This window comes from Manacus candei, unplaced genomic scaffold (genome assembly GCF_025592945.1).
Source record: "Manacus candei isolate 608988 ecotype Guabito, Panama unplaced genomic scaffold, ASM2559294v1 h1tg000073l, whole genome shotgun sequence".
Classification (NCBI taxonomy): Eukaryota; Metazoa; Chordata; class Aves; order Passeriformes; family Pipridae; genus Manacus; species Manacus candei.
In genome coordinates, this window is record NW_026138121.1 from 1,417,531 (window position 1) to 1,551,479 (window position 133,949).

The 133,949-nt window shown below is 62.4% G+C and overlaps 7 protein-coding genes across 17 annotated transcripts; 1 reads left to right on the top strand and 6 right to left on the bottom strand.

The window, feature by feature from the left end:
- The first annotated feature begins 3,126 nt into the window (after positions 1 to 3,126).
- On the top strand, positions 3,127 to 23,338 carry SOX13 (SRY-box transcription factor 13). Its single transcript, XM_051808956.1, has 16 exons — positions 3,127 to 3,178; positions 9,641 to 9,745; positions 16,065 to 16,266; positions 16,874 to 16,979; positions 17,159 to 17,245; positions 17,732 to 17,904; positions 18,439 to 18,507; positions 18,681 to 18,795; positions 18,895 to 18,977; positions 19,060 to 19,219; positions 19,442 to 19,551; positions 19,667 to 19,763; positions 19,847 to 19,990; positions 20,470 to 20,686; positions 21,228 to 22,562; positions 22,661 to 23,338. Exons 3-15 carry the CDS (start codon positions 16,066 to 16,068, stop codon positions 21,499 to 21,501), a joined length of 1,836 nt encoding a protein of 611 aa, XP_051664916.1. The 5' UTR covers positions 3,127 to 3,178; positions 9,641 to 9,745; position 16,065; the 3' UTR covers positions 21,502 to 22,562; positions 22,661 to 23,338.
- On the bottom strand, positions 23,198 to 33,057 carry ETNK2 (ethanolamine kinase 2). Its single transcript, XM_051808958.1, has 9 exons — positions 32,935 to 33,057; positions 32,232 to 32,679; positions 28,289 to 28,548; positions 27,681 to 27,818; positions 26,463 to 26,605; positions 26,266 to 26,349; positions 25,637 to 25,806; positions 24,897 to 24,970; positions 23,198 to 24,747 (listed from the first exon to the last, which is right to left on the bottom strand). Exons 1-9 carry the CDS (start codon positions 33,048 to 33,050, stop codon positions 24,675 to 24,677), a joined length of 1,506 nt encoding a protein of 501 aa, XP_051664918.1. The 5' UTR covers positions 33,051 to 33,057; the 3' UTR covers positions 23,198 to 24,674.
- A 2,608-nt stretch (positions 33,058 to 35,665) lies between these two features.
- REN (renin) lies at positions 35,666 to 40,867 on the bottom strand. 2 transcript variants are annotated; one of them, XM_051808965.1, is made up of 9 exons: positions 40,822 to 40,867; positions 40,066 to 40,222; positions 39,822 to 39,945; positions 39,419 to 39,537; positions 39,106 to 39,311; positions 37,809 to 37,931; positions 37,065 to 37,209; positions 36,888 to 36,986; positions 35,666 to 36,273 (listed from the first exon to the last, which is right to left on the bottom strand). In XM_051808965.1, the coding sequence occupies exons 2-9, from the start codon at positions 40,204 to 40,206 to the stop codon at positions 36,112 to 36,114; spliced, it is 1,119 nt and encodes a 372-aa protein (XP_051664925.1). In that variant the 5' UTR covers positions 40,207 to 40,222; positions 40,822 to 40,867; the 3' UTR covers positions 35,666 to 36,111. The 2 variants fall into 2 exon arrangements, with proteins under 2 accessions (XP_051664925.1, XP_051664926.1); XM_051808966.1 differs by lacking the exon at positions 40,822 to 40,867 and having other exon boundaries at positions 39,106 to 39,287; positions 40,066 to 40,241.
- A 4,878-nt stretch (positions 40,868 to 45,745) lies between these two features.
- Positions 45,746 to 47,471, bottom strand: GOLT1A (golgi transport 1A). Of its 2 annotated transcripts, none has more exons than XM_051808877.1 (5): positions 47,216 to 47,471; positions 46,649 to 46,740; positions 46,377 to 46,489; positions 46,221 to 46,284; positions 45,746 to 46,057 (listed from the first exon to the last, which is right to left on the bottom strand). In XM_051808877.1, exons 1-5 carry the CDS (start codon positions 47,238 to 47,240, stop codon positions 46,019 to 46,021), a joined length of 333 nt encoding a protein of 110 aa, XP_051664837.1. In that variant the 5' UTR covers positions 47,241 to 47,471; the 3' UTR covers positions 45,746 to 46,018. The 2 variants fall into 2 exon arrangements, with proteins under 2 accessions (XP_051664837.1, XP_051664836.1); XM_051808876.1 differs by having other exon boundaries at positions 46,377 to 46,555; positions 47,216 to 47,359.
- A 126-nt stretch (positions 47,472 to 47,597) lies between these two features.
- On the bottom strand, positions 47,598 to 95,005 carry PLEKHA6 (pleckstrin homology domain containing A6). 9 transcript variants are annotated; one of them, XM_051808832.1, is made up of 27 exons: positions 94,964 to 95,004; positions 67,088 to 67,168; positions 66,823 to 66,937; positions 66,628 to 66,732; positions 66,425 to 66,497; positions 65,867 to 65,967; positions 63,240 to 63,415; positions 62,538 to 63,029; positions 61,470 to 61,980; positions 60,993 to 61,079; positions 60,281 to 60,334; positions 58,344 to 58,424; positions 56,922 to 56,990; positions 56,486 to 56,566; positions 55,943 to 56,092; positions 55,474 to 55,569; positions 55,251 to 55,362; positions 54,934 to 55,073; positions 54,474 to 54,626; positions 53,243 to 53,369; positions 53,047 to 53,141; positions 52,608 to 52,790; positions 52,333 to 52,497; positions 52,021 to 52,154; positions 51,774 to 51,916; positions 50,743 to 50,864; positions 47,598 to 50,238 (listed from the first exon to the last, which is right to left on the bottom strand). In XM_051808832.1, exons 1-26 carry the CDS (start codon positions 94,987 to 94,989, stop codon positions 50,752 to 50,754), a joined length of 3,663 nt encoding a protein of 1,220 aa, XP_051664792.1. In that variant the 5' UTR covers positions 94,990 to 95,004; the 3' UTR covers positions 47,598 to 50,238; positions 50,743 to 50,751. The 9 variants fall into 9 exon arrangements, with proteins under 9 accessions (XP_051664792.1, XP_051664798.1, XP_051664796.1 ...); XM_051808838.1 differs by lacking the exon at positions 94,964 to 95,004 and adding an exon at positions 91,983 to 92,051 and having other exon boundaries at positions 66,628 to 66,937; XM_051808836.1 differs by lacking the exon at positions 94,964 to 95,004 and adding an exon at positions 76,375 to 76,481 and having other exon boundaries at positions 66,628 to 66,937.
- Positions 95,006 to 103,128: 8,123 nt separating this feature from the next.
- On the bottom strand, positions 103,129 to 110,454 carry PPP1R15B (protein phosphatase 1 regulatory subunit 15B). Its single transcript, XM_051808870.1, has 2 exons — positions 108,784 to 110,454; positions 103,129 to 105,930 (listed from the first exon to the last, which is right to left on the bottom strand). The coding sequence occupies exons 1-2, from the start codon at positions 110,149 to 110,151 to the stop codon at positions 105,718 to 105,720; spliced, it is 1,581 nt and encodes a 526-aa protein (XP_051664830.1). The 5' UTR covers positions 110,152 to 110,454; the 3' UTR covers positions 103,129 to 105,717.
- A 629-nt stretch (positions 110,455 to 111,083) lies between these two features.
- On the bottom strand, positions 111,084 to 132,711 carry PIK3C2B (phosphatidylinositol-4-phosphate 3-kinase catalytic subunit type 2 beta). Its single transcript, XM_051808808.1, has 33 exons — positions 132,692 to 132,711; positions 125,381 to 126,338; positions 123,748 to 123,848; positions 123,473 to 123,627; positions 123,235 to 123,355; positions 121,430 to 121,541; positions 121,259 to 121,338; positions 121,116 to 121,179; positions 120,476 to 120,622; positions 120,197 to 120,230; positions 119,665 to 119,860; positions 118,388 to 118,510; positions 117,417 to 117,584; positions 117,125 to 117,236; positions 116,895 to 117,037; positions 116,072 to 116,260; positions 115,868 to 115,961; positions 115,699 to 115,793; positions 115,438 to 115,618; positions 115,041 to 115,148; positions 114,861 to 114,953; positions 114,436 to 114,565; positions 114,058 to 114,194; positions 113,769 to 113,938; positions 113,484 to 113,640; positions 113,294 to 113,403; positions 113,002 to 113,203; positions 112,794 to 112,918; positions 112,582 to 112,699; positions 112,345 to 112,426; positions 112,146 to 112,252; positions 111,942 to 112,070; positions 111,084 to 111,866 (listed from the first exon to the last, which is right to left on the bottom strand). The coding sequence occupies exons 2-33, from the start codon at positions 126,260 to 126,262 to the stop codon at positions 111,678 to 111,680; spliced, it is 4,854 nt and encodes a 1,617-aa protein (XP_051664768.1). The 5' UTR covers positions 126,263 to 126,338; positions 132,692 to 132,711; the 3' UTR covers positions 111,084 to 111,677.
- Between the last annotated feature and the right edge of the window lie 1,238 nt (positions 132,712 to 133,949).

The following is a 133,949-nucleotide window of genomic DNA, read 5'->3' on the forward strand; positions in this document are numbered from 1 at the left end:
CCTACTGCTAGGTGTGGAAAGGCACCTCTCCAAAATTCCCTTCATCAAATCCCTGGCTTCCCAGCAGGCAAAGGCTGCCCCTCGAGGGGCCTGGGGATGTGGGGAGGGTACTGCCAGCACTGGTCCTTTGAGTATCACAGACCTGAGGGTCCGGGAGGTGCTGCTGCAGCTGCTGGGCACGGCTGAGCTCTGAGGGCCTCACCCTGCACTGCTGTTCCTGGGGCTGTGACATGATTGATTCGGGGCATCAGGAAGTTTCCATCCTGGCCATAACCCAAGCTGGTGACCACTGGGCTGGGAAGGATTCCCAAAGTGCAGTGACAATGGTACCGTTCCACCCGGGCTCCAGCTCACAATGGTGCTGCTCTCTCGGGCCGTGATCCAGGGGGAGGGTTTGCCAAGGCCATGGAGGAAAATTGCTCATCCTTTGTTCCCCACCTTGGCTGGGCAGGTGATGTTTCCGATTGTTCCCACCCTCACCACCTCCAGGTATGGTCGGGGAGTGTTTCATGGCCCAGCTGGGCAGTCAGGGGTGAGGGCTCAGACAGGGCTCACCAGGAGCTCCCGAGATCCTGGAGCAGGGAAAGGGGCTGGGGGGATGAACCGAGCAAAAGCTTGGGAAGGAGCAGCTGGAGGCCGAGCTTTGGGGTCTGTCTCTTGGCGTGTTGGGGTTTGGGGACTCCCCCGGGGCTGTGGACTGTTCTCTTTGCAAACCAGGCACTGCTCCATCCCTGGCTGGGAGCTGGGGGGTGGGAACGTTCCCTGCTCGGACCGGGGCGCTGGGGGGTCTCACGGTGTCTCACAGGACTCCTCCGAGTCCTGTCTCAGTTTTGCGGGGGTCTCAGCCCCTCCACAGGACTCCAGGGCAGAGCATGGGAGCAGCGCGGGGCTCCCGGCGGTGTCACAAGCGGGTCCCCCGGCGGGGCAGGGGGTCCCGAGGGGAGGGGACGGGGCAGAGGGGCCGCCCCGGAGCCGGCTGCTGGCTGGCTGGACCGCTGTCCCTCCTCCTTCTCCCCTTCCCCTCCTCCTCCTCCTTCTCCTCCTCCTCCTGCTCCTCGCTCCCTCTCTCCGCCCGGCGCCGGGGCAGCTCCCACCGGAGGCGCTGGGGACATGGGGCGGACCTGAGCCGGGAGAGGCGGTGGCGGAGCCCCCACCGGCACCGGCACCGGCGGCAGAACCGGCACCGGCGGCAGCACCGGCAGCACGGGCGGCGGCGGGACCGGGCACTGCGCGGCAGCGCCGGCGGAGCCGTGAGTATGGCCGGGGGCACGGCCGGGGGGCACCGACACGGCCCCGGGGTGACGAGCATCCTCCGGGGCCGGCGAGCATCCTCCGGGGTCCTCGACCCCGACTGGGCTGAGCGGGGCTGGGAGGGATCGCCTGGGAGAAGCCCCCCCCCCCAAAAAAAAACCCAAACCAAAACCCTTTGCTTGAACAGGAGAAGGAAAAAGGGGAAGCGGGGGCGCAGGGTCCGTCCCCCGCACAGCCCCGTCCCCGCTGCAAAGTTCGGGGGCTGCAAACTCTCCTCCGAGACCCCCGTGCGGGGCGAGGGGAGCGCGGCAGGAAAGGGGTTAATCCACGGGCACCCCCCGGGACCCCCGTTCCACCCCTCAGGGAGGTTTCTCGCCCCGTCCCACTGGTGACCGCGGCTCCGGGTGGGACCCGTCCCCTTCTGGGTGCTCCGGGCCGGGGGCGGCGGGGGGCAGGCTGGCAGCCCCCCAGACGCGGTTTGGGGGCTCACAGCGCGGTGCGCACGGACAGACGGACGCGCGGCGCTGGCGCAGACACGGCGGGCGCGGGGCCGCGCACACGCGCGCGTCCGCGGGGCTGGGGGCTGTTTGCGCCGGCAGGCGGGGGGCATGGCCCGGGGTCGGGGTCTCTGCACCTCGTCCCCATCCCTTGTCCCGTTCCTCATCCCCCTCCCTGACGCCGGTCCCTCATCCCCATCCCTCTGTCCCCCCACGGGACTGAGGACACCCTCGTGTCCCGCCGGGCATCTCCCACCGCCCCCCAGGTGCGCCCGGCGGGGACGGGGGGGTCCCTGCGGGGGTTCAGGATGGCTCCAGCCGGCCCTGCGGAGCCGGGATCCGGCCAGGAAAACTTGGTCTGTGCCGCTCACGGATGTTTTGCTGGTCCGGGAGCGACTGAGGTTGTTCTAACAAACCGCAGCCACACCGTCGCGACAGCGCACGGCCGGAGAGAGGGGCTGGGAGCGGGGATGAACCTTGTCACCGCTGTCGCCACTTCCCCATCAGCCATGGCGGGTCCTCCGAGCCGCGTGTCCCACCCGGCCGGGGCGGGCTGGGGGTCTCGGGGGGGCGAAGCTGCTGCCCAGCGAAACCCTCCCGGCAGCGGGACTTGTGCCGAGGGGTCCTGGGGTGGCCGGCGGGGCTGTGGGTGCAGGTATGGAGGGGTTTGGGGGGGTTCAGTATAAACCTCGGCTCAGGGAGCAGCTGGGAGACCTCATCGGGGACCTCCGCAGTTAAACACCAAAGTTAGTGGCGGAAGAGAAAACCAGGAGCTGCGTCTCCCAGGGAGCCGTAAAGGAGAGGGTTTGGTGCGAAATGCGCAAATAAACACAAAGCTTTGCTTCTTTCCACCTCTGCCTAAGGATTTCCAGGGTTTCGGTGCCAGGGAGGGATGATGCTGCCCAGGAAAAATTACAGACCGTGGCCGTGTATTGTTCGAGTCTCAGTTACATCTTGTGAAGTACCTTCAGCACAGAAAACACTTGACTTCCAAAGCAAATCTGGAGTAATAGATTTTAGGAGTGAAAAAGGACCATTAGCTCAGCTAATGTGATTTTCTCCATAGCACAGAGCAGATAATGTCCCTCCGTTACTCTCCTATTGAGCCAATAACTCGCGTTTGTAATTCATGCAATTTCCTTTTAGTTCAATTGAATTTTGCGCAGAATCCCTTCTGTTGACACTGATACAGTACTTTTTCTCTCTTCTTTTTGAAAGCCTGCGATTTCAGAGGCTTTGTGTTAAAAATAGCAGCTGTCCTTTGACAAACGTGGGCAGGCTAAAGACAGTTTTTCTAAATCATTTGCAAGTGACACATTTTCACCAGCATCTCCCTCCGTGCTGCTTATTTGTTTCCCTCCCGTGGCAGAGCAGCTGCCCTTGGCATCTGAGCTGTCACCTCACAAAATCCCTCCGGAGCAGACAAATAGGTAGGAGCAGAGACCCCAAATTTTTCGAAAATCCCTTTCCCTCTCCTGGTGCCATCGGGCAGATCAGCTCCTCCTGCGGTGCTTTTTTTTTTTTTACCCCGGCCAAGCCGGAGCGCCCAAACCGCCCCACCCCGCCGAAATCCCTCTTGCAGCAAAGTTTGTTCCAGGCGGGGTGTGACATGTCCTGGGGGGAATAGCTGGACTTTTTGTCTCCCTGCCGCGCTGTCCATTTTCCGCGGGGGTGCCGGGGGAGCTGTGCCCTGGCACGTCGGGACGGGGGAGATGGAGCAGCTCGTAAACTTGTTATGTGCTGCAGGGGGTTTAATTTCGTTGATGGGCTGCAGAGGAAGGGTTTGTCTCTCTGTGCAGGGGAGCACAGTAAATCTACTCTTTCAGTGGGTTTATTTTTGTATTTGGTGCTTGGTGGGGGTCTCCTGAGCCCGTCTGGAGCTGAGACTCGCTGGGGCTGAGCAGTCGTTGGGAACCTGTGAGCAGGTCGGGGTGAAGGGGGGCTCTGGGAGCTGCCAGAGGTGTGTTTTGCACCCCCCAGGTGAGTGTTCTGGGGAGACATGGTGGGGGGGTCCATCCCTGCTGCTCTGGGGGTTGGTGAGTGCCACCAGCACTGGGGTGAGGGTCAGAGAAGTGTCCCTGAGCAGAGAGAGCACTCCTGGGCCCTCAGGGGCTGCTGCTGCAGGAACTGGAAGTTTGCTGGTGAGCAGATGAGGTGGCAGAGTGAATCCCTGTGGGATACAGTGGGACACTGGGCAAGCTGGGTCCCCACTGCTGTCCCAGCCCTCCATGTGCTCGGAGGATGCTCAGGAATCCTCAGGGATCCCCTCGGGCAAACAAACAAACAGCCCAAACAAACTTAGACGGGTGTTGCTGTGGTGCTGGTGTCACAGCAGCTCGGCTTTTTGGGGGTCTCTCACCGCTGACCCAGAGGATCTGGGGGGTCGTGGACCCTTGGGGTGGGCAGAGCCCGTGAGCCCACAGCCCGCGACCAGAGCGGGTGGGCCCCGCTTTGTCCGGCTCCGTGTTCCTGCTTGCTCCAGCTTTATCCCACTGTAAACACCTCGGGAGTGTTTTGTGCCGGGCTGGCTTTGGGCTGGCTTTGTGCTTGCACGTGGAATTGCAGAAACCCAAAAAGCTTTTCTCGCCCAGGGACCACCTTTCTGCGCAGTGGGGACGCGCTGTCGCCGCCGGGGCCTTTACACCCTGTGAGTTCCCAGCCGTGCCAGCAAAATGCACTCTGCCCGTTTTCCTAAATAAATATGTTTATTGGAACAAAATAATCCCCTCGCAGGCAGGGCAGTCGCTACCTAGAGCCCGTGGTGCCGTGGAGGAGCCGGCTGCCCTCTTTTGTTCTCTCCCGCGGCCGCGGAGCAGGACCAGGGATGAGAGATTTTCATTTCACGGAACCACAGAGTCACTTAGGCTGGAAAAGGCCTTGGAGATCATCACTGACCAGCACTGCCAAGGCCACCACCCTCGGCTAGAAAAGAGTGAGGGGTCAAAGCAGCTTCTTTTTGTGAGTCTGAGGGCGGCTGGGTCTGGCAGCGGGGCTGACCGAGGACATGGGGTTGATGGAGGGGCTGAGGGGGCTCAGAGGGAGCTGGGGGGATCAGGGCTGATGATGGAAGAGCTGAGTGGAAAGGGCTGAGGATGGAGGAGCTCGGGGATGATGGAGGAGCTGGGCTGGGGGCTGATGGAGAAGCTGGAGGGCTCAGGGTTAATGGAGGAGCTGGGCTGGGGGCTGATGGAAGAACTGGGGGGGCTCAGAAGGAGCTGAGGGGCTCCAGGCTGATGATGGAGGAGCTGGAGGGCCCAGGGCTGATGGAGGGGCTGGGGGGATCAGGGCTGATGGAGGAGCTGAGCTCAGCAGGAGGGAGAGCCCAGAAAGAGCCCCGGGGTCGGGCGTTCCCCGGCTGGGGGTCCCCTGCAGCATCGCGGCCACCCCTGACCAGCCAGGGCTGGGCTCTCCTGGGCTCTGCTGCTTTATTTCTCACAAACTTTGTGGCGTTTTTGGTTTCATTGCACTGCAGGGAGGAAGATTTGGGCCACTGCGAAGTTTTGTATGATGCATCATTAATTTCCACCCCATTTTAACCCAGTAGAGAACACGCAGAAGGGAAATAAATTAGTGCAGCTTGTGACAGTCCTGCTGGAAAATGTGCCTGTGCCTTTACCCCATCCTGTGCCTTTTGGGGAGTAACTTCAGGAGTGGAATGCGCTCCCTTGGGTAGAGCAGCCGTGCCCTGGGAGCTCCCCATGGCTGGGTGCTGCTGGTGCTGGGCTGAGAAGTGCGTGGGCTCCTCTGGCACGAGGAAACTTGGCAGCGTCCAAGGCATCAACTTTTGGAAAATTTTCTGCTGCTTGGAAGCCCTCCTGCCTTCCCTCCCTCCCTCCCACTCTGTGTCCACCTGCTCCAGGACCACATGTCCCGAGCTGGAACCACTCCAGCCCTGAACAAGGGCTCTGCTGAAACGGCCTCAGCCCCTTCGCCCCCGAACACCCCACCAGCCCCCTGGACCCCAAATGTCTCTGCAGCTGCTTTGAGCTCAGATCTGTTGTTTTCCGAGGGAAAAGCCTCTCCTGTGAGCACTGCACTGGGGGGAAGAAGCTCCTGTCCCTGCCTCCTGTCCCACAGCCCTTCAGCCAAAGAATGAAAATCAGGAGATGGGTCTGAAATATTTGAAATTCTGACTCTCCATAATTTAATGCTCCATTAGCAGCCAGGACTGCTCCAGGCATGTGACTGTTATAAAAGATGCAGGCGGGTGGCCGGGCAGCCTCCTGCCACCTACCCCGGGTCCCTTATGAGAGAGGGACAAGACAATTTGGCTCATCATTAAAGTCACCTGAAGACCCCTGAGAGCTCCCACCAGCCCTGGCCAAAACCTGCTGGCCCCAGTTATTGTTGTTTTACTCCTGCCTGGTGAAGGGGCCTCGTGGCTATTCGTCCCTGGGCAGAAAGAGAAAAAGGTATAAATTAAATATAGTGAAGAGAATCGAAAGAGCACGAGGCAGCAGCGAGCCCAGCGGGGCATTTGACCCTCTTTGCCTGTACAAAATGGGGTTATCAGGAGCTGGAGACTCACAGGGGAAGGAGGAGAAGGTGCAGAAGTTGGTGGGTAGAGATTCATGGTGGTGTTTCCACTGTGGTGCCGGGGCTGCAGCCGCCCCAACGCTGCCACCCAAAACTAGAGCTCTTTGGGCATAGAAGTCAACCTGTGCTGTTCAGTGGGGCTGGAAGGGCTGAGCACAGGCAGGTGATGTGATGGTAGGAGAGCAGGGACGGAGCAGGGGCATTTCCCAGCAGAGATGAGACGTTTCCTGGCACGAGTGGCACAACAGTCCCCTCGGCGCTGTCACCACGTCACCGGTGTCTGGCTGGCTGTGGGTCTGCAGTGAGCAACCTTCATCCCCTGCAGTCCTCCTCCCTTGTTCTGGCTGGGTGTTCTGGGTCCAGTTTGCAGCCTTGGTCAGAGCCTGGAGAAACCACTTGGTTACAAAGCTGAGTGGTGGGGGTTGGAGGAGCCCTGGGCTCCCACCTCTGCTCTGCTCCCCACGCCGGCTGGAGAGGCCACCAGGGAGCCAGTCCCCAGTGCTGGCCACCCCCTGTCCCTCCTGCTACCACCCCAGGCTGCTTTGTCCCCACCGTGTCCCTGTGGGATGCAGGGAGGAGAAGCTCAGGGTGGGGAGAGGATGGGCCGAGGTCTGTAGAGGGGCTGGCACAGGTCACCCCTGGTGTGCCCACAGTGGGGACGTGGGGCAGCAGGAATTGGGGACCACCCAGGGAGGTGAGGGGTGTGAGGAGTGTAGGAGGTGGGCAGGAAGATCATTTTCCCCCCAGCAGCCCCTCTGGGTCACCTGCTGAGAGCTGAGCTGACGTGGGAAGGGTTTAGAAAATCCTCTGCCCTGGCCCAGGGTGGCAGCCCTGCCTGCTGCCTGCTGCCTGCCCACGAGGGCAGGGCGTAGGGGAATGCCAGAGCCAGGGGAATACCAGAGCCCAGGCTTATCTTTTGTCTGGAACAATGGAGGGCTTGGCCCTATTGTTCTCATTTCACGCCCAGCGGAAAGCGGGTCCCCTGGGGCAGAGGCTTGCACGGGAGCGTGCCTGGCTGCAGGAGGGGATTTATGGGCAGGGACAGGCAGGGACAGGCAGGGCTGGCAAGGATGGGCGAGTAGGGCAGGCTCTCCCTAGCCAAGCTGTGCTGAGTGGCCCTGTGTGGGGGCTGCTGCCCGTGGGAAGCTCTGCCAGTGAATTCCCCACAGGGAGACCCTTTCCTGCTCCTTTTTCTTGTGACACGTGGATTTCAGGAACGGGTTATTTTGGGGCAGATCCCCAGCGCTGCACAGTGCAGGCTGGAGGACCCATCTGTACCTGTGTAGGCTGGGCAGAGCAGAGCAGAATTTACTTTCCTTGGAGGCTCTCGGGCTCGGATTTGGGTTCCCAAGTGCAGCACCGGCCTCTGGGCTCCTGTGCCTGGTCCTTCCCACTGCATTTCCTCAGGTCCTCGGGTCCATCCTGGGGTCTGGGTTGGGGAACACACATTTTCTGTGTGAGGTTTGTGTGTGTGTGTGTTTTCAAGCTGGTCCTGGGGGCTGGGCACCAGGGGAACAGGCACCAGGGGTGCTGGGAGTGCCTGGAACCAGCTGTGCCCGGGGCACGTCGGGATGCAAAACACAGCCCCACAGCCCCTCACGGCCTCCTCCTCCCTTCATTTAGGGGGGCAAAGCGGGGCTGACCCCCCTCCCCACGGGCTCCCAGTGCCATCTGCACGGCTCCAGCAGCCACATGTGACCTCGCCAGGGTGGCACAAAATGCCTCCGGTGCCTTTTGTTGTCCCTGTGGTGCCCGAGGGCCGCAGCAGTGAGGGGCAACACAGTGGGAGCTGCCTGTTCCTGCCTGTTCCTGCCGGGAGCACGGCAGGACGTGGGGTCTGGAGCTGCCAAAGCCCCTCGCTGGAGGCTCAGGGACCCCGGGGGAAACCGGGATAGAGCAAGGGGGGGATGGCACAGGTGCCACCAGGCACAAAGAGCCCCTTGTGTGCTGTGGGACACAGGGAGCCCCGGGCTGGCTGGGGGCTGTTGGACACCCCCTCCCAAACGGGGAGGGCTGGCAGCTTCCTGCTGGTGCTCCTTGTCTGTGCTGGGGTTTTGTTGTGCGACAGGAACTACCCCTATGGGTCAGTAAAGCCTTGTACCCAAATCTCTCTGCTCCCCCAGGGGAAAGGAGCTGGGTGGGAGCTGCATTTCTTGGGATTTAGTTCCTCCAAATCCACAGGGGAGAGGAGGGATGAGGTGCAAACCCGGCCCGGCGGGGTGGTCTCGGTTTGGAGGTCGCTGCTGTTGGATCCCTTGGGTGCTGCAGCAGGATGGGTGATGGTTCCCTACCCCAGAGCCCGAGGTCTCTCCTGGTAGTGATAAAAATGATAAAAAACAGCTCGTGCAGCTTCTCTTGTGAACGTGAGACGAGGCGATGCCGCTCTCAGCTGCCGCTGCCACCGGATGCTCTGGTTCAGCTGAGGGGGGATGAGCTGAATCCGCACCCCAAATCACCCTAAAACACCCCCAAAACAACCGTGGCTGAGGGGTGGAAGTCAAGCCAGAAGCGTTTTTCTCGGGGGTCTCCACCAGCCCCATCCAGCCCTGACTCCAAAGAGCCGAAGCCCAGCGGGGCAGAGCCAGGGCTGCCTTGGTGAGGGGGATGGTTTGGGGTGGGGGGGGTTTGGGGCAGGTGATGAACAGCCACTGGCCCCCAGCACCCGTCCCTCAGACTGCTTTCTCCTTCAGGTCCTCGTGGGGCAGCTCTTGACACACCAGCAGAAGAATCTGCTGCTGGAATGTGAAGCAGCACCAGCAGCTGGAGCTCCCCGTGCCCTGAATTTGGGCAGCAGCAGCTGAGGGGGCGAGTGGCTCCACGGAACCTCTGTCCCTCCATGTCCCTCCATGTCCCTCCATGTCCCAGCACGTGGCAGCTCAGGCACAAGGATCTGGTTATTGCAGCTCAGAATCCCAAACAAAGGCACCCCGAAGGTTTCCAGGGCACTGGTGTCTGTGGGATGTGGAGCAGAAGCACAGCCCCATGATTTTTGGGTGCCACTTGTGAGGGGCACCAGGACTGGCTCTGAGCATCCTTTGGTGCTCACGTGTGCTCCCTGCTCTCCTGGGAAACACAAGATGGGATTGCCCCCCACAAATGGGAGCCTGGAAGAATAAGGACTTTAGTGGAAGGTGTCAAATGGCACGAGAAGCTCTGGGGTGGGGGGTTGTGGACTAACCTGAGGCTGAAATCGCAGCAGGTCCTGCGTGTGCCCAACACCACCTATGGATGCCCTTGGGGTGGCGAATGGAAAAAGGGTTTGGAAAGCTCTTCCCTCCCAGCAGCCCCGGCCGGGAGGTGCAGGGCAGGTCGTGGCGAGGTGGGTGAGCCCCGTGTTGGTCTTTTTTTCTGAGCAGGAGAGGAAAAGGGTCAGATGTCTTCGCCCTCCGTCATGCGATAGGAAAGTATTGTTTGCGGAGCAGCGAGTCAGCCGTGCCCCCCGCTCTGCCTGGAAACGCTGAGTGAGTGAAATTACACAAAAAACGACACCGAGATCGGCCTCCCTGATAAGCCCGAGGGCCGCTCTGGGGTGAGGGGAGGGCAGGAACCGTGAAGGAAAGGAGGGAGACGTGCTCCCCACCACCCCTCACCACCACCACCCCTCACCGCGCCAGGGTCACTGCGCCAGGGTGAGTGAGCTGTCCCCATCCTTCTCCTCCTGGCTCTGCTGGCCTCCTGCATCCCAGGAAGATCTTCCTTTTATTTCTCTGGGTTTGCTGATTTTTAAAATTTCTCGCCCAGAATTGATTGATTGGTGCAAAGTGGGGAGTGGGGAGATGGAAGGGGGCGGCTCACTGGGGGGGTTGGAGGGGGTTTGGGAGCCATCCCAAGGATCTCTGCTGGATTCCAGGGATCTGGCAGCTCCCCTGACTGCCCACCACCCCTCTGTGGGCACTGGTGGAACTGTGGGGCTGACCCCACTGTGGGGCTGATCCAGTTTCCCGGGTGCTGGGTGCAGTCAGGGCCCACCAGCCAGCCAGGTTTTGCTGCAGATCTTTGCACCCAAAACTTCTTTTAAAAATTGTTTCTGATGCGGAAAAAAAAAAAAGGAAAGAAAGAGTAAACACCCATTTTCCAGGGTGCCAGGCTGCCCCTGCATCTTCCCTCCTTAATCTGCTCTGATGTTTCTGGGTTTCCTTGGCTTGTAACGCAGGGAAGGTGGGAAGGGCAGAGGAAAAGGGATGCACGAAGAAGGAGGGCTCTGGAAATGTGGAGATTGAGGGGGGGTTGTGCTTTTCCCTGGAGGTTCAGACCTGCAAGGAACGGGATTTTCTGGGAGGGGGATTTTCTGACAGGGGGGATTTTCTGGGAGGGGGGATTTTCTGGGAAGGGGAGTTTGTGCTTTCAACACTTCTCCCCCCTCATCCCTGCCCACGCTGCCGCTCAAATCCCAGCAGAACACTCCTTCTGCTGGACACCCCCTTCTCCTAAAGATCCTTTCAGCCACATGACCCTCCCTGGGCACAAACCCATCCTCCCACAGAGCCGAGGGGCGGCACAAGGAGTGTTTTCCCCATGGATACGCCTCGTGGAGTGGAAGGACAAACCCAAACCGCCCTGCAGACTGTCTGCTCCCGAGGCCAGGAAACGGGAATGACCGGCGCGGTCCCGGCCGGCACGGGGGCTGTCCTGGGATTGTTCCTGTGCCGCCTTCCCCGGGGCTTTGCACGCTCCTAAATAATCCCAGCGCCGCGGAGTTTCCTCCGCTTCCCCCATGAGATCATTCCCTGGCCAATAAATCCCGCGGCCGGGAAGTTCCACCTGAGGTTCAGTCGGATTTTTTTTTCCCCCCTCCCTATTTAAAGCCTCCCTATCACTCATCCCAGCAAAAGGAAAAACGTGTTTGGGTCGTGGCTGTGAAGGCAGTGGCCCCGGGCCAGGGGAAAGGATCCAGATGCCTCTTTGTGTTTGATTTTATTTGGATAGTTATAAACCCACTGGCTGGGTTTTGTCCGTGTCCTAACGCAGCCAGGATGTTGGGAGGCAGCATCCCTGGATTTTGGGTTGTGGAGGAAAGCCCTTGTGTTCAGGGGAATGTGTGCAGGGAGAGGCTGGGGAATCCTGGGGTCTCCTGGGGTTCACAGGTGATGGAGGACATGGAGCATCCCATTAAACAACCCAGATCTTCCTCCTCCCCCTGCCACAGCCTGAGAATTCTTCCTTTCCTCCCTGCCTTGCACCTAAGTGAATTTTGTGATTGATAGGGGGTTATTTTCCCCTCTCCCCTCAAGTTTTGAATAGCAGGATTGATTGGATTCCCCCCCAAACCTCTGGAGTTTCCTCTGCTGGCTGCATCAGGGAGAAAGGCATCTCATTAGCAGTGCTGGGTATGGCCTGGAGGCCTTTGGAGGAGGCAGGTTGGGCTTTTGGGGATAGAATTAGTAAATGCTGGTTGTCGTTGCTTTAGGGTTAAATCTTGCAAGCGCTGTGTGGCAATAGGAGACCTGTGTGGCTGCTTTTCATCTTGGCAGATGGAAAATTGATGCTCCCCCGCACCCCAAAAATCCATAACGTGTCAGTGCTGAGGCTGAGGCACCTCTTCCGGGGGTGAAGGGGGAGAGATCCCCCTGTGGGGGCACCAGATTTGGGGTCTCACGGCCCTGGAGAGGGGACTGGTCAGATGTTGGGGTGCTCAGGGTGGCACATGCAGAGGGGTGACCCCCCTGCTCCTTCCTGTGCCGGCCGTTCCGGGAGTTTCCATGATGCCAGTGCCCTCCCCGTGGTGTCACCGCTGTGCCCTGACCCCGTGGAGACGTTTCCGGAGGCCGTTATCCTTTGGGGGGAGAGGAATTCCTTCAGGGAGCTGCTGGTGGATGGAGGTTGGACAAAGCCCCGTCTGTTTTGTGTGGACAGAGGGAAATCCCAGCCCCTGCTCACGCCAGAGATTTTCCCACAGGACCCCAGGTCTCGCCGGGGTGGAGAGGGAGCTTGGGGTCTCTCTGGGGTGGTGATTATCCATTGGATACTGCTGGGCAGGACACACCAGGCACTTCCCACTGCCCCTCTGCCCCTTGGGGCATCACCCTCCCCAAAATCCCCCCCTGCCCACTGAAGGTCTCCCTTCTCAGCGCAGGTTTTGCAGCTTTTCCGGCCCCCTGAGCTCTCGGCAGCCTCCGGGCAGAGGGAGGTTGTGGCTTTCCGTGGGAGCGCCGTGGGCAGGTGAGATGTTGTGAACATGTGGGGACGGGGAGAGCACCGGCCCCCAAAATTCAGAGCGTTTCCGCCGCCCCTGGTTTGTGGGGCAGCAGCAGGGTGGGGACACGGCCCTGCCAGGGAACACGTGTCCGTCCAGGACACGAGGAGATGTGGCTCTCACGTGGTGGTGGCATTGCTGGAGCTGAAAATGCTCGGCCCCCTGATGCCTTTTGGGTTTAAAACCTGCGCTTTCAGAAGCAACCCCGGCGTCTGACACTGTGTGGTCCAAGTCCCCCGTGGATGGATGGCGGGATGCTCTGCATCCCTGGGGAGGGATGGCAGCCCCGTGAACTTCCCCCTGGCAGGGACAGTGGCCTCGGCCATCCCTGGCCATCCCTGCCCGGGGATGGGGGAGGAAACCATCCATTCTTTTATGTGCAAAGGGATGCCGGGCGGAAACGCTTGGAAAGGGCCCCGAAAGGACATTCCAAGTCTGGCAGGAAAGCGGCCCGTTCGTCTGGCAGGAGATGGGCCATTGTCTGTGCCGGTGGCCGGCCGGGATTCCTCGGGTCCTGCCTGGAAGAAGAAAACGTCCCGTGTGTGTCTTATTTTTTCCTCTGCCCCCTCTCCCGGGGGTCGGGGGCCGCGGGTGCTGCACGTGGCCGATGTGTGAGCGCTGCCAGTGTTGATGTCTTGGCTCCTCTGGCATTTCCTCCTCAGGCTTTTGGCCCGTGTTTGCCCCTGGCTGGGTTGGTTACCTGGGCCAGGGGCTGCTGGGATGGGTGGGGTTTGGGATGATGTTGGGTTCCTGAAGGGAAGAGTCGCCGTAACCCACAAACTGAGAACTTCGTGCTGTAACTGGGAGGGAGGAAAGCAAAAACCCCAAGAGCCTGGTCAACCTGATGGGCAGGTGAGGGCAAAAACCCCCGAAATCTGGGCAGCCCAGCTCCCCCAGCCAGTTATCCCAGTCCTGCCGTGCCTGGGCAGGGTGGGGGTTTGCTGGCACCTCGTTCCCCCCCGGCCTTTGGAGCTGTTCTGCTCCACACAAACGGGGCCGATAGGATCAGGGCTGGCTGGCAGGCAGGAAGGGTGGCTCGGCCACCCGGAGAATTGCAGGACGTGCTGTTCAGGGGTACGAATGGGGAGAGAAAGGCTGTTGCCCTCCCGAAAATCTTGGATTTGCTGGGCTGGAATTTGGAGGCAAGGTGGGCAGTGCAGCCCTCCAAGGCACTGTGTGGGGAGGGAGCAGCCCAGTGGGTCCATCCCTGACGACTCTTGGCTCCTGAGTGGGGCTGTTCAGTCCTCCAGGCTGGTCCTTCACATCCCAATTCCATTGCCTCCCTTCCTCTCCACCCCACATTAAATGGGGAACATTAAAGGTGAGGATATTCTGTTTTTAGTCCCGATGCCAAGGCAATTGTTCCCTCCCTTTTGTGTGCCCCAGGCAGCCCCGGAGCCCACACCTGAGCCCTGGGCACAGGCACCAGCCTGGAACGAGATAACGGGGCATTTTCTCCTTTTTCTCTTTTTTTTTTCTGTTCGACAGACCGTATAATAAATCCTCAATGAGGCCTCTTTCAAACAGGGCCCTATTAAAGCACTGGCCCCATTTAAGAGTAAACTTCCAGTGGCACCGGGAGGTTAAACACAGTGGGAATGTGACCTGCTGGAGGGTGGGACGGGGCTTTGTGCTTGTCCCAAACCGAAGGCATTGCTCGATGCTGCTGCCCCTTTGCTCGGGAGCATCCCAGCCCCGGGAGGGAGGGCAGGGATGCCGTGAACAGGGATTTTTGCCTTTAAAACCCCCAACAAGCCTGGAGGGAGGGACCGGCCACGCTCTCACACCTGAGGGTCCGAGGCAGGAAAGCCCCCAGGGCAAGACGCTGCAGCCACACCTGGTTTTCCCCACCTGTAGCACATCCAGAGCAGCCTCCTGAGACAAATCCCACCCTGGGCACAGCTCCCCACTGGCCGCCTGCCACCACCTCGTGCCGTGCCCGGTCCCTGCCGGGGCGGGCGGTGGGTTTTGGGGGCCCGAGGTGGGCCGGGGGCAGGAAGGGGGGCACGGGCGGTGCTGCAGGATGTGGCAGCCCCCGGGCCATGCCGGGCCGGAGGAAGCCCCCGGGGCCGGCAGAGGTTTGTTCAGTGGAGGGCAAGGGAACTGAGATTAAAAAAAGCCCCGCTAAGATCAGAAAGGCTGGCGCGCACAGTGCCCTATTGTGGAGCTGTCACACTTCCCTTTACTTTATTGCTTTTGTCCAACACCCCATTGTTCCACTTCCTTTTGTCCCCTATTCACAGCCCTGGCTTTTCATTACCCAGCCGGCCTTGTTGTTTTCATTTCTTTTGTTTGAAGTTCCTGAGAGGAAGGTTTTATTTTCAGCGGTTTGATTAATTCGCAGCTTGAGCTGGGCTTTGTTTGTTATGTAATTGCTGCCCTGAGCCCGGCTCAGCCTCCCTCCATCCCACTTTGCACCCCCAAACTGGGTTCAGGGTCTCCTGATCATCCAGGGGGCTGTGGGGAGGCGAGAGGGTCCTGGTTTTAGGGTGCCAGCCCCCAGGCAGAATGCCATCCCCATCCCACCTCGGCAGCCCCTGTGGTCCCACAGCCCAGCTCCTGGCAGTGGCCGATGTAAATCCCTTCCTTAACAGCCTCCTTTTCCCATTATTCCTGCCTGAAAGGCGAGCTTTGGGAGGGTAGTGCTTGTTCCCATTCTTGCTGTGTGGTGTGAGGGCTGGTGGCCCCGAGAAGGCGAATTCACGTGGGCACTGCCCCGTGCACAGGGCTGGTCCCCGCGTGCCTGGCACTCGCTCTTGGATACCACCCCGACAGCCCCGGAGGGTCCAGAGAGCTGGGGCTTTGCAAGGAACTGTGGCACGTTTTTTGGGCCAGACCCCACTGAATACCAGCTCTGGCCGTGCTTGGGGTCCCCTGGGGTGTCACATCACCCCCCCATAACACCCCTCCATCACCTCGGCAGCGCCCATCGGGCAGCACCGGGAGTTGGATTGGCACCCACGGCCGTGCTGGGGAGGTCAGGGGGAGCAGTCCCAGGCCCAGCCCCTTGCCCTGGTCGGGGCTCAGCCGGTCCCAGCTCCGTGCTGTGCCGGGGACTCCCGGAGGAGCAGCTCTGGTGGCCGTCCCAGCCATTGTTCAGCAGGACCAGGATTTCCATTTCCCGTCGGAGTGGGAAACCTGCCTGCTGTCCCACTGGCTTTCTAGGCATGGCTCCTGGTTCAGGGAGGGGGAACCCGGGCACCCCTGGGGTGCTGGAGCGGGTCTGGCACAGGTCTCTGCCATGGTGAGCCTTGGGTTGCCCCATGCCAGCTGCTGAGTGAAGCACGAAGGCACGTGCTCCTGTTATCCCTCAGTCCCGGACCTCCGGGTTCTCCTCTTTAGGGATTTGTTGCTCCACTCCCTTCACAGCCCAAAGTGTGAAGGCTTTGGTTTTATCCCCGGGTTTTGGGCCCCAAATCTGCAAAAACCTGAGCTTGGGAAGAGCTCAGCTGTGGGTGGCAAAAAGCAGGACCGCTGTGGGTGGAAAAGCAGCACTGTGGGGCACCCCAGCGTGGGGCCAGGCTGGGAAAGGGGTGTCCATGTCCAGGGGTGCCCCTGGCTCTGCTGATGACCCTGTCACCCCGCAGGATGTCCATGAGGAGCCCTGTTTCCCCCCACCTGGAGCTGGATGGAGCGGGCAGCATGGTGAACTGCACCATCAAGACGGAGGAGAAGAAGGAGGGTGGTTACGAGTCCCCTCCAGGGGCTGCCCCCAGCGCTGAGCCCCGTCCCAACGACCCCCCAGGGCCACCACCGAGGGACAGCACTGACCCCCAGGCCCTGCCACAGGTGGGTCCCATGGCTGTGACAAACAGGGTCCTGGCTGGGGTCCCGCAGGGCTGGCAGAGCCCCGTGGGCATCTCTGCTCTGGAGGTGGGCTCCATCCCCTGGCAGAGGGGGGGGTTGTTTCCCTGGGCAGTTATTCCTCATCCTGAGGAATCCAAGCTGAAACCTGAAGCTCCCCCAAAGCTTTTCTGGCTGCTACTGATGCTCGTGGGTCAGTGCTGGGGTTTGAGCATTTCACCTTTAACGTGGAGCCCCCCACACCCACCTCCAGATGCGCTTCATCCCTTCAGCCTCCCTTTTGCATTGCTTTCGGGTTTTCCTTGCCTCTGACCAGCAGCCAAAGCTCTCCCACTCCCTGTGGTGCCTTCTGAGGGGAAAAGAGCTCAGAGGAGCTGGACAGGCTGAATAAATTGTAGAAAACTCCAGCAAACAAGTCGTTCGGGTGTGGAGAGCAGCGCTGCTCTCAACCCGGGCAGGGGGAATGTGCCTGGTAGAGTGTGTTGGAGCCGGGTTGGCTCTGAGCATCCCACCGGCCCAGAACCTCCTGCCTGGACAGCTGGGGGTGCCCCTGCCCGTGGGAGCAGTGCCCAGCCAGCTGTGTGTGCCGCAGGAGTCCCGCTCTCCCGCCGGGGATGTGCCCGAGCCCCGGCGCTCCGCCTTCGAGCCCGCCGGCAGCGGCCAGGACAAGCTGGACTTCAACAGGAACCTGAAGGAGGGTAAGAAAGGTTCATGAGAGGCCTCTTGGGGTCCCCTCCCGGCTCCCTTCAGGCTTCCTGGTATTTTTCCAAAAGTGGAACCACCCCCTGTCGTTCAGAGCCGTGGGCTGTGCTCACCTGGCTGTCCGTCTCCTCTCCCTCTCCCTGCTCCCCCAACCCTGCTCTGCCAACACGGACAGTGATGCCAACCATCGAGAAGTTGCTGTCCAGTGACTGGAAGGAGCGGCTGCTGGGCCGAAACTCCGCCGAGTCCAAGGAAGTGAAAGGTGAGGTCTGTGCCCAGCCACCCGCCTGCACCACCTCCCTCCTGCGCCCCGTGCCTGGACTGCAGACACAGCATTTCCCACCTTAGCAGGAGGGGAAATGTCCGTATTTCGTGTGGGTTTGGTCGTTTTTAATTTGATATTTTTGGGGTGAGCATTTCTGGTGGTAACTCGCCTCTGAGTGCACAGAGGGGGTGGTTCAGCTCATGATCTTTCTGCCCCTCACTCATTAGACCTTTCCTGGCCACGTCTCCTACCGTGGTGGAATCAGGGGCAGTGGGACTTCTCTGCCTGCCCAGAAACCCCCCTGTTTTCTGTGCCCACCCCAAAGAGTCCCCATCTTTCTCCTCGGTGCTGGCAGGACGAGGGTTGAAAGGAGATGGGAATTGCACCCCTTAAACAATCAAACCACACGGGGCCCTTCTCACCCAACGCTGACACCCTTCGCCCTCTGCAATCCCCAAATCTCAGCCACTTGTTCTTTCCCAGGAACCCAGGAGAGCCTGGCAGAGAAGGAGCTCCAGCTCCTTGTCATGATCAACCAGCTGTCCACGCTGCGGGACCAGCTGCTGACGGCCCACTCGGAGCAGAAGAACATGGCCACGATGCTCTTCGAGAAGCAGCAGCAGCAGATGGAGCTGGCGCGGCAGCAGCAAGAGCAGGTGGGCTCGGGGGACCACCCATCCCTTCAGGGATCCCTTTGGGATCCACTGGACGTGGGTGCAGGACCAGGACAAGGACCATTAGACCCCCCTGGGAATGCTGGGGGGTGGCTTTGGCCTTGGGGCAGTGGGATTTCTGCCTGCCCAGAAACCCTCCTGTTTTCTGTGCCCATCCCAAAGGACAAGGGTCAAAGGAGATGGGAATTGTGCTCCTTAAAATAATTAAACCACACTGGCTCCTTCCTGACTGGGCCCACTGTGCTCCTTGGACACCTATTTTTCTTGTCCCATGGCCTGTGCAGTGCTGAGGGCAGGGGAACACCCCTGTCACACCTCAGGGTGGGGGGACACATCCCTCCCAGCCCACTTCTCTCCCTGTGCCCCTCGAGGTGGCCCAGGGGCAGCTCAGCCCCTCCTCCTGCCCTCCCCACAGCCCTTGTCTCCCTTTTGGTGGTGATGGGTGTCTCGTCCTGGGCTGGAGCCCAGCTCAGCAGTGCCATTGCTGTCACTGACCCCCACTGTCCCCTCCACCAGATCGCCAAGCAGCAGCAGCAGCTCATCCAGCAGCAGCACAAAATCAACCTGTTGCAGCAGCAGATCCAGGTAAAGGCAGGGGACACCTCCCCCCGTCCCCTTCCCCGTGTCCCCCTTCCCGTGCCGGAGGATTGCAGCCTCCTCACGTCCCCGTGTCCCCTCCTGGGTCCCGGCGAGGGGACATCACCCTCCTGCAGTGTCCCACAGCGGTTCTCTGGTCTCTCTGCTCCTCTCCCCTCCAGCAGGTCAACATGCCCTACGTGATGATTCCTGCCTTCACCCCCAGCCACCAGCCCCTCCCCGTCACCCCCGACTCCCAGCTGGCACTGCCCATCCAGCCCATCCCCTGCAAACCAGGTGAGAGGGGTCCCCTGGGGCTGCCCCAGCCCTGTGGGGTGGTTTCGGCCTCGAGCCCACCTCCCTCACCCCCCAACCCTGTCCCTCTGCTCCCCACAGTGGATTACCCGGTGCAGCTGCTGCACAGCCCCCCTCCTCCCACGCTGAAGAGACCCGCCGGCCCGGGCCACCTCCAGATGCAGGTACAGCCCCAAAGCACCTCCACACCCCGGGCTGGGGGGTTTGGGGGCTGTGCTTCACCCCCCACCCCCTCCTCTGCCACAGGAGACCTCGCAGCCGCTGAACCTGACGGCCAAACCCAAAGGTTCCGACCTCCCCAGTGCCTCCAGTTCGCCCAGTTTGAAGATGGGCGGCTGCCAGTCCCTCACGCCGAGCCACGGGGCCACCAGGGACCTGCAGACCAGCCCGTCCAACCTGCCTCTGGGTGGGTTCACCGATGGGTGCTCCTGTGCCCTCCCCTGGTCACCTCTGGGGACAAGTGACCCCCCTGCTCCCAGGGGCACCTCCTCCCCGGGGTGACTGGGTGGCTGCTCCGTGCCACCCCTCGGGGCAGGGCGGTGACAGCCGGGGTGGGATGGGTGCTCTGGGGGCAGTCTGGAGGAGCGGGTGCTGGTGCTGATGGGTGCCCGTGCCGGTGTCCTGCCAGGGTTCCTGGGCGAAGGCGATGCCATCACCAAAGCCATCCACGACGCGCGGCAGCTGCTGCACGGCCACGGCGCAGCCATGGAGGGGTCGCTGGGCAACCCCTACCGCAAGGTGAGGGTCACCCGAGGGGTGGCCACCATCCCCTCTGCAGCCCCGCTGTCACTGGGGTCCATCCATGGGCAGGTTCCCTGGCTGGGAGCTGCTCCCTGACCGCGCTGTCCCGCAGGAGCACATCGGGATCGATTCCTCCCCGGTGAAGGAGCGCATGGAGGAGCCCCCTGCCCACCGGCTGGACGAGGCGCTGCTGACCTGTGAGATGGACGGTAAGGACGGCCCAGAGCACTGTGGGGACCCCGCACAGGCTCCTTCCTCTGAGCCCCGACCTCATCCGGAGTCTCCCTCGCAGGCTCCCGGCACTTCCCCGAGTCCAGGAACAACAACCACATCAAGCGGCCCATGAACGCCTTCATGGTGTGGGCGAAGGACGAGAGGAGGAAGATCCTGCAGGCCTTCCCCGACATGCACAACTCCAGCATCAGCAAGATCCTGGGTGAGTGCTGGGGGGCTGGGGCAGGACCCCCCCTGCATCCCCACGGGGGGATGGACACAAGATTTAGATGATTGGGAGTTGTTCCCTGGACATCTCCAGCCCAACAGGACTCCTAAGTCCCATCAGGATGCTCAAGGCTGTGCCCTGTTGACACTTGAGCATCTCCAAGGATGATGTGGCTCTCACAGCACCTCCAGCTCCCTCCCAAGCTGGTCCAGCTCCAGCCTCCCAGGTGCTGAGCCGAGGGGATCAACCCCTGGGGAAGGTCAGGGTTGTTGAACACTGTTCCAGTGTTCCTGGAGGGCTGACTGTGGCCCGAGGCTCCCACCGGCTGTAAATCCAGGTGCTGTTTGCACACAGGGAGTGGTACCAATGACTGGCATTAATTAATTAGTGCTGTGGTGGGTCCATCCCAGCCGGGAGCCAGGGTCCCATCCCTCGGGCAGGGCATTAAGGATGCTCCACTTCCCTCCACGCAGGTTCCCGCTGGAAATCCATGTCCAACCAGGAGAAGCAGCCGTACTACGAGGAGCAGGCGCGGCTGAGCCGGCAGCACCTGGAGAAATACCCCGACTACAAGTACAAGCCCCGGCCCAAACGGACCTGCATCGTGGAGGGGAAGCGGCTGCGCGTGGGCGAGTACAAGGCGCTGATGAGGAACCGGCGGCAGGACGCCAGGCAGGGCTACGTGATGGGGTAGGGACCCCCAGCAGGGAGGGGGTTTGTGGGGTAAAAACCCCTCACCAGGCAGGGCTACGTGATGGGGTAGGGACCCCCAGCAGGGAGGGGGTTTGTGGGGTAAGGACCCCTCACCAGGCAGGGCTACGTGATGGGGTAGGGACCCCCCAGCAGGGAGGGAGATTTATGGGGTAAGGACCCCTCACCAGGCAGGGATATTGGATAGAGTAACAACCCCTTAACAGGGAGGGGTACTTACAGGGTAATGACCCCTCACCAGGCAATGACTCCTTACCAGGCAGGGAGATGTGATAGGGTAACGACCCCTCACCAGGCAGGGATGCTGGATAGGGTAACACACCCCTTAGACCCCCCAGGGGGCTCACTGGGGTGTCCATGGGGTGGGTGCCCCCCTGGCACTGATGGGGTGGGTGTTCTCCTGATGCTTAGGGGGTAAGCACCCACCTGGCACCCCTGGGGTGGGTACCCCGGGAGGCAGAGGGAAGGGGTGGGACCCCTCCACGCCCCGGTCAGTGATTTGCACCCCCCTGTCCCGCAGGCCCCAGGGCAGCCAGGTGCCCCCCGGCTCCTCGGACGTGCTGTACCCGCGGCCCGTGGGGGTCCAGCTGCCGCCCCCCCTGATGGAGCACTACCTGCCCCGCAGCGTGGACCCCAACATGCCCGTCATCGTCAACACCCGCAGCCTCAAGGACGAGGACGGCGGGGACGACGGGCACTCGGTGGCCGACGGGGACATGTTCCGCTACAGCGAGGAGGAGGACTCGGAGGGCGACGACAAGAGCGACGGGGAGCTGGTGGTGCTGACGGACTGAGGGGGGCACGGGGGGCGCTGCGGGGGGGGTGGCAGGGCTGGCTGGCACCACCGAGGAGGTCCCAGCGTCTCCTGCTGGGATGGGGCTCGGCCCAAGGGAGCGTCGCTGCCCGCCCGCAAGCGGGTGCCGTGAAGGCGGGCACTCAGATTTGGGTGGTGGTGAGCGGTGGGGCTGTGGTTGGGATGTGCTGGTGGCACTGGCAAGGTGGTGAGGGCTGGCATGGGGAGCTGAGGCCACCCCGCTTGCCAATGTGGGTGCCACGGCTGCTGCGTTGTCACCCCCGGAGGGGACCTGAGGGTGTCGGGCTGCAGGAGAAACTCCAGAGCATCTCCCAGCCCTCCAGAGCCTGTGGTCTCACAGGGAGCCTCACCTGCAGCAGGTGCCAGCCCACTGCTGGGACACGGGATGTGGACAAGGGATGGGGACACGGGATGGGGACACGCTTGTCCCTTGCTCAGCCTGGCCTGACCTCCCTGCCGCGGTTCCCTCTTGGTCTTTTGAGCCTGCCAGCAAATTCCCACAGAGCCATTTTTAGCCCTTGCCTGGCCGGAGCTCCAGCCAGGGCTCCTGGGAGCCCTTTGTGCTCCTGACAGCTCTGGCCCACTTTGTAAATAAAGCAGGGGCTGTTCCTGCTGTGCCAGCCCCCAACCCCTGCCCTGGCTGTGGGGGGGCCGTGCCCGTCCATCCCTGGGCACCTCCCAGAGGCTGCACCTGAGACCTGCACGGTGAGACCACAGAGGGAGGGGAAACAACGGCCAAGAGAAAAAAAAAAGAAAAAGTAATAATCATAAAAAAATTACCTTGTCCCAGTCAGAGCCCGTTCCAGGGGTGTTTGGGGTGAGGGGTCGCTGTGCAGGGGAGGGGCCCAGGGGTGAGTTCAAGGGGTCCAGGTGTGTGTGCAGTGTCTGGGTGTGCATGAACAGTGTCCAGATGTGCATGAACAGTGTCTGGGTGTGCATGAACAGTGTCCAGATGTACATGTGCAGTGCCTGGGTGTGCACACGTGGTGTTTGGGCGTGTGTCCAGGCGTGCACATACAGCGTCTGTGTCTGTGTGTGTGTGTGCACAGTGTCTGTGTGTGCAGTGTCTGTCTCTGCACATACCGAGTGTGTGTGCAGTGTGTGTGCATGCACAGTGTGTGTGCAGTCGGGCTGGGCAGTGTCTGGCTGTGTGTGCAGTGTCTGGCTGTGTGTGCACTCTGCCTGTACACTCACGCTGTCCCTCTGCACAGGGTCCGTGCTCCTCCCTGTGGCCACAGCCAGAACAGTCTCCATCTCTGACTCCAGCCTGGCACGAGGGGACCCTGCTGGGGACACAGAAGCGGCCGTGTCCCCCCGGGCTCCAGGCTGCAGCAGATGGGGGGGACCAGCCCTGCAAGGGAGGAGTTGCAGCAGACCCCTGTCCCCAGCCCCAGGGTGGGGGTCTGGAGCAGAAACTTTGCAGCATCAAGGCCCTGCTGCTCCTCTGCTGTTGGGACATCCTTTATCCCAGGAGCACCCTCACCTGCCCAGCAAACACCTCTGTCCTCTCTTGCCCTTTGCCAGTGCTTTATTTATTCCCCCTCCCTGTGCTGGGGTCCCCAGGGAAGGGTTCCTTGGGGAAGGAGCCCCAGCTCCCTGGTTGGGATGGGCTGTGCTGCAGAGGGACTGGAAGATGTGTCCCACAGCTGCAGCTCTTCCTGTCTCTTTCATTTATTTTTTTTTTTAAAGATTGTAAATATAGATAGAGCTTTATTTTGTTAATAAGACGATGAGTAACTTAACCTGTATATTTCACATACCTGTTTACAATCGTCCCCCAGTCCCCTGGCACAATAAAGATCACTTTTTGGAGCAGAGATCTGGGCCTGGACTTTACCTGTTTGGGGTCGAGGGCTGAACGGGGAGTCCTCCAGCAAGGGGCACCTCCAGCTGCAGAAGGGTCAGGAGCACCCCCAAGCCCCAGGGATGCACAAGCCCCCCCCCCCAGATCCACCATCCCCAATTTTCAGCTACCAGCAGCTTTTATTTTGCACCGAAACAAACACAGATGCAACAACAGTCCTGGTTCTTGCTGGGGGAGGTTCCTGTGCCCATAGGGAGGGGACAGCCACCAGCCAAGGCGGGTGCAGAGGGATTCCATTCCACCCCCAGGTGATGCACAACCACTGTGATGAGCTGGACAGTGCTCAGCAGGCCAGGACAGCCCTCACACAGCCTGTGGGGGGGGAGCAGCCGAGTGCTGAGGGGGGGAAGCTGTGCCCGGCTCCAAGAGCAGGTCAGCTCTGCCCAACCTCCTCCCAGGGGGTCCCACTCAGGGACACAGCCCAGAGAGCAGCACAGGGAGGGCAGAGGGGCAGGATCAATGCCCCCAGCCCCGGGGGAGTCGGGGAAGGCAGAGCTGGGAGCCCCCTGCTCTGGAAGCACAGGATGCTATGGGGAAGTCATGAACCCAATGGAGGTGTGGGACACCATGGCCACGGGGACAGGCAGGGCCAGCCCTGGACTGAGCCCAGTGCAGGGGGTGCAGACACCCAGGGCCCACCCACAGCAGCCCCCTGGCCCCAAACCCACGTGGCTCACGGCTGGCTCTGCCCCTTCCTCCTTCGCACCACCTGAGCAGGAGCACAGCAGCTTCCACCCCTCGTGGAAAAGGGTCCCATGCCTGGGATCGATATGGACCCAGGGAAGGTGCTGGTTTGGGGGTGGGAGCCCCAGTGGCACCCAGGGCACGAGAGGATGGACGGCACAGCAAAGGCGACGGGCACACCGTGAGCGCCGGGCAGCAAAGTGACTGGGCAGCTCTGGGGGCTCCTGAGCGGATAGGAGGGACCCGTTTTGCCCCTCAGGGACAGCACAGAGGGAGCAACCCGGGTGCCAGGCCAAGCAGCAGCAGTGCCAGCAGGACCTGCCGGGCACGGGGCCGAGCGGGGCTCGGCGTTAAGGCGATGGTGGGGCTGCCTCGTGCGGGCAGCGGCCTCTCCGGGGCCGTGGGGCCTCTCCAGCATCTCATGGTCCAGTCTCGGGCATGTCCAGGGTCCCCTTTGGTCAGTGGCCGGGTCAGAGCTCCTCTCCTCCCCCTGCCCACCGTCAGGACCTGCCCTCACCCCTGGCAGGGTGGGGAAGGGCGAGGGGGACACGGGGGCCGTGGACGCAGCGAGGACGGAAGAGCTCGGGGGCTCGGAGCCAGTGGGGCTACTTGGAGACCTGTAGGGCTGTGACCACCGGCTTCATCTTGAAGTACTGTTTAAACCTTAACTTTGCATATCTGCCAAGAGACGAGAGAGGGACACACCTGAAGGGCTTTGTCCCCCCCAGCCCCGTGTCCCCCGGCCATGGCACGGAGGGACCACCGGGATCCTCTGGCTCCAGAGGTTTAACACCGAGCTGTGCTGGCAGCAAACGGGCTGCACTCACCTTAAGAAATTAAAGTCTATGGTAGAGTATTTAGCCTGGATCAGGCCCCAGCATGCCCAGAGGAAATGGGATGCCTGCAGCAGACAAAGCAAGGATTAGGAGCGGGTACAGAGAATCTCTGCCCACGGGATGAGTTTCTCTGCCACGGGATGAGTTTCTCGTGCCTCTCCTGGCCCAGCCCCAGAATTCCCACTGCTGTGATGACAGGAGGGGTGGCAGCCAGCGGGGGCTGGCCCACACCTGTATTTTTGTACCCTCCAGAGGCTGGTCCCAGCTGGAGGGAGGGATGGTAGCAGGAAGGATGCTGAACACAGTGTGCTCAGGGTACCAGCCCCTGCGCTTGCAGGAATGTCCCTCCCACCAGGAAACCAGATGACATTTTGCCCTAAGTTTCCAAAAAATTGGCTCAGACTGCCCATGGCAATTACCAAAGAGGATTTCCTCATGTCTGGCCTCTCTGAAGGGGTGTCCAAGGCCATGGCTATCAGAGGCACGTTGTCCCTTGGCACACGTCGGTGGGGCTGCAGGCAGCCAATGCTGTCTGTGACCTTTCCCAGGGGCTCAGTGCCTCTGAGGTGCTGCCAGGCTCTTTGGGGCAGTGTGCCCTCAAACCCCCAGGCTGGTACCTGCACCCCCATCCTCCCCAGGTGAGCTGCAAGCCCAAGAGCAGAGAAAACCCCATCCCCTGGGCTGCATTTCCACCCCTCGTTCCTGGGTTCCTTCCCACCTCCACCACTCACCAAGGAAAACTTGTTCACTTGCACATAGAGAGTCTCCAGCTCCTCCTTGGACACCCCAGAGCCGCCTGGGTCCCCCTGGGTGAGCTGTTTGTAGGCCTGCAGGTAGGAGTGCAGCCACTGCAGCTGGGTCTCCTTGCTGGGGTAGAGGCCATAATCCACCTCCTTCACACCTGAGAGGGGAGGGGGGTCAGTGGGGGCACGGGGGTGACAGGGAGGGACTCTCCACGGCCAAGTGATGTGGCCACGGGGCTCTTGTCATGCACAACCAGGTGAGCAAACCCCAGGTGTGCACAGACCAAGGGTGGACTGCTGGTTCAAGGCACCACCCGGACTTATGGTCAAGAGCCAGGCTCGTGGAAGAATTGCATTCCAGATGTATCCAGATGCCCAGCACCAGCAGAGACACCCACCCACCCTCACACATCACTCTAACCATGGGCATCCCCATTTCCCACCACGGGACTGGGGGTACAACTCCCCCCTCCACCCCCAGAGATGGGGAGATCTCATTTCCCCCCACGGAACGGGGGATACAGCTCCCTCCTCCATCCCCATGGATGGGGAGACCCCAGGGCAGCCACTGCCAGTGCTGGGAGAACCTTTGGTGCAGGGAGAGGAGCTCAGCTCACCTGCAAACTCGTTGAAGTGGTTCCCAATATCAAAAGCCTGGTAGTTGTACCCGGTGTACTCGTAGTCTATGAAGCGAACGTGCTCTGTGGGGGCACAGACAGGGGCTGTGAGGGGGGGTACGGAGGTGACAGCCCCCGGGGGGGGGGTGGGCAAGGGACAGACCCCTCGCTGGGCACACGGAGCTGCCGCCACAGACCTCGTGTCCCGTCGTAGATGATGTTCTTGCAGAGCAGGTCGTTGTGGCAGAGCACCACGGGGGAGCCCAGCTGGGACAGCGTCTCCTTCATCCAGGCCAGCTCCTGTTCCAGCGTCTCCAGGCTGGGCACGTCCTGCTGGAGGCTGGGGAAGGGGACGGGTGCAGTCACTGCTGCTCTCGGGGAGCCTCGCTGGGGGCAGAGGGGCGGCGTTGCTTCCCTTGGGGCGTTTGGTAAACGAGCCCATCAGTGGCACAAAGGAGGGCTAACGAGGCTGCGTTTGGCTGGGAGGGGGCAGCTTTGGCTGCGTGGTACCGGAGGAGCCTGGCAGACACCACGGCCCGGCCTCAGCCCTTCCCTTCTCCCTAAACCACCACATCCATCCCCCAAATTCACCCGACCTGCCACCGAACCGCCCCAGCGCTCACTCCTCGAACACCCGACTAACCCCGAGGCAACGGGAATGTTTTGGACTCTGCCAGGGCACGTAGCCTCCCAGTAACCTCAGGAGTCTCAGTTCCAAGAAGAGAGCTCGTTAATGATTGCCTAATTGGCTGCACGGAAGGCACGGGCTTGGGTAAAGTCTGCCTGCGGCAGGGGGAGTGCTGAGAAAAGCCCTGCTGCCTCCTGCCGCAGGTTAATGATTGGCTTGCTTTGGGGTTCATTCACCTCCTCCGCCTCTTGGGGCTGCCCGAATCCTTCCCAGACACCCCAACACTCACCTGGGGTCAACCCAACCTCCCAGAAATGGGACGAACTGGTTTGAAGTGGGAACTGGCTGCTTTAATCTATGCTGGGTTTCAAGCATTCATCACCAGCTCACCCCTGCTGCTCAGATCCCCACCTTAAATACAGCCTGAGCTCCAGCTTATTCTGGGCTTAAATTCCAAGGAGGAGGAGGAGGATTAGTACAGCAGGTGGGAGGCCATGGCTCTGGCTGGATCCTGCCTGGATGCTGCCCAGACACATCCCTGAGCTGCCTCTGCTCTAACATGGCAAAAATCACCTGCAGACTGGCAGGAGGAAGGTGCTGGTGTCTCCATCCCACCTGCTTTTGGGGTTCAGGGAGGGATCGTGATCCAGAAGTGGCCACGTGGCCAGATCCAGCCCCAAAACCATCCCCAGGTTCCCACAGAGGCTTTACCTGCACAGACTTAGAGCTGAGTGGGCAGCGGGTGCCCAAGCCAGAGCCTGGCTCTTTGGGATCCCTCTGCCTTTACCTGGGGTTGGATACCTTTGGGCTGAGCTCTGTCTTCACGAGGGTGAGGTATTTGTGCAGCTTCTGCCAGAGGATGGGCTTGGGGAGGCTCCCGTTGGCGTGGATGGCGTGGACTCGGGCCATCTCCTGAGCCACCAGCCTGGGGGGAGCACAGGTGAGGGGTGAGAGGGGTTCTGAGCAGCTCCCAAGAGGAGAGCACTCCTCAAAATCCCCCTCAGGACATCCTTGAGACCCTTGGGATGTGTTGAGGGGGATTCCCCAAAAAGAGTGTTTAAAAACCCGGGGTTAAGCACAGCTGAAACCCCCTTAACGTCAGCAATCAGCCTCTGGAGCATTTCAGACAGCGTTCACCTTTCCAGGGCAAGCTCAGCCCCAAGCTGTGGCTCCCAGGAAACCTCCACTCGCCAAAAGCTGACGCTTTAAAGCTCTGGTGACAAACCCAGCTGCCCATTCATCCCCCAGCACCACCCAGGACCGCACACACAGCGACGCCCCAGCACTGCTCCAGAGCCACAGCAGCGAGGGGGGAGCTGGAAACAGGGAGCAGCACCGGAGGAGCACTGATCCCCCCATCCTGGGGCTCCCCGGAGGAGGACACGGGGGTCCCACCTGAAGATGTGGGGGTCCCGCACGTGGTCGGGCCCCAGGGCGATGCCCGGCAGGAACTGGTAGCAGAGCCCGTTCTGGAAGGCGCAGTACAGGTCGGGGGCACAGCCGTGGGCACGCAGCACCTGGAAGTTCCTCAGCTCCGTCTCCCGGTCCACCAACAGCTCCGTCTTCCTGCCGTAGACACGGACCAGCACCGCGTCCGCCATCCCCTCGTCCGTGTAACAGGCCACCAGCTTGTTGGTGATGCCATCCGTGAAGAGCTGCAGGGGGAGAAGGGTGGCCTGCACACCCCTGCCGTGCCAGCTGGGAACAGGGAAACCCCTGCCCACCAGCAGATCCCAGGGAGGAAGCACCACAGCGAGGGCAGGAGCGGGCAAAGGAAGGCGTGAGGCAGCACAGCTCCCGTGGGAGGTGACATGAGTTTGCAAGGCCTGGAGGCTCGGGGGTGAACAGGGGCTCTGCGGGGGGCCACGGGCACGAGGCTCCAGCAGCACCAAGCTGGCGGCTTGGGTGGAAATCCTGCTCTTTTTTTCACCTGGCAGCTCAGGAACAGCTCAGGAATGGCCGAGGCCAGATGTGCCGCCAGCACTCTTGGCACAGGAGCAGCCCCGGGAATCGCTCCCAAAAAACCGGCGTAAAACGAGGGGGGGGGGGGAAAGCCCAGCAAGGCAGAAAACAACCCGGAGCAAACACCACCACCACCCCATCCCCTCCTCCGACCCTCCCCGCGGGGCCGGGGCGCTGATAGGCGGGGACGTCTCTGCTGGGGACGTCCCGTGTCACCGGCTCTGACGGCTCCTCGCAGATGGAAAGGGAGTTTTGTTCTCCCGTCGCTCCGGCCTGGCCGCCTGCCCGTGCACATGCCGGGGCTGCTGCCGGGCTCCGCTCCCCATCCCGCCGGGATCTCGGTCACCTCCAGCGCCCCTGAGGGGTTTTTGGGTCTCCGTCACCTCACGGGAAACCCCTGCCCCAATCGCCCCCTGCACCATGGAATGCTCAGCCCCACACGGTCCCACTGCCTGCTGCTGCTCCACATGGGAATGATTCCTTCCTCCCTCTGGGATGGGGGAGCCGGAGCAGGTGTGATGCTGGCGGAGCAGGAGGGGGGTGAGGGCTCGTGCTCCGGCAGCCGCGGAGCCCGGGGGTGGGATGGATAATTTTAGACATCCCACTCAGCAACCCACGCTCCCATATAGGGTGCCTATATATAGGGCTCCCCGTGCAGCCTCCCCAGGGGGAACTCAAAGCACTGGAATGAGACCCCCGAAGTCAGACGGTGCTCACGGCCCCTGCTGCACAGCTGGAGGTGGATTTGGGGGGAGCACAGCACGTGGTGAGGCAGCCACCTCATCCTGGGGGGCTGCTGGGACAGGCTGAACCCTCTCAAGCTGCTTTTCCCAGGGCAGATAATCTGTGTTTCTACCACGGTGCCACACTCAGCCCTCCTCTCCTTGTCCTGCCAGGCCCCAGAGGCTGGAAATTCAGGGAGCAGAGGTGCCGTGGCCCATCCACGCAGAAAACTGTCCCCGCTCAGCCGCAGGTGAGCGGCTCCACCTCGAGATGCTCAGCAAAGTCCTTGTGCTGCTTTGGTTTTGCTGCCCGACGGCCCGATCAGCCCTTTCCAGCAGGTTTCACGGGATTACTGAGCCTTATCCCCCCCTGAATTCCAGGCCACTAACTTTGGAGACGCACACGTGGTTCCTCAGCAACCTGCACGCAGGGGCTCGCCTGCTTTGGAGGCGGCAGCTCCTCCAGCTCCCAAGGAATGAGCGCAGCTGCTTGGGAGATGCCTGGTGCTATTCCTTGTGGATCCAGACTGCAGCCACCCTGCTACCAGCCCAAATCCTTCCCTGCTGCAGCTGTGTGACAGCAGGGACGGAGGAAAAGGCGCCTGACAGCGTGTGACTCCACACCAGGAGCTCTGCAGCAATGAAATGCGAAGTGAGAGCCGAGCCCTGGGCGAAGGGAAGCAGCAAAATCCAACACCTGGTGCTGCACCTGCTGGAGACCCCTCAGCATTCCCAAAGCACCACCGTGCTGGCTGGCCCAGCACCCCCAGCCTGTGCCAGGCTGCAGCAGGGCAACTTGTTGCCAAAATCAGGCTGCAAAAGTCCAGCCATGCCGGAGTCCTTGCAGAGGTTTGCCTCCGGTCGCTGCTGTTGCCCTTATCTCGGGATGAGGGATGGAGGAGTGTGTGCATCCCTGAGAGCACAGCAGGCTAACTCACCGGCACAGAGGTGCTTAAGGGATGAGGAGCAGGAGCCCTGGGAAGTGGGCGAACCTGGAGCCCCCAGCAAGGAGAGGGCAGGCAGGGGAGGCCGAGCACCCAGATCCTTCTCCTGGTGTTCCACCCCCTGCCCTGAGCTCCGGGAGATTTTCCCGTGCCACTGGCACAGCCTGGTACAGCCCCTGCAGGCAACTGTGCACCAACACCGGGCAACGAGGTGGTGTGAACCGGGCACAGCTCCAGGGCACCGGGAAAGGGACTGGGAATGCTAATGGGAACCAGCTGAGGACCCTGCACTGCTCCAGTCCCCTCCCCAACGGCTCCTGCAATAGCAGCTGAGAGAAACGCAACGGGAGGGTTTTCCCTCAACCCCTATGATTTTTTTTTCCCCTTTATTTTTAAATTAAAAACACACACACAAGCTGTTGTTGAACACTGACCCCTCCAACGCCTGCAGAGCCTGGATACCGGGGTCCTTCCACAACCACCGAGGGCTGTGCTGGGCGCTGCACAGAGCGAGACATTTCCTGCCCCTACAACTCCAGCTCCCAGCTTCCTGCCTATTGCCATCTGCCCTTTCAGATGGATTTTCCTGCAGCTTCTTGTATTTAATTACACTTGGCTATTAATACATTTTTAATGGCACTCCAGGCACACGGGAAGCATGTGCCTGTAGAGGACACACACACACACACGTGCAGATGTTTGAGTGCACCCAGTTCCAGCACCTCCACACTCCAGTGCCCGTCGCCAGGAGGCTGCTGAGGGCACAGACACCACCAGCCTGTCTCACAGGGTCCTGGTACCTCTGGGCAGAGGTGAGGAGGAGGAAAGGGACTGCCATACCAGGCAGGTGCCAGCCCTGCTCTGCCAGCAAAGCCCTGCCAGCTCCACACGGCCAAGCCCTGTCCCGTGCAAGGGATTCAGAGCTGGACTCCAACTCCCACCTGAACTGCAGCTCAGCCCACACAGCCCAGGAAAGGTGAGAGCCAACAAGTCACCCAAGCGAGAGCAGCTCCCAGGAGTAGCTGCTCCTGTGGGCACCTCCAGCCTTCAGCCCACACCTTGGCAGCCCGCAGGGACCCTGAGGACACACTTGCTCTCACAGTCACCTCTCAGTGGCCACCTGAGGGATCCCTGAACCTTGTGGGGATGTGTGTGATGGGGGTGTCACCCCTTTGCACATCTGATGGGTCCCAGTTATGCTCAGAGAGAGGAGGGGAGAAAGAACCAGAAGTGGGGGGACAGTGTATGACACCCTCCTTGGCAGGTCCTAGAGCCCCCCATGGTGGGTTCTACAGTCACCTCCTGTGGATCTTACAGCCCCCCCGAGTGAGGTCTATTGCTGTCCCAGGGCTGGCCCTATAGCCCCCCCACGGGGAGCCCCACAGACCCCCTTGAGTGAACCCTACAGACCCCCTTGGGTGAACCCTGCAGCCTCCCTTGCATGATCCCTACAGCGCCCCTCGGGTAGACCCTGTAACCCCTCAGAGTTGAACCCCACAGACCCCCCAGGGCAGACCCTGTAGCCCCCCGGGGTGAGCACCGGAGCCGCCCCCGGGCGAACCCCTCTAATCTCGGGGGACCCTATAACCCCGTACCCACCGCCCCGGCCGGGCTCTGCAGCCCCCCTGGGCGACCCCCGCGGGGGGTGCGGCGGCCGGTTCTCGGGGGGGGTGGGTGTCTCTGCGCAGGGTGTGTCCCCCCCCCCCGTACCTTGGTCTTCACCCTGGCCGGCTCCCAGCCGGGTCTCATCTCCCGCACGATCCGCAGCGCCCCGGGCAGCACGTCACGCTCGTCCACCGCAATGCCGAGGAGGGGCACGGCGGGGGTCCCGCCACCGCCCCCCCGCTCCGGCCCCGGCCCCGGCCCCGGCCCCGGGCAGTCGGGGCAGCGGGCGGGCGGTGCGGCCATGGCCAGCTCCGCGCTGCCGGAGCCGCGGCCCATGTGCCGGGGGCTGCGCGGGGAGGAGCCGCCCGCCGTTGGGAAGCCATGAGTCACCGGCCCGCCTCCCGCCCGCCTCCCCGCCAGCGGCAGCGCCCGCCCGCACCGGGACCCGCCGGCGGACCCGCATCCCACCCGCACCGAGACCCCAGCAGTGGATCCGCATCCCACCCGCACCGAGACCCTGGCAGCGGATCCGCATCCCACCCGCACCAGGACCCTGGCAGCGGATCCGCATCCCACCCGCACCAGGACCCTGGCAGCGGATCCGCATCCCACCCGCACCGGGATCCCGGGCAGCGGATCCGCACCCCACCCGCACCAGGACCGTGGCAGAGGATCCGCATCCCACCCGCACCAGGACCCTGGCAGAGGATCCGCATCCCACCCGCACCGGGACCCGCCGGCGGATCCGCATCTCACCCGCACCGGGACCCGCCGGCGGATCCGCATCTCACCCGCTCCACAGCGGGACCCGGCCGCGGACCCGCATCCCGCCCGCACCGGGATCCCGGGCAGCGCACCCACCCCGATCCACCCCCGGCCGGGATCGGGACCGCCGCACCTGCTGCCGGTGCCCTCCACAACCATCCCCGGAGCCCCTCAGCCATCCTAGGGGGCCCTCAGCGGCATCCCGGGACTCTGCTGCCCTCATCCCGGATGTCTCCCCCATCCATTCCCGGAACCCCTAAGTCATCCCAGGGGACCGGGATGCAGCCGATGCTCTCCACCTCAGTCCATCCCGTCCATCCCCTCAGCCATCCCGGGGGCTCTGCCCAGCCCCCACTCCATCCCTTTGGGAATAAAAAGGATGAGGATGCCACACACGAGAGGAGCTGGCAGCACCCGGGGCTCCAGGCGGGATAACCTCTCCAGCCCTGCTGCCATCGTGCCCACCAAGTGCTGACCTCCCACAGGGATTGACGGCTGGGCTGAGGAGGGGTTTGGTGGGTAAAGAGAAAGCAGAACTCGCCCAGTGGCGGAGCCCCCGCAGCCCCTGGACACGGCTCCAGCCCGGCTTCATTATCAGAGGAAATGACAACAGCACACGGCTGGGGGCAGAGAATGCCCCCTCCAAAGTTTACAGCTGGCTGCGGCTGAAATCAGCTAAATGGACCATGGAGACCTGGGGAAAATCATTTAAGGAGGGGGGGGAAAAAATCCACCAGCCGGGTCCCGTGTTTCCAAATATAGAGCGAGCTCTGTCAGTGTTAATAGGATGGGCATAATTGCTCCCGCACTTTGCTGGGTTGAGCGCGGCCTAATTGCTCTCCCGGAACGATCTAATCCGGGCCGTGGCGGGTTAGTGGTGCCTCGCAGCCAGGGCTGCCGCTTCCACCGGGAAATTGCCCCTGGAGCAGGCGATTAGAGCTGTTAATGGCCTGGCTTCAGGGGCCGCGGAGCAGCACCACAAGCGGCCCCGGCGTTTTTCCTCCTGCTGCTTGAAACAACCGTGCTGAATAGGAATAGAACTGGATCCACGAAAACATCCTATTTCAGGCCAGCCTGAGCGTTTTCCAGCTGAGGGCTCTGGCAGAAGCCAGCGTGGGGGCTGAAGTCACCCGGCACATTTACAAGCTCACATCCACTGCTGACTTCTCCACACCAGAGCCTTTGTGGTGTAGAGGAGGGCAGAGGAGGCTTAGTTATTTCCAAGTGGAGCTTCTCTGTAGTAGGAAGGAGAGGGAGGCTCTTTCCACCATCTCTGTACATCCAGGAGGTTGTGGAGAGGCTGGGCTGTGGCTCCAGCGTGGACCTGAGCAGATCCCCCCTTGTCGAGGGTCTCCAGGCAGCTCTGCCCTCCCTCCCGCCCCTCCCTGCCTGGGCTGCCACCGCTCCCAGCTCCTGGGGTTTCCTGTGCTGATGAGCAGCTGCCTGGAGCTCAGGAAATGCTGGATGAAAGGGAGATACTGTGGCTGCTGGGGCCCCTTCCCTGCACTCCCAGGCCCCCAAGAGGAGCTGCCACCGCTCCCCTCGCCCCCGTGATGGAGCAGTGCTGCAAAGCTGATGGGGAGAAACACATTTGGGTACATTGAATTTCCCATCTCTGGAGACCCAGGGTCGTGCATCCCAACATTAAGAGGTTTAAATGCTATGTGGCTGCAGAGGCTCCCCCAGGAGGGACAAACATCCGCTCAGCCACATCCTCTCCGCTCCAAGACTGCCATGGGGCAGGGCAGGGAATGAGGATCCATGGAGGGAGGGATGGGAACAGAGCAGAGGCTGCAGCATACCTGGCTGGAAAGATCACACAGCAGCCACTGCTTCGGTGCCATCCCTCTCCCAAACATCCCTGCAGCTCAGAGGCAGCCCTGGGAACTCATCAGCACTGGGAACTCATCAGCACTGGGAGCTCAGCAATCACTGCTGGCTGCAGAAAGGAGGGTGAGAAGCTTCTGTGAGGGGCTGCACTCCCATGGGGAGACACTGACTCGCTCCAGGCCCTGCTCAGGAGCCCAAACTCCCCTTTCCAGACACCTTTCCCAGCACTCAGCTGTGGACACGGCCCTCACAGCACCTGAACTGGTCAAACTGGGGGGGGTGGGAGAGCACTGCACAGCCCTTGGCTTTGGGCAGCACTTGGATTTGCAGCTGCTGGGCTGGAGCTGGAAGTGCTGCAGCTCTCCCACAGAACTGGAAATGTCAGCCCCCAGCTGGGAGCACTGGTCTGTCCCTCCTTCCAGGCCAGCTGGCACTGGGCTGGCAGCTCCAGGGGGATCTCTGCACGGAGCCAGGGCAGAGACAAGCCTCTGGTTGTTGGCTGGAGCCAGCATGGCCATAAAAACAGGCTCAGGGGCAGCAGAGCCACCTTCCTGGTGGGACACAGACCAAGGAGCCATGTCCAGCCCTGTCCCTGTCCCTGTCCCCAGGGGTGCAACCAGTGGTCCTGACCCCCCTTGGAAAGGCGGGTTGAGGCTTGAGCAGCCCGCACAGCATCTCATCTCCTGCAGAAAGAGCTTGTTTGCTGTTGGCAAAGCCCCTGATTTGCCTACAGGTGGCTGCTGTGGCAGTGGCTGGGAGGGTGTTGCACTCCTATGAAGTGTAGGGACATAAGTGCAGTGGTGGGTCCTGGCAGGGGAACATTTGCTGTGCAGTTCCCTTCGTGAAGGTGTCTGACCTCTCCCCTCTGCAAGAACAAGCCTCCACTCACTGTCCTGTTGCTCTAAGTTGTTTAATATCAAAGTCACGGGGAGGGGGAGGGTTAACACCAGCTAAAACTATCATTAAACACAGATTATTTTCCTTCCAATTAAAGAATCACAGGGACTGGTAACAGATGATCCCTGCTCAGCCTGCGGGCCCCTCCACGCCAGCAGCGATCCCCTGCGTGCTGGTTGTACCATTGCACATCATCCTAAAAGTCCCTGGAGGAGCAGCTCCGGACGCAGGATCCCGCTTGGATTCCCAGCCTGAGCACTCACCAGGACGCTGTGCTTCGGGCTCAGCCCTCCCTTTGCAGCAGAGGCTCCCGGGAAGCGGCGCGGGGGTTTGGGAGTGGGAGAAGGCAAGGTTTGCAGTTGCTTCAGTGAAGGGAGAGGAGGTGGCTGAGCGGGAAGGGAACTGTTGTTCTCTTTTGCACTCCAAATCGCTGCTTCCTGGTGGTTCTCCTGCCTCCAGGCTGGTTCCCCCATCCTCTCCCAGCCCCCTGGGCTCAGCGGGCCGTGGCGAAGCCGATGCGGTTGTTGCGCCGGTCGAATTTGGTGTAGTAGTGCCTGATGAAGCTGGCACCCAGGATCCAGAGGGGACCAGCTGGGGGTGGGATGTCCAGCCCTGAGAAAGCCACCACGCAGATGTCCTCCCCGTACTGGGATTGCTGCAAAAGGGAGACCCCAGTGGTGATGGCGGTGCCAGGAGGGAGATCCCGAGGGGGGGACGGACCCCCAGCCCCACACCCTCTGCTTGGCCACGGTGTTCCTTCCTCATGGAAGGAGCTGGGAGGGATATTCCAGCTCAGGATACTCTGGACCATCTAGTCCAGCTCCTGGCCCTCCACAGGACAACCCCAAAAATCACAGAATCACAGAACATGCTGAACTGGAAGAGACCCACAAGGATCATCGAGTCCAACTCTTAGCCCTGCACGGGACCATCCCCAAGAGTCACACCATGGGCCTGGGAACACTGTGCAAACACTCCATGAACTCTTGGTGCTGTGACCACTGCCCTGGGGAGCCCATTCCAGTGCCTGACCACCCACTGGGGGAAGAACCTCTTCCTAAAACCCAACCTCCAGGGAGGAGGACCCCTGTCTGTCTCTGCTCTTTGCTGCTCACCCCAAATCTCCCCAGAACCACCCAAGAGAGCAGCCACAAGTTGCTCTGGCTCATATGGACACCTCTGCCCAACAAGAGGGTTTGGGGAAAACAAGGAGCATCATTCTGGGGCTTGTTTTGGCTGCTTTAGGGGAGCCAGGAGGGCGCAGCTTACCCGGAGGACGTAGGCTGAGCCGCTGAGCACGTAGACCTTCCCCCCCAGGTGGAAGGAGATGTTGGGCAGCTGAGGCACCTGGTCACAGTCCACCACGTACTGTGGGAGGAGGAGGTGGCCCTGAGCCCACTCCCTGGGGCAGGGGTGGACTGGGGTACAGGTGTGGGGGGGACTCACCTCTCCCTCGGCCATCTCGGCCGCGCCGATGGCTTTCATGAGCACGGACACGGGCCCGGCGGGGCCGGTGATGTAGGAGGCCCCTGTGTCCACGGCCACCGAGCAGCCTTCCTTGCAGAACAGGATTTCAGCCCCTACAGACACCCTGGAGTGGGAGGGAAGCCCCTGAATATCCCACAGTGATGCCATGAGGTCTCACAGGAGCGTGACATCTTTCTCCAGGGAGCTGTGGCCAGGCAGAGCATGTGCTGCTCCCACGGGCTCTCCAGCAGCCCCGGGAACCCTCCCTTGCAGCTTTCCCGGTTGGAAAGCTAAGCTTTGTCATGTGCAGGGTTTGTTTATTTTCCTTCAAACAAAGCAGAGTTGTTTCAGCGCCTCACGCTCCTCCCGCAGGGCTAAAGGGGGTTAAACTCTTCCTCTGCAGCTTCCAAGCAGGATCAGCCCACGGTGCCACCCCCTCTGCATTCCCAGCTCTCCCGGCTCCTTGCTGAGTGTGGAGAAGCTGGAGGAGCCAACCCCGCTCCTCCCCAGTGGGGAGAAAGCATCCCCCAGCAGTGCCAAAGGAAAGCTCGGCTCCATGGACCACCTTCCCGGGCTGCCAGCCTGACATCCCCCCCTCCCACAGCCACGGGGGTCCCTGGGATGCACCCTTGGCAGTGCTGGGCTAAATGGACCCAAGGGTCCTAGAGGTCTTTCCAGCCTAAGTGATTCCATGATTCGTGCAGGGGCTGTCCCTGCCCTCACCCCTTCATGCTGATCTGCCAGTAGCCGCTCCTGCTGACGTTCAGGTAGTGGAAGTCCCCGGTGTAATAGGCTGGGTCGCTGCCTCCCAGGATTATCTCCCCCCCGGGTTTCAGAGGAGCATTCCTAGGGCACAAACCACAGTGGAGCGATTCCCCCTTGGCTGCTGCCCCCGAAAAACCAGCCAGAAGGGACCAGCCACGGCCACGAGGCTCTGCTGGCCCGGTGAGCAGTGGTGGAGAGCAAGCTGGAGCAGAGAAACCCCGAGTTAGGTCAGGGGGTGGGAGGGGGGGCCGCATGCAGGGGTGTCCCAGCAGGTCTGTGCTGGCTCCCGAGGGGAGCAGGAACGTGGACAGAACCCAGCCAGGGCATCTGCAGTGTGTGAGCTGGAGCAGGGCTGGCCTGGGGCTGGCAGGGGCAGCAGGGGCTGTGCCCACCCCGGGGCACACAGGAGCTGTGTTAAACTGTGCCCACCCCGGGGCACACAGGAGCTGTTAGTGGGTGCCATCAAGGGTGCTCGTGCTCTGTGTCTTCTTACTTGGAGGCTCTGCAAAGAGAGGGATGCTCCGTGAGGCTGTGGACTGAGGGCACCCATGTCCCCAGGGCACCCAAGTGGCACCTAGATGCCAGTGGCAACCTCAGCCCCTTCCTTAGGCTTTGTTTGTTATTGATGCAACCTTCGGCTGAGGTCAGGAGGTACCGTGTCTGATTTGGGGGTGTGTTTGAGAGTCTGTCACTGCACAGTGCCAGGCTGTTGTGTCTGGGGCCTGGGGCAGCATTCCTGCCCTGCCAGGGTGTGTCCTCCCACTGCTCCAGTGGGTTTTGGGGATGCTGGGAGGAGGGGTGCTGGAGCACAACCCTTTGGGGCGAGAAATGAAAGGAGGTTTGGCTGCTGGTGCAGGTTTTTCTTCAATAGATTCTTTTGGTTTGTTTTGTTCTTTTTTTTTTCTTTTTTTTTAAATTTTGCCAAAAATTAACCAAAATCACCAAATTAACTAAATCCCCTCCTGGCTGGGATTGCTCCAGCCCCACTCACAGAGCTGGTGACTCTGTTCAATCCGACAGTGACAGAGGAGCTGCTCCCCCTCAGCACTCCCTGCCCAGCAGCTCCAGACAAACCTCCACCCGTCTCTGCCTCCTGTGCTGCCTCATTCTCCCCAGCTCCTCCAGGCATCCTCCACGGGCTCATCCCTCCCGCCCCACATCCCACAGCCCCAGCCCCGGCTCCTTCCCAATCCCAAGATGCCAACATGGTTCTGATGCCCATGCCCCAAAAACCGACCCCCCCCCAGCTCCCCACGGGACCCACCGGCTGTAGTAGACGGAAAACACGTCCTCCTTGAGGATCTGCTGGGACAGGATCCTGTCGAAGACGGGGGTGATGCCGTCGATGGCCTGGCTGGGGAAGCCCATCCCCAGCACCCCGTCAAACCGGGCGAAGATGAAGGGGAAGGCGGGCAGCGCCGTGGCCTCGGCGAACACCTGGATGATGGGAATGTCTGACACCTGGGGAAGGGCACGAGGGTCCTTGCAGGGAGCTGGGAGGGGTGAAATCCCCCCCCCGAGAGCCCCCAGCGTGTGAGCAGCTCCTCGTGAGCGCCAGCCCCCCTCACCATGACGATGTCCTGGCTCAGGAAGCCCTTGACGCTGCCGCTGCCGTAGCGGATGGCGAAGCCGGTGCCGTTGGAGATGTAGGTCCGGGACTTGGAGGAGTCGTAGCGGCTGTGGGAGACTGGGCAGAGGGAGAACGTGCATCCAAGGAGGTGAGAGAGAGAGGGCTGAGTGTCTGTGCTCCCCCGGAACATCCCCTGTGTGATGATGAACCCACCGTGCCCCAGTGCCAGGGGTCTGGGCAGCAACAGGCAGAACCCCCCGTGCAAAGGGCTGTCGAAAAACCAGACCCCCACACCGGCCCACCCCGAGCAGCCCCCGAGGTGGAGGGACTTGCCCCCCTTCACTGAGCCCAGCCTGGGGGTGTGGGGTCAGTCCTGGCCCTGCCTATGCCCCCCTACTCACCACAGGCGCTGTAGAGGGGGGAGCACTTGTAGGACGGCACCCACAGGTTGGCCGAGCCCGTGTCAAAGACCACCTTGAAGGTCTGCGCGGGGGTCCCGATGCTGATCTCGCCGAAATACTGGGTCTAGAAGAGGCACAGCACGGGGGGGGGCATCACTGGGGGCACGGCTCGGGTAGACCCGAGCCAGGGAGGATCCGTGAGGTGACACCGGGGTGACAAACCCCCAAGAAGGGAGAGACTCACGTCCAGGTAGTTGGTGAGGAGGGTGGGAGCCGTCCCGTTCCTGGGACCGGCCCCGCCGCCGCGCCTGCCCTGGCGCAGCTCCGGGAACACGTCCCACACCTTCACCCCCATCTCCTGCAGCGTCTGGCGGATGGAGGGCATCCTCCGCAGCGCGATCCTGCGGGGGCCAGGACAGGGCTGGGGGGGCTCAAGGAGAACATCCCCCCCCCCCTCCCCAACTCCCTGCCACCCGCACCCCGGCATTCCCGCCTCGGGAACTCCAGCCGGGTGGCTCTAGATGGCAGCAGCTCCCCGCAGCACCCCGGCGGGTCCCGCTCCCACCGCACCCGCACGGCGGGGATGCGCCCCAGCCCACCCAGGGCAGGGACCCCACGGCGGGTGGGGCTGCAGGAGGAACCCACCGGCCCCCGGCAGCCACCCGCGGGCTGAGCCCAGCCCCACGCTGGGGCAAAATGCTCCGTCTCGGCGTCCTTGGTTATTTGGGATTCGGGATGCTCCCGAGCCATGGAATTACTTAGGTTGGAAAATACCTCCGGGGTCATCGGGTCCAACCATTAACCACGCGGTGCTGGAGGGGAGAGAGGAAGAGGAGCGAGGAAGAGCAGGTGCAGAGCAGCAGAGGAGGAGGAGGAGGAGGAGGAAGGGGTTTCCCAGCGTGGCTGAAGCAGGAGAGCCCCTCACCCTCAGCCCCAGACCCCAGAAAAGAGGGGAGACAGCAGGACCCGACACCATGTGGGCCACACACAGTCCTGCTACCTCTGCAAAGCCTGGGCTGGCAAGGGGGCAAAGCTGGCACCCCAGGTCAGGGCCAAGAGCAGCAGGTACTGCTGCACCCTCCTGCTGTGTCCTGCTGGCATCGTGTCCTCCAGGGCAGCCTCCTGCTGTGCCAGCAGCTCCTTCCCATCCCAGAGGGGACGATGCTTTTATAGCCCGGGATTCTCCTCCCCTGGCTGGGGGAGGGCTGGGAATCCCACGGGCAGGTGGCTGTGACCCTCCCTGCCGAGGGTGGCACATCCAGGAGCCCCCCCGTGCCCGGTGGGAAGAGCTGGCAAGGGGGGCTGTGCAGAGCTGGGAGCGCTGAACCCACATTCCTTGGGGTTATCTGCTCCCTGTCAGCAGTACCAGGGCATGTGCAGGGCACAGAGACCTGCTGGTGCCAGCTGGCAGAGCTGCTGGGGGGTGCTGGTGGTGACACAGGTCTGGCCAGGGAGATGTCCCACTCTGCAGAGGAATAATGGGGTTTTTCCCAAAGGCCTGGGGGTGGGAATGGCAAAGGACACTCAACCACAGCCTCTTTGGCCGTGGAAACACCAACTGCAGACCCACAACCCCCTGTGCCCTTCCAGGGGCTGCTCTGAGCACAACCAGGGGAACCCTCCCAGCTCCCTTAAACCAGCGAGGGAGCAGAGCCCAGGGTGGAGAACAGCAGAACTCATTGCACTTGTTACATATGATACTAAACCAAGGGGCAAACCCAGCCCTGCCCTGTGGTTTGGAAGGGAGATGCTGCTCTAAAACCCTCAGTGTGGGGACTCCTTCATACCAGGTGCTTCCCTGGCCCCCAGGTCGATGTGTCTCCCCCCTGGCAGTGCCCAGTCCAGGGCAGTGGGTGCTGGATCAGCCCCGTGGCTCCCAGCCCAGGGCTTGACCTTGGGGAATCTCGGTGGGAAATGACTGCCAAGGCAATAAAAAACATTCTTGGAAGAACCCTAACCACACATCACACACTTGCCCCTGCCCCGAGACCCCCAGCTACACAATCCCCCTGCTGTGGAGGATGGGATTTGTTTGGGGTACCACTGTCACCCTTGTCCAGGTGCTGGAGGGGGGGGGCGAGGAGAACAACCCAAACAGCTTCCCCCCAAACCCGGGGCTGAAACACCTCCCTGCCCTGTGGGATTCTGGCTGCCAGGGGAATGCTGACCCTGGCAGGCCCCGAGGGCTCAGCCCCGCGGGTCCCACCCCGCTCCCCCAGCCCTGACGTCCGTTCCCACGCCGGCCCCCAGCCCTGCGTCAGCGGGGCAGCCTCGTGCCCCGGCACAGGTTGCAGGGGGGTGCAGAGGTCAGGAGGCAACAGCCCAGCCCGGGAGCCACAGCGACGTGAGAGAGCCTGGCAGGGAGCCAGCAGGCATAAATCCCCTTCCCGGGCATCCCACGGGCTCTGCCAAGCCCCGTTCCCCGAAGGAGAGGCCGGGGGTGCAGCGGGACTTCAAAGGGAAGGGGCCACGTCAGCAGGGAAGGTGGGCCCAGGATGTGGGGCCGTGGGGCTCTGGTGTTTCCAGCCCCTCTCTGACCCAGGGCCACGTTTTCAGGAGTCCTGAGGGGTGTTGGATGCTCTGGGCATGGCTTTGGCCCAGGAGGGACAGATGGACTCCTGTCCTGTGGGACATCCAGAGCAGGGGACAGCTGGGGGAGACCCTGGGCAGGGGGAATGGCACCACCACCCCCTTGGAAGGGAAACCAAGAGAAAACAGGCAGAACCAACTTACCCAAAGCCATCAGAGGGCTGAGGGCTGTTGCCTTGCACGGCCAGTGCCAGCCCTGGGGTTAGCTGTCCTTGCTCCCAGCGCCAGGGCTCAGGGATGTTCCCAGCACAGGACACATTCCCCGTGCAAGGAGAACCCCACAAGGCATTTTCCAGTCACCTCTGCCAGCACTGAGCAAGGATGAGCAGCTGGTGCACGGGAGCAGCGATGGAAAGACCTGATGAGAGGCTTTAAATAACCTACAAAGGTGCTTTTGTGCCCAGGGTTAGAGGAACAGGGGCATGGGAAGGACAGACAGGGATGGATACAGGACATCAGCCAGCTCTGGGACCATGCTGGTTTTATTCCCAGCCCCTCAGGTGACCCAGAGCTGCAGGGAAGATGCTCAGCTCTTCCCACACAGCCTCAAAACATCACTTAACCTGAATTTGCAGTGACAGAAAGTGCCAGGGCATCAGGGAAGGCTGCAATCACCCCACCTGATCCATGTGCTGCTGTGGGAAACCTGCTGCAGTTCGCTCCAAAAGCCTGGGATTTTATCTAATTGCAGATCCAATAAAGAGCAGCTCATCTGGAAATAGCAGGGGAATGCTCTTCAGTCATTTCCCTGTCTGCTTTCAAGGAGTCAAGTGATTGAGAGAATTGAAGGAAAATGCTTTCCAGAGAGAAACAATGGCTTTCCTGCCGGATAAATTTGTTCCTCTCTCATGTTGGGCTGAGCAATTGCTTTTCTTAAAATAAAAACCTGAGATATTAAGTACTTCCCTCTCTAAATGGAATCATTAGGAAGTTTTAGCGAACAGCTTTTATTTCTTGAGGGATCCTTTAAAGCAGCACAAGAAGGGAGGCACATTTCTGGCCTTCCCACGCATTTCACTCACTTCCCTCGTCCCCGAATTTGTTGGTAGTAAAAACACACAGGGCTTGTGAGGATCCTTATTCTGGGTGACCAAAAAGCTCCAGCATAAAAGCAACTCTAGGGAAGGGCCTGGAGGAGGCTCTGGATGGCACCAGCACTGGGGGAATTCAGTGCTGACGTCAGCCAGAGCCAGGGCAAACCCAAAGCCTTTGCTGGAGACCAAAAGTGCTCTGGCACAGCAAAGCAGGGATTTACTGGGCCGGAGGGAAAACATTCCCTGCAATGAACTCCAGGAGAGCAGCTCCAGCTTCAGGCTGAGGGAGCTCACAGCCATTCCCTGGGGCTCCTCAGAGCCTGGAAAAGCTGTGGCTGCCCCATCCCTGGAAGTGTCCAAGGCCAGGCTGGACGGGGCTTGGAGCAGCCTGGGCTAGTGGAAGGTGTCCCTGCCCATGGCAGGGGGTGGCACTGGATGTTCTTTAAGGTCCCTTCCAAACCATTCTGGGATTCCATGATCCCTCAGTGCCACCCAGGGAAGATGCTCCATCCTGGCTTGATTTTCCCAGCAGGGTGAAGTGATGGCACTTCACAGCACCCGGGCACATGCCACGGGGATGGGGGCATTGAACAGTGGGAACCACCTTCCCCTGCACATGATGCATCAGGGACCATTCCTCTTTCCTCTGCTGAAGGCCTGAAGAGAAAGCTTGACCAGGAAAAAAGTTGCTGTGGAGCCCAAGTGGGAATTCTCAGCTGGGGCAGAGCCAAGACAGGAGTAGGGTAAAGGCACTGGGGAGGCTGCAGCCCTCACTTACCTGCACCGTGTTCCTGCCATGAAGCTCATTTTCCCCTTTTCAAGAGCCTTGTGCTGCTATCAAAGTAAAGATCCACTTCCCAAAACCAGGGATCCACTTCCCTAAGCAGCCCTCCCAGGGACATAAAGCAGCCCCGGGTGCTTGAGGAGCTCTGCTCCTGTTAATCCCCTCTGGGAGCTCATCCCCTGCAGCCCAGCTCTGGGATGGCATTTGGGTGCCCAAATGAGTTACCCCACATCACCTGAGCCATCAGAGCCCTTCCCAGCTCTGCTTTCACCTGGTGCCAACCCCCTGCACTCCCGGGCAGCGAAGCTGTGCCTACCAAGGGACAGCAGGCACAGCCACCAGCTCCGGGAGGGAACAGGTTTAACTCCAGCTCAGTAATTAATTCCTGCTAGTGAAGGAGGTTTTCCGTGCAGGGACCGGCTTTGATGTGATTGCTTTGGTTTAATTAAACTCCTGCTTGCACCCAGAGCCCCGAGTGCTCACGGGAACCTGGCTGGGCTCCACTCAGGAGTTACCCGACCAGTTCTCCTGGGCAGAGGAGTTCCTGCAGCCTGGACAAAAGAGCTCCTTTAAAGTCATCTGAGGGGAAGCTGGGAGAGCTCGGGGCTGCCCTCAGCATCCCACCTGCCGTGGGGATGTCCGTGGTGTCATTGGGACACTCTGGACGGGCAGCTGGCACCTCACACCACGGGATGCCCATCCCACAGAGCATCCAGCAGTGTGGGTCCTCCTCAAGCAGAGATGAAAGTCCCTGATACCTGGGCCTGGGTGGGCATCAGGTGGGCTGGAAGGTGTTCCCCTGGCCCAAACCCTGGCAGAGCTGCCCCAGTGCCCAGTAGTGCTGTAAATCCCACCAGCTCCATCCCACAGGGACCAGTCCAATGGGAAACGTGAGTCCTGGCTCTGGAACACTGAGGGTTTGCTCCAGGCCCCCTCCCAGCCCAGCATCCCTCATTAATTAACGACCCCGGATGTCATTTGCCATTTCATGGTGGCTGAGTCCGACTGGGGTCATTTACTCTGCTCCGATCAGGTCAGGAAATGTTAATGTGGTTTAATGGGTGTTTTCCTAACCCCCCCCTGCCCTCTCCCGTGGCTCCCGGGCAGCCTCATCCCCATGGGATGCGTGGGAAGGCAGTGCCACGGCCCCTGCCTGCGTGCCAGGCCTGCCCCAGCTGCCTGGGGCTGGTGGCCAGGGCAGGGGGGCCACGGCCACCAGAGGGTCCCTGTGCCACCCCCAGTCGTGGCCATGGGAATGGCCCTGTGCCACCTCCAGCCATGAGAAGATCCCTGTGCCACCTCCATGCATGGGAAAGTCCCTGTGCCATCCCCAGCCACATCCGTGGGAAGACCCCTGTGCCACCTTCAGATACATCCATGGGAAGACCCCTGTGCCACCTTCAGACACACCCATGGGAAGGTCCTTGTGCCACCCCCAGCCATGGCCGTGATGCCTCCTTGGTGACACCAAGAGATGCCAGAGCTGGAGGCTCAGGAAAGGAGCCCAGCCTGAGCTTGGTCTCAGACACATTTTTTATTAAATCTTTCACTAGGGGAAGACAAAAAGAATTAAATAAGTGCAATAGTTCCAGAATCCTGCCTGGCACAGCCCTGGGGCCCTGGAGCTGCTCCCGGGAGCTCCATGGGACAGGGGGGCCCCATCCCCATTGTGGGGTCACTCCTGACAGCATTGAGGGTCCCTGGGCCAAGAGAGACAACCCTAGGGCCAGCAGGACCCAGGGCTCACTGCCACCATCCCACCTCAGCCACTCGGCCCGTCCCAGGTCAGGTCACACCATGGAGCCGCTGTCTCCCACCTTCTGCAGGAGCTGCAACAGGGACAGACCCAGATCAGCAGGAAAATCCACCCCTGCAGCCTCAGGGGGCTGTGGGGTGACTGCAGTGACCTCCCCTGTCTGATCCCAACTGCAGCGACGGGGGCTGATCCCACCCAAGGGCTGCAGAGCCCGGGGGCACGTCAGCCCTGCTCACCTGGCTCAGCAGGGGGATGTTTGCCAGCGAGCCCAGGAACCCCAAAGCCACCGGGAAAAAGCTCCTGTGTCAACACAAAAGTCTGGGTTGGGCTCCGAGGAGGATCCCCCGGCTCTGCTCTCCCCCAGAGGGGGGTCTGGGTGCCCTGGGACCCACCTGAAGAGGGTGATGAAGCCGTAGGCCTCCAGCAGCATCCCCAGGATCGGCCACCGCATGAGGACGACGATCAACCCCCCGAAAAAGAAGCTGGTGCCCTTCAGCTTGGGCCGCTGGAAGAAGAAGGTGAAGGTCCTCCTGAAGCCGATGATGAAGACCAAGCCAGAGAGGAAGAGGATCTGGGAGGAAGGAGGGAGGGGAGCAGGTCAGAGGAGCTCTTTGCTCAGTCCTGGGCATCGGTGCCGGCTGGGCCCCGGCCCCACAGTACTCACGTTCCCAAAGGCCAGGAGCACGGAGTCAAAGTACAGGAGCATCCCAAAAAGGAGGAAGAAGAGGCCGAAGCCAACCAGCCCCACTCCAATCCCTGTGGAAGACGGGAGGGCTGAGACAAGGGCTCAGTTCCACACCTCAGGTCCCGTGTCAGGTTGTGGTCCCTCCTTTCAGCACCTCCCTGTCCCATTCCCTCCCAGAAAGACACTTTGGGTTTGTCTCCAAAGCTTAGGAACAGCCTTTGCACCTGCCCAGGCCTTGGGGCTGTTGTTGCCCTAGAAACCCCTGAGGGCTTGTGAAAAAAGAATAGAAAAAATAAATGGGAAGAACCATCTCCAGCCTTGTCCTGAGCAGTGGCACGAAGGTGCCAGCGCAGGCAGTGCCAGCGGAGGATGGAGCTGATCTCCAGATGATCCAGGCACCTCCCCAGTGCTGGTCCCCACATCCCCCTTGCCATTACACCCCTCCCTGCCCCAGCCACCCCAGCCAGCAGCTTCCAGCCCTGGCGTGGGGCTGCCCCAGTCCCACAGGGGTGGGCATCACCCACGGGTCACCCCGTGCCCACTTACGCTGGAGGTCGGTCAGAGACACCATCTTGCCGGTGGCGGGGCTGGGTGAGGCCGGCAGAGGGTGGCCCTGCCTCCACGGTGACCCTTGGAAAAGCCCTTTAGTCCCTGTGGTCCCCACGTCATCCTGCAAATCATTAACAGCCCTGGCAGCGCCCGCCCCGCTGGCACGGCACCTCCCCCGGGGGGCACGTGGTGGCCCGTGGCCACTGGACCCTGCTGGTCCTGCCCTCCCTGGGATGGGATGGACCCTGCTTGGAGAAATCCCTGACAAAGGAATAAAATGGAGAATGGGGCTCCTTCGGGGGGTCCGAGTGGCACCCGGGGGACAGCGAGGTCCCCGTGGCACCCTCCTGATTCCCGGCTCACATCCAGGCTGCTCCACGGGAAAGGAGAGCCCTGGGACTGTTCCACGCCCTGCTGTGGGAATAATGGCTCGAGCAGACCCGCTGGCTGTGGCCAACAGGGGTCCCTTCGTGGCACAGGTCACCCCTGAGCCACCCCCAGGGCCCTCTGTGCCCACAGCTCTCGGAACAACTCCAGCTCTTCCCAAACCAGCCCCGTTTTACGCCTTGGCTTCACACAAAAAGGGGTTTTATTCCTGCCCAAGAACCAGCCACAGCCCCAAATAAACCCCACTGGGGAAAATGAACCCCAAAAAGAGGGAGAGGGAGAAGAGGGTTTCTCAGGGAGAGGGAGGAGAAGGTGCCTCTGGAGAGATCCATGGGCCAGGTGAGCCCCTTCCCCACTGCCATTCATCCACTGTTTCTTCGGTCTAATATTAAAACTGAGGTCATCTCTAGACAAAAGACACACAAATGTTGTCATTTCATAGATACTTTTATTTCTCTACCACTAGCAAAATATCCCAGAAAACAATCACCTCCCATCCCACCCTCCCCAATGCATAAATAGATTTCCTCCTGATGCAAATCCTTTCTCGGTTACAAGTCACTGGTATATGAAGTGTTATGAAAAATAATAACCAAAATAAAATTAATTAAGGTTGTTTTTTCCTTTTTTTTTTTTTTTTAAACAAAACAAAACAAAACAAAACAAAACAAAAATGAAACTACAGCTGGGCTCCAAGGGCAGCCATGGGGACACACCTTGGGGACAGCTCAGACACGGTCACTTGTGCCTGATGGCTCTGGGAACACCAGGACAGGAGCACTGGGATGCTCCTCATCCTCCCTGCTCCCTGGAGATGGGGAAAATTGCTGCCTGTGGGTCTGTGTTGGCCACAGCCACCCCAGTGTGTCCCCACGGTGTCCCCACAGCCGGTGTAAGGGGGGTCTGCCCCAGTTACACCAGCTGGGAGCCCACCCTGGTCACCCCCCTGCTGCGCTCAGGGATGGGGAAATAAATGTCATCTCTTAAAACTTACAGTCTCTGTATATTTTATTTTAAATAAATTTGCTTTTAATAAAAGCAGAAAAAATATATATATTTTAAATAGGTCTTTTTTTCTTTTTTTTTTTTTTCTTTTTTTTTTTTTTTCCCCTCTGATAAATTGGCAAAGAATCTGCTTTTTGTAACTCATGGGCAGGGCTGGTGCCAACACAACCCTGCGGAGAGAGAGCTCGGCACAAACAGTTCCTCCCAGGAAAGAAGAGAAAAAAACAAATATAGATATATATTATAAATGTATAATTTCCATAAAACATATATTAAGGCATGTAATAGCAAAATAAAGGGCCAGCTTTATGAGCTAAGAGGGCTGAGGGAGGCTCAGGAAGGGGATTTAGGGCTCTGGGGGGTTCCTACAGTATTGCTAAGATGGGGTGTCTGGCGGATAATGGGGTGCAGGGGTCCTGGGGGGGTCAGGATCAGCCAGTAGGGAAGTAGCTGTGGGATGGATGGTATCCAGTACCCAGCTCCTCGCTCCATCCTCCCTGCCCACCCCAGCCCCCTGGGGCAGTCCTGCCAACCACACATCCTGCCAGGGATTCTGCTTTTCCGGGCAGAACCCGCTTTTTTTCCCACCCTCCAGAACGTTAAAGCAAAGGGTAAATTTGCTACAGGAAATGCAAACAGCTGGAAGGGGCTGGAGTGCAACGGGAAGGGTCTGGGGGAGACACAGGGCCAGGCTTTGGGAGGGCTCGGAGGCGATGGTGGGATGGGGGCAGCCGAGGTGACCCCACTGCTCCCGCCTGGCCCCTTCCCCTTCCTCTTCTCACCACCATCCTCACCCACTGGTGGGGGGTCCCTGATGACCCCACGGTTTCCCCACCCCACCTGGCACCCCGCTCCCTGCCCTGCTCCCATCCAACGTCCCCATCCCTGCCCACACCTCCTGCTCCGTGCCAGCGGCGCTCCGGTGCCACAGGCAGCCCTGGGGCCACCCTGACCCCGCACAGGGCACTGCCCCGGGCACCTCCATGTCCCCACAGTCCCACCCCCACCCATGCTGCTCCTGACACAGCTCCTTCTGCCTCCAGCCGAGCCCCAGCACCAGGAGGGACGGGACAGCCCAGGCCAGGCGGGTGCGAAAAGCAGGGTCAGGGCTCAGGGAGGGGCAGAGGCACCCGAGGAGCTCAGATGGACCATCCAAGCCTGGTGGAAGGTGGAAGCACCATCCGTGGTGGGGACTGGCTGGTCTCCACCCAGAGAGCCCCTTCACAGACCTTTGGGAGGCGTCCCAGGAGTCCGAACGCTCCCCAGGGATGCCCCGGCAGGGAGGTGCCCGCTGTGCCAGTGGCCGCTGCCACGGATGTCCCTGCCCGGCTGCCTGTGCGGGCCTGGCGCCCAGGACACGGCGGATCTGTCCCTGTGTCCACTGCCAGCCCGAGGGCTCCTCGGGGACCACCTCCAGCACCTCCACGTCTCCTCGGGCCGGGGCAGAGCAGCCGGTGCCGTCGGCGCCGCATCCCCCACGCGGCCGTGCCGGGTGGTCTCGCCGTCGGAGGGAGGGAAGGGGGTCCAGGAGAACCAAAAACGATGGCGAGAGGTTCGGTGTCGTGTCAGGGGGGGCTAAAACGTGGCCCCGTGGAACTTGATGGCGCCGGCAGCAGCCAGGGCTTGAGCTGGAGGGGCGGGAGAGCGAGGCTCAGTGGGGCGGTGGGTGGTGGTGAGGCAGCCCCCGTGCCCACCCCGCAGCCCCTGTGCCCACCCCGCAGCCCCCTCCCTGCCCTGCGCAGGAAAACCTGGCACAGATTTGGCTCTATGCCCCTGGCTCCCCTGGGGGAACATCCACCTGAGCAGGGGACACTGTGTCCCCCCCAATTTGCAGCCACCAATTCATGCCAGGCAGGTGAATCCCAGAGCCCCCCCCTTTCCTCCCTGCACGGCCTCCCTGCCCACGGCAGCCTGCTGAGCCCCCCGTGCCCACGCTGGGCTGACCCCCAGCGCCGTGGGGGACACTCGTGTTGGTCCATGGAGGAGACGGGGCTGACGTGGCTCAGGGAATGTTGGTTAGCTGGAGCAAGCAGCGACGGCCGGGCATGGGGCACAGAAGGGGCACCCCGGCCGGGCCCCCCGGGCTGGAGAGGGGCTGGGCTGGGCTGCGGTAGGAGAGAAGAGGTGCTTACGGTCACGGCTCACACACGCATTAAGTGGCTGCTGTCGGCGCCCCGGGGTTCGGCCGAGAGGGGGTTGGTCGGAGGAGCCGGGGAGGCTGGGGAGGTGGGAGGGCTGGGGGTAGCGCACTGAGCTGGAAACAGAAACGGGAGAAGGGCGTGAGGAACACGGGCTGCGGCAGCGGGGGGGGCACCCAGCCGGGGGTTAGCGGGGAGGAAAGGGACGGGGGGAAAGGAAGGGAGAAGGAAGGAAGGCAGGCAGGCAGGGGGGAAGCAAGCGCGGGCAGGACAAACAGCCACAGCGGCGCCCGCTCCCGGCGCGCACACGTGAGCTCCCTGCAGGGCTCCTCATGGACACGGCGGGCGTGACACCACCATCATCACCCAGGGACAGCAGGGCACCGTGCTGACCTGGGCATGGGGTGACACCACCATCACCCAGGGACAGCAGGGCACCGTGGTGACCTGGGCATGGTGTGACACCACCATCACCCAGGGACAGCAGGGCACCGTGGTGACCTGGGCATGGAGTGACACCACCATCACCCAGGGACAGCAGGGCACCGCACTGACCTGGGCATGGTGTGACACCACCATCACCCAGGGACAGCAGGGCACCATGCTAACCTGGGCATGGGGTGCCACCACAGTCCCCCAGGCATGGGGTGCCACCACAGTTCCCCGGGCATGGGGTGCCACCACTATCCCCCGGGCACAGGGTGCCACCACGCTCGCTCAGCCAAGGTGTGTCACCTCATGCCCACCCAGCCAGGCACTCCCACCCCTGCAGACGCTCCCAGCAAGGTGCTGGAAGCTGTGCCCCGCTGGAATAGCTGCTCCATCCCAGGACCTCAGGGGAAGGCAGCCCCAGGCAGGGCGGGCAGGGCCCGGGAGCTGTTGGCTCTCCCACTGCCCAGGGATGCCCTGCCCAGCATCGACACAGTACTGACCCCTCTCCTGCCCATCCTGACTCCTTGCTCTCGCTGCCAAACCAACACCCGCCGTGCCCAACCCGCCCTGCCCTCAGCCCTCCTGCCCCTCACCCGAGAGCATGCGGCCGCGGCGCGAGGCCTCGGCGGCCAGAGCGCACGAGATCTCGATCCTCTTCTCCTGCTCCTGCAGCTGCGTCTCGGGGTCCTGGGGGGTGTCCACCTCCCCCTCGCCCAGGGGGATCACGTTCTGCAGGCTGTGTGGAGCACCCAGTGTCAGTGCCCGTGCCAGGCCCCTCGGGATGGTCGGGGAAGGGTTCACCCCCCCCCGGGATGGCTGGCACGGGCACCGCAGCCCCACCTGGATTTGGCAATGAGGGTCTTGATCCTTTCCACCTTCTTCTGCTTCTCCTTCATCTCCTCGGGGCTGAGGGGCGATTCGGGCTCCAGCTCGACGTACCGCTCAGGGATGAGGACTTTGTCAGGCGTGGAGAGCTGGGGGCAGTGGAAAGGGGTGAGTCCTGTGCTGGGCATGAGGGACCCGTCCCCCTCCAGCACCACCTGCCCCACTCACCCCAACACCCGCCTGGGCAATGGCAGCCCCTGGTTAGTGGCTCCAGGATGGATGAACCCCCCAGGGATGCCCCACGTCCCCGGGACACCCCGTGCTCACCTCCTTGTGGATGTCCACGTCGTAGTGCTGCGGCTCCAGCTCCATCTTGCGCAGCCGGGCGATCTCCTCCTGGGGGGTCTCGTACACCTTCCCGGGGTCGTCCGAGCGCAGCGCGGCCTCCAGGTCGGAGATATCCACCTCATGGATGCTGCGGTGCCGGCGCACCTGCGAGGGACCCCGGCCCGGCTGAGACCCCCGGATGGCACCCTGTCCCCTACCCCGGCCCCCAGTGTCCCCTCTGCTCCGGGAGGGACCTGCCAGGCGCAGGGACTCACCACCTTGTAGGAGGTGGGGGTCTTGGTGCCGGGGGGTTCGGGCTGCTGGCTGCTGGGGAGCTGCAAACTGCGCCGCTTCTCCTTCATGGAGCCGCTCTGGTGGCGCTTCATGCGGTCGATCTGCTCCTCCACGCTCATCTTCACCTTCGTCTCGGTGGCGAACACGGCGCTCTTCGGTCTCTCCTGGGGGCAGCCCAGCCCTGGGTCACCCACCCCTGCCCCATCCTCCTGGTGCTAGAACCCTCTGCCGTGGGCTGCTGGGCTCAGCCCTTTCCCGGGATGCCCGCTCCAGGAACTGCCCGGGAGGGATCTCAAGGAGTGGATGGCAAGACACGGAGCCACTCAGCAGCAGGCTCCTCTCCACAGGCTGCACCACAGCCCCCCCCCAGCTCATCCAGTCCCCCCAGCCCGGTCCCCAGCCCCTCAAGCCGAGCCCTACCCGGGAGCTGAGCCCGTTGGCCATGCCAGCAGCACTCCTCCTCGCCACCACCTCCTCCTCCGCCGGAGACTTGGTCCTGGGGGGGACGATTCCCACTGCGGAGCAAAGCAGAACGCCAGGCTGAGCCCCCCCAGGGACCAAGGGCAGGGTCCCAGCAGGGTCCTCTGGGGTTCTGCTGTCCCCAGTCAAGCCATACCCTTGTTGAGAGCCGCCTGCTTCTCTGCATCCTGCTCCTGCCGGCCCTGCAGGAGCCCCTCGCCCGGGGGGCCGGGGGGGCTGGGTCGCTGCACCTCCTTCTTGCTCTGCTCGAAGCCTGGTTTGGGCTGTGGGAGGGAAGCAGGGCCCTGGTGAGCCCCCCTGTCCTGTCTGGGGGCCACACTCTGCCTGGGGACACCCCCTGCTCTCCACAGCCACGGACCACGGACATGCTTCTGGCAGTGGATGGACACACAGACACCAGCCACAGGCCAGGCTTCTCCACGGGAAAAGCTCCCTGAAAGGCTGATGATCCCACCACGGCACCCAGGAGCTCTGGGACAGGGACACCCTGGCTCTGTGCTGGGCTCCAGCCAGACCCTGTGCCTGCGGGAAGGGGGGTGGTCCCACAGGGGCAGGAGTTGGGACAGGCATGAGAGTGAGCCAAGGGCCATTTCTGGGGTCCTTTCCCACCTCGTGTCCCATGGGAACAGCCTGCCTGGAGCCCAGGAATTGTTGGTGTGAGGGAGGGCTGTGGCAATGGGCCAAGCAGCCCAGGGTGCCCCCTCAATGGACACAGTGAACCCAGACACCCCTTACACCCCATGGATCCACGTGCAACCGCCCCTGTGCCACCCACAGCTGCTGGAAGTGCCACCTGTGTTGGCAGTGTGACCCTTCCCAGCTCTGCTTTGCCGTGCCAGCCCCCTCGGACACACATCCCAGCCCCCAGCTGCAGGGACACCAGCGGCTCCTGGTGTCCACACCTGGCCCCTTCCCCTGGCACGAGCACGGCCGAGGTAGCAGCAGCAATTCCCACATCCAGGTTTGCCCTGGTGGGCAGGAGCTGGGGGTTCACTCCCACGGGCAGAGCCCACCAGCACCACACAGGGAGCGGTGCCACGGAAGGACAGCGAGAGAGGTGAGGGCAGAGGAAAGCAGAGAGGGTGATGCCAAGGGCTGTGGCAGCCTTGGGGGCTGCCCAGGAGGGGACAATCCGTGTCCTGAGCGAGCACAGTGGGCGCTGGGGACCTGGTGGGGACACGAGGGCCATGGGGGGGCTGCTGAGGGGACGGCAGGTAGAGCCACGTGCTGCTGTCCCCACGCCAAGTGCCACCTCCACGCTGTCCCTGTGGGCTCGAGGTGGGCAGCTCCGTGTCCTGCCTCATGCCAGCCCCTGCCACACCTCGGGGAGGAGGAGCACGGGGTGGCAGCTGCCCTGGGTTCGGTACCTGTCCCCGCTTGGCCTCTGCCCCGCCGTGCTGCCAGGAAGGGGACGTGGGGTACGGCCAGAGGCGGCTCTCGCTGGGCAGCGGAGGGACGGCCGGAGGAGACTCCAGGGGGACGTAGGACTTGGGGAGGGGAGGTCGAGGCGGGCCTGGTTCCTGGGGCGGAGCGTGAGGGGGGAGAGCAGAGAAGGAAGAGAGAGTTAGAGAGAGGCCAAGAGACAACACACAGTGGAATTGCCGAGCCAAGGAGGGCAGGAGGGAGAGTGGCGGCTCCGGAGTGTCTTTGTGTCCCTGGGCAGAGGGGGACAGGGCATCCCACCCCACTGCTGAGGGGGACACTGCATCCCACCATCTGTGTGGCCCAAACGGTGCCCCCAGGCAGAGCCACGAGGAGAGGCATCTGTGCTCTGTGCCTGGTGCCCAGCATCCCCCAATCCCACCCCAAACCCCCCCACTCTCTCACCTCGCCAGGTCCGGGCTTGGTGGGCGAGCCCTGGGAGCCAGAGATGAGGGAGAAGGGGCTGAGGGGGCTGGTGAGGCTGGCAGAGCTCAGGGGGCTGGCAGGGCTGTTGGAGCTGTACGTCCCCGAGGGGCCCAGGGCCACTGTGGAGAGGAGCAGGAATAAGATAATAATAAGATGATTATAATAAGGTAATAATATGATAATAATAAGGACCACCATGTCCCCGAGCAGGAGCTGCTGTCTGCCCAGAGTCACCAGGGACACTCCACGACATGGCACACTGGGGTCTTGGCTGGGCAGGGACAGAGCCCACTCACCTCTGTGCTTGGCAGTGTCGGTGCCACGGGACGGGTTGTTCTTCCTCAGCCCCTCCATCACATCCTGGATCCGCCAGATCTCCTTCTGGATCTGCCGGTTGAGCATTTCGTTCTGGACGGGGAGGAAAGGCAGAGGTCAGAGCAGGACACGAGGGCTGAAGGAACTGGGGGGGCTTCCACCCCCCTGGGAGGGACCCCAGGGATGTCAGGGGGACCCACTCACCTGGATGTCCAGGTTCAGCTGCTCCCACAGGTCGTCGTGCAGGGTGGACACCTCGCTCTCCAGGCTCTCGTACTCGGCGGTGCTGTTTGCCAAGGCCTGGGGGGAAGGTGGGTCAGGGGGGTCCTTGGCAGGTTCCTCCCCTGGTTGGAAGCAGCTCTGGACCACCCGGGAAAGCAGGAGGAGGCTGCACCCAACACAGCCCCCCGAGCTGGGGAGGGGGTGGCAGAAGAGGGGACAAGCTCTGAGGTGCCCGTGGGAGCACCCGGTGCCAACAGGCAGGGACAGGGGCAGAACCAGCGGCTGGATGGCACCTCCAGGGCTAATTTGCTTTGTGCCCCATGAGGGATTTTGGCTCCTCTGGCCCCCAGCCAGTTCAGGGGAATTCCCTTTTTGTTTTCTTTCCAGGAAGGGAGAGAAGGGACACAGTGGGAGCTGTGAAGGTCCCCAGGAAGAGGGAGGGGCCCGTTACCGTGCTGGCCTGAGACAGCTCCACACGGATGTTGATGAGCTGGTTCTGGAGCGACTCCTTCTTGTGCAGCAGCTTCTCTGGGTAGGCAGGTTGGCTCCCAAACATCTCCAGCTCCTGGTGCGTCCCCATCAGGGCACTCTCCAGGCTCTCCTGGATGGAATGGGAGGGAGACAGAGCTGTGAGAGCCTGGTTGGTGCAGGAGCTCTGATCCCCCTCCTGAACAGGGCACAAACACCCGGGGAATCCTGGGGGTGTGCATGGCCAGAGCACTTCCCTCGCCTCAGAAACATCCCCACTGAGCTGCCCCCAAGGGAGCAGGACATTTGAGGACATTTGCCCAGAGAAGTTGTGGCTGCCCCATCCCTGGAAGTGTCCCAGGCCAGGTTGGACAGGGCTTGGAGCAGCCTGGGCCAGTGGAAGGTGTCCCTGCCCATGGCAGGGGGCTTGGAACGACATGACCCTTAAGGTCCCTTCCAACCCAAACCATTCTGTGGCAGGGCCATCCCCTGTCCCCAGAGGGCCACTCGAGCTGCCACCACGTACCTTCTCAGCTCGGAGCTGCTGCACCAGCCTCTCCTGCTCCCGCAGCACCTTGTTCTGCTCACAGAGCTTCCCCAGCAGCTTCTGTGCCGGGAGGGAAAGAGAGAGGGGGGAAAGGATGAGGAGGGTGAGGGTCCAGCACGGTCTCCCAGCTGGGAGAGGCAGGAGGCAGGCAGGACACGCCCCACGGGGTTGGGTTGGTGGGATGTGTGGCCTTGGGGGGGGTTTCCAGCCTCCTGCTCTCATTGCAGGGACTTCACCCCCAGCCAGGGTGGCACGGGACAAACTGGGAGATGAAGGACTGGTTCACTGAGGAGCACAGACCAAACTGGGGGCAGCTCCCAGCTGTGGGAGCACGGGGCAGAGCTCTCTCCATGGGGACATCAGGGCTGCTGGGGGGGGGACAGGGGGGCCACACAGGACAGACATTTGCTCTTACATCGGTGTCTTGCTCGCTTATCTTGTAGGGATGCAGAGTGTCCCTGTAGGCCTCCGGGAAGGGCGTCACCTGCAAGCAGAGAGTGGGGTGAGCCCGGCCCTGGGATCCCCAGGGAAGGGGAGGCAGCTCCCAGCCCCTCTCTCCCATCCCTGTGAGCGGGGAAAGAGAGGGAAGAGCCGAGTCCTGGAGGTGGTGGGTGCTCCCCATCGATAGGGAGGCACTGGGATGTCAGTGCTGGACATGGATGAAGTCACAACCTCCCTGCCCATCAGCTGGTGAGCCACTGGAATTATCCAGACACAGCCTCTCCACAGGAGCCAAGGACTGAGCTAAAGAGATGCCTCGTGAATCATTAACTGCCACCATTCCAGAGGCAGGGAAACAAAGGCAGCGAGATTGAGCTGTAATTCCACTTAGCAGAGTGGAAACACCTATAAATCAGCAGCTGCAGCAGGGCCTGTTTACCACCACTGGCTCCTCCATGAGTCACTTTCCTTTCCTGGAAATCTAAATTACTAATGGGACCTCAGCAATTAAATGCCTCCAAGATCTGGAGATGAAAGGCAGAAGATAGGAAGAAGGGGATCATTATTGCTAGAAAGCAAGATGCTACTTTAGAGCCATTTAAACTACAGGATAATGCAAAGGGACCTGAATCTGGGAAGTGCCAGCGGGGCTGGAGGCAGAGCCTGGTGGATTGGGATGCTGCTGCCTCCGGGCAGGGAGCCCAGCCAGCAAGAGCATCCCAGGGGCTCCGGTTTCACCCTCCAGCACATCCCTGCTCACAGCAGATGGAAACAGGAGCCTTTTTTGTTGGAAAATCCCAGCGATCTCTGGGCTGCTGGCACAGCCAGAAGGTGCCCTGGGCAGCACAGCGGGGCCCCGAGACCCCCTGCCCGGGGTGGGTGGCACGGTGGGCACAAGTGATGGGACCTGCCTGTGCTGGGAGCTGCAACCCAACACCAGCAGGAACATCCTGATGCTGGGAACAGAAGGAGCCAGAGCCTCCGGGGGTAAAAGGCTGTTTCCTCTCCCCATTGCAGGAGTTATTGCGTTGGTTTAAGAGCCTCAGGCTGGATTCCTGTCTGCAATCATCCCACACCTCCTCCTTGCCTCATCAGATGGCAAAACAAGGATGAGCCAAGCCCCGAGTGCAGCCCGAACGAGGATGAGAGTCCAGCACCGCCGCGGCCCCGCCTCGCGCTCTCGCCCGGCGCGAGGATTTGCCGGATTTCAATGGCTCATGGATGGATTAGCAAAGCCTGGGATGGACTAGCAGGCCCCCGAGGGGGGTGATGCGCCGCGTGGATGCCGGGTCTGCATGAGTGGCGATGGTGGGAGGTGACCCCGGATGGCGCGGGGGGCACGGCCGGACCCGCAGCTGGGCACGAGCCACGCGGGGCCCGGCGGCCCGAGCCTTACTTGCATGTAGAGCTGGGCCCTAGGGGAGGAGGTCTCCACCATCCTGTTGACCATACTGATCAGGGTCTCGCTCTCGCTCATCTGCGGCACACAGGGAAGGAAAGGGCACAGGTCAGCGGAGACGCGCCCGCGCGCCGCCCCAGCCGCCGGCATCGCTCCGGGGGCCCTCGGGACGTGAAGTGCCACCTCCTGAGATGTCCCAGGGGCTGCAGACACGTGGGGACGGCCCCCCCCCGGGCTGCTGCTGCTCCACTGGGTTTGCCCAGGGCTGGCTGAGCGCCCTGAATGCTCTGGTGAGGGGAAAGCACAGATAAACCGGAGCCGGCTCGGAGCTGCAAACGGCACAGACAGACACGGGCTCGGACAGAGATGCCACGGCGGCAGCACAGCGGGTCCCAGCACACAGACGGACACACAGACCCTGCTCTCACGCTGGCTGGTGGCTCCGTGCCCAGCCAGGGCTGTGATGGCATCGGGGAGGTGACTGACAGCCGGGCGTGGGGACAGCGGCGTCCCCTTGTCCAGCCCAGCAGAGCCTCCAGCAGGGTGGAACTGGGAGGTGGCACACTGAGGCCATGCTGCCAGGCACGGATGTGATGGGTTTGGCATCCCTGTGCCCCCCCAGAGCTGCAGCCGAGCCCTCCAGGGGGGCAGGACAGACCCCAGCCAGGGGTTCCTGGGGTGCACAGCCGGTGGTGACCACGGCTCCCTCGGAACCGGGTGATGGGGCCACTCAGGTCACCAGCACCAGAGTTCTACCACTGCCTCTGCCCACAGAAGTGCTGCAGGAGCCCACAGCCCCGAGCAGACAATGCCCAGGAACCCCAAGATCCAAGGGGTGATGGCACTTTGAGCACAAACCAGGGACTGAACCCTGACTGGGGGTAGCCGAGGGAGCCGCGCCCGCGGCTGGACGAGCAAGGAGAGAGAAAATAAAGCAGCAAGATGTTTGAAAAGAGACACTTGACAGCGTCACTCCCAATTAGTCTCTCCACAGGTCGGCGGGAGAGGAGGAGGAGGAGACGCAGAGCCTTTTCAGGAAGTGGTTTAAAGAGCCGGGAGAGGCAGCGATGCTGCCGGTGGCTGCGAAACAGCCCAGAGAGCTTTTATTGCAGCGAGTGCTCCTGCCTGGCCCTGGCCCTGCTCCAAGGCAGACACAGATCGTGGCGATTGCTGCACCGGTGGAGATTTGCAGACTAATGAGATTGTCTCTGGAGCAGCTCCCTCAGTGCCAGCCTGGGCTGCAGCACTGCCCAGCAGCTCCTGTCCCCAGCTCTGGCTGCAGCCCCTGCCTGGACACATTCCTGGGGGTGTCTCCCGGCTGTATTCCCTCCCCATGCTCCTGGGATGAAGTCAGTTCACCGTTTTGCTCCAAAAACCCGAGTGCTTTGGTGTCAGACCCGGTGGGTCCCTCACGCCCACCTGCATCAAACTTTTCACCTCCGAGGAGGAACGGGGCCACCACGTCACCAAAACCACAGTCCCCAGGGGTCACCTGGCCACCCCTGCACAGGGGACACCAGCCCTGGGACCCCACACCTTCCAGCACAGCCACGCTGGCACTGTGCATGTGTCCAGCACTGACCTGGGGGGTTTCAGAGCCGCTGCACCCCCTGGACCCCAGGGCAGCTCCCCGAGACCCCGGGAATGTAGGAAGCTGCCCCGGCCCCCCCACACCCCCCCATCTCCAGCACACCACACAGAGGCACTGTCAGGGGGGACTTTCTGCCAAGCAATGAGCGACCCTACGGATGGGCAGGATGGAAGAAGCAAACCAAAGACCAACTCGTGCTGCTGGAATGCCAAGAAGGGTGAGGATGGATGGATGGATGGACGAGATGCTGCGCCGGGAGGGAAGGGGAAAGCTGCTGGGGACGGGGGGGCACGAGGGGACTAAAGCAGCAGGTGAGGTGGGGCTGGCAGCCAGCTCTGCCTACCTGCTGGTCCAAATACTCTAGGTTTCTTTGCAACTGAAGGTCTAAAAGTTCATCCTACCAGGAGCCAGCAGGCACGCGGCAAGAAACGAAGGGCAAAACATATAAGAGAAGAAGCAAAAGCAGTTAGGTGAGGGCTATGGAAAGGCCTCCTGGCTGGGAAACGAGGCACCTCCGGGGCACAGAGCCGGGAACGCCGCCCTGGCCGTGCCCTGCGGACCCCGGTCGCCCTGCGGCTACGAGGATGGATGGCAGCATGGGTGGCTTATGGTAGCTCAGGCTTCTCCCTCCTCCGATGGTCCTGCCCCGTGGTTCTGGGGTCGTGTTCTGCAGGGGGACCTCCCGGTGCCACCCCAAAAGCTCCGGCCCCTCCAAGAGGAAACAACGCAGGAAAACGCAGCAGCCGTCGCCAGAAGGGAGGAAGCAGAGGGGGAGAGGCAGGGGGTGCACCGGCCTCAGGCAGGGACCACCCTGGGGAAGACGGGGGTCCAAGGGCGTCCTACTGCTGCAGAGCGGGGGCCAGGGGCCCTTCCACACGGATTTCCTTTGGGAATGGTCGGGAGGGACCAGTAAAAGGACCTGCAGTCCCGACCTGGCCCAGAGCAGCCCAGCTGTGACCCAGAGAGCTGCCCCTGGAGTGCAGTGGTTCCTCCTTGGCCATCTGAGTGGGGACCCCTCAAACTGACCCCCCTCCCCGGGCCAGCAGCGCACGTACCATTTTGTCGTGGATGGTGGGGGATGCCGGGAAGTGGTACGGATACACTCCGGGGGGGACGGGCCGCCTGTCACCCAGGTAGTCGTACTGTGAAGAGAGGAGACCCCACCCCAAAAATCAGAGACACGTGAGAGGCGTGTGAGAGTCAGAAAGCACAAGACAGGACAGACTCCGGCCCCCAGCAGGGTCAGGCCTGGCTTTGGGACAGGGACACCAGCACTCCCTGCTTGGGAGCACATCACCCATGGTGGCCCTGAGCACCCCACCCCATCCATCCATCCATTCCTCTGGAACAACCACAGCCAGGGCAGCTCTGCAGGATCACCAGGGGGGTCCCCAGAGCCACCAGCTGCTGCAAGGTGGCCCTTTGAGGCCAGGCTGTGCACGCGGAGGGGACACGCCGTGCCGCAGCCCCCCTGCCCTGCCCTGCCCTGCCCTCCCCGGCAAGGATCCCCCTCCGTCCCTGCGGGCGCTCACCTTGGGCGAGCTGATGGACCGCCTCATCATGAAGGGGGTGGGGTCGGCGTAGATCTCGTCGCCGCGGGGCGGGAGCCGCTCGAAGCGGGCGCTGGGCGAGCGCACGGGCGAGTACACCCGCGGCCGGCTGTAGGAGCCCTGGCTGGGCGAGCGTGGCACCGAGCGGGACCGCGGCTGCAGCGACATCCTCCGCAGGGAGCCCGAGGCCGCGTCCACCTCGTCCAGGTAGGGCGGCTGCCTCCCGGGGGCCGGCAGCCACAGCGGCACGTCCTGCCGGCCGAACCCGGCCGGGTCCTTCCAGTCCCGCAGCTGGAAGGTGCCCCCGTTGCGGAAGGAGTGGCGCTTGTCCTCCAGCGCCCAGGGCGGGCTCACGCGGTCGAAGGCGGGCATGGAGCAGATGCTGTCGGGGCGCACCCCCGCGGGGTAGTACTGGTACTCCTCGGGGTACTGCGGCGAGTAGGGGGAATAGTAGTCGGGCACTCGGCGAGGCACGGGGTAAAACCTGGTGGGGCTGGAGCGGGGAAGAGGGTTGTGAGAGCCAGGTTGGAGGGCAGGCAGTGCCTGGGGTCCGGGGGGCATGGGCAGACTCGGAGCAGGCAGCTCCAACACTGGTGTCTGAAAAGCTGGCTGGTTGGAAGCCCTCCTCCCAGGGACTGCAAGGTGCCCACCCCTCCTGGCATCCCTCTTCCAAGGATCCCATGGTGGCCTCCCCTCCTGGCATTCCTCCTTCCAGGGATCCCATGGTGGCCTCCCCTCCTGGTATTCCTCTTCCCAGAGATCCTGTGGTGGCCTCCTCTCCTTGTACCCCTCCTTCCAGGGAGACCGTGGTGGCCTCTGCTCCTGACATCCCTCCTCCCAGGGACCTCCAAAAATCCACCTCCCCAAAATCCACCCTGCATGACTCCTCAGGGCACCCCCTACACAGCTCAGAGCCGGCACAGGGAGAGAAAGGAGAGCCAGAAGGGAGATCTCCTGACCCCAGGAGGGCAGGAAGCGGGCGGGAAGGGTAAGAACATTCCCAGAGCACCACCCAAAGGACAAGCCCAGCGGAGGGGAGCGGGGTCTCACCTGCGCAGCTCCTCGGGGGGCACGTTCCCGCGGCGGGAGTTCACCCACTGCTGCAGCTGCGTCATGGAGCTCTTGCGCTGGGCCACCTTGTCGGGGTTGGGGCGGGGGGCGGCGGCCCGGCGGGGGTCCCTGCTCTCTCCGTCGGGCGGGGGGAAGGCGGTGCTGCCGGGCCGGCTGGGGGACGGGTACGGCCACCCGTTGGGCTGCGGCGGCCGCTCGGCGCTGCCCGGCCCCCGCGGCGCCTCGGGGTAGGGGCTGCCGGGCTCCGAGGGCCCCTCCTGCCCGCCCACGCCGTTGGCCTTGGCCAGCGGCTCCTTCTTGCCCTCCGCCCGCTCCGGCTTCCTCTCCATCTTCTCGGAGCCGCGGCCGTCGCCCTCCCCGCGGGTCTTGGCGTCGGGCTCGGCTTTGGGGTGCTCGCGGTGGGCGCTGTTGCAGTGCAGGTGGTGGTGGTGTTTGCTGGGGGGGATGTTCTCCGAGTCCGGCTTCTCGTGCCTGGGGGGTGCCAAGATGGGAGAGAGGGGTCACCTTCCCTCTGTGACGCCCCTGGGATGGTCGGGAACGTCCTGACCCTCCCTCGGCCTCGGGGGGCTGGCACCACCCCAGCTCCCTTCTCCAGAGGGTCCCTCACGATCCCAAAAGTCCCCCCCCCATCCCTGGGAGAGTGGGGCAGAGGGGTGGCACAGGGAGCTGGTGGGCGCTGACCTCTGGGTCGGGGGGATCTGCACCCGGGCGGCCTCGCCCATGGCTTGGATCCAGGATTCCTGCTCCTCCGTGTTCTCGGCGCTGAAGAAGTAGGTGCGGATGCCGGCATGCTCGGCCTGGGGAGACACGGGCTGCCCGTTACTCGCCGGCACCTCTTCCACCCAGCACACCGTCACCTGCAGGGGGGCACACAAGTGGGACAGAGAGAGAGAGACAGGAGGGTGAGAGCTCCACTTCCACCCCGGCACGAGGTCCTGCCAGCGCGGGAGAAGCCAGGAGTGGTCCTTCCCCGCTGCAGGAGCCTCCCAGCCGCATGCACCCTCCCGCCGAGCAGGAGGAAGGCTCTGCAGGCCCCTCACAGGGGCTTCCCTGGGGTCATGATCCCCCTGGGGTCACTCCCAGAGGTGTTCAGGGCCAGCCCTGCCCAGAGCCCCCCAGCAGAGGAGCAGCACCCCAGTACAGAGGTTGCTGCACCCCAAGTGGGTCCCTGTGGGGCACAGGGGGGCTGGGGAAGGGTTTATGTCCCAGCGAGAGCAGCAGCAATGTTGGAGCATCATCCATGCAGGCTGAGGGGGAAGGTGGTTTCTTGGCCCAAAAAATATTTTTGGGGGGGAGCAAAAGGTTTGATTTTGCTCCAAGATGTTGGTGCCCATTCTCCACCCAGAACGTGCTGGAAGGCACGTGGTTATTTAGGGCCTTTTTGAAGCTTCCACCTTCCCCCTCTCTGGAAAGGGATGGGAAGATGCAAGGAGGAAGAAAAGGAGGGAAGATGCAAGGAGGAAGAAAAGGAGGGAAGATGCAAGGAGGAAGAAAAGGAGGGAAGCAGGAGGGTTTTTCCCCTGAAAGACTTTCAGGGCTCAATCTCTTAAATTAAAAAAATTTTAAAAAAAAATTGGGGTTTTTTTATTGATTGATTAAAACCCTCCCTTGGGGTTTCCATCCTCCCCAGAACATGGGCACTGTGCCCAGCTGGGGGTCACCTCCTGAGCCCCCCATGCACTCCTGCCTCTGCAAGCTCTGCAGCCAGAGGAAAAGATGTAATCAAAGGGAATCACCCCCTGGATTAGTGGGAGTGGGGGGGCAGAGCATGCGGGCGAGCCTGGGGGTCCCTCACCCTCTGCATGCACCAGAAACACAAGAAGGTACTACCTAGGTGGTGGCTGGGTGCTGGTGTGGTGGGTGGCACGAAGAGACCCCTCCTGTCCGGGGATCCTCACCCGCAGAGAGAGGAGGAGGAAACACAGACACGGGGTCAGCGGGGCAGGAACAAACCTCCCCTGGCCCTCGGGACCCTCTCTACCCTTCTCTGGCCAAAACCATCCTCCCAAAGCCTGGGGAACACCAGCACGGAGCTCAGCAGAGCTCAGCTCGTGGGCAGCAGCTCTGCAAGGCTTTTCCCCACCGGTGTCACAGAGACATTTCATAGAATCACAGAATGTTTGAGGTTGGGAAAGACCTCCAGGACCATCGAGTCCAACCTGTGCCCAGTCCCCACCTTGTCCCCCAGCCCAGAGCACTGAGGGCCATGTCCAGTCATTCCTTGGACACCTCCAGGGTGGGGACTCCAAACCTCCCTGGGCAGCCCCTTCCAAGGCCTGACTACCTTTTCCAGGAGGAAATTTTTCCCTAATATCCAACCTGACCCTCCCCTGGCACAGCCTGAGGCCGTTCCCTCTCCTCCTGTCCCTTGTTCCCTGGGAGCAGAGCCCGACCCCCCCCCGGCTCCCCCCTCCTGTCAGGGGGTTGCAGAGCCAGAAGGTCCCCCCTGAGCCTCCTTTTCTCCAGGCTGAGTCCCCCCAGCTGCAGGTTTAAGGGTGGAAGTTACAAAAATCCATCCCCTAGGCTGGAACCACTCCTTGGCAGTGCCCTGCAGGGACCCAGCACCGGCTGTGGGCACGGGAAGGTGCAGGCTGGGTTTTTGCACAAGGGCATTGGCCCATCAACAAATGGGTGCCAACATGACCCACGACCACGGGCAGCACGAGCAGCTGTGCTGGTGAAAGTGCCTCGTGATGCCAAAGGTGCCCAGTGATGCCCACAAGTGCCAGGGAAGCTCAGCCCCTGCTCTGATGCCTGGGATGGACGTGGGGGAGCAGCAGCCGCCCTCACCTCTCCCTGCTCTGCTCTCCACTCCAGCCCCACGGCAGTGACTCATCACGGGCTCCTCCCTTCCAGTTACACTTCCCAGGCAAACAGCTCAAGCAGAGCCGGAGTTGGGGACACCTCCATGCCTGGCTCTGGGAATGCTGCCAGGAAGCGCCGCGGCAGCCGGTGGGACAGGCTGGCGGGAGCAGCGATGGAGAGGGGAAACTGGGACGGGGAGAGGGGTAGGAGCATCCAGCAAGGCCCTGCACCCAGCTCTGCCCTGGACTGGGGGGCAGCAGCAGGGGTTGGTGACCTTGGGGACGCTGCTCAGCCCACGTGTGCCTCAGTTTCCCCGGCAGAAGGCAGATCCACGTGGCGTATCCACAGGGGATCCCGGGATACACAGTCAGCCCTCACCCCAGCTTGCTCCAAGCCCCGTCACCAAGAAAGCCAGAAGAGCAGCAGGGACCCTGCCAGCATCACCGCCACCCCAGTGCCGTCCCAGTGCCATCTCAGTGCCCTGTCCCCTCCCAGCCCCTGACCTTGAACGTGTGCTTCCTGCTGATGTTGTCCGAGGGCTGCACGGCCGCCACGCGGAAGCTGAGGAGGGGGATGCTGCCCAGGATGTTCTCCTCCTTCTCATCTGGGGGGGAACGCTGGGGTTACACACACACACAGGGGTTGGGAGCTCTGGCTGCCCCCCTAGCAGAGACCCCCCCCCCCATCCCACTGCTCCTTCCCAGGGGGACACACAGGGAGCCCACCTGTGGGAACGCACTGCCCGCCTGTTGCTCCCGCAGCTCTGCCTGGCTCACAAACAGCCTCCTCAATTATTGATGCCCGCCCAGGGCTGAGCCCGGGAGCTGCCAGGGAGGCGGGGAAGGCTCTGCATTAACCCCTCAGGTCCCCAGCACAGCGAACACCCCCACAGCGGGGTGCTGGGACCCCCAGACCCCTTCACCCACCCCGGCACACTCTCCTTTGAGCACGGAAGGAGCCTGGGATCGCACAGAGGCGCCCGGCTGGTGGGCACCGGGTCACGCTGGGGGGGTGGCATGAGCTTTTTGGGGGGGCATTGGGACTGGTGCTCAGGGCTGTACCTTTGTAGTAGAAGAGGCACCGATCCACCAGCACAAACCAGCGCTTGTTCCACTGCTTCACCCCCGAGCTGGCCTGCGAGAGAGGGGCCGTGAGGGCAGCGCCCATGGGCACGGCTGCTCCCGGGGGGGAGGCACCCAGCAGGGCTGGCAAGGGGGGTGACACCCCCGGGGAGGGGGGGAAGCACCCAGCACGTGGGTTGTACCTGCTTGTAGAGCCACCCGCTCTTGGTGACGGCGGCGTTGGGGTTCCTCTTCATGGAGTTGGAGCGCTTCCCGAAGGCGATGCCCTTGCGGGAGGAGCGGGGGGCCTGCAGGGGGGCAAAGGAGCCGCTCAGGGGGGGTCCCTGGTGCCCCGTCCCCGCTCCTCCCTGCCGTGCCCCGCGGCGCCGGGCACCCACCCGGCCTCCGGGGCGCTCCGGGGGTCCCTCCGACACCATGGCGTGGCCGGGGGGCTCGCTGGGCACGGTGGGCGGCCGCTTGCTGCCCGCTTTGCTGGACATGTCCGAGGTGGGCCTGCGGCACAGGGGAGCCGGGTCAGCACGTCTGTGTCCCCCCACCCCGCAGGAGCTGCCCCCCACCATTCCCAGCCCACCCCCCCACCACGTGTCCCCATCACCAGCCACTCCCAGGCCCTGAAAGCAGGAGAGTTGGGAGCCAACTTACTTGTGCAAGTCGAGTCTGGAGCTGTCCTCGGGGACCTGTCCCGTCACTGGGTGCAGGAACGTGTTCCGCCTTTCATTGTGGCTGTAGAGATTGGGGGGGGGGTTGTTAAGAGCCCCCCAGAGACCCCTCCTGCTAACCCAGTGCTTTGGATCTCTCATGGAATCACGGAATCGTGGGATCACGAAGGTTGGGAAGCTCTCTAAGGTCACTGAGTCTCCAGCCATTAGCCCAGCACCGCTGTGTTCACCACTAAACCGGGTCCCCAAGTGCCACAGCCAGGTGGGTCACCCTGGAAGTGAAGCCAGACCCCCATCTGGCTCCCCCCTCCTGTCAGGGAGTTGCAGAGAGCGAGAAGGTCCCCCCTGAGCCTCCTTTTCTCCAGGTTGAGCCCCCCCAGCCCTCTCAGCCACTCCTGGTGCTCCAGATCCTTCCCCAGCTCTGTTCCCTTCTCTGGACACACAAAGATTTCACTGGCATTTCCCAAAAAGTGCTCAGCTCACTGGGGGCCAAAACAAGGGCTGTAGTGGCCAAGCCCCCCTTCTTTCTGCTGCTACATTTCAGGAGTCACCACTGACCCCACTCAGAAGTCACTGCAGCAGCAGCAGCAGCAGCAATGGCCCATCCAGGGCTGTGCCTGCAGCGACATCCCCAATGTCACACCCTCCCCCTGCTGCTTTTAGGGCCATTTGCCAAAACACTGCAAGGTTTAGAGCAGGGTCACCTGGCCATGGAGGGCTGTGCACCCCCCAGACCCCAAACACCAGCCCAGGGCCCCCAGCACAAGCTGTTGCTGGTTTGGTGGTGCTGGGCACAGCTAAAGGTGGCTGTGCTGGGCTCCCTGGCAGTGCCAGGAGCAGAGAGACAGGGCTCCTGCCAGGCTCAGCTGGCACCTTGTGCCACGTCCCTGCCCCAGTCCCACGCAGCTGGTGTTGTTGGGCACCCCCAGCACTTCACTGCTTCACCTGGGGAACCCCCTCCCACGTCCTTTCCCAGGAGGAAAGGACAAGGTTTACCCACAGGTTCAGGGCTCCATCCCAGGAAGTTTGCACTGGACCCCATGCCCATGACCTCCCTCCTTCCCAAAGCTGCCAGGCACCAGGACATGGGTGCCCCCCCCCAGCAGCCCGGCATGACACCAAACTCCTGCATGTCAGCAAAACAGGGGAAGTTTGAGCAAGAAAACGCAGCTGCCAAGACCATCCCATCCCGAGCTTCACCCCAACCTGGGCTGCTGCCAGGCCCTGAAGGCATTAACCACTTCCTACCCAAAAAAGTGCCGCTGAGCTGCTCCCCCTTGCAGGTCCCACCCCGTGCCCTGCCATGGGTCTGATCCCCTCTGCCAGTGCTCCCCACGCTCGGGGGCATCTTAAACACCCGGGGAGTGTGTGTGCACCCCGCAGCGAGGGGGGGTCACTCCTCAGAACCCCCCAGCACCTGTTTTGTCTGTGCCACGACCCACCCGAGTTATCCTGCCCAGCCCAGGCTCCAGCAGCAGCCCAGGGGGTTCTGCCACCGGGGCTGGAGCTGCTCCCAGATCCTTTTTCCCCGGCAGTGACTTCAGAGGGGTTCAAAGCACGGCTGCTGGGGCAGGTCCCAGGCCCCCCCATGGTGCTGACACATGGGGAGGGGGCAAATGCCAAGCGAGCAGCACCCCAAAAGCACCAGATGTGGGAAGTGGGTGCTGCCAGGACCCGCCAACATGCCAGAACCCCATCCAGGGGGTCCCCCCCATCCCTGCCCACGACCCTGCACCGCAGCAGGTCTCTGTCCCCGCAGGCTGGACTCTCCCTCCTCCGCCGCCAAGCCCAGGACACGCACCCTTTGCAGCCCCGCGGCTCCTCCCGGTGCCTCCCCCCGCCCCAGCTCTGCCCCCACCCCCCGACAAGGCAATACCCCCGAAACAGGCAAAGAACCTCCTGAAACCCCCGCCCGGCAGCAGCTCCCCGGGCTGACCCCGCTCCAGAAACTCGCGGGTTCCCATCGCCTCCCAAGCACTGCAATGCAGCAGCCACTGCCCGGGCTGAGGGTCCCTCACCGCCGCCCGCCCGCGGCCCCCCCCGGGTCCCCCCCAGCCCTCCCGGGGCTCCTACCTCACCCGCCGGTCCGCCCGGAACTTCAGCATCGTGCCAGGGGCCCTCCCAGCTCAGCGCCAGCTCCGGGCTCCCGGCATGGCCACGGCGGGCACGGGCAGCGCCGGGGCCACCACGGGGCCACCACGGTGCCACCACGCTGCGGGGCGATGGCACCTGCCGGGGGGGCAGCCCGGGGCGGGCAGGGGGATGCGGGCGGCGGGAGAAAGCTCTGCTTGTCCTCTCTCTCTCTGTCTCTCTCTCTCTCCCAGTTGTCCCAGTACCCCGCGCCCGGTGGCATTGGCGTTTCCCGGCGGCGGCGGTGGCGGAGCTCCGGTGGCTCCGGTGGCTCCGGTGGCTCCGGTGGCGCCGGGGCTGGGCAGCCCCGGTGTGCGGCAGCCGGCGGGCAGGCGACAGCGGGGACAAACAGCTCCCGCTCGCGTCCCCGCGCAGAGGAGAAGCGAAGGGCAGCGCGGCACCGCCGCCTCCCCCAGCACCGGTGCGGGGCCGGGGAGCCGCCGGCGGCAGGAGAAGGGCCAGAGGGGCAGGTCGGGGGGCTGTGGGGGGCTGAGAGGGCTGGCAGGGGGGCTGTCGGGCCCCCCACCCCGGGCAGGGCAGCGGAGCACCGGGGCTGCTGCCTGGGAAGGGGGGGTGTCAGGGCGGGGGAGCAGCCGCGCTGAGATGAGCTCTGTCGCTGCCCTGGATTCACTGGCTGCATCCCTCCCCCCTGTCCCCAAATCATCCCTGTGTGTCCCCCCACCCCTTCCCCCCGCGGCTGTTCCTTCCCCAGGTCACGCCGAGAGAAAATCCCAGGAAGCAGGACGGGCACAAGCACCGACCACCCCAGCAGTGGGGGCACAGACCCTGCGAGGCATCAGCCCCCCCAAATTCCGGGGAGCCCTCACAGCACAGCAGGTTCACAGCGGGGAGGAGCAGGATTCGGGGTGACCCACACCCTGCCTGGCCTTTGGAAAGTGAATCCAAATCCATCAGGGCTGGTATAATCCTTGGGAGGAGGGAGGGAGGGAGGGAAGGAGGGAGGCAGCGCTGGCATTTCAAAGAAACCTCCAAAGAAGGAAGCAGAGCACGGGACGGCGCCTGGGCTCCATCCTGCTCCCCCAGCACCCTGGGCACTGCCCACCCAGCCACCCCACCATTCACCTGCTTCTCCTAAAACACAGTGCCCTGAATTCCACCCCCTTGGGGCAAGCTCAGCACCAGTGCCCGGCTCAGCACCAGTGCCCACCTCAGGGATGCCCCTGCTGCCCCTCAACTGGCACCAGTGGTGCCAGCCAGGAGGGTGTCAGGGAGCAACCAGGGACAGGAACCACATCCCCACCATGTGCCAACACCGTGGCATCGCTGCTCCCAAACCAACTCAATCCACCTTTTTAGGGCACCTCGGGCATGGAGAGCATCACTGCTCTCTCCTTGCTGGCACAGGGAGAGACACTTCCATGGAGAAACCACCACCACAATGCCCAGGGGCAGCACCAGCTTCGTGCCAGCAACCACAGCGCTGGCAAAACCCCAGTGCTGGTTGTCCCCACATCTCCTCTTCCCCAGGTTCCCACTTCCCTGCATCCCCACATTCCCCAGGTCCCCATTTCCCTGCATCCCCACTTCCCTGCATCCCCACATTCCCCAGGTCCCCCCTTCCCTGCATTCCCACGTCCCCACCACAGCGACTCACCCGCTCCTCCATCACCACCTCCTGCCCGTGCCAAGGATCCGGGGTCAAGGTCCTCCAACGGCCTCGGGGACGTGCCAGCTCCCCAGTGTGACAAAAGCCAACGCTCACCTGGTGGCATGGCCACCGTGGTGGGAAGGGACCTGCCAGGTGAGGTGTGGCCCCTTTTGGGGATGGCAGTGGCAGGGGACAGTGTGGCAGGAGCAGGGAAGGAGCCACAGGCCCCACCTCTGGCTGCACTGGAGGCTCTGAGCCCCCCAGTGCTGGGGTTTCCCCTCTGTCACCCCTGTTCAGTGTCCTGGGGGGCTGTGCCAGGGTTGGGACCCTTTAAGCCAGGTCCAGCCCCGGTTTTCCAGCCTGGAGCAGGCGCTGTGCTCCCGGCACCAGCTGGGCTGTGTCACAGTCACTGGGTCAGACCCGTGGCTGATGGACTGGACACGCTTCAGGGCTCCAAACAGCAGCTCGGGGGTGGAGGCTCCCCCAGACCTCCCAAGAGAGCTGAGGGGGAGAAGAGTCCGTGCTCTTCCTCAGGGAAACATCAAAGGAAACCTCTCTGAACCTCCTCTTGCTTTTCCTCCAGAGCAGGACAAGGGAATAAATGCAACAACTGGGAACAAAATTTTCACTCAACGCTGCTGTTCTGCCCCTTCCCCAAAGCTGGAGCTTGCTGGGAGCAGAGGGACAACCCCCCCTGGATGCCCCTGCCCTCCCACAGCCCATCGAGGTCACAGCTTTCCTGCTCTTCAAACCCCAAACTTGCTCTGGGCAGGTGGATGAGGAGGGAAGTGGCCCCTCCACACGCCCCACCTTGAGGTGAAGCCCTGCAGGTGATGCCAGTTGTGCTCCTGCTGCTGCATTCCCAGCTGGCATGACAGGACCCCTCCTCGTGGAGAAGGTGGGATGCACCTGGGAAAAGCTCCTGTTCCCCTCCAAGAGCAGACAGCAAGCCTGGCTCGGCTGGCTGGAGGCAGCCCAGCAGCCCCCAGACCCCCCAGGCCCCCCGTGTGCAGCCCACCTCAGCTAATGGGAACCATTCCCACTCCAGGGCCCTTCCCAGGGCTTCTCTCCTGGCTGTTATCCAGCAGTGGGAAGAGGAGAGGTGCAGGCTCACCCCCAGGGCCTGCCAAGCCCTAAACCCAGAGCAGGGCAGGGGGGCTGTGGGGACCCCGACCGGCCCTGCCAGGGCGCGATGCCGGAGCCTCGCCCAGCCAACACCATCCCTCCAGCTCCCAGGCTGGCCCTGTGCCTCCAGGATCCAAGCCCTGCGTCCTCCCACGCCCCAGCCCCGATTCCAGCTCTGGCAGAAGCCTCACTGCTCCCCTCACAGCCCCTGGCTCGGGGGGGTCAGGGATGGGGGGTCCCCACCACGGCTGCTGGGATCTGCCACGCCAGGGGCAGGGGCAGGCAGGGAGCCAACCCCCCGAAGTGATAATGAAAACTCGTCATCCCAAGGTTTTGCTCCTGTTTCCAGCATTCAGGCAGCTCCCAAGGAAGGGGCTTGTGTGGCCACCAGCCAAACACGCCCTGTACACTGGCCTCCCTCCTCTGTTTTTCTAGCCCTTTCTTCACCTCTCCCTCTCCTCCCGAGCCACATCCCTCTCCTCCGACTGCAGCCCTTGAAAATCCTTCTCTCCCAGTTAACTGCAGCGCTCAGCACCCATGGGAAGGGACTCCAGGTCACCCTGTCCCCCACAGCCCCTGTGAGGGCCTGGCAGGGAGAATCCACCCTTGGATGAGCAAGTGCAAACTGCCAAATCCCAAACTGCAAGAGGAGCCCGGGGTGGGAACAAACACATTATAATGCACTAATAAAGGGGATCCACCACAGCCCAGGTCCACCCCACTCAGCACAGGCGTGCAGGGGCTCGAGGTGCAATAGGGATAAAAAAAATTAATGAAATGAAGTTTGGCAGGTGGAGGGCAGGTGCCAGCAGTTCGGCTGCTCCAGAGTCTCCACGTGGGGCCATCCCAGCTCCGGGCTGCTGGACTTGTAAGAGTTCCATGCCAGCCCTGGGAGAGGGCAGGAAAGGAGAAAAGGTTGCAGGGAAGAGGAGATGGAGGGAAAGGAGGGATGGAATGCTGCAAGAAACCCCTGTCCGGGCACCACATCCGAGCCAACCAGCAGCCCTGGGAATCCCAGAGCCTGTGGATCTGCAGCACAATCAGCCTCTGGGAATAAAGTGGCTTGTGGGCACTCAGAATCCTCTGTGTGGAGCTGCATGCTGAGGGCCCATCACTCTGATGCTGCCACTGGCCAGCTCCTACTGCTCCTGGCACAGCAGGGACCAGCAGCCGGATCTCCTCCTCAGCCTCATCCCTGCCCTAATCCCGGCCCCCTCCATCCAGCTGAGCCAGCATTTCCAGCCCTGCATCCATCAGGGCTGGGGGCCTGGGGCAGCACAGCCCTTCTGGACAACAAAACCCACTCCTGCACCTGCACAGCCCCCTGTGCCCCTGTCCCTGTGCCCAGCCACGGTGCCACCCCAGTGTCACTGCTGGGATGGGAATGGGGAGGCAGAGGGAGGTTCCTGTCGCCTCCTGCCCTTGGCTGTGCTGGGGCTGCTGTGAAGCAACCCCAAAATCAAGGGTGCCAAAGGAGTCCCAAGAGAGAGGGTGCCAGTCCAAGCGCCCCATCCCCACCTCACCCCTCTGGCAGACTGCACCCACAGCTGCCACCACAGTGCCCTGGCAGGGACCACCCTGGCTTAATGCTGGCAAGAGCCTTTCCAGAGCCAAAACAAGGGCTGTAGTGGCCAAGCCCCCCCTTCCTTCTGCTGCCACATCCCAGGTGTCACCACTGACCCCACTCAGAAGTCGCTGCAGCAGCAGCAGCAATGGCCCACCCAGGGCTGTGCCTGCAGCAATGTCCCCAGTGTCACATCCCTGCTGCTTTTAGAGCCATTTGCCAAAGCACCTCGAGGCATTTGCCAAAGCACCTCGACTCCCCAGACCCCAAACACCAGCCCAGGACCCCCAGACCCCAAACACCAGCCCAGGACCCCCGCTCCTACAAGCACAGCCTGGCCTTCAGCTCTCCATCATCCCTCTGAGTTCCCATGGGAGCCGTGCTGGGAGGGGAGGAGAAAAAGCCTGAGCTGGATCCTCTGGGAAGCAGCAGGGCTGTTGTGCCGGGCTTGCCAAGCCGGGCAAAGTCCTCGGGAAGGGCGGGTGGAGGCTCCCGGGCACCCGCAGCCCACGAGCAACGTCACCACCATCACCCAGGGCCCTCCCGGCCGGGCAGGGTGTGTGGGGAGGGAGAGCAGGAGAAGCGCCCGGTGTCCCTGCCATGGCAGGGCGGGATGGCCGGGAGCAGGGATGGCCGGGAGCAGGGATGGCCGGGAGAGGGGAAGGCAGGGGATTTCCAGAGAACAAAGCGGCTGCTGGCAGCCGGCGTGGCCGGCGGCGGGGAGGGCGAGTCCCCCGCTCCCGCGCCAGCTGGGGTCGGGGAAAAGCACAAAAAGCACAAAAAGCACCGGGAGTTTGTGTTTTATCTCCCTGGAAACCCCGGCTCCATCCCAGGCACGGCCCACGGGGGCGGCTGGCCAGGATACGGAGAGCTGGAGCAGGCACGGCAGCATCCCCCATCCGTGGGGTGACATTCGGGAGGGTGACAGCCCCGTGAGGGGGTGGCCCGGGACATGGGGCAGAGCAGGTGGCAGTCCAGGCCCTGGCAGCACTGAGTGTGTGGCACTGCTTTAACCAAGTGGCTCCATTGTCCCTTCCCGGGGGCAGAGCCCCTGCCCCCTGTGCCCGGGATCACCAGGCTCCCAGAGCCACCGTTCCCACTCACACAACCCCTGAGCCGCCACCTGGACCCGCACCTGGAGGCTTTAAACTCTCCCTAAGCTCCTTAAGAAACCACTTCCAGCGGCAGGAATACCTGTCCTGAGCAATCCCTGGCACGAGGCATCAAACCAGCCCGGTCCCAACCCCTCCCTGGCCAGGTCGGGTCAGGAACGGGGATTACGGAGCAGCAGCGCCGGGAAAATCCTGCTGGGACAAATCCCCAGCACCTGCGTGACCCATCGTACACACGGATAATCACACCCACAGCCCGACATGCCCTCCCTGGCGTGCTCAGCTGTGCCAGTCACGGCCCCGGCCGCCCTCGGGGCACCGGCTGCTCCTGGCCACAGACAATGGCCCACGTGTGCCACGGCCGGGCTCTGTGTGCCAGGGCTGTCTGTGTGCCCTGGCCGGGCTGTCTGTGCCATGACAGCCGCGATGACACTGCACACATGGGCACACACACACACACACGGGCACACACACACTCACCGGTGCCACCGCGTGTCCCCTCTGCCCACGCCGCCCGCCAAGCCGGTGTCTCTCCCGCAGCCGGCCCGGGTAGATGATTTTCCTTCCCAGCCCATGGAGACCGTCATTGGTATCAATCATTAACAGCCCCGGCAGCTGCCGGTGGCCTTAACCCCCTCGGCTCCGTGCGGCGCGGGAGGAGCGCCGGGAGACGTCCTGTACTCCCCCTGACAGCGCCTTTAAGGGCACCGAGACACGGCAGGTCACTGCAGGACAACGGGCTGGGCATGGAAAGGGGCTTCCAAGGGGCTCCCCATGGGCCTGCAGCCGCTCCTGCAGTGTCCTGTCCCCACGCACTCCCATCCCGCTCCCTCGGCAGCAGGAGCCCCGGGAGCAGCCCTGTGTGTTCCTGTGCATCCCAAGGGCCGTATCCTGCCTCTGCATCCCGGTGGGAGCTGCTGGAGACCCCGCTCTCCCCACCCTGAGGGACAGCCAGCAATGTTCATCCCGAGGGGCTGAGCAGGGGGCAGAGGGCAGGGGCTGCTCCCCCCGACTGCCCACGGAGGCAGGAGGCACATCCACCCCTTGGTGGGGCAGCATCTCAGCTCGGGGGTCTCCCTCTCTCCTTTCACTCAGCTTTTCCAAGGAACATCAATGGCTGTAACTTTATCCGGGCGTGTTTACAACCCAGCTGCAGCTCTTGGCTCCCTCGGCCGCGCCGGGGGCCAGCTCGGCTCCCGCTCAGCCGGCCCAGGGAGCCGCCAGTCCCCGCTGCCGGGGGTCTCCCGCACGCTGCGGTACCCGCGGCGCTGTCCCGATCACCGCATCCCCATGGAAACGGGGCACAGGCACCCGGCGCTGCAGGAGGAGCACGGGGCCGTTCCTGTGCCTGCGGTCTGCGAAGCGGGTGGACAGATGTCCCCGTCGCCCCCCCGCCGCTGGCTGCGTTACCCAACCTGCCAAGGGGTTGAATGATTAACCTCCGGCTGCGCCATCGCCGGGAGCTGGTGTAGCCCTGCTCTGTCCCTGCTCTGTCCCTGCTCTGTCCCCGCTCTGTCCCCGCACAGCCCCAGGGTGCAGTGGCACCTGGGACCAAGCCCTTATCCCCGCTGTCCCCAAGCCCAGATGATGTCACCAGCTCCCAGGACCACTCCCCAAGCCAGGTCCCACCAGCTCAGCCAGCCCAGGGCAGCCACCAGATCTCCCTACAAACACAGAGAGGGGTTAAATCCAGATCCCTGTCCCGGCTCCCACGGGTCTGGAGTACTCACAGCACCGGCGTCACAGCCCAGCTCCAGCTTCCCGGCACGGACACACAGGGAATTTCGCCTTCTCCAGCCCCAGCTGCAGCGCCGGGGGCGTCCGGGCTGGAATGATCACAAATAGCCTTGGACAAACATCTGCACGGCACCACCCCGTGTGGCTGGAGCGCGGAGGGAGGGCGGCTGCAGGACGGTTTCAATCACGATAAAAACCCATCAAACGCCTAAAAACCCCCAGAGGGGATCGAGCTGCAGACACAGCAGCTGATAAGACCCCCCGGCCATGGGGTTCAGCCCCCCGTGTCCATGATGTGCCGTGCACAAGGCACAGCTTTTGGAATTCCCATTCTCCACACCCGCGTGGGACACGAAGCCAAGAGCTCCTTGCTCCCTGAACTGGGAGCACTCAGAAGGTGCAGGGCCCAGAGCAGGGGGATAAAATCAAGCATCTCCCTGCTCCCAGCAATGAGTCCCAGGGCTCTGCAATGCCAGGCATTGCCATTCCCCCTCTATCCCACCAGGACTGGGTGTGGGGTGATCCCCATCCTGGGCTCCATCAGCCACGGCAGGTTGTGCCACTCCCTGTGGAGTCTATTGATTGTTTTTATCTAAATTCCCAATTTTCCATGGGCATCTCAGACAGATTAAAACTAAAGTCACAAGAGTGGCACCTCAGGGTTATGGGGGGGCACAACCCGGGCACAGACCCTGCCAGCCCCCGTGTCCCTGCTGCCACCATGGAATCCCGCTTCCCAGCAGCATTTGGGATCAGAGAGGCTCTGGATCAGGAGGTTGGGCAGCCCTGGCTCTGCCCCAGCCCAGGAGCTGTGCCACTGCCAGCCCTCCAAGTGATTCATCCCAGGGCTCTGCGCCCCGACCTCCTGCAGTCAAGTCCCGGCGCATCCGGCACATTCCTGGCATAGCCCGCCCGGAGCCCCACACCTGCCGGAGCCGGGGCTCTGCAAAGAGCCTCACGGGTCCCAGGTACGCTCCCACGGCCCCCATGGCCCAGCACAGCCCCGTGTGCCCACGGGGATGGAGGGGCAGGAGCGGCCCCGCTCTCCCGCCGTGGCAGAGCCGGCCCAGCCGCAGGCTGTCACCGCGGGCAGCCTGTCACCCCCCCAGCAGCACGAGGAGTGTCCCAGTTGCCTTCCCGGTGCAATGCCACACATCCCTTGCATCGGCCTGGGTGTGATGTCGGTGGATGGGGAAACTCTCCATTTTTAGATCTGATCCTGTACCTCTGCAGGGCTCGGAACAGTTTGTAACCGGCTGTGACGCAACGGGCACGGCCGGGGTTGTGCAAGTGCTTTGCACCAAACAGCTCCCAAGGACGGGCGAGTGCTGGATCCAGGCAGCTCCGGGTTGCCCACGGCCCTCCGACCCCACATCCACCTGCAGCGTGTCCCACGGCCCCGGGAGCAGCCCGTGGTCACGGTGTGGGTGCCAGCAAAATGTGTGGAGCAGCCAAAAGTGCTCCCGAGTGCCCACATCAGGTCCCAGGAGCTGAGCCCGGCACCCGTGGATGCCTCCAGCTCCTCCTGCTCCAGCACCAGCAGCACCCAGCCCCAGAGTCACCCAGGCACGTGCCTGTCCCACCAGCCTCCGTGTACCAACAGTGGGAACCAGGAGTCCCACAAAGCAGGAGGTTTGTTCCCAAGCCAACAGACCAAAGCAAACACGCACAGGCCCCCTCAGATCCCAGGGTCAGGCTCGGGAACTGCTGCCTTTGCCGAGCTTTCCTCTGGCTCTGGCAGTGGTGCCATCCCGGTGTGGAGCATCCCAGGGGGAACCACAGCAGTTCCCTCGCTGCCCTCAGATGTGACAGCCCAGATTTGCTGTCACCTCCAGCCCACCACACCCTGGTGTGGCAGGACCGTGCCTGGGACGGCCGGGAACAGCTTCCTGGTGAATCACTGCTCCTTCCCAGCTTCCCACCCGCGTCCTCATTAGTGCACGGAGCCGAGAGCAGCCCCGGGGAGCAGCTGCAGGGGCGACGCAGGAATGTGCTGAGGGAAACCAGAGGGAGCTGAGAACCCCTCACAGCCACCCAACCGGAGCCTCAGAGTCCCCCGGGGTGGCTCAGGGCCAGCGTGGGGACAGGACACACCCCCTGTGTCACCGAACAGCCCCGGCCCTGTCCCCTGTCCCCCTCCCACAGCCACCCCCGCAGCGCCACGGGCTGGTTCAGCAGCTCTGCAGAACGAGATCATCCCCTGAATGAAGTTTAGTCACCGTGGGATGTTTCCAATTGGAAATCAGGACAGTTCCAGGCTGAACGCGCGCCAGCCTTCCACTTCCCAGAAATCCCATTTGCAAGCAGCCTGTTGCCAGTTCCCCCTTCCTTCTCCCCCAGCATCATGTAAATAAATGTGGTCCCAGCCCTCCCTGCACCCTGAAGGAGCTGCAGCCCTCGGGATCTGCCGTGCCTGGGGAGGGAAGCTGGAAGGACGGGATCCCTAAGCCAGGCTGGCGCTGGAGCTGGGCCAGTCCCAGCCTGGAGAGAGCTCTGGGTGATGCCTTTGCCAGCCTGGATGAGCCCCTTGGGATGGTCACAGGATCCCCCCAGGGACACTCACAGGCAGTCAGGACCAAGGAGCTGCAGGAGAGGACCAGGCACGGTGGCTGCCCCCCACAAGGAACTGGTTTGCTCAGCACTGGGAAGAGCCAGAGGCTTGTCCCGAGTTTCCAGAGGGCACAGATGGGATGATACCCGTGGAGCAGTTAGGTGCTAGAGAGGAGGGAGATCACTCCTGCTTTTCTGTGGGCTTGGGTCTGGCAGGATGCTCCACGTGCGTGGAGACCAGACCAGTGTCCCCAGCCCAGTGTGACCCAGAAGTCACTGGGAATCAAGGGAATGAACAAGGGAATGTGATCACAAACCTCAACTCCTCAGGAAACCAGCAACTGGGAAAAGCCATCCATGCACATCCATGCTTGTCCTGGTGCCTTTTCCCTCCCCCCCTTTTCCTGTCCCAGCAGGATGGAGCAATCCCCCTGTGGGGACAATAGAGGTGACACCCCAGCTCTGTGCTACGCTGGGCACCTCCAGAAGCTGCTGAAGGTCCCCCCTTGTCACCAAATAATTTGTGGCCCTGTGGCACTGGGATGGAGCAAAGGGCACACTGCTGGGAGGAGGGAGCCCAGCTCCTCACCCACCATCGACGGAGCAGTAGGGGAGGGGACAACAGGATGGTGCCAGGACCAGGCTCAGCTTCAAACCCACCACCCTGTCAGCACTGCAGAGCAGTGGGGAGCTCATTCCCACCTCCTGGGCATCTCTGTGGATGCCTGGGAGCAGTGGGATGGAAACCAGAGACGAGGGTCACTTCAAAGGGGCCTTTCTAAAACATCCCCTTAAACGGAACAAAGCAGGTGACACAGCTGTGCCTCTCCCCTGAGAGGTGATTTCAAGCAGCACTTCCAGGAGATCACAGCTGGAATCTGCAGGAGATTCCCAGTCAGCTCACTAAGGACAGGGACAGCAGCTCCCACATGTTTCAGAGCCAGCCCCTGGCACAGGGCACAGGGAGAACCCCCCAGCCACGGCCCACAGGGTGGGCAGGATCCCTCCTGCATCCCGGTTGGGAGCAGAGCTCTGTGCAGGCACTGCCTCTGCCCCACTCCTGGCCATGCCAGCCCTACCGTGCTGCCACACCTTCCCTTCAGCTCCTGCCGGGAGTTCAGCCCCCAGCAGAGCCCAGCCGGCCTTTCCCGCGCCCACGGCCGTGCCCGTGCCCGGTGTGCCGTGCCACCTGCCCAGGGGAATGGTGGAAAGGCCTCTCCCACGCTGACATCCGGGGCCGTGTTCCCTCCCCACGAGCCCTCCCCGTGGCGAGCGGCTCCCAAACCCGACCCTTGGCCACCCCGGCACCGCACAAACCTCTCCAGCACCTCCAGCCCTCGGAGTCTCCATCCATCCCTCCAATCCCCTCCTCAATCCCACCACGGGCCAGGGGCTGCGAGGACGGAGCAGCCACAGCTGGCCCAGCCTACCTGCTGCCCGTGGGGAGGGCGGTGGGTCGGTGCCAAGGCCGGAGCCCCCGGCGCTGCTGGGGAAGGAAGGGGGAGAAGCGTCGCTCGCCTCCGGGATCCTCTGGGATCCGCCGCGTCCGAGCGCAGCAGGAACAGCCCGGCTGATAAACGAGGGCTGAAACCTGAACCTGTAGGTTGGCTCCTTCCTATATAAACACACACACACCCCCGTGTGCGCTGCCTCTCACGCCACTCCCGCTGCTCCCGGCCACACCAGGCACTGCCAGCGCTCCGGCGGCACCGGCCGTGCTGCCCGAGCCCCCCCCGCTGCCTGTCCTGGCCCCCCCTGGGCTGGCAGCAGCTCAAGGTGAAGCCTGACACTGGTTTGGGTCGTGCTCCAGGTGCATTTTAACTTCCCAGCTCAAAAACTTCAGGTAGTGGGAGCGGGCTCTGCACTTTGGGAAAGGGGGGAGGGACCCACCGACGGGCACCGGATGGGCACCACCTTCCTGGCGATATGGGAACGAACCAGCCATGTGGGAAAAGCAAATAGTGCAGTTTTTAACCTCGTGAAACAGGCGGGAAGGGCTCAGCACCTCCCGGGATCAGGTGACTCGGTCACCTGTGGTCACGGAAAACTTCCCCCTCACCCGGCAGTGATGGGAAGGGAGGGCACCCAGAGTGGTGGGAGCCCGTTGCCATCCCGGTGGGACCCTCCACTCGCCAGGGACTTGCTGGCTGAGAGCCAGGCTGTGGCCACACTGTGCCACCCCAGGACTTCCTCGTGCCACTGCGGGACTTCCTGGGGTGGAAGGGCTTCCCGCGCTTCCTCCAGCGGGTCAAAACACCCCGAAAGACAAAGCCCTGCCCTGTTTTTCCCAGTTCTCCGGGCTCAGCCCAGAACCGGGGTGGCCACATACCAGGACAAAGGCTGGGCTCTGCTGCCGTGGCCATGTGGTGTGTCCTGCTCAGGGACACAGGGACAGTCCCAGGCATCGCCCATGGCAAAGGGGAGTCCCAAAACTGCTTCCCTGGCTGGGGCTGAAGCTGCTCTGTGACAGGGAGAGGATCCCAGTGGGCACATCCGTGGGGTCCTCTCCATCCCGCGGCCGCGTCTCTGCACTGGGGAGCTCGGGGGGGAGAAGGGGCAGTTCGTGTTCCCGGTGCTCCCGGGGCTGGATCCGGCCAAGGAGCCTCCATGTGGGGTGTGGGGAGCCCCGCAGTGCTCCGAGCCAGCTCCCAGCTCCCCGCCCCGGTTGCACAAGCGGCCCTGGGGCGCACAAACAATCCCAGCCTGTTTACGAGCAGCAGCATCGCCCCAGCCACCTGCCTGCCGAGCTCCCGGCCCTGCCTGATCACGGGGAGGCACAGCAGGAGCTCCTGGGGCACCCCCTGCCATCCATTCCCCCCTGGGCAGGGCCACCAGCTGCCCCCAGAGCCCCTACGGACACGGCACCACGGCGCAGGGCAGGGGGACCCTTCCCATGGGGCACCCGCACGGTGGGTCCAGCCCCTGCAGAGCCCTGACCCCCAGCACACCACGAGGGTAATTTGGAAGAGCAAATTTGCCTTTGGAGAGGCTGGATTGACTGGGGATGAGGGGGTGAGGCAGCCTCGGGCAGGGATTTCCTCCCCAGGGCCACCCCGAGGGACTTTGGCCCCCCGGGACAGCACCCACTGCGTGCCCTGTGAGCACTGGGCAGTGCTTGGGCACAGACAGTCCCCCTCTCCAGCTCCTCTGGTCACACCAACACGGCCCCACAGCAACCAAAATCATCATCTTCCAGCAACACATAAATCCCTGGGAACGGAGCAGAGACCACTGACGTGGTCCAGGCACAGAGTGAGATTTTGGGGGTCAGGGTTGAAGCTGGGGCTCCTCCTCGGGTGTTCTGAATCCAGCTCTTCTACTTAAGCACCTAGATGAGCCCACAGCCACCAAGTTGGCCTAAAAATGGATTTTTCTCCGCTTTGTTTAGCTTACAGAGAAGAAGGGACGGGGCCAAACATGACAGGCTGTTCCCAGCCCTGGCTCCTGCACCATCAGAGCAAGGGAAGGAGCCTCCTCTGCCTGCCTGTGGGAGCTCAGAGGCTGCAGGAGGGGCTGCTCTGTGCTCCCACCCTCACACACCGAGCTTTTGGGGAGCCACAGAGGGACCCTCCACCCCTGAGCGGGGGGTTCAGCCCCCCCAGCACATCCCCGCTGCCCAGGGGGCCCCAGCACTGGGACACAGAGCATCTCCCCCCAAACAACCCCCGTCTGAACCCAAGGTCCTGCTTATCTGCAGCACAAGCATGTCTGGTGATAAGCCCAGGGATAAGATAAGGCCCCAGGCAGCCTCGCTGATACCACAAACCCTTCCTCCAGCCCTGCACCCCAAGGCTGAGGGGTGCAGCACACCCCAAACGCCCCCCCAGCACCCCCCTCCTACAACCTCTCACCTTGAGGAGCTTTAAAAGATTCATTACATTCCCCACTGCTTGTTGTTTCCAAATCAGACAAGCCACTTGATTCAGGGGAAAGGGGAAAAATTAATTTAAAAAAAAAAATCCAAAAAAACCAGAAACACCAAAAACATGCAACAGAGCAAATGATTTGTCAGGAGAACCCTGGCAGCACGGGGGGCGAGGGGGGGCACCCCCAGCCCGGCATCGTTAGGGCTGCCATAAAAACCGGAATTGCTGATCATTGCTGCTCAGCCGAGCTGAAAGGAGAGCTGTGCCCAGGAAAACAAACCCCCGGGAGCGAGCAAGGGGCACGTGGACTTCACCCGGGGTTGGCACACACACCTGAGCCTTCCTCTTCCTTTCTCCTCCTCCTCCTCGCTGCCTCTCGCCACATTTGGGGCTGAGCATCCCCCGAGGGGTGACAGCACATCCCAGGGCAGGAGGATGGAAACCCACCCCGGGGAGGGCAGGGCAGCTCCCGGGGTCACCCCAAGAGGGGCTCTGCCCTGGTGCCCGTCCCCTTCTTCTTCCAAGGACAACTCAGTGTTACCCCATCCGTTCCCAGGATCTCCACACGGGATCTGCCAGTGCGTGGGCATCCCCACCCCCGGCAGAGCCAGCCTGGCCTTTAAAATAGGAGGATTAAGGGAGAAAAAAAAAAAAAAAAAAGACCAAAACACCCCCCTCGACGCGTGTTTGCCTCCCAGCATCCGTGCCAGGCTAAAAATACCTGGCACTCTCTGTTCCGCCGCGGGGTGGAGGGGGATTGAACGGGATTGGAGGTCGGGAGGGGAGCGGGGCACCCGCTCGGTGGCACTGGGGGGACACGGGGTCAGGGTGGGGTGGCTGTTCCCCTGGGGCAGTGCAGGAGGAGGGCACGGGGGCCACGGGTCAGGCAAACGGGACCTTGCCAGCGGGGTGACCGTGCCAGCGGGGCGGCCGTGCCAGCGGGGACGAGCGGGGGCGAGGCAAGAGGAAATCCCCAAAGAGCCCCGGAGGCAGCGGGGCGGGTGCCAGGAGGGAGTGAAAGGCAGCGCTGAGAGGAGCCGGGGCAGGCTGCCAGGCTGGCACGGGCACTGCGGGCACACGCCACCGCCCGGTGCCCCCAGTGCCACCCGCTGGGAGGGGACCAGGGCGGAGGAGACCCCTCTGCGGACATCCCGCCCCAGATCTCTCCATCCCGCCCGCAGGAGCCAGCACAGACCCTGCCGAGGGGGCCGGGGCTCGGGGGGCCACCCTGGGGGGCTGCGGGAGCGGCGCGGGGCAGGGGAAGCCCTCTGAAGCGCAGAGGCGCCGCAGGACTGCTGCCTCATTAGAGAGCAATTACCGACTAATTATATGATGGCAACACCCAAACCCGATCAGGAAATGGGGCTGCTGGGTGCCGGGGAGGACACGTGTGCACAGGCACACCCCCATCCCACACCCCCTCCCCCGAAACCTCAGGAGCTCTCTGGAGCAGGGATGGGACGCGTCAGATGGAGGCACAGGAGGTCACCAGGGCTCTAATTCCCACTGGGCTGGCTCCGTGCCTCAGTTTCCCTATTTAAGGCATCCTGCTCCCTGCCCCGGGGCATCCAACAGCACCAACCTTCCCCTGCACCCCAAAATCACCGACAGTGGCTCTGCCTCGCTGGAGAGCACCAGAGCACCCCCATCCCGCCAGCCCCATCCCACCACCCTCGCCCTGGCATCCCAGGATGCCCCCACGGGAATGGGAATTGGGGTCTGTTCTGCTCTGCTCCCCATAAGCACCCTCCTGGGAGCCTGAGCCTGCTCCCACCAGAGCCAGGGCTTGGTGGCACCTGGACAGGGGCCACCCTGTCACCCCAGGGACAGGACAGCCCTGCTTTTGGTCACCCCGAACCCTGTGAGCCTGTGCCAGGACAGCTCCTGGGGGCAGGTGAACTTTACCCGCATAAATAACATTCCTGCCGGCTCCTGGTTATCTGTGGTGGGCCAGCGTGGGCCTGTCCACAGCCAGGGAGGCCACCAAGGACACTGGGGAAGGGGACAGATGGCTGGGAGCCAGTGGTCAGGGGCAGGAGCCAGACCATTCCCCCTGGCACCCATCCCTGTGCCCCGTGTCCATCCCACACCGCCCATCCCGGGAGGCCCTCAGGGGCACAGGGGGACGTTTTGCCCCCGGAGCCCCCTCCCCAGCCACGGGGACAAGGTCACACCAATAACAGCTGGCAGGGAGGAGCTGCAGGAGGACGGGGAGCAGCAGCAGCGGCGGCTGGTGAAGGGCCTGGCATCTCCGGGCACACGGGGAGAGACGGGAAAGGAGCTCTTTCCTCCCCTCCGGGAACTCATCACCGCGATCGCAGCTGAGTGCCGGAGCCCCGGGGCCCGGCAGTTTGCACGTAGCTCCCGACTCCCTCATCTCCCTGACAGGCGGGGGAGCAGCCGGAGCTCCGGGCGGCCTCGGGAAAGGTCACTGCCTTTGCACATCCGCAAAACAGGCGTTTAAAAACGACAAAAAAGGAGGGGGGGGAAAACAAAAATCCCCCTGTGCTCGCGTGGCAGAGCCGGCAAAGAAGATCGGCCCAGCTGAGGAGCCAGGGAACATCCCCCCAGCTCCGGGACCCCCCCAGCCCCCCGGATCTGGCACACTGGCACCAGGCAGTTGGCTCCAAAACAATCCCACAGAGGCAGATTTCTATCTCCTGATTTGCCTGAGCTTTCTGGGCCCTCAGGGTGCAATCGCCTCTTCAAATTCTCCGGAAGAATAAAGGCTGGAAAATTAGTTTCGGTACATCGAGCAGGCGGCTGAGAGACGGGAGTTTGGGGGTCCTCCTGACCCCCCTCGAGCATCACCCTGCAAAGGGGGAGCAGAGCTGAGCCCCTGGGGTGTGGGTCCTGGCTGTGGGAACCCTGAGGACATGGGGGACACGGGGGACACGGGGACAAGCCATGGTGACTCCAGGGAGTGCGAGGACGTGGGTGAAAAGGAAGAGCAGGATGTGAAGTGGGAGCTGAGCTGCCCCTGGATGTGCTCTCAGTGTGTCAGGGATGCAGAGCTGCCCAATTCCAGCCATGGAATTCCAGCGTGGTCTGGCTGCCTCATCCTGCACCTGCCTGCTGGGTCCTGAGACACACAAAGTCACAACCCTGCCACTGCCAAAGGGTTTTCCACTGCTGGAAGTAGATCCCTGCACAGCCAGGGAGGAGGGGGATTCACCTCCTGTAACTGCAGATCGGGACAGAGGTGGCAGAGATGGGATGAGACACTGGCACTGGGGAATGACGGTGCTGAGCTCACACTGAGCTGCAGCCGGGCCCATCCTCGTCATCCCCACGGAGCCCTTGGAACCCCCTCAGCCCTGGTTGCCATCAGCCCTGGATCCCTGGATCCCTGGCACCGCAGCACCCACCACCCGCCACGGCTCAGTGCCCACCATGGAGGGTCCCAGACCTCCCACCTTGACCCTTCAAACCCTCCTGGGTGCCCAGCCCAGGCTGGGGGTGTGCAGCTGCCGGGGGCAGTGCCAGCAGGGTGGAGTTTTCCAGCTGTTTCCCCCGGGATGCTGTGCCCACCCCCCCATCCTCACCTGGCTCGGAGCACAGTCCCCAGCGCCCACCGCACGGCCCGGGCGTGCAGCAGCTCCATTCTGCAGGTGCCTGGGGATGAGGGATGAGCACAGGGCTCATCCTCCGGCTGCTGTGGGACCGGCCCAGCAGGGCTGGCAGGCGGCCGGTGCTGCCAGACTGGTCCTGGCTGTTCTGCCGGGAGCCCGACCCACGGCACAGCATTCCCGACTCTCCGGGACAGCACAGGGAGAGGCCTCTCCCGCTCAGCCCAGCCGCTGACACCCGTGCCGGTGCTCCCACCGTGCCACAGAGGCATCCAGCAGCCACACACCTCTCCCCAGCACGGTGCCCTTCCCTGCGAGGTCCAGGCCTCGGTGCCGCCGAGCTGCCGGAGCCGCTGCCGGCGTTACGTAAGGAATGCTGAGAGTGGAGCGCCGGCTCCGTGTTCCCGGTGGCTGCAGGCAGGAGGAGAGCAACAACAGCCTCTCGCTGCTCAGCGGAAACACACGGCCCTGCCGCCAGCGGCAGCGGCAGGAACACGGGTGCTGGAGCAGCGGGAGGATGCGGGAAGGAGCAGGAGGATGCGGGAGGATTCTCTCTGCTCGGTCGCCGCCACGACAAGCCCAGTCTCAGTCACCAACTCCAGTCACCCAGGGATGTGGACACGAGCGTGGGGAGGGATGGTACAGGGGATGCTGAGCCCTCCTCGGCCGGATCCTGCCTCCCTGCTGCAGAACAAAGGGCTGCGCTGAAAGGCTCCGGCGGCCGCGGAATCACCGGCGGGACTCGGGGGCTCGGAGCAGCTGCACAGCCACCACGTCCCCCAGCGCAGGGGTGGGAGCTCCTCCGATCCTCTGGGGCTCTGAGAAACCTCCAGGCTGCCCCAGTGTGCCAGGCTGGAGCAGCTGGGGGGAGAGGGATTAGTGGGACACGGCCCGGGGGGATCATGGACACAGCACAGGGGAGGGATTGTGGACATGGCACGGGGGGATCACCAGCGTGCCCAGGGGGATCAGGAACATGGTACGGGGGGATCATGGACACGGCACAGGGGGTTCACCAACATGCACAGGGGGATCATGGACTCGGCCCAGAGGGATCATGGACATGGAACATCACCAACCCGCCGGCTGTTTGGAGAGGGGCATCTGTCACCAGGCAGCCACGCACACACAAAAGGCGTCTCATTATCCCCTAATTAGTGCCTCGCCAGCTCCTGCAATTAACACCCATGTGAGTGGCTGTTGTTGAGGTAAACAGAGGGTTAGAAGCACCCTGGAGAGCAGGGGGGGACCCTGGCAGGGTGCAGACCACCCATGGGCACACCCAGAGGGCAAGGAGACCCTCCTGCTGAGTCCAAAGGGTCCAACCAAACTCCCGAGCCCCCCTGGTTGCTCCGGGAGAGCTGGATGGGGCTGGACAGGGCCCTCTCAGCCTCAGTGAGAGTGTGGCAGTGGCAGGACCTTGCAAGGCCGGTGGCACTGCCCAGGGCATCCCAGAGCATCACCAGCACCACACAGCAGGGAGCATCCGTGCTCCACGGGGAGAGGGGGAGAGACTTTCCTAGGATCATAGTTAGGGTCAGAAAGCACCTTAAAGACCATCTTGTTCCACCTACTGCCATGGGCAGGGACACCTTCCACTAGACCAAGTCCCATCCAACCTGGCCTGGAACACTTCCAGGGATGGGGCAGCCACAGCTTCTCCGGGCAACCTGTGCCAGGGCCTCACCACCCTCACAGGGAGGAACTTCATCCCAATATCCTACCTAACCCCTGCCTCTGGCCGTGGGAAGCCATTCCTCCTTGTCCTGTCACTCCAGGCCCCTGTCCAAGTCCCTCTCCAGCTCTCCTGCAGTCCCTTTAGGCACTGGAAGGGGCTCTAAGGTCCCTTCAGGCCGAACACCCCCAGCTCCCTCAGCCTGCCTCCAGAGCAGAGCTGTTCCAGCCCTTGGAGCACCCCTGTGACCTCTGGACTCGCTCCAGCAGCTCCACTTTCTCCCAAAAATCAGCCCATGACTCAGGAGCAGCCGGGGTTGGACTCCAGGCTGCAGGTCCTGCCCCAGAGGTGGCCAAGCCACACGTCCTGGTGCCCAGCCCACGCTGGCCAGTTGTTTATCCCAGTCCTCTCCCTCGGAAACATCAAAGGAGTCGCCCAGGTCTTAAATGGCCTTTCTCTGCCTGACCCAGAAACAGGGATCAAGAGCTGCCTCATCCCTTAATTGAGAAGTTGGTGACTTTGAATCTTTATTAAAGAGCTTTAGCGAATTCACAGATTAAGGGCACAACCGGCCACTGCCACCATCCAACCTGATTCCCTGGATCCAACCTGATTCCCTGGATCCAACCTGATTCCCTGCATGCCAGGGCCGGAGCCACCTCGCCCCGCAGCCGCTGCTGGGGAGCCCTCACCGGGCTCCAAACAGGCTTGGAATGGGCTCCCTGTGCTGCTGCCACCGAGTGAAAACTGAAACCAAACCCAATCCACGCTGAAAAACAACAGCCTGCCTGCACTGAACGACCCATTCCCAGGGCGTTTTCCAGCTCGGGATGGTGGAAGGAGCAGGCAGGGCTGGGGGGTGGGACACAACACACATCCCCCCTCCCTCTCTCTGCAGGTTTCCGTCTGCCTGTGCCACACGCAGGGGGCTGCTCTCCCGCAGCGCCAGGAAAACAGGGATGTTTGGGAGCAGAGGGCTGGCGGGGCACGGGGCACCCACCTCCCCGTGGGGCAGCGGGCAGGGGCTGCCTGAGGAGCAGGACTTCCCTGGGTGGGTGTAGGGCTGAGAATCCCGGGGAGGAAGGAGGCTGGAGAGGAGACAGCACATTCCTCGACGCACTGTTCCTGCCTGCTGCGGATTATCATGTTTCCAGCTAAGGAAAACAGGAGTGGGGGATGCTACTACCGACGCCTGGGAGAGAGAGAGGAGCAGCGGCGGAGCCGGGGCCGCGCTTTCCCTGCCAGCCCGCAAAGCCGGCCAGGAGAAATCCCCGGCCCGGCTGATTCCCGGGGGCACAGATGGAGCAGGAGACAACCCACGGCCCTGCGACGGGTTCAAAAGGCCTCGGGGGGATTAAACCCCTCGCTGCCCATCTGGGGTGGTGTTTGTGCCCGATGCCAGGCCTGGCTGCGGGGCGGGGGTGTGAACACACACGTGGGAAAACACACACAGTGAAAACACACACACACACAGTGAAAACACACACACAGTGAAAACACACACACAGTGAAAACACACACACACAGGCACGGTGACCCGCGGCCAGGGCGATGCTGGTGTCCCCTCCCCACGGCAGGGAGCAGCCACTGGTCACGGTCACGGTCACTGGTGCCCTCACAGCAGTTGGCACCCAGCGCAGCCGCCTCGCCCCGGCAGTGCCAGCCATGGAGCTCACCCTCCTGCCCATCCCTCCTCTCCCTCATCCTCGCCAGCCCAGCGGCTGCTCCCGCCTGTTTCTATGGGAACTCAGCAGGAAAACACGGTTCCCAGCAAGGCCAGCGCCGGCCTGGTGCCAGGCGTCACCCTGTCACTGCATCTGCCAGGGGGGACCCCTGTGCCAGGCCCTGCCCGGGAAGGCAGGGACCCCTCCCCATAGCCCCTCTCCCTGACTGATGGGGCACTGGGGGCCCAGTGCAGCGGGAGGGGGTCCAGGGCCTGCCGAGGTCCCTGGTGTGGGCTGGGGGTGCAGAGGCTGCTCCCCTGGCAGGCTCTGCCCGGGGCACACACAGCCAGGCCGGAGGGGCCTGGCACTGTGCTTCCCATGGGATTTTTAGCAGATGCCCAGGAATTCTAATGCCTCGGCCACCTCCTCCTCTCTGGGAGTCCTAATCCTGGCTCTGGGTCCCTGAGGGGGTGGCTCGGGGTGGGTGACAGCACTGGGTGTCCCCAAAGCCACAGCGCCGCCGGGGAGGAGGGAAAGAGCTCCCTTGGGAAGCCTCGTCCTCCCTCGGCAGAGCGAAGGGGACAAGAGGGACCGGCACAGGTTGGAGCAGGACAGGAGCTCTCCTTCCCGATGAGGTAATGCCAGCGGGGCTCAGGGGAGGGAACGGGAGCAGCCACACGCACACGGAACCCGGTGAGCGCACACGTGAGCACACGCGTGTGCACGGCCCTGCACCGCGGGATGAGCCGGGGACTTGGAGCCAGGGATGCAGAGTGGGATGCACGATGGGATTCGCAACGGGATGCGCCGTGGGATGCACAGCGGGGATGCACAGCGGGGATGCAAACGCTCCTGACGCGCAGAAGTGGGAGAAGCCTCCCGGTGCTGCCGATTCCGGCTGCAGAGCCGCGCGGCGCCGCAGCCTCGCCTGCCCGGGGGGACCATTCCCGCAGCAAATGCCACCCCGGCTCCCTCCGTTCCCGGCCTGCCCGCTCCCCTCCTCACCCCGGGATGGCCACGCACACCCCCCTTTAGCAGCTCCCCTCTCACCTCCCCGCACGCAGGGATTACGGAGCGGCTCCCGCGGCCATCTGGAGCGGGGGCTCGGCCCCCCCTGCACCCAAGGGACCGCGGCACGTCACGGGGGGATGGCGGGGCCAGGTGGATCACACCGAGCACGGGACTCAGCCCTCCCACTCCGCAACCCTCGGAGGGTGGCAAAGACCCCGCACAGAGGTGATGGAGGGGCCGTCCCCCCTCCCATCGTGCACGGGGGTCCCGCGGCCGGCACTGGGGTCCCCCCCGAGCCCCGCGGGAGGGCGGCCGGTCCAGCCCCTTCCGCTGGGGTTTAATAGACTCGTGGCGTATTAACATGCCCCATCATGTGATGAATCAGCCCCTGTTCCCTCAGATCTCGCAGCGGCGCAACAAAGCTGCGATTGAGGGCTCAGGGCAGCGGCTGCGGCTCGCGCTCCTCCGGCACCGCCAGACACCCGGGGCAGGGGGGCCCGGGAGCCCCGCACGGCAGCAGCGCAGCCCTTTCCTCCCCACCGAGGAGGAGGAGGAGGAGGAGGAGGACGGCTCTGCGCTCTCGGCAGGCAGCGAGACGAGCCACGAAGCCAAGGGGAGGTCTCGGATCCCCGGGAAGCGCCAGACGCGACATCTCGGCTCCATCCATCACATCCCGTCCCGTGCCCGCAGCAAAGTGCCCGGCGCGGGGGTCCGGCCGCGCACGCGGGGATGGGGGGTCCGGCCCATCCGAGCCCCCCCCCTCCCGGCACCAGCCCGGGGTTTGGGGGTGCTAAAACAGTGCCCCAAGGGACGGGTCCTGTCCAAACACTGTTCTGCCCGTGTGTGGAGCCGGGTCCAAGCCTGGGGGTCTCAGCCTGAGGGGTCCAAACCGAGGGGGTCCCAGCCCCGCAGCTGGGGGCGTCCGGGGGCACAAACCAGCACGCAGCACACAAACACACGGTGGGGACAGCTCGGGGGGGTCCCCACTTCTCATCGAAAGCTCGACAGGAGGAGCAGGGGGTGCAGGGGGACCCTGGGGGGCGCAGGGGGTGCTGACCCCCACAGCGCACCCTGCTCTGCCCACGGGGCCGGAGCACAGACACCCCCCTTTTCCCAAGAGAGCCCCCCCTGCCCAGCTCGCTCCCCCCCACGCGATGAGGGGATGTGCTGCCGTTCCGCGCCCCCCCTGCAGCGCCCGGGAGGAGGAGGAGGAGGAGGAAGAGGAGGAGGAGGAGGAAGGAAGGGAGCCGCGCCGGAGGCACTCACCGTGCGGGGCGGGCAGCGGCCGGTCCCCCCGCGCTGCCTACGGGCGCAGCATCCTCCCGGCCACCCCGAGCCCGAGCCCGAGCCGGAGCGGGAGCCGGAGCCGCAGCCGGAGCTGGGCATGCTCGGGGGCCACCGAGCGGCACGTGACGCCGGGCTGGCACCGAGCACGGCGGGGGGGCCGCGCCGCCCCCACCGCCCCCCGCCTCAGCATCCCCCGGGGGGACAGCACAGACCCCCCTGTGCCCCACCGGGGGGACCCGCGACCCCGCGAGGGGGGCTGGACCGCGCTCCCCCCACCCCCGCACACACCCCCCCCCCCCCCGCTTCCCTGGGGAGCAGCCGGGATCGCGCTCCCCCTCCCCGCGGCACCCCGGAATCAGGGGGACAGCCTGGAACACGCTCCCCTCTGCATCATGGAATCGGGGGGGCAGCTGGGATCGCGCTGCCCCCACATCCCAGCACTGAGGGGGCAGCCAGAAGAGATCCCCCCCTCCCTGAGCCCCGTCATCAGGGGGACAGCCAGGACTGTGCACCCTCTGCATCTCAACAGGGGGACAGCCTGGATCACGCTCCCCTCTGCACCCCAGCATCTCCTGGGACAGCCTGGACCACGCTCCCTCCCCACATCCCAGAACGGAGGGAGCAGCCGGGACTGCACATCCCACTGTGTCCCTGGGGGAGCAGCCGGGCCCGTTTCCCCCTCCAACCTGCATCCCTCGGGACAGGGAAGCTCATTTGTTCCCAGCCACATCGTGGGACCCTCTGCAGTGGGTCAGGCAGCAATTCCAGACTCTGCATCCCAGGATTGCTGCCTGCAGGGAGAGGATGCAGAGGATGGGCAGCAAGAGAGCTCCCAACAGCCACTGCACCCCTGGAGCACAAAGGCCACCCCTCGCCCCCCCGGGCCCTGCTGAGGGCCAGTGATGGCACAGATGGGGCTGGCAGGGCCTTCCCCAGCCCTGCTCAGGCCCCCAGCCCTGGTCTGGTGGCAGGGTGGCTCCCAGAGCTGGGCACAGAGGCACTGGGACTGCAGATAGCAGCCCTACAGCAATGGCACCGTGCCCTGATCCATGGCACTGCCCTGATCCATGGCACTGCCCTACTTCTGCCTGTCAGAGCTACTGGGCCCACAGTGGGACCCTGCCTGCACCCAGTGGGGCCCTGCCTGCACCCACCTCGGGCTCAGACCCCTCAGGGACCTTCCCACTGAGCTGGTGGGGGGACACAGGGGCTCTCCTGGAAGGAAAAGCTGGCGGCTGCCCTTGATCCCGAAATCCCCCCAGTCGGGCATTAGGGGCTGGGCAAGGGGTGGCTTTCACTGCATGCTCTGCCTCCTGCATCCCCCACAGTGGTGGGTGAGACCCTCTCTCCCTGCCAGCCCACAGCAGGACCCCTGTACCCCCAAAGTTACAGCTGCCCCCTCTCCAAGGCCACTGTCCCCGGCCATGGAAATCATGGATCCACTGGGGAAGCTCTACCCCCACTGCCCTCCTGCCACTCAGGAGCCCCCTGAGAGCTGCAAAACAGCTCTGGAAGCCCAGGAGCAACTGGGGAGCTCTTGGGGGAGCCCCCCCAGCCTCTCTCAGCAAGCTGAGCACCCCCAGCCAGTTTGGGGTCTGGGTATTCCCTTCTCCCTTGCACGGCACGAGGCACAGGGTGCTGCTGGAGCAGCTCCCAGCCCGAAGGCACAGACACAGCAGGGCCCTTCCTTCTACAGGCAGAGCTGGGGGTGGGTTTGGGGTGGAAAAGATCCCTTTTACCAGCAGTGCTTCCCATGGAAGCACCTGGGCAGGGCTCAGGGATTGGGTGCTGCCCTTCCACGCTCCAGGCTGGCACAGGTGGGAGGGAGCCCAGCATCACACAGAGCTGGTGGTTCCCTTACCCACAGCTGGGCCCTGGCACCGCCGTGCCAGCCCCAGTGCCATCTCTGGGGCACAGGGGCCACCACTTGGTCCCCTAAGCCGTGGTGGCTCAGGTGGGGCTGGCAGGACCCTTCTCCAGCCCTGATCCAGTGGCAGCCCCGCTCCCTGCTCCATTCCCAGGAGCTGTGGTGCTCAGGGAAGGTGATCCCTGCCCGGGGGGAGCAGGGCAGACGTGCTGCTGGCACACAAGGCTCCAACTCGAGCAGGAGGGTCACAGGGCAGCCCCAGCCCCACTCCAGCCCACGGCTGTGGCTGCACGATCCGAGCACGGGGCTGGCTCAAGGACACCTTGTCTCTGCTCCCAGATTAGACTGGATAATCCCGGTGCTCTGCTCCAGCCCCCAGCCCGCCGACTCGGGATCTTTGCTCTCGCCGGGTTTACGGCCGTCTGGGCACACGGGGGAACCTCCGGCAGCCAGATAGGGACGGGCCCAAAGATCCCGCCTGGAACCCCCCCAGCCGGAGCACAGCCCGCAGCCCGGCCTGTCTAGACACCACATCACCCCGCCAGGGCCCGGCTCCGGCACTGCAGGCAAGGAGGGGGCAAGAGGGAGCGGGAGACAACCCTCCAGGATGAACCAGGAGCAGCCCCCGGGGCTGGATCCTCCCTGGGTTACGCTCGGCACAGCCAGCACAGCCTGCTCCGTGCTCTGCCCCGGGCAGGGAGCGCCCCGGGGACCCCCGGCGTCACCCACCCCCTCCCAGAGCTGCAGGGCCCCCAGAAAGCCCCCCCGGGCTCCGGGGGATGTTCCCCCGAGGGATGACGCGGGATGGGGGGGCCGGCTGGTTCGCCCACACCCCCCTGGAGCTCCCAGAGCCCTCAGAGGAGAGTTTTGCATCCGGAACAGGGACTCGGCACAGGAGCGTGGGCAGGGGCAGGGTGGGATTCACCTGCCCGGGCAGCCCCAGGGGTAGGACAGACCCTAAAGCCGGGTCTGGGCCCTGCTAAGCCCTGCAAAGACCAGCCCAGGTAATCCCTGCAAGGGATCCCTCCCGGGATGCAAAGGTTCTCGGGAGCAGGAGGCAGAAGCTTCTCCCCCCCAGGCCCTCCCCACTTACTTGATGAAGTAGAGGCCCCCGTGCATCGTGGTGTCCACCTCCCAGCCTCGGGGCAGCCCTGCAAGGACAGGGCAGAGCCAGGGGTCACCCTCCCTCGCCCCACACAGCCCCTGCCCTCCCTGCCAGCCCTGCTGTGGGCTGGGGGCTGCACTGGAGCAATGCTCAGTGTCCCACCGAGGCTTCCCTTCACTGGGGGGCACCCACAGAGGGACCCCCCCCGGGAAAGGCAGCACTGGAGAAGGGCAGGAGTGTGTGGGCAGGGAGCTGAGGGGCAATCATGACCCTCGTGGGGTGCTGTGTCCTGCTGTGATGACTCTCACATGCTCACACTGCAGTTCTAAAGTCGTTTGTGTCCCCTCCCCATTGCCAACAGGTCTCAGAGGCCACAGGGAGCCCCTGTAGAAGGCAAAAGCCCCCCCAAGAATCTGGAAACCCCATGCTGGAGATGCAGCATCACCTCCCACATCACTCCAAGTGCCCCCAGCCCTCCCCAGCACACGGCAGCTCCCGCTGGCTCAGCTTTTTGGGGTCTCCCACTGCATTTCTGGAGGGTTTCACTCCACACCTCCAGCTCCTGGTCACCCCAGGCCCCAGGCCCATCCCTTACCAGCACAGGAGAAGTGCCCACTCTGGATGGAGTAGCCCGTGCCGGGGTGCACCCAGCTCGTGGACTTGGTGTCGTCGCTGTGGGAGGGAAGGAGAGGGGTTGTCAGAACCCAGGGGGGCCCAGGAGCCCCCTCCCACCACCAGGGAAGGGTCTTTGCAACACAGGTGACTCTTCCAGCCAAAGGAATGCAAGGACTGGATTTTAGGGCCAGAGAGGAGCAGCATCCACCAGGGTGGGACAGCCCCAAAAAGAGAGAAGTGGGGGGAAAGCAGAGGCGACCGTGCCGCAGGAAAGCAGCCCCGTGCAGAGCTCTGCAGAGGAGGAGGGACCCCTTGCTTCCACCCCAAACTAAGCCCTGCGCCCCCTGCAGCCCCCCCAGCCACACACCCCGCTCCCCACACCCCCAAAATGTCACCCCATCCCACCCCACCCCATCCCACCCCACCCGGTGCCGGGCGGGACGTACTCGATGAAGAAGACGCGCCCGTCCCCGCACACGCCGTAGGTCCACCTGCCCGGCAGGTCCAGCCAGTCGATGTCATCCCCCATGGGGGTGGCACTGGGGGGCTCGGGAGCGGGGCGGCTCCGGGCTGGGGCAGCGCCCGGCTCGGGAAGCGCCAAACGACTCCCAGCCCGTCTCCCCAGGAGCGAGCCCTTGCTCGGCTCAGACCTTCCACCCAGGCTCTGTTTGCTGCAAATAACCCAGGAGGGAGGGAAAAGGGAAAAAAAAAAAATTCCCAACCAGCCCCATGGAGTTTAACCCCCTCGGAGCCGGGCTGCCACCCTGCCTGCGAGGAGCAGAGGGCACCCTCCCAGCTCTCCTGATGACTCTGCAGGGCCAGCCCGTCACAGCTTCCTCCACTGCCTACTCGGGGTAATTACCATCCATTAACTCAAGGTGAGTAATTATGGAGTCGTTACTTCCCTCTCCTCTGTTCATTTTAAACAATGTCAGATTCTTCTGCCCCGTCTGATCTGGCGGCCAAGCCGTATGTAGGGCACCCTGATGATTATCTGCGGCACTTTGGGAGCTGCCCGGTGGGTATTTTCTCTCTGCCGGTCCTTAGCCGGCAATTAAACGTCTTTCAAGGGGAAAGGTGGGGTCTGGGAGGCACCGGGGCTGCTGAATGAAAGAGGCAATTGCCCTCCTGCCTCAGCGGCGCCTTTGCAAAGCTCCTCGTGGCACCAGGAGGAAGAGGCTGGTTCAGGAGGGGCCTGAGAGCGAAAAAAGAAGGAGCTGGTTCCCAAAGGAGGGAGGAATGAGAAAGTTTGGAAGGTCCAAGGTCAGGTTCAACCTTTGCCCAAGCACCACCACGGGCACTGAAGCACATATGGCAGAGGAAGGGGCTTGTCCTGCTGAGCCGAAGCTCAGTCCCCACATCAGAGCAGCTCCCTGCCAGGATTTGGGGAAACCAGTTCCCCGAAAGCTTTTCCTGCAGTTCTTTGAAGCACTGGGTGAGAAAAACACGTCTGGTTAGTCCCGGGGAGCCCATTGGGAGAGCACCCCACGGGACCCTGGCGATGCCACGGCGCTGGGCTTTGGCTCCCCCGGAGAAGCTCCTTTCCCTGAGAGAAGCCTGGCTGCAAATCCATGGGCTGAGCTGCCATCCTGCCCCTGGACGTGAGCACCTGCTCAGCCCCCCACACCTGCAGATTGAGAGCATGACTCACCAGGAGCATTTTGGAAGGTGGATTGGGCTGGGTTTGGGCTGACTGCGGCTGGCCCCAGTCCAGGGTCAGAGCAGGGAGTCACCACCCTTATCTTGTGACCATCCCTGAACCCACTGCTGAGCAAACCTCAGCCAGCACCCCACTAACACCTGGCCAGGGGAGCTCCCGATGTGCCCCGAGATTGGGGAGGTCACGGAATCACCCCAGGGAGGGGCTTCTGCTTCCACCCCACCCCTGCTCCATAGGGGCCGTGCTCCAGAGCCAACCCACAGGCAAGGAATCCCGTGGGCAAACCTCAGGAGCACACCAGCAGCTCCCTGTGGTGCTGCTCCGTCCCAGGGCAGCGCCAAACCCGGGGAAGAATCTCCCACATCCACCTTTGGCATCGTGGTTTCCGAGGAGTCTCCAGAGCCAGCCCTGGCCAGAGATGGTTTGTGGCACGTTGGGCTCAGGGCAGGGATGGTTTGATAAAGTCAGACACAGCAGGAGGCTGTTCCTGAGCTGCCCTAATCCTATTTCGGTGCTGGGGAGGCTCTGGGGGGATAACCATGGAGCTCCTGGGATTTGGCACTGCAGGGATAACCACGGAGCTCCTGGGATTTGGCACTGCAGGGATAACCATGGAGTTCCTGGGATATGGCACTGCAGGGATAACCATGGAGTTCCTGGGATATGGCACTGCAGGGATAACCACGGAGCTCCTGGGATTTGGCACTGCAGGGATAACCACAGAGCTCCTGGGATTTGGTACTGCAGGGATAACCATGGAGTTCCCAGGATATGGCACTGCAGGGATAACCATGGAGCTCCTGGGATTTGGCACTGCAGGGATAACCATGGAGTTCCTGGGATATGGCACTGCAGGGATAACCATGGTGTTCCTGGGATTTGGCACTGCAGGGATAACCATGGAGTTCCCAGGATTTGGCACTGTAGGGATAACCATGGAGTTCCTGGGATTTGGCACTGCAGGGATAACCATGGAGTTCCCGGGAACATTGGCTCCTCTGGCCCCCCTGCCCCTGCAGTGGCTCAGGGTTGGGGTTTTCTTCACAGAATCATGGAATGTCCTGAGCTGGAGGGGACCCACAAGGATCAAAGTCCAACTCCTGGCCCTGCACAGGACACCCCAAAATCCCACCCTGTCCCTGAGGGCATTGTCCAAACCCTCCTGGAGCTCTGGCAGCTTTGGGGCTGCCCTGGGGAGCCTGCTCAGTGCCCCACCACCCTCTGGGGGAAGAACCTTCTCCAGAACCCAATATTTTGTCCCTGTAGTGCTGTGTCAGGAGCTCCCTGTGCCCTGTCCTCACCTTCCAGCCCAGGGCTAAACCTCTCCAATTACCCAGAGTGTCCTCCCAGGTACCTCCAGGGAATGTGGGATCAGGGGCCATTCCAGGTGAGTTCATCTGATCCTGAAAGATTTCCTTCCTTCTCCAGTAACCCCCAGGGAGGGATGCATTTCCCTGACCATGCATATTCCCAGAGTCCCCCTCACTTGTCCATGGGAATTACTGGGAATGGACTCACCAGACACATTGGGAAGGAGGAGTGATTCATGCTGAGGTTCTTGGAGGGCTTTGTAGGACCTTCAGCCAACAACCCCGAGCAGCTCCAGGCTCTCTCCTGCCAGGTAAATAAATCAGCTTTTATTGCTTTCCACGAGGGAATTTTTTCTCCCCCTATTTCCTTCTATCTTAATCCAATGGAAATTCAAAGGGGAAATACCAGCGGGGCTCTTTGTTTTCATTTGGTTTTAAAGTCCTTTTAAAAGCTGCCTGTTCCCAACCAGCCAGGTTGGGGAGCAAAGGGGACAGCAAGAGGCACTCACCGAGGCTTTCCTTGCAAAACCACCTGGATTCCCTGTTTCTGAAGATTCCAGGGAGGCTCCCACAGGACTGGGCACCACCCCCTCCCCATGTGCGCCGTGTCCTTCCTTTAGCAGGGATATGGGGGAATCCCAGAACGGGGAAGAGACCCTAAAGCTCATCTCATTCCACCCCCTGCCATGGGCAGGGACACCTTCCAGTGGACCGGGTTGCTCCAAGCCCCGTCCAACCTGGCCTGGGACACAGACGCTGGTTTGGGCAGGATTTTGCTCCCAAAGTTCCAGGAGCAGCCACCTCCTCCTCCTCCTCCTCCTCCATCCCCACAGCGCCGAGCCTTTGCTCGGGGCCGCGGTGGGACCACGTGGAGAACAAAGGGCGGAGGGAGCGAAACACGCGGAAAAAGGGAGGGAAACACGCGGCAAAAGGGCCGTGCAGGGTGACGGGGCACGGCTGTGACCGGCTGCGGGCAGGGAGGACACCCGGTGACCTCCCTGCCAGGGCAGCACACCCGGCCGGGGAGGTTTCCTGCCGGATCCCCGCGGGTCACGCAGCAGGAATGTCACCAAACCGGGCGCTCCCGCGCACAAAGGGAGGGTTGTTGCTCTCGCCTTGGGTTTGCCCATCCCAGAGCTCATCCAGGGCAAGGCGGAGGAGCACCTGGGAGGGTGGGAGGGACGGGGGGGGCAGCCAGGGACACCCTCAGCGGGGTGGTGGCCCTGCCAGCGTCGCTGGCTGCGCGTCCCCTCTGCCGCACAGTTCTGGCACCATCTCCTGGACAAAAACGTCCCAGGAACAACACCGGGAATGCAGCTGCAGGATGGGGGCGTGGAGGGAGGCAGGTGCCTCAGCCGAGCCCAACTGATGCTCCCTGAGATGTGCGTTGTCCCCCTCCCCACCACAGAATCATGGAATGGTTTGGGAGGGACATTAAAGATCTCCCAGTGCCACCTCATTCCATGGGCAGGGACACCTTCCACTGGCCCGGGTTGCTCCAGCCTGGCATTGGACACTTCCAGGGATGGGGCAGCCGGCTTTTCTGGGCACTCTGTGCCAGGGCCTTGCCACCCTCACCAGACCACGGCCTGACCCTGTAACTTCCCACTGTCCTCTCCTCCCTCCACACTCATCCCATCCACCCGCTCTGAGGTCCCAGCCGGGCACCCACCTGGGGACACAGCGGCCACCCCCCCACAGTGCCCCACAGTCCCGGGATCTCTGCTCCCTCTTGGCTTTCCCAGAGCCCAGGGGTGACCCGGTGGAAGAGCTGCTCAGCACAAGCACTCCCTGCTCATAATCTGCTGGATGGTGCCAGGGAGCGCCACTGCCGGGGCTGCTCCTTCCCGGCTGGAACACCAGAGCCCAGACACCCGGACTGGGAGCAGATGTTTAACAGCCTCTTATCACCAGTAACCCCAGTAACACGTTTACCAGCAGGCACAGCAACCCAGCGCTCCCACATCCAGCCCGGCACTCCAAAGCCTGGTTTCCATAGCTCCCGGAATCCGGCGTGGAGAGATGCCAGCAAAACATCCCTCCCGCTCCGGAGCCGGAGTCTTTTTAACCTGCCCCTCCTTCCCCCTCTGCCAGAACCTTGTTTCACCTCAGACCTGGCCTAAATTACCTCAGGAACACGGAACAGCCCGGACCCAGACGTGGGGAGCGTGACAAGGAACGGGGAGAGGTGCTGAATCCAAATGTCCCGCTGGGTCTTTGTTTCTTCCCAGCACAAAGGCCTTTCTCTTCCCAGAGACCTGGGCCTGTATCCCAGTATCCCAGTGTCCTGGCTGCTGGCTCCAAGGGCTGTGCTTTGCATGCAGAAAGGGGATGGTTGGCACCAGTTTTCCATTCCTGATGAGGTGCCTTTTCTCTTGGGATGGGGAAGGAAGCTGGGATGAGGAGGAAAGCAGGGATGAGGAGGAAAGCAGGGATGAGGAAGGAAGCAGGGATGAGGAAGGAAGCAGGGATGAGGAAGGAAGCAGGGATGAGGAAGGAAGCAGGGATGAGGAAGGAAGCAGGGATGAGGAAGGAAGCAGGGATGAGGAAGGAAGCAGGGATGAGGAAGGAAGCAGGGATGAGGAAGGAAGCAGGGATGGGGAAGGAAGCAGGGATGAGGAAGGAAGCAGGGATGAGGAAGGAAGCAGGGATGGGGAAGGAAGCAGGGATGGAGAAGGAAGCAGGGATGGAGAAGGAAGCAGGGATGGGGAAGGAAGCAGGGATGAGGAAGGAAGCAGGGATGGGGAAGGAAGCAGGCTGGTGCTTCCCACAGGCCACAGAGCAGCTCACACTGGGCTCTCCAGAGCAGTTAAACACGCTGCTTCCACCACCCAAATCCCACAGACCCATCCAGCATCAGAACCCTGTTTTCCAAGCAGGACCTTTCTTGGCTCTGGAGCACCAGTGGCAGGTGCCTTCCCTGCACAGGTGTTTAGGCTTGGCTAAAGGTACAACTCCAACTGCATCCAGCAGGAATTTATCCCCAGCAGCTTCCCTGTACTACCTGGTGGGCAATTGCAAGCCAGGTTTGTCTTGGAATCAGTGAATTGTGCCGAGAAAAACCTCCTTTGGCACAGCTGCTGGGACATTCCGAGCCCATCCTGCCGGAGCCAGATGCTCCACACAGCACATTCCCGCAGCCAGGGATTTCGTTGGATTAAAGAAAGCAGGTTTAGATGGGATATTAGGAAGAAATTCCTCCCTGTGAGGGGGGGAGGGGCCGGAATGGATTCCCCAGAGAAGCTGGAGGGGTGGGGAAGACAGTTCCTGCTTAAGAAAAATGCCAACGTGCCATCCCAAAAATCTGACAGGTACGGAAAGCAACGCCCATCCAAGGGGCAGATAAAGGGGATAAAGCCAGGGGTTTATCCCAGCATTCCCCAGGGGGCACGTGGATGCTCCTCATGGCTCTGACACTTTATACCCTCCAGACTAATGCACAGGTTATGCACAGCTTTATCCCTCCCTGAACACTGGAATAAACCTGGCATTAAATCCCAGTTGGAGCCCGTGAGGCCGAGGCCGCGCAGCTGGAATGCTGGGCTCTCCCTGGAATCCCTCCTGGAGCCACCCAGAGTCTCTGCTCCTGAAGAACCCGGTTCCTGGGGGGCCAAAGCAGCTCCCCAGAAGCACCAACGTGCAGAACTCCCGAGTCCCTGTGCCCTGTGGAGAAGGAGGAGCAGCAGAGTGGGAACAATCCTCCTCCAGCACGGATAGATCGGCTGAACTCCAACTGCTGAGGGGAGGAAGGAGCCCCAGCAGGATTCCCGTGTTCCAGAAGGCATCTGGACATGCTGCCAGCCCAGGGAGCTCTCCCTGCACACCCACAGGGGTCTCTCCAAGCTTTTCCAGGGAGTGCAGGAACCCCAAGGCTCCTTTGAGGGCAGGTTTTAGACCCAGCAGGTGACCAGGACTTAAAACACCAAATCCCCCCCTGGAGCTGGGATGTTCCTCACATCCACCTTTGCTCAATACTGCAGGAAGATCCAGCTTTTCCCTTGTCTATTCCACAAGTTTTCCACCCTGATGCTCTCAGAGAAACCAATCCCTCACTGGGGTGTTTTAGGGATGCCCAGACAAGGTGGAACCCCGGAGGAACACGTGGATTGGGCTGGAAAACGGGAGCAAATCAGTTCCACACTGAGCTTTAGGGAATAAACTGAATAACCAAAACCTTAAAATCCCACCCCAAAACTCACCCTGGAGGTGTGACCACACGTGGCCTTTGAACTCATTCCCAATTCCAAGGGCAGGACCACACTGCTCCTGGGGACACTGATCCCTGTTCCAGAGGGATCACAATCCTGACACCCCCCCATCCCCTGGGAAGCCCTGGAAAAGCCAATTTGTGCCCCCAGGCACCTCCAGTTCTGGGGTACAGAGCCCACCTTGGTCCATGCAGCACCTCCAGCCTCCTCCTTCCTGCCAGGAATTCTGGCTTCACCCTCAGGAGCCAAAATGAAGGCATTCCCTGTAAAAAACATGGAGTGACAGACACACCTTTCCACAACAATCAATCCATCCCTGCTTTTTCCAGCCACCCCATGAGTCTTTCCAAAGCAACCCAATTATCTTGCAAATATCTTTATTACAATTTACAGATTAGTTCTGAATAGTTTATTATGTACAGAAATAGAACTTTAGATATAAAAACCCAACAAACTCGACACAAATCAAGTAAAATCTGTATAAAGCCAATGCTGAAGGTTTTCTAAGTTTTCTCTAAATTATACAAAAATAAAATCTGCTCATCACAGTTTTGATTTAAAGTCCTACAAGTGTTATTTTTACTGTCTCACCCCAAGCACTGACACATGGACACGGCCTGAACGACCAGTTTAAGGAATTTTCTAGGGAAGAAAGGGTGACACCGAGTTCTAAAAGATGTTTATGGTGATGAATTTAGTGTTAATTCCCTCTCACCTTACACTGGACCCTTGGAAAACGTGAGGTTGGAGCAGTGGAAAAGCTCACCCGAGCAGGTGGGAAGCAGCAGTGGGAGTGCTGGACACACTTCAGGATGGGTAAAAGCCATTTTTCCAGTGTTTAAGCACTTTGGGAGCAGCAGTTGTTGATCTAATTTACACATAATTTATCAATTCTGTTTGTTCCCAGGGACAGGTTTTTCCAAGGCTTTTTGCAGGTGTTCATTCCCACCACTCCAAAGCTCCTCACAAAGCACCAATAAAAACGAGCTGTCCACGAAAAACTGAAGCACCAAGTTCTCCAAGATCAAAGACACTGGGAAATTCATGGAAAAACAGTTGTAGTGTGACTTGCCAGGAGCAGCAGGTTTGTACCGATCACACTGACCATAAATCAACAAATCCCTTCTAATTCCACGTTTATCACCCCTTTTCCCTAAGCTGAAAAGCAGATCCAACATGAGACAGCAAAATGGGCTCCCAGAAATTCCGAGATGATTTCCCAGGATTTGAGGGCCTGATCAGAATTTACAATTTCACAGCTGGAATTTTTTTGTAGGAAAAGAGAATCCAATTTTTTGGGGGGAGGGGACAGAAAACAACGTTGCTGCATTGCCTTCATGCAGCCCCTCTGAAATGCTGCAGGAATTTTTGGCTGGATTTGAAGTTTACACAACTCTGCTGTAATTCAGCGAATCCTCTGAATTTTCTAAGTGCAAACACAGCAAATCAATTTTTAAAAACCTCACGAGTGCAAGGAGATCAAAGCATGAAGCCAAAAACTCGGAAATTTTTGAGTCAGAATTAAGACCTGGCCAAAATGACCCCACAGCAAAGCAGAAAGTAAAGCCCTGGGAAGAAGCTTTTCCCTCCAGGGAGCTGTGATTTTTCTTGCAAATTAAAAACAAACGATTCATCACAAATTTAAAGTACTTTTAAGGTTTCTCCCCTACAAAAGGGAGATGATTCTGCTCAGCTGAACAAACCAAGCAGCAAATCATTTGTTTTTTTCACCCAACTTGGTGCAAACAGACAGGAATTCTTCCAGTTTGGGGCTCTGGGTGACCTCACACCTGCTTGGCCAACAGGTCCAAACACCCCCCTCCAACAGTGCTGCTCTTTATCTTAACTGAGCTAATTCAATATTTGAAGTTAGGAATATAAATCAGGAGTGCTGTCCTTCCACCAAGGAGCTCAGCTTTCCACAGGTGGAATGCTGTTTGTCCCAGGTGACCCAGTGCAGACACACAGAGTGTTAATACTGGCTTTTGGTAAAGAACACGGTGATTTGCTGCCTTCAGATTTTCTTAAATCAGAGATAATTCTCCTTAAAAGTACCAGAACAAGCAGGCTGGATACAAGAATCCACCACAATCTCTATTTTAAAGCAGAATTATAGCAAAGTTATTCTTAGATTAAATAAATAATTAGGGACTAGTTCCCTTGCGTGGCTCCCTAAATTCAAACATCACCCACAGCCTCCACGTGTGCCTTGAAGCTTTAATTATTGATTGGGATGAGAAACTTTCCTGCCTTAAAAGGCAAGAAATGTGGTGCACAAGCAGCCAGAACCCTCTGGAATAGTCCTGGCTCAAGGTATTATTTAAATAAGTCAAACCAAAGGGTTTGTGATGCACCAGAGCTCCCCCAGTGTGCCTGACTGAAACATTGACATCAAAATGCTACATAAACACTCAAAACACTGGATTCCATGCAAAACTGGGATCTAGAAGGAGGGATTCACACAGTTAAGTCAAAGTTATTAGAGAACAACATGTGAGACTTTTGTACAAGGTGGAGAACAACGAGAAAACACCACGACTCTCGGGAAACTTTAAATCAAAACTGCAATACCAGGGGCTGAGCCCCATAAATATCTCCTTCAAAATAGGTTTTGCTTTTTTTCAAAGTGCAAAAATCCAACTAAACAGTCACCACTTCCCAACAGACGGCAGACAAGGCTTTTTTTTTTTTTGGAATGCATTTCACCTAAAGCAGTCTGGGTGTCAAGTGTTAATCAAAAGGAATGAGACTGGACCACCCTCACCCTCCAGGATTTCGCCTGGATATCAAAATGGGACACTCAGGGATATTTGCAGGCTGAATACACAAAAACTGGGACAATTCCAATCCCACTTCTCTCCCCATTCCAGAATAGCACATGCAGCTGCCACTTCTTGTGTAGGTGTTCATGGGTGTTTTAGGGTCACACAGCTAAGGTGGGGTAAGGTGCTAGAAGGGATCAACCCTCTGGGAAGAGCTTTCCTGGAGTCTGTGGAATACTCTCTGTCTATGCTCTGTGGTGAAGCAGTATCCTATGGCTTCCTCTGTCTCCTGGATCCGTTTCTGGAACCTGCATCCATCTCGTGCCATCTCCTCCCAGGGTCCTTTCCGATCCTCCTCGCTGCTTATGTAATACTCAGTCACTTTTTCAAGGAAGGTGACCTGGAAAAAGCAAGTTATTTAGTAAAGAGTTCACCACTCGTGCAAAAGGAACTTCACATTTTTACGTAGATTGTTTGTTTTTTTTTTAAACCAGAAGTTATTAAACACTTTGAATAGCAGAAAGCCTCAGAAACCTGTTCAGAGAGTAGGTTTAGTGGGATACTGGGAAGGAATTCTTTCCTGTAAGGGGGATGAGGGGCTAGAATGGATTTCCCAGAGAAGCTGTGGCTGCCCCATCCCTGGAAGTGTCCAAGGCCAGGCTGGATGGGGCTTGGAGCAACCTGGGCTGGTGGAAGGTGTCCCTGCCCATGGCAGGGGGTGGCACTGGGTGATCTTTAAGGTCCCTTCCCACCCAAACCAGGCCATGATTCCCTGTTCCTGCCAGGTCTCTGCCCCATCTCAGCTTTAAAATCAACCTCTCAGCTTTAAAATCAACCAGTTGCTGTCTTGCCTTGACCAAAACAGTGCTCAGCTACTACAGAGTTACTCAACTGCTGCCCAAGAGGCCCCTCAGAGCCGAGGACACGTCACCTGATGTCCCCTGTGCGGTGACACCCTCGTGACACGGGAGCTGTCACCTCACACAGGTCACTCCAGGGCTGTGAACGTGCTCCAGCCAACAGTCTGGATTGCTGGAGATTACACAAGAACGTTAAAAAAAGGCACAACCATTGTTGTGTGGAGTAAAGAGTCCTGTGAGTCACCACAGATAAGGAAGCAACACTCATCCCCCTGTGACTGCAACAACCCCCTGCTTCCAGCTGCTCTGCAGTTCCAGGGGGTTAGTTCACACAGGGAAATTAGCTCAAAAGGCACCTTAAAAGACCCAGGAAAACTTTCACTCTTGGCTATTTTTAAGAGGCACTCAGCTATTTTAAGAAAATAAAGGGACTTACAGACTCAGGCTCTATGCTTGGCAGTGTTTAAACTATGGCTGTAATAAGGATTTAAATCCCTCTGAGTAAACCCAGCCTGTGTCAGGCTCCTGCTGAACTTTGTGCTGCTCTGCATTATGAAAAGGTGGACAACTGAAGGATAAACCAGCTGTCAGCACCTCTCACACCAGGGCTGGTTCCCGAGGACAAGCACACACTGTCACCACAGACAACTCCTGGAATCAGCAAAACACTTGGAGAGGCACAAAAAACCTCCATTCCTGGGATTTATTAACACAGAGCCCTGATTTCACCCCCAGCCCATGATGACACAATGAGGAGTGTGGGGATTGCTGTCTGTGGCACAGCCCTCTTCCAGCCTTCCCAGAAAACAGAGACACCAGCTATGGAATCCCAGACTGGTTTGGCTTGGGAGGGACCATAAAGCTCACCCAGTTCCACCCCCTGTCCTGGGCAGGGACACCTTCCACTATCCCAGGTTGCTCCAAGCCCTGTCCAACCTGGCCTTGGACACCAAACAACCTCCAGAAACCATCTAATCCTGGTGCAGTGATCCCAAATTTCTGTGGGAGCAGGGCCATTGGATCCACGTGCCCTCACAGCGTGTCCATGTCCTGCTCCCTCGTGGGGGAAACAAACCCTTTATGGTTTCCAGACATCAATCCTGCACAGTGCCAGACAGGAACAGCCTCGAGCTGGAGGAATGACCTGGAGAATTCCTGGGAACACCTCAGCATTCCCTCGGTTTTCCTGGCCCTAATTAAGCACCTGCTTTAGGAGCTGTTACATCAGCCTTCCCACCTTACAGCGTTTTTACATCAGTCTGAGCCACCCTGGGGCACAACCAGGGCTGTGACGTCAGGTGGGATATTGCAGCCACATCATCCTTCTTTCACCATGGCCTGGCATTGCAGAGCCAAGAATTCCTGCTGCTTCTGCACCCCTGGGACACCCCTGGGCAGGGCCCAGCACTGCTCCCTCCCCGTGTTCTTAACCTAAATTAAGGGAGAAACCAAAGGTCTCTGATGTGAAAGCACTAAAACAGGAATTATACAGGTTTTCTATTTTGATGACTTGTTACACCACGAGCCATTTACTCATATGAATGTTTGAGGTATCAACACTCAGACATCACACCTGAAAAACCACCCTGGACATTTGCAGCACCACAAAACCGGGGAGAGGATGAATTGCTATTTACCTGCATCCTGATACACGTATTACAGGGTTTTTAACACCCAAATTCTTCAAAAAACACGTTATATTTCCAGTTTGGTCTCAAAAGTCCAGTTCCTGAATACATCCCTTTTATAAACAACTGCTGAACTATAACATAGAATACTCTCTCAAATAGAAAGGAGAATATTACCACAGTTTGTATGGAAACTTCAGTGGTCAACTGAAGCATGTTTTAACCATATGCCAGCTGTCAACATACATTAACACTCAACACATGTGTGACACACCCAACACACGTGTGACACACCCCACACGTGCTAAACGAGTTCTTCCTACTCCAGAACACGTTAAGAAGCCTGCTCGGGTTACAAAAAAAAATCCCTAAATGTTTAAAACCAAATTCCTCCCCACAGAAACTGGTGCTTTCCAGGAAAGCACATCACAGCTCTGGAGTTTCTCGGGGAAAATCGGACGCCACAGCGCTGGAGTTTCTCTGATGACGACACCACGTTACACCCCAGACTGAGAAGAGAAACCGCATCTTAAAAGGAAAATTTAGCTTCAAGTCTACAAAAGAAACTTTTGACAAAATTTCCCATCACGTGTCGAGGATGAGGCACAAAATTCCAGGGAAATAATTAGCACGTAAGCTCATGGAGGCAGATCTGGAATGCTGGAATGACCTCACCCACTCCGTACTGCTCGGAGCAATGTGGGTTTGTTGTGAGTGTTTTTTTTTTGCAGCCCCGAAACACACGAATGTAAAACAAGAATATACCTTTTTCCGCTTGGAATTCGCAGCTTTCTCGCCGGACAGAATCCCACGGTGCCCCAAGTCAGCGAGCCCACAGCTGCGTCTCTCCAGCTGTACCCGGCACACAGTGAAGTGCTCGGCAGGGACCGAACTCGGCGTCCCTTTTTTCTCTGCGGTCTGAAAGGCTGCCGTGAAATTTAGAGGGTTATATGGATCGTCCGAGGTACAGAACGAGTTCCAAAGTTTCAAGCTTTCTGCCTCATCCACGCTGCCACAGTCCCACTCGTCCTCCTCTTCAGAACTATGAGCAGAGCCTGAGGAGGATTCTGCCCACGAATCTTCTTCTTCTTCCTCCTCCTCTTCCACATCCGACATCTCCCTTCCCGGATCGCTGGAAGATGTCTGAATGGTGGCTGTGAAGTTCTGAGGGTCGTAGGGATCCAAACTATAGAAGGAATTCCAGAGGTGAAGCCTCTCCCCGTCCTGGCTGCCGGCCTCTGAGTCCGAGGGAAGCTCTTCGCTGTCGAACCCGTCATCGTCATCATCATCACCATCATCATCCCAGTCCTCCTCACCCTCACTCTCCTCCCCGCTGAAAACTCCCCCGATGATATAATCGATTAATTTATTCGCACACGCAGGTCTGGTCGAAACCGGGAGGTTTTGCTCTGTGTCCGAGTCCTCACCATCCCCTTCAGGCAACGCTTCCTCCTCCTCCTCCTCCTCCGCATCCCGGACCCCCTCCTGCTCCACGGGCTGTCTCCCTGGATCCTCGGGCTGCTCCAGCTGCCCGGCACCGCCCCGCTGGTCCCCGCGCCCCGCAGCTTCCCGGCGAACGTCCCTGTGCTGCTGCTCCTCCTCCAGGCTGTGGTAGCCGTGGTCGGGGTCGGGCACGGGCAGGTGCCAGCGCTGGAGGAACGCCAGGCGCTTGCTGCGGAGGAACTCGACCTCGGGCACGGCCTCGGCCCGCAGCGGCTGCGGCAGGTGGCTCTTGCTCTGCTCCATGCCCAGCACGTACCAGTCCACGGCGAGGGCGCTCCGCACCAGCCCGGCCCCCCACAGCCCCGCCGGGGGCTCCGCGCCGCCCTCCGCCCGCTTCTCCGGGGGCTCCTCGGCCCAGCCCGGCGCGGGCTCCGCCTGGGGCAGCAGCACGAGCGGCGGCGGCGCCTTGGCGGGGCAGAGCGCGGTGCTGAGCGCGGGGCCGGGCAACAGCCGCTGCAGCAGCGCGGGCAGCGGCGACAGGAGCTGCGACAGCACCCGCAGCCACGAGAAGGGCGGGCTCGCCTGGGACGAGCCGCCGGCGGGAGCCGCGCTGGGCCCCGCCAGCTTCGGCCAGGCCGCGGCCAGGCCCAGCCGGGCCCAGCCGGCGCGTTCGCGTCCGCTGTGCTCCATGGGGTCGTTCAGCGCTGCCAGCGGTGCGGAGGGGTGTGCGAGGCGGCGCTCCGTGGTGGCGCGGCGGGTCTGAGGGCTCGGCGGGCGGCGGGCGGCTCCGGGTCGGGTCTGGGCTCCATCCTGATGCGGCTCCGGGCAGAAAATGGCGGCGCCGCCGCCTCGGCGCTTTCCGCTCACCGGGGAGGGGCGGGGCCGGGCGGGGCCTGCCTCCGCCACGCCCACCTCGCGCCGCCGACGCCCATTGGGCGGTGTCGTTGCGAGCCCGCCCTCTCCCCCCCGTGGCCACGCCCCTCCGGGATTGCATCAGCCGGCGGGCCCCGCGCGGCAGCGCCCCCGGTGGCGGAGCGCGGAACTGCAGCGGGGGCGCCCCGAGCGGAATTTGGGGGGTCCCCGGGGGGCATTCCCGGGAAAGCAGCCGGACCGGCAGGCTCCCTGTGCTCCCTGTGCTCCCTGTGCTCCCTGGGGACGACACGTGTCCCCAGACCTTGCGGAGGGCAGAGGTGGGGATAGATATGCGGGCAGAGGGGCAGGGAGATGGGCAGAGGGGCAGGCAGATGTGCAGAGGTGCAGGTGGATTTGCAGGCAGATGTGCAGGCAGAAGTACAGGTAGGTGTGCAGGCAGAGGTGCAGGCAGAAGAGCAGCTAGAGCTGCAGAGGCGCAGACAGATGTGTGGGCAGATAGGCAAGCAGGGTTCAGGTAAATTTGCAGGTAGATGTGCAGGCAGATGTGCAGGCAAAGGTGCAGGCATCATCCACGTGTTGCCCTGTGCCTTTCATCTCCTGTAACTTCCCACCATTGTTCCAGGCAGGAAGGTCCCAACACAAGAGGGTCCCGAGGCAGGAGGGTCCCAGCTCTCCCAGCCCCAGCAGCTCCCCCATCCCCCTCTGCTGGCAAAAACCAGGCCCCCCCTCAGCCCAAGTGCCACCAGAACCAATATTTAAAACTTTTAATATAAAGGTTAAGTTCATTATTCTCGATCCTGAGAAACATTTCGTCCGTTTACGGAGCTGTCGCTGTAAACAAAGCACCACAGGCACCAAGCCCGCACCCGGGGCCGGGTGGCAGGCCAGGAGATGGATGTCCCCACGGCACAGGGACAGGGAGATGGGCCGGCTGTCCCCTTCCCGTGGCATCGGGGAGGGCTCAGCCACACGGAACGGGCACCCCGCCACGCCGCTCTCCTTTGGGAGCGAATTCCCCGGGGTGGGAATTGCCCGGCTCCAGGCAGGCTGGGGCTGGACCCGGAGGGGATACACACCCCCCCCAGCCCACAGCAAAGCCCTGCACCACCTCCCTCTCCCCTCCGCCCCCAGTGCCCGGCTACTCGTTATTAAAAAAAATTAAAATACAGATATCCCAAAGGAAGAAATAAGCCCCGAAACGCCCCCCACGCCTCTGCCCGCCCCTCCCGCCCCGCGTTGCTCCCTTGACACAAGGTAAACTTAAAAAAGGAGGCACCCGTGGCAGGACCCCTCGGAGACACCCCGGGGTGGGCAGCGCCGCGGGGGCCGTGCCGGGGGGTCCCTCAGAGGGTGCCGTGGCCGCGGGACCCCAGGGCGAACCAGCCCATCTTCTCCTGCGCCAGGTCCAGGTCGCGCAGGCGGATGCCCACCTCCCCCAGCAGGATGTTCTCCCAGAAGCCCTCCTCGCTCAGCACGCTCAGCCGCAGCTCCCGCTGCTCCAGGTCCCCCCGGGGGATCCCGTCGTACACCAGCTGTGGGGCACAGAGGGACGGACCCTCAGCCACGGCCCCCCCCGGGTCCCCCAGCCCCGGCCCCACCCAACCTACCATCTCGTTGTAGGTGGGGTTGCAGGTTTTTCGGGCCACTTTGGTTTTCCTCTTGGTTGTTTTCTGGGGGTCGGGCAGCAGGTAGGTCTTGACGTAGGGGTCGGGGTCGTTGCCGTCCTGCAAGGGGGGCTGTGGGCAGAGCGGGGGGGCCCCGTGAGCGCAGCGGGGGGAGGGACCCCCACCCTGCTCCCACCGGGCACCTACCAGCCCCCGGATGTGCATCACCATGATGAAGAGCTTGTTGTTCTTGTAGGAGATGGAGAGTTTCACCTCCCCGCCGACCTTCCCCAGGGAACGAGCCCATGTGGCGTCTGGAGAGGAGGAGAGCAGGGGTGAGGTGGGACAGCAGCCCCCCACCATCACCCCTTGCTATTGCTCCCCTCCATTGTCCCCCTCCCTCTACCTGCCGGCTTTGGGGTCGGGTTGGTGCCAGCTGCCTTCTCATCCCGGGGCAGGGGGTGGAAGAAGGTGTAGATGAGGTCACACTGCAGGGGAGGAGGTGACATTAGCAGTGGCTGTGGCGTCCCCGCTGTTCGGGGCACAGGACACGCACCAACATTCACACGGCGCACTGTCCCACCGTGCTGCTGTCCCTGGCACTGCCCCCACCTCCCCACAGCCCCCTGCCCCATCTGCCCACCTCTGCCACCTCGGGGGCCGCGTGGATCAGGTGCCAGATGTAGCCGTTCAGCTCCTCCTTGCGCCGCTCGGCCACCGCCTCGCCCCGCGAGCGCCCGATGACGAACCTGCTGGGGAAGCTGCAGGGACGGACCCTCAGCTGAGCCCAGGGGGCTGGGGGGAGCCCCAGGGGGCTGGGGGGAGCCCCGGGGGTCTGTGGGGCTGCGGGGGTACCTGGGCAGCAGCGAGGAGGGGAAGAGGAGGCGCAGCTTGTTGTGCAGCTCCTGGAACTCCTCGAAGGTGCGCTGCACGAAGGTCACCTCGCCCGGGCTCTCCCGCTGCACCTTCACCACGTAGGTCTGCGGGGAGGCAGGGCTGTGAGGTGGGACCCCGGGGTGCCCTGAGTGCACCCTTTCAGCTGTCCCCAGCTGTCCCCACTCACGTAGCCCTTGCTGGGGTTGAAGACCCTCTCGTGGCGGCACAGGAAGACGTCGCGGATCCGGCCGGACGTCTTGAGGGTGTGTGTGCGGGGGGCGAAGGAGAGCGTGGGCCGGGCATCCGAGCCCGTGAACTTCATCTGCGCCAGGTTGTGGATGAAGAAGTTGAGCTTGGTGGCCACGCTGCCCAGGCTGGACTCGATCAACCTGCCAACGAGGCCATGGTGTGCTCAGTGCGGAGCCGGCGCCGCTGCCCCTCCGTCCGCTCCTGCCCCTTCGCCCACCCCTGTCCTCTACCTGGTGAAGTAGGTGGTGGCATCGGCATCAGAGTCCTGTGGCCTCAAGGCATCGTAGACGTACTTGAGGTCCTCCAGGTCGGAGAGCTCGGGGATGCCACAGGACAGCATCTGGGAGGCGAGGCAGGGGTGAGGGCAGGTGGCGGGGGCACCCCTGGGAGGGGGGGAAGCTGCGGCCCCCCGGCTCTCACCAGCCCCAGCAGGTTGAGGAAGAGGTGGGTGTGCTTGCGGATCAGGTTGTAGGCCTGGCAGCACAGGTCCACGAAGTCGTGGAAGCGGCTGGAGGGCTTGTCCCCGCCGTTGATGACATAGGCCATGTCTGAGGTGAAGACAAACGGCGCCCGGTCCCTGCGCCGGGGGAGAGGAGGGACAGAGGGTGAGCACGGACGGGGATCCCACACCAGCAGGACGAGGAGAGGGGGCTTCACCCACCAAACCCCCCCTGGGCAGAGGGAGGCACCCGAGGCTTTTCTCACCTCTTGATGTTGCCGAACATCTGCGCGTGGCCCAGGAACCTGCCGAAGTCGATGTGGAACATGTGGCCCGTGGTCTTGAGCATGATGTTGTCGTTGTGCCTGTCACAGATCCCCAGCACGTAGGTGGCCACGCAGCAGCCGGCGCAGGAGTAAATGAAGTTTTCCACGGCCTGGGAGGGAGGGAAGGAGAGAGCAGGCGTGGAGAAAGCCTGGACGCAGTGGGAAGCGAGGGGGGTCTCATCCCTGGAGGGGGGGACATAAGCAGGGACGCTGCCAGGCTCTTCCTCACCTTCTCATACTCGTCCTCCTCGGGGTTGTGTTTCTGCAGCCAGTCTGCCAGCGGCCGGTCCTTGAAGGAGCCCGTCACGCCGTGCTCCACCTGGATTTTGCGCAGGGTCTCAGCGTTGGGGATCATCTCCACCATGCCTGGCGGCCGGGACACAGGGTGAGACCCTTCCAACCCACCCGGGGGGCACTGAGACCCCAACCCCACTCTGCCACCGACCCAGGCACCCCCAAACCATCACCACTGAGTGACAGCCCACAAAGCCACGCTCCTACGTGAGCCGATGGGGTCAGACCAAAGGTGGATCACAGGTCCCCACAGGGCCTCCTGTGCCACCACCAGCCCCACGTGCCCCCCTGGGATGCCCTGACCCCAGCTCACCTCGCCCACGGCCCGTGGAGAAGCAGCGGAAGATGACCATGCGCATGTCCAGCCCCTCCTGCACCCAGATCTTGTTCATGATCCGGATCATCTGCAGCGTCAGCATATCCTGCCGCAGGTCATCGCCACACTGCCAGCAGGGGAGAGCCATCAGGGACAGGGGGGAGACATCAGAGACAGGGGAGAGACATCAGAGACAGGGGAGACTTATCAGAACCAGGGAAGAGCCATCAAAGCCAGGGGAGGGACATCAGGGACGGGGGAGAGACATCAGAGATGGGAGAGACATCAGAACCATGGGAGGGACATCAGAGGCAGGGGAAGGGACATTAGAGGCAGGGGGCAGTGGGGGATGAGGGTCAGGGGATTGGGGTGGTCGTGCCGGGGGTCTGGGCATCGCCAAAGGTGCCACATGCCAGGCTCACCTTGAAGATGACTCGGATGTTTTCCCCCAGGGGATCCACGTTCTGGAAGGAGAGCTTGAGCGGGACGGCGTTGGAGTTGAAGTAGGAGCAGTCCTGCCAAGGGAGGAAGGCACAGCCCGTCAGGGCGAGCTGGGAGCGGGCACAGGAGACCCCCCAGTGCCCCTTGGGTCTGGCACTCACCCGGGGCACGATGCCCTTCACCAGCAGGCTGGGGCTGAGCGGCAGCCGGCACGAGCCGTGAGCCTTGAAGAACTGCTTCACGTCCTCCAGCCCCTCGCGGAGGATGCCCTGTGGGGTGGGCACGGGGCAGGGGTGGGCATGGGGTGGGGTGAGATAAGGATGGGCGTGGGATGGGGTGGGTAAGGGGCAGGGTGAGCATGGAATTGGGGGAGCACGGGGTGGGAATGGGACAGGGTGAGCATGGGAAGGGGTGGGCATGGGATGGAGTAGGTATGGGATATAGTGGGCACAGGACAGGGTAGACACAGGATGGGATGGGATGGGGTGGGTATGGGATGGGTGGGTATGGGATGGGGGGCTGATGCCCAGCACCCCCTCCCAGCACCCTGGCACCCACCTGGCGGGCGGAGGGGGCAGCGTCCCGGACCTGCTGTGCCAGCCTGGCCAGCGTGCTGACCAGCAGGCACTGGCGGTCGAACTCCTCCCGCAGCCCCTTCCCGCAGCAGCACAGCAGGGCTGCCAGCAGGTACTGGTACCGGATGCTGAACTGGGAGTCCTTGAGCCCGTCCTTCAGCAGCCTGCTCGGGGCAGGGGCATGGCAGGTCAGACGAGGCCCAGGGGACCCACCCCTGCCACCCCCAGAGCCCCCCAAACCCACCAGAAGAAGTAGTGGGTGATCTTGAGGTCGCAGATCGCTCTCTTCATGAGGAAGCGCACCAGGGGGCTGTCCAGGTAGCACTCGTACTTCAGGGCCTGGGGAGGGCACAGCGTTGGGGCACGGTGGGACCGGCGGGCACCCCGTGAGACATCCCAGTGCCACCACACACCTGGACCAGCTGGGGCAGGTAGTCCAGCAGCTCTGTGTCGGAGATGGAGTCGATCCACTGCACGGCCGTCCTCCTCACCTCCTGGTCTGGGAACCTGCACCCGGGACAGGAGTCACGGAGGCAGCACCCTCAGCATCCCCCACGCAGGGCGGGTGGCAGTGCCACAGGGTGCACACCCCCACCCACGGCCCAGGGGTGGCTTACGTGGCGTGCAGGAGCCCCAGGGCATCCTGGTGGCTCATGGAGGTCCACTGGCCGAGCAGGGCGTAGATGTCGGGCAGGCAGGCCCAGTCCCAGCTGGGGGCACTGGCCAGCAGCATGGGCAGGGCCCCGGGCTCGGCGTGGCAGTGGCACCGCTTCTCCCAGAGCCGCTGCCGGTCCGCATCTGTCAGCCTGGGGGCGAGGGGGGGGGCATGGCACGGGGGGCACAGGGCTGGGGAGGGTCATCCCTGTGCCCCCAAACCACAGGGATGGGATGGGCCTGGCCGTGGAGGGAGCTGGCATCCCTCTGTCTCTGGATGGGGCTGGCAGACTGGGGAGGTGTCATCCCTCTGCCCCCCCCCGAGCACGGTGCGTGGGATAAACCCCTCTGAGCCCTCCCTGCATGCCCACCACGGCTCTACCTGTGGGAAGGAGGGGCTGATGGACAGCAGGACTGTCCCCCAAGGCACAGCCAGGACCCCCAGGCACAGGGGGTCCCCCTGCCCAGCTACCCCTGCCCACCCCACAGGTTTCTGCTCAGTGGATCCCGGCACAGCTGCCGACACCCGATCCCCCATTTACGGACCCTTGGCCGTGCCAGGCTGGACGAGGGGCTGGGCAGCTGTCCCTGCTGAGGGGACATGGCCAGAGAGGGGCAGCTGGGGGGGGGCAGAGCTCAGGAGGACCAACGACAGCTCCAGAAAACACCAGCTCCAGCCTCATCCAGGGGCAGGGGCAGACCCTCAGACACCCCCTGTGCGTGCTGGGGGGTCTCTCAGCAGTGCCCCCCCTCCCCAGCAGGGTGATGCCACCCCCGTTTATTCACCAGTAGAGCGATTTCTTCTGCATGGCCTCCCGCAGCTGGCGCTGCTCCTCCTCCCCCAGGCTGCCAAACTCGTACCGGGGGCTGAACTCGGCTGCGGGAGGGCTGGTGAACTTCACCTCGAAGGCCGAGGTGGGGAAGTCGATCTGGGGCAGAGGCAGAGGGTGAGGGGATCCACACGTGGAGCTCGGGGAGGGGGGGTGTCCCACGGAACCCCCCGTGCCAGGACGTACCTGCAGGATGACACTGTCGGGCTGGTGGAAGTTGGGGGCACTCGACCTGGCTTGGGAGTTGTCCTGGGTTGCTGGCCACAAGCCCAGGAGCTTCCTGCCACAGGTCAGGACCCTGGAGGAGGAGGAGGAGGGATGAGAGCCTGGCAGTGGGGGCCACTCTGCCAGGGCACGAGGGTGGCACCGCTGCAGTGGTGCTGTCCCCACGCTGGGGACCCCACGGCACTGGGGACCCTCCTGTGCCCCCCGGGGATGCCAGCACGGCCCCTTGGTGGTGGTGGGACACCCCACGTACTGCCTGAAGTTGAAGAGGGGGGTGGTCACCCAGCCCAGGGCCTCGGGGACCCGCCGCTGCTTGTTGGTGTCGGAGGAGCTGCCTGGGGGTGGGACGGGCACAGCGAAGAGCGTGACACTGAGCAGCGTCTCCCGTGGGAGATGGTTCACCTGGACTGGGAAGCAGATCCTGCAAGAGAACGATCAGAGAGAGGCTCAGCCATGCCAGGGACGGGCACTCCCAGCACACCCCATGGCTCCAGCCCCCCTCTTGGGATGCCAAGCGTGCCCCGGGACAGCCCAGCCCTACTGATGCCTTTACTGCTGGCACGGGGGTGCTCCGTGTCCCCACTGTGGGATAGAGGTCCCCTGCCGTGGGTAGACACCCTGCAGGGAGCAGTTGGGTTTGGGGAGAGCCAGCTGGTCCTGCCCCTGTCCCGGGAAGGTGACCGTGGGACAGGGGGGCCGCCATGGACACCCCCCACTGCTCACTGACCTTGTCCCACGGCCTGGGGGGGCCGTGTGGGACCCCAGGGCTGAGATTCCTCTCCGATTCCTCTCCTCCTCCTCCCAGGGAGCCCAGGGTGGCAGCTACATCCCGGGGGAAGGGGGTTGCTCGCAGCCGTCCCGCCGGGTGCCTGTCCTTGGGGCACCTTCTAAAATTATCCCGTCCCCACCTCCCCGCACACTGCGAATGCCAGGCATGGTGAGGGCCCAGCCCGGCCTCCCTGCCTGCTCCCGGGGCTATTTTTGGAGCAGATCCCCTTTCCCGGGTGCAACAGGCAGGTCCGGAAGGGCAGAGCTGGCGCTGGGGCCGCTGCTATTCCAGGGGATGACACAAGAGCTTCCAACACCCAAAAACCAGGGAGAGGTGCAGAGAGGAGCTGCTGGAGCAGGGGAGAAGGAGGAGGAGGAGGAGGAGGAGGAAGGCAGTGTGGCTGGGCATGGCACCGGGACCCCCGTGCCCACCCCATGGTTGGGGCACTGCCTTACTGCTGGTCCCAAATGATGAGGTGGAAGAGGTATTTGTAGACGTGGGCCTTCCTGGTGAGCAGGGGGCTGCACAGCTCCTTCCCGCCGTGGCTGAGGGAGCAGGAGAGGTAGAAATCTTCATAGCTGCGAGGGGAGAGAGGGAGCCATGAGCTGGGGGGTCAGAGGAGCTGGTACCCGGGGGGCTGCCCTGCCACGGGGCAAACGGGAGGATGGAGGTGCTGAACCCAACGCCTTCCCCAGGCTCGGGAAAGGGGGGGGCAGAGCCGGCAGCCCCCCTCCAGTCCCCAGCACCATATGCCACCGCACATCCCGTCCCCCGGGGGGGCGGTGGGGGGGCCCTGCCATGTGGCAGGTGCCGAGCGACAATCCGGGCAGGGCGGCGGGGCGCCGGGGGTCAGGGGCTGCCGGCATTTCCCAGGCTGCCGCCTTTGTTCGGAGCCAGCCACCAAGGGGAATACATTAAGGGCAGCACAAAGGCGAGGGGTCCCCGGCGGGGCGGCTGCTGCCGGCGCCGCTGCCTCGCCCACCCCGCGCCCCCCATCACACCCCCCCCGGCCCCCCGCGCCGGGCACGGGCACCGAGGCACCGAACAAAGGGCCCGTGGGGCGTGGGGCCGCTCCGTGGGGCCATCTGTCACCTCCCCCGGGGGCGGTGTGGGACCGGAGGGATGCGGCGGGATCCGTGGGGTTGGGATGGGGAGAGCAGCTTCTCCCCCCCGGTACCCCCGGGCTCGCGGTGGGATTTGGGGGTGTCCTGTGCAAGGTACAGGAACTGGACTCCACAATCCCTGTGGCTCCATCCCAGCTCAGGATATTCTATAATTCTCGGAGTCTATGGTCCTACCCTGGAATCCCAGTCCAGGAGGATCAGGGTGGGTTAGCCCTTGCTCCTGGGACCTGTGGGGATGGGATGGGAGAGCACAGCAAAGCCATCCCATCCAGAGCTCGGGTGAGCATCCCTCCCTGCCCATCAGCACCAGCATCCCCAGGCTCAGGGTGGGATTTTGGGGTGCCCTGAGTCAGGCTCAGTGGTCCTTGCGGGATCCCACTCAGGATATTCCATGATTCATGGCCTTTCTCTGACACACCCTCAGAGCCCCATAACGAGCCCTTCCTACTCGGGATATTCTCTATTCCCGTCCCAGAATCCCAATCCAGGAGGCTCGGGCTGGGTTAGCCCTTATTCCCTCCGTGCCTGCAAACACCTGGGACAGGAGGACGAGGACACTCCTCCAGGGGAGGGCCAGCCCCGCCCAGGTGTGTTGGGGCCACCCTTACCTGGCAGCCCAGGTGATGGGGATGCGGTGGGTGGCATAGACGGTGAAGGACAGGGGGCAGGAGAGGAGCTGAGCCTCCTGTGCCACGCCCAGCTCCCGGCTCCCGTGCACGGCCGGCTGGAAGTCGGCGTTGAAGGTGCTGCAGTAGAGCTCCACCATGTCCAGGATGGCGGCTGTCAGGCTCTCCACGATCCGCTCTGAGGGAACAGGGACAGGGATGAGCCCCCCGTGGACCCCACTGCCTCCCAGGACATCCCTCAGGGCCGGGTGTGGGATGCTGGAGGGACCCCAGGGCAGGTTTCCCCTGGGACAAAGTAATTCCAGCCTTCCCATTTGGAGTTCATACCAAGGAACAACAACCAGCCCCCCAGGAAACCTTCCTTCTTTTTTTTTTTTTTAACCAGAACGCTTTCAAGCACGTTGGTTTTTTTTTTTTTGGCCTTGATAATTGAAAGGGGAGGGGCTTGAAGATTAAAAGCACCACGAACTCGAGCCCAGAAGGGAGAGGGGGGGGAGAAGGAGAACAGAAATACCTCGATTTTCCCTCTTGGCCAGGACATTTGGATCCTGTTGAGGAAAAAAAGAGAAACCACAGGAGCCCCCTGAGCGCCAGCCCCGCGCTGCCGGGGGAGCCGAGGCGGCCTTTACGTAACCAGCCCTGGCTGCCAGAGCCAGGCAGCTGCCTGCTCCCAGATAATTCGGGAATTTTCCACGTGGTGCAGCGGGAGGAAGCGGGGGAAAGCAGCCAGATGTGACAACGTGCTTCCCCTCTGCAGCCCCTGGCTGAGCCACCCCCTTTCCCCCCCACTCACCTTCTGGATTTTGGGCTGCATGCGGGAGGGGCAGGGGGGCATCTGGTTGAGGGCTGCCGTGATCTCCTGGGACTCCACGGCTGCCAGGGCGTTGCAGATGGCCATGACAGACTGGATCACCCGCTCTGCCTTCAGGGGGAAGTCTCCCTGGAGGGCAGAGAGGGGTTGATGTGGGATCCCCGGGCAGCTGAGGGGGCAGGGGCTGCCCCCCGGCACACACCCGGCACTGGGGGATGTGTCAGTCTGTGCCTCAGTTTCCCCTATTTTCCCCTGTCAGGGGAGGGTTAGGATGGATCTCAGGGAAAGGTTCTTCCCCCAGAGGGTGGTTGGGCACTGACCAGGCTCCCCAGGGCAGTGGGCACGGCCCCAAGGCTGCCAGAGCTCCAGGAGGGTTTGGACAACGCTCTCAGGGACAGGGTGGGGTTTTGGGGTGTCCTGTGCGGGGTCAGGAGTTGGACTGGATGATTCCTGTGGGTTCCTTCCAGCCCAGGGTATTCCCTGATTCTGTGATGATTCTACGATTCACAGCCACTCCCTTTCTCTGACACCCCCTTTGAGCCCCACAACGAACAGGGGAAAGAACCCACAGCAAACCAGGCAAGGGAGCCCCCAAAACCCCCCCTCCAGCCCTGCTGCTCACCTCGGCAGCCAGGAAAGCATCCACCTCGTTGTGGAAGGTGTCAAAGAGGAGACTCAGGGCCTGCCTGGGGGACAGGGAGCAGAGCTCAGCCCCGGCCAGGCAGGCCCCTGGAGTGGGGGGCCGGTCCCGCTGCACCCCCCTACCTGCTGATGGTCTGTTTGATGGGCCTCTCCTGCAGGTGGATGTAGTGGTTGAGGGTGGAGGGGCTCTGGTCATCGCTGGCCTGGGGATGGAGAGGTGCTGAGCGGGGATGTCCCCACCCCGGGGGGATGGCACAGGCACCCCCCGATGCCCCCCGCGCCCCCGGCACCCACCGTGCGGGCCAGGTCGCTGCGCACCCCCTTCCTCCTCAGCAGCTGCAGCCGGATGTCCGTGTCAAACTTCCTGCAGTGCTGGATGTGCTCGTGGCTGCCCAGGGCGTGTTTGCTGCGGGGACACGACCTCACGCTCGTCCCCTGCCGCGCCCCAAAATCCCACCCGGGCTGCCCCGTCCCCACATCCCATGGCCAGGCAGCCTCGGCCGGGGCTCAGGGCGGCCTCCTGGCCTGCAAACGGACCTTTGTGGCACGAGGAAACCCGGAGAATGAGCCATTGTTTTCCCTCCTTCCCCTGCGCCCTGCACAGAGCCGTGCCCGGCCCTGCCGGCGCGACGGGGCCGGGAGCGGAGCAGCCCGTCGTGCCAGGACGTGCCCGGCGCTGCGTGGGAAGCAGAGCACGGATCTGAGGAGCTGGAGGATGCTCTGGCTGGCAGCAGGGCTGGGGTGAGCCCCAGAGCAAGGAGTGACAGCCTGAACCCGCTGTGCCCACCGGCATGGGAAGCCCCCCTGGAGTGGGACCCACTCTACCATCCAGACCCGCTTCCTCTGCTGGCTCCGGGGAGAAGGAGCCAGTTCAGCCCTGGCTCAGTCCCAGTGACAGCAGCTCAGCCTGGTTTGCAGAGCTCAAGGGCCCGGCTGGCTCTGCAGGGGGGGTTTGGCACTTCCAGCATCTCCTCTGCCACGGGAAGATGTGGGAAGAAAAGACCTGTGACAAAGGGGCTTTATGTCCCGGGGCTTTCCCAGAGACCCTTTGAGGGCCCCGGGAGATACGTGGAAATGTTCACTGGGGACTGCCCTGCTCCGTGCCCGGGATGTTCCCTGTTCCCTGCCAAAAAAGCAGGAGCTTCGTCCCTTTGGGAAATGCCATCCTGGATGGGTGGATCCACCCTGCAGCTGGGTGATCCCTGGCAGCCCTGAGTCTCCTACAGCAGGTTCGGAGATGCTGCACACACCTGTACACACCTGTACACACCTGTACACACCTGTACACACCTGCACTGGGCTGTTTGGAAACCCACGGGCTCAGCACTGACAGGAACAGCCCCTCTGGGTGGCCCTGGAGCCCCTTTGGGTGGCAGGAGCAGAGCTGGGCTCTGCTCCGGTGCCGTGCAGCCTCTCCCGGTCCCAGCAATTCCCAGCCGTCCCTTTAGGGCCCAAACCAGCAGCTCCTGGAGGCCCTGGCAGAGCTCCCACCGAATTCCCGTGGCAGGGCCAGGCCCAGGGCAGCTCTCCAGCACCAGGAGCTGGCTCCTGCCCGGAGCTGTGGCTGCTGCATGTCCCTCTGCAGGGAGCTCTCCCGAGCCTCCAGACTCCCAAACCCGCGTGGAAACACAGAATTCCTCCAGGAAATGCAGTGAGGCAGGGCAGGAGGGATCCCCATCACCCACCCCCGGCTCTGCCCAGCGCAGCCCTGATGCTCCTGCGCCCCTGACATCCCTTTCCCACTTCCTCCTGGAATTTAACCAGCGGGCTGGGAGAAGCCGGGCTCCGCTCAGTGACACGGCTTGTTATTAATACTCCTCCAAAGAGCTTTTTTGGCAGCTCCCTGCTCTCCAGCCCGTTTTCCAGGCGCGTGGGGGAGCGTGATGGACACCCTGCCACCGGGAAAGATGCTCCCAACATGCTGCTTTTGGCAGGAGCACCGACACAGCTCCAGAGGCAGCAAATGGAGCGGGGAGGCTCCCGCTGTGCGCGCCGGGATCAGCCCTGGACGTCCAGCACGCCCTGCCAAGGCCATGCTTGGGTCCTGGAGCTCCTGGGCTGGGTTTTGCTGGGTTTGTGCCCCCTCCCTGGCCACTCACTTGTGCAGGAATTCCTCGAGGCCGCAGATCTTGAGCAGGAAGTCCTCGACGTCAACGGCGTGCAGCTCGTCGTGGGTGTAGCACAGCGCCTGGTAGATGAGCAGGTCCACGGTGGAGGAGCCTGCGGGGAGGAGGAGCAGCCCCGTGAGCCCCTGAGGGGGTGGGAACGGTGGGATCCCCCCCCAGCCCTCACTGGGGGGGTCACAAAGGGGGTCCCCGAGCGGCGTGGGGCACTCACAGTCGCAGGTGAAGGTGAGGGGCTCCCGCAGGCTGTCACACACCACTGTCACCTTCAGGCTCACGCCGTGGCCCAGCTGCTCCGGGCTGAGGTTCACGGCGTTCCACACCAGCCCCGTGAGGGAATAGTCCTCGGTGCTGGAGCTGGAGCGCAGCCTGCGGAGGCAGGGACGGGTCAGGGACGCTGCCCGGGTTTGGGGTTTGCCCCAGACCCTGAAAAACGCCTGTTTGGGGGCATTTTGCAGCAGGAGGCTCCTGCCCTGGCTGGGTACTCACACGTCCAGCATGTGGCAGAAGGCAGCCACCTCCTCGTCCCGCTCCTCCGACACTTCGAAGAGCTCGTAGCCGTTGGTGAAGGAGTGAGGCCGGGGGGCAACCTACGGGGCAGAGCACGAGCCCATCAGCTGGGCACCGCCTCCCTGGGGCTCCAGCCCGCCGGGATGGGGCTCACTGCATCCCCCCGGGCACTGCCCCCCTGAGGTCGCTGTGGTGGGGGCAAAGTGGCTCTGGCAGCAGCACAGGGGGACGTGGGCTGGCACGGGGAGGGCTGTGGCAGGTGGGCACCGGCCCCAGGATGCACCAGTGGCACCTTTCCCACGTCTGGGAGAAGGGAGACCCCACCACCCACCCAAAAAACCCCCACTCCCAATTACTTCCAAAAGCCCCATCAGGGATATTCCTCGGGGAGACAAGGGGTGGGCAGAGACAGACCTGAGGACGGGCAGGGACTGTCCCCAGGCCATAGGGGTGCTGCAGGGGACCCCTGCCCGTGCCCTGCCCGCTGCTCTCCCACCACAGTGCCGGGGCAGGTGGCACTGCCGTGCCAGGCCCCCCCCAGCGTGGGGGTCCCAGGGGCTCCATCGCTCTCTGGCAGCGAACAAAGGCCCCTCTGTCAGAGCAATTAACCCAGGCAGCAGCTCCCGGGAGGCACGGGGAGGTGGGGAGCGCTGCAGCCACTAAAGGCAATTTTAATGCTCTTTTATAATTAGGTTCTGGCACTTAGAAAGCCAGGAGTGACTTCGGGAGCCCCTGCTGTGCCCCTGGCCCCGCGGGGAGGGGCGATCCCTGAGGAAGGTGACTTTTCCTGTCATTTATCTCCTCCTCTTGCTGGAGGTGGGATGAGCTGTGCCACAGCCAGGGCTCTGCCCCTGCCACGGGCAGCCCAGCAGGGACAAGGGATGTGGCAGCCCCGAGGGTGAGCCAGTGGCAGTGCCAGCATTCCCTGACGCCTCTGGGAGCAGCGGGAAGTTATCCCAGTCACTGCTCAGGGAAGAAGGGAGCTGGGATTGGAAAGGATGTTGTGAGCCAACAGGAAAGGGATCTCCCAGCTCTCAGGAGGAGACTCCCATCTCTTTCCAAAGGATCTGGTGACATTTCATGAGCTGGCAGGACATGGGCCCATTGCAAACCACCTACAGGCTCCGGAGAGCTTGGCACCAGCATCCCTGGAGCAGCTCCAACCATGGGACTGGGCACTGCTTGTGCCCTCCAGTGGGCACTGGGCTTTGGCTGCAGGGTCTGGGGTCCAGCAGTGTCCGGGCATGAGAGTGAGGAGAGGAGGCAGCACATGGAACATCCCACCCACTCGGTGGCAAAGGGATCCCGGGTGGGATCTGCCCTGCTTGGCTCCCAGACCCAGTTCTCCCACCCCAGAGGGTTTTGGCCGTGGCTGCATGATCTCACACCCCTGGAAAAAGTCTGACTGATCCCTGGGGACGATGTCTCTGCCTACAGATGCCTCTGCCCATGGCACAAACAGGAATCCAAGGAGCCGCAGCGACGGGACGAGTGAAACCCACCCGCAGCAAAGGGCAGGCAGCAAACCCACAGCTCCCAGCCCAGCGCTGGGTTCCCAGCTCCCAGCTCCAGCCCAGCCCCATTCCAGGGCAGGGAAAGAGGAGCCTCTCACCGGGTTGACGGAGATCCTGCGGTTCTTGCCGGGCGCCAGGTTCTTCCTGCTGCCGTACGTCCGCGGGGGCACCTGGGGGGGCATGGTCTTGCTGCGAGCCACAGGCTTCCCGCTCGACTCCTTCTCCAAGATGCTCCTGCCCTCCTTCCAGCCCCGGGAAGCTTCCCTCAGCACCCCGGACTCGTAGGTGGACTTGAGGTTGAGGCAGGTGATGGCGTCGATGCCGCCGTAGCCGCCGAGGCCGAAGGGATCCTCCTCGGAGATGCGGCGGCCGAGCAGCTTGTCCTGCGCCCGCTCCTGGGCCGCCGAGAACATGTTGATGTCCCTGGGCTGGGGGCCCTTGGAGGGCGGCGGGGACCCCTTGCCCAGGCGCTGGCTGCCCTCGGGGGAGCCCCAGAGCGGGTGCCGGGGGGGCAGCGGGGGCGGCGAGAGCTTCTTGGGGGAGCCGCCGCCGCCGTCGTGGGGCGAGGTGCCGTTGAGGGGCTCCCCGAGGAAATCCCCCCCGGAGCCCTCGAAGATGTAGAGGTAGTCCCCGCTCAGGGGGCCCTTCAGCCAGGGCTGGGGGTCCGGGGGGCGCGGGGGGCTGGGGCCGGGGGGCGCGGGGGGGCCCTGGGGCTCGGCGGGGCCGTTGGAGCTGAGCACAGGGTCGGAGCCGGACAGGCCCCGCGCCGCCTTGATCCCGGAGCAGCCGTTCCTGTCGGCGGGGTCGTCCCAGGAGATGAGGGGCCGCTCCCCCCGCTGCTTGGCCCGGCTCTCCTCCTTGTCCTGCCGCAGCCGGGACAGGGCGTCGTACTCCATCTGCAGGGCCTCGGCCAGCGCCAGCTCCTTGCGGCTGATCCCCAGGGACTGCCAGCGCTCGCCATGGCCGCGCCGCGCAGACATCGCGCCCGGGAACCCGCGCCGCTTCCTGCCGGGGTGGCGGGTCAGGAGAAGGCCATGCTGCTGCTCCGCTGGCTACCTGCGGGCAGGGCAGGGGGAGGGTGCTGAGGGTGGGCTGAGGAAGGGGCTGCAAGAAGGATGGAGAGGGACTTGGGACACGTGGAGTGATAGGACAAGGGGGAACGGCCTTAAACTGAAGGAGGGTGGGTTTAGATGGGATATTGGGAAGAAATCCTTCCCTGTGAGAGTGGCGAGGTCCTGGCACAGGTTGCCCAGAGGAGCTGTGGCTGCCCCATCCCTGGAAGTGTCCAAGGCCAGGATAGACAGAGCTTGGAGCAACCTGGGCTGGTGGAAGGTGTCCCTGCCCATGGAAGGAAGTGGAACTGGGTGAGTTGAACATCCCTTCCCACCCAAACCATTCTGTGATTCTCTGACCCTCTGATAAGGAAGGCCAGGCTGGCAGCTGGTGGCACAGCCCTTCCTCTCTGCCATGGAAAGAAGGAAACATGCAGGGGCTCAGCAAAGCCACAGGGTAAAAATAAAGATTTTGCTGCTTCCTCAGGACCTGATGGCCACCAGCCAGGCAGTGCAGGCAGGGCAGGCAGGGCAGGCAGGGCTGTCTGGCCCCACAGCAGCTGTTGGGGCTATTGCTGGAACCCGACGTATTTCCCCGAGGACAAAATAAGCCCCAGGTTGGGGAGGGCCCGGGGCCGGGGCTGCAGCTGGGGCTGAGTCACCCTGAAACCCCTGGGGACCTGCCCTGGCATGGGCTGGGCAGCTGTGCCCATGATTCTGTGGCATCCCCAAGGAAGGGCTCTGAGCCCCCTGCTCAGCTCAGCACCGTTATTGTACCACTGGATAAAAAAATCAGCCCTCGCCAGCAAAATGAGGGAATTCTGAGAGAGTATGGAAAAGATGAGCAGAGTAAGGAAGGTCTGAGGGTGACAGCATCCTGCCTCCAAACCCTGCTTCGGGAGAGGCCCAGGACAGCCTGGAGCTCCCACAGATCCCTGGGTCCTGCTGCTGTTCCCCAGCACCCACCAGCCTGGGCACTGATGGACACCCAGAGCACACTGAGCTCTAATAACCCCCTTGAATGGATCCCCCCGAGCCTCCCCCCAGCCCTCAAAATGCAGCTGCTCCACAGCACTCAGCTGTGCAGGGGAGAGCAGGAATGGCTGGACTGGGATCTGCTCCCTGGCTCCTGACCCGGCGCCTGCAGAGGGTGGTGATTGCAGCTCGTGCTCCCCAGGGAAGGATGTGACACCTCCTCTTCCCTTCCTAGCAAAATAAATAACTAAGTGGATGTTAAACAGAAGAGTGGAGCGAGCCCAGAGCCCTGGGGGATGGCCAGGACCTCAAATCCCTGGAGCTGAGAGGCAGCGGAGTGTTTTGGGGCTCTGGCCAGGGCTGGCTCGTGAACCTCGGGACACAGGGAGGACACGGGACCCCTGCTGTCACCCTGGGCTCTCCTGTGCACCACACCGGGCTCTGGATGATGCTCCAGTTCAGGGTAAAAGGGTGCAACTGCCCCTTCCCAGTGTTTTTGCTGTGGAAGGCACCGCCGAGGGCTTTGGGCATCGCTGAGCTCGCTGTGCCCACGGCTGGGGGGGGCAGGAAAACCCTTAACCACAGAATGCAGGAGCAAGGAGAAGGCTGGCAGACCCTGCTCTGATCCCAGGGATGGAGGAGCCCATCTGGCCCCACGTGTGCCCCCCACATCCCACCCCAAGCACGGGGCAACCACGTCCAGCCCAGGCTGTGCCGGTGACCACCCTCCTCCAGCCCAGGGGAGCAGCACCAGTGTCACCAGGCCGGTCCCCTGTGGTGTCACTGTCCCCTCCCAGCCCCCCCAGACACGTCACCCCCTCCCCACCCTCCAACGGGCCCCCCTGACCCCGGGGTGTGCAGGACCAGATGGCTGCTAATGAGCCTGGTCCAGGCTCCACATCTCCAGGCTGATCCATCCTCTCCCCAGCACAGCCTCCCCTAGCCCCCCAGCACCAACCCAACCAGCATTTCTGTGCTTTCTGGCTGGAAAAAAATGGCTCCAGGGGGGGAATGACAGACTGAAAATGTTCCCTTCCCCGGCTTTTCAGGCCCTGCTGGCAGCTGTGGGCTTTTCCTGGAAAAACAGAAATCCCAAAAGCTGGCAGTCCCGGGCTCCTGGAAGCCGAACAAAGAAAACGGGCTTTTAACCCAAAAGCAATAAACCCGGAGTGATTTTTGTGGCTGACAAAGCCACAACTCCGCTCTCATCTCCAAGAGAAACATCTGCATCTTGCTGACGTTCTGAGGAGAGAAATGTGCCCGTGGGGTCGAGCCCAGGATCCCGGTGGGACGGGGCTGGAACTGCACCTGGGGACGGGGATTGGGGCGGGAACGGGGATGGGGAGGAAGGTCCAACCCCGACTGGTCACAGCAACCCCCCAGTGCCAACACCAGCCAGGGAAAAGCCACGTGGAGAGTGGGAAGGGTCTGCCTGCAAACTAGGGAATGTCACCTGGGCTGGGGACACCACGAGCACCCCCAGGCAGGTGGCTCAGCCCCTTCCCTCACAGCGGGGCAGCAGATGGACCGTGGAGGTGGAATCCACATGGAACAGCCCCAAGCTCTCCTGGTGGCCCTCCAGGTGCCCGTCCAGGGGCAGGACTGGTGCCCAACCAGCGCTCCTAGGGTTTGATGAGAACCTTAATGGTCCCATCATTAGGCTGAGGGGGTTTAGGGGGGCCCAGCCCCCTCTGCAGACACCCTGTGCCCACCCCTGCTCCTGGCACCTGAGCAGCATCTGCTTGGTGTGGGGACACCGGGCAGGATCCCACGGGATCCCATGGGATCCCATGGCAGAGCCAGCCCTGACTGGGGGCACAGGATCCCAGGGCAGAGCTGGGGGGGGGTTCCCCGTGGCCCCCATCCCTCCATCCCTCCCTTCCCCCTCGCAGGCAGCTGCGCTGGGAGCACACGGACATCTGGGAGGACATCAAACATCCGAGGGCGAGGAAGCAAAGCCCTGGAGGGGCACATTCCCGGCGGTGGGAGCGGGATGGAGGTTATGCCTATCAGGGAGACAATTCACTCCCATTTATAATCCAGCGGAGGGAGGAGTGGCCCTGAGAGGGATAAAGCACCAGCCTTCACCTCTGGGGCTGGGGGTCCATCCATCCACCCGGCTGCTCCCACCCAGCAGGGTGAGCCACGGCATTCCCAGCCGCTGGAATGGCCCTGAGCAGGGTGAGCCATGGCATTCCCAGCTGCTGGAATGGCCCTGCCTTGGGGACACGGAGCTGCTCCTGGCTGTCCCCAGCCACGCTGTCAGCGGGGTGACAAAGCTCCCTGCATGCACTGGATCCTGGGACATCCCCTGGCAGCAGGGATGCTCCAGGTCCTTGTCCCACAGAGCTCATGGCATGGGGGGAGAGGTTCCCAGGGCTCCCAGCAGCTCCAGCACCCCCAGAGCAGGTGGAATCCACCCCTCTCCACCTCGAGAAGAAACTCTCTGCTCTCGATTCTCCTCTTCCCCTCCAAAACAGGAGGGAAATGGGGCATTTCAGGATCTCTCAGGCAATCCCAGGGATTGTGCTCGTGGGTTTCCATAGGGGGTTGGAGCTGGATCCCCCTGCCAGGAGCTGTCACCAGCCTTTTTCAGGAGTGGGGTAGGAAGGGCCCAGAGCTCATCCCTGTCTCCCACGATCCAACCCCACTTCCAACCTGTTGCCTTTCAGCAGGAGGAGTTTCTTCCTCTTCCAGCTGATACATCTCCTATTAATAGCAAAGTCCAGCCTGGTCCAAGCTCTCCGCTCTCCAGAGCAGGCAGGATGTGAGGCTGGACGATGCCAAAGGCTCTTCCATCATTTTCTACGTATTTCCACCCTCGGGAGGAAATCCTGCCCTGGGAAGGTGGGTCGGGTTTGGGACGGGAAAGCCCCAACTCAGGGCAGTCAAAGGAGGGAGCTCCTGGAGGCACCACCTGGAGCCGAGTCCTGGATGGGGACATGGAGGGAGTCCCACCAGGGTGGGGTTGGGGGGGATGTCAGAGCCCTGACTGCAGCGAGGTGGGAGAGCCACACTCTGAGATCCACGAGGTGTGAGAGCCATGCTCTCAGATCCACGGGAGATGCTGAACCTCCCCCAGCACCTGCAGAGTGCAGGGATGAGCAAGGTGGGACCTTCCCTAAAGTCACCAGCCCCCCTGGGACCCCACGGTGCCCCCACGCACTGCAGACCCCTCACCTTGATGGCAAGGCCAAGGCCCTCCTGACACCTGGAGCCCTCCTGGCCCCGGAGCTCACCCACGCTCGGACTTTCCAGATTACTCAGCCCGTGCTGCTCCAGCGCCCACCACCCTCCCCAGGGCCGGGTTTTTGGGGTGCTGGGCCCCCCTGGGGGACGCTGGAGGTCACGCCAGGTTCTGCCCGGTGCCAGCACTGCCTCCTATGCAAATCTTGGCTTCCTCCCTGGCACCTGCCCGGCTGCACCGGCAGCGCTGGGGTGGCACAGCCTACCTGGGATCAGCAGGGGAAGGAGGGGCTGGAGCCCCACAGATGCCCTGGAAAGCTGAGCAATGGGAAGCACGGCACAGCCTCAGTGCTCCCCACCACACCAGCACCCACGGGAAGCATCCTGCCTGCTCACAGGAGCTGGGACGAGCTGGGAAGCAGCAGCACTGCCCTCCCTGCCCGCCCTGCCCCGTGTCCCACATCCCAGTGCTCCAGGTCAGCCCCAGGGGATGGATCCCACTGCTGTGGGGGCAGCTGCATCCGTGCCACATGCTCCTAAGTGTTCCCTGTTGCCATGGGGCTCTCCCTGACCCAGATCCCGAGCGGGATCCGCAGAGGACACGGATCCTCCCGGAGTGCCCCGAGGATGTGCAGCAGTGGGGGAGCACCCCCAGCCCACAGCACCCTGCCGGGGTGCAGGGGCCCCACAACGCTCAGCAGACCCAGCCCAGTCTGCAGTGGGAACCACCTCCCTGGGCTGCTCATCCCGCAGGATTCCCGTGCTCTGGGAGAGCCACAGCCCAAGGACACCCACGGACACAGGCCGGACACACACACGGACACCCCTCACTCAGGATGGGGCTGGGGGTGCTTGGGATGGGGCTGGGGGTGCTGCTGCTGCTGCCACAGCCCTGCTGGTCCCTCCTCGTGGGACCCCCGGCCTTTGCAGCCCCCCCGACCTTCCCCCCCCCTCCCCAGCCCACAGCCCGGGGCATCCCTGTGCTCCCACATCCTGGTGCATCCTGGCACACGGAGCACCCGCTCCCACTGCAGCACCCCCGGAGCAGGGGCTGCAGGGCTGCAAGGGCAGCTCCTCAGCTCGATCCCCTGCCCGACCTCGGCGTGGAATTTGGGAGGCGCGGAGGTGGGGCAGCGCCTCGCCGGGGCGGTTATCCCGGGAGAGCCGGGCGCCAGGCAGGTTTCCTCACCCCGCAGCTCCCTGTTATCCCGTCCCTCCCGCTCTGGAAGGGAAGGATTGATTTTCCTGGTCACGCTGGTGCTCGCTCAGCCCGACCCAGATCCCGGGAACAATCCCATCCCTGCTCGGCCTCACACACACGAACAGCTGCGGGCAGGCGGCAGGAACAGCTCCCACATCTCCGGAGTTTGCTCCTCGTGAGCGTTCCTGCGGTCCCGGATCCAGGGGGCTGTTCTGCAGCAGCAGAGGGAGCACCCCAACATCCCCCCAGCACCCTCACGGGTGCCTCCTGCCCCCAGCACCGAGGTCTGGTGGGACGAGCTGACTCTGCCTGGCCGCACACGAGGGTTGGCTTGTCCCTGTCCTTGTCCCTGTCCCTATCCTCTGATCCAGCGGGTGGCATCCCTGCCCATGGCAGGGGGGTCGGAACGACGCGATCTTTAAGGTCCCTCACGACCCAAACCATTCCAGGATTCCATGACCCCCATCCCTTGCCCATCCCTGTCTCCATGCCTTTTCCATGTCTGTCCCCATCCTTGTGCCGGGGGGGGGGGACTCTGCCACGCCGGGAGGGGACGGGACCCCCACCCTCCCTCTCCTCTTTGCCGCTGACCAACTTTGCGATTTCTCGGGGACCATTTAATTGTCCCGTTCATACAAACACCCTAACTTTCCTCTCCCTGCGGCCCGAGGGGGCATTCCAAGATCCCCGACCCTGCACCGTGCCCGGGGGAAAGGGGGGCAGCCTCGGGTCCCCCCCCCCCGCCGCCGCCGCGGGGCTTTTGGGGTTCCCAGCGCTGGAGCAGCACAAGGATGAGCCGGAGATTTTGGGAAGCGCCGGGAACGCCTCGCAGCAGCGAGCGGGACCCGCATCTCCTCCGGGAGGGGAAATTATTAATATAGATAAACGCATACATGAAAAATTCTCTTTTTTTTTAAGGAGACGAGCCGAGCCGCTCCCGGGGCCGGAGCCCCCCCCGCTCCCCGCGGTCCCCCCGCTCCCCGATGCGGCCCTACCTGCTCCGAGCGGCTGCGGCGGCGGCGCCGGGCGGGGGCCGGGGGATGCGGGAGGAGCCGGAGGGATGCGGGAGGAGCCGGGGGAGATGCGGGAGGAGCCGTGGGGAGGCGGGAGCACCGCGGAGGCGGCGGACAATGGCGGGCGCAGCGCGGGGCGGTGCGGGGCCATCTCCCGGCCGCTCCCCGCATTGCACAGCGCCGCGGGCAGAGCCCCCCGCTTGTCCCCGGGATGCCGCCCCCGCCCCGGTGTCCCTCGGTGTCCCCCTGCATGGCTCTGGGATGCTCCTGGCTCTCCCCGCGGAGCCCCCCAAATGATCCCCCCGTATCCCCCCCACCTCGCCCCCCGGTGCTCTCCGGTTTCCCCCGCATATCTCCGGGACGCTCCCAGCCTCCCCTGGCGGAGCTCCGAGGGTTCTGCCCCTTCATCCTTCGTTTTGCCCCCTGCATTTTCCCCGAGACTCTTCCAGCTCCTCCCACGGAGCCCCGGGGACGCTCCCCCCGCGTGTCCCCCCCCCGCATCACCCCCATGTCCCGCATCATCCCCGCGGGACGGTGGGTGGGCGATGACCCCTCTCCTGCTGCTTTGCCCTGGCCCCCTCCACCTCCCCCAACCCCGGGGGCATCCCCATCAGCACCCACCTCCCCTGCTCCCCACGGGGGTGCCACCCCTCCTTTGGGGAGCTGCAGGGGGGTGCTGGGACACCCCACAGCACCCACTGGGACCGGGGGGCTCGTGCTGGTCCCCAAAGCCCCCCAGGGTCGGTGGGGACACACTCCTGCCACAGCATCCAGACCCCCGGGCTTGGGGGGGCACAGGAGGACCCCCGGTGTGGGCAGCAGATGTGCCGGAGCCACGGCAGCGCTGGCTGGGATCTGTTTTCCCTGGCTCTGGCAGACAGGGATAACGGTCACCTCCGGAATCCCAGCGCTGCTGGAGAGCCGTGCTGGGAGGGCTGTGGGTCACAGCTGTGGTTTGGGTTTAGTGGCCACAGAGATTATCCCTGTATTATATATCCCTGGGTATTATCCCAGCCTCCCTGAAGGCTCCCCAGGAGATGGGAGGTTTTGCAGGATTCATCACACCATGTAAGAGGATGCTGGGATTTTGGGGTCCCTCAGTGTGACCCCATTTCCCACCAGGCCTTAAGAGAAAAGTGGCCTCAGCCAGCCTCATGTCCGACTGAAAAATCCCAATGTACCCACTTCTGATGGGAACTGTCACCTGCAGTGTCGGGATGAGCTGCGGCTCGGCTGGAGA

Excerpts from the sequence above, each read along its gene's own strand:
- SOX13 (XM_051808956.1), top strand. The coding sequence starts at position 16,066 with ATGTCCATGAGGAGCCCTGTTTCCCCCCACCTGGAGCTGGATGGAGCG. Across the intron at positions 16,267-16,873 it reads ACCCCCAGGCCCTGCCACAG|GAGTCCCGCTCTCCCGCCGG; the intron begins GTGGGTCCCATG and ends TGTGTGCCGCAG. Across the intron at positions 19,220-19,441 it reads CCCGTCCAACCTGCCTCTGG|GGTTCCTGGGCGAAGGCGAT; the intron begins GTGGGTTCACCG and ends GTGTCCTGCCAG.
- ETNK2 (XM_051808958.1), bottom strand. The coding sequence starts at position 33,050 with ATGGTTGTGGAGGGCACCGGCAGCAGGTGCGGCGGTCCCGATCCCGGC. Across the intron at positions 26,606-27,680 it reads CCAAAGGTATCCAACCCCAG|CCTCCAGCAGGACGTGCCCA; the intron begins GTAAAGGCAGAG and ends CCCCTTCCCCAG. Across the intron at positions 26,350-26,462 it reads CATCTACGACGGGACACGAG|AGCACGTTCGCTTCATAGAC; the intron begins GTCTGTGGCGGC and ends GTGCCCCCACAG.
- REN (XM_051808965.1), bottom strand. The coding sequence starts at position 40,206 with ATGCCCTCCATCCGCCAGACGCTGCAGGAGATGGGGGTGAAGGTGTGG. Across the intron at positions 39,538-39,821 it reads CCCCCTCTACAGCGCCTGTG|TCTCCCACAGCCGCTACGAC; the intron begins GTGAGTAGGGGG and ends CCCTCTGCCCAG. Across the intron at positions 37,210-37,808 it reads TGGCAGATCAGCATGAAGGG|GGTGTCTGTAGGGGCTGAAA; the intron begins GTGAGGGCAGGG and ends CTCCCACTCCAG.
- GOLT1A (XM_051808876.1), bottom strand. The coding sequence starts at position 47,240 with ATGGTGTCTCTGACCGACCTCCAGC. Across the intron at positions 46,285-46,376 it reads GGCTTCATCACCCTCTTCAG|GAGCTTTTTCCCGGTGGCTT; the intron begins GTGGGTCCCAGG and ends GTGTTGACACAG. Across the intron at positions 46,058-46,220 it reads ACATCCCCCTGCTGAGCCAG|CTCCTGCAGAAGGTGGGAGA; the intron begins GTGAGCAGGGCT and ends TCCCTGTTGCAG.
- PLEKHA6 (XM_051808832.1), bottom strand. The coding sequence starts at position 94,989 with ATGCACGGGGGCCTCTACTTCATCAA. Across the intron at positions 65,968-66,424 it reads GTGCCTCTTCTACTACAAAG|ATGAGAAGGAGGAGAACATC; the intron begins GTACAGCCCTGA and ends GTTCCCCCCCAG. Across the intron at positions 56,567-56,921 it reads TAAGCGAGCAAGACACCGAT|AAGCTGCTGGGGAAGCTCTG; the intron begins GTAAGAGCAAAT and ends CTCCCGGCACAG.
- PPP1R15B (XM_051808870.1), bottom strand. The coding sequence starts at position 110,151 with ATGGAGCACAGCGGACGCGAACGCGCCGGCTGGGCCCGGCTGGGCCTG. Across the intron at positions 105,931-108,783 it reads CGAATTCCAAGCGGAAAAAG|GTCACCTTCCTTGAAAAAGT; the intron begins GTATATTCTTGT and ends TGCTTTTTCCAG.
- PIK3C2B (XM_051808808.1), bottom strand. The coding sequence starts at position 126,262 with ATGTCTGCGCGGCGCGGCCATGGCGAGCGCTGGCAGTCCCTGGGGATC. Across the intron at positions 114,195-114,435 it reads CTCCACGGGCCGTGGGCGAG|GCATGGTGGAGATGATCCCC; the intron begins GTGAGCTGGGGT and ends CCCGGCCGCCAG. Across the intron at positions 113,204-113,293 it reads GCCACCACCTACTTCACCAG|GTTGATCGAGTCCAGCCTGG; the intron begins GTAGAGGACAGG and ends CCTCGTTGGCAG.